Raw genomic sequence first — 126630 nt, 5'->3', positions numbered from 1 at the left:
AATCAGTGCGAATATGGCACAAAGATAAGAAAAGCCCTGGTATCGAATTTGTAACCGATACCAATCTTATCAAAAGTCGTTCTTTTTCTTATTCTTATCGGCCCTCACTAGCAATGCGGTATACACGCTGCACAACACCGTAAATGCTGCAATGTTGCTTAGATTATGATCTTTCTTGGTGTCTCTAGCTCCCCAGCAACCACCTAGCAACATGAATCAAAGCTGTAAACAACCAACGTTTGTCTCAGATGCGCAGTTTTTTAGGACACCGCAATCAGTTATCGTACTGAAATTTATAATCCATTGCGCAGACCATAATGACTTTAACTTAAGATGACTTTTTGTGAAACTAACATTGATTGCCTACCTATTTTTCGGAAAATAATATACGCTGAAAGAATCGGCCGCTTCGACAGCGATGGTACACTGCGGCGGCATCTCACTCACCGTGTCTATCCTGGTCTCGTCCCAGTCTTCTAACAAACCAAGCACAAACAACAGTTCCGATGCAGTGATAGAACAATTATCAATGTAACGAACTGTATATATGTGTGTAAATCCGTCAATCCGAGTAATGTATGCGCCTCTATTGAAATTGACAGCACAATTATTAACCGTAACCGTCAAATTCCTAATTCCTGAAGCAGCGTAAACAACTTCATCTGCATTTTCAATTCTTCAAACAGCGCGTGACCTTGTCCACCTGGTCATTTTCTATTTTCTATTTTTAGAAACAATCGCGATTCATGTGCACCACTTTCTCGATATCAATTCCCGAACCACTTAAGCTTGTCATGCCGGTTACCGAGTGTGGTAAATGCGGCTGGCATCTTAGCTGAACATTCCTTTTTCCTCGCTAGATGGCAGAAGTGTCAGACGCCTGAATGCATGCTGTGCCGCATTGCCGCCTCTGACGTATATAACCGCTTGAATGCATACTGTTCCGCAATACCACACACACCCAGCGGTTTTAGTGACCTGTGACCTGACCTGAAATAACAAAGACCTTAGATTTTCAGGGAAGGTGCCAACAAGTTGCCCCAGAGGTTATCACTGTTATGCCAAACATGGCGGTTGCGGGTTGATATCGATTCTCCAGCTGGTCTTATCATAGCAGCCGAAAATGTATTACTTTGTTTTGCGTAATGCAATGCGCTGTATACCCCTCAGGTTTTTCGGGAATATCTCCGAAACCGCTGAAGCTACGATGCTGAAATTTTCTGACTTTTCCTAAAACTAAATTGGGCACATTCCCTGAAAATTTCAAGTTCATAACTTTACCAGGGGCGGCTCCAGAGCACTGGGAATTGGGGGGTCCTATTCGTGAAGCGAGTCATTTGGGCGAAGATCACGATGCTGCACCAGTTTTACGAACAGTGAATGAAAGGTATCATGTGATAACATATACAGTTATTGTGCATCCTCTTTTGACACGTTTTTGCTATAATAGGCGGATCCAGGCGTCCAAAAAGGAGGGTTATGTTTTACCTCCCAACATAGGTGCCCTGACACCGCCTATGCATGACCAATACAATTGTAGTCGTTCTCTCATAAGAAAATTGTAACATAACAAGACCATTACCACCCTTTTTAGAAACAGTACCAACAAAAACCTTATTTACTATACTTTTTGTGTACCCCCAATCTCAATGATCTGTATCCGCCTATGATTTTTGAAAATGCATATTTTTAGGATCCATGTGAATTCCTGGTTCATTCTCTATCGATCGGCAAAAGTTGCGTTAAGATTGGTTCAGAAACCTGGCCGTGATAAACAGTCTAAAATGTATCTGCAATTTGCCCGTTTTTACCCCCCTCTACCCCCCGCCCCCTATTGACATTTTTTAATTTTATTTTTTAGAAATGTAGATCACGTTGAGCGAAATCGAATGCCGTTTGAATTTTGAAAATCGGCCCGTTAGATCTCGAGATATCAAGGGGGGGGGTCGTAAACAGCCCCCCTGCCACTAATAGGGGTAGCCAGGAGCCTGCCACTAATAGGGTTAATTGACTTGTGGACGGCTTCCTATTCGCCGGTCTCTAGCGGTGTACCTAATTGGAGCTCAATCTGCCCATCCAATTTAAAGATCTGGAAGCGACCCCTGCCCGTGCGCACGTGCAGCTGCACCCCAGCCGTGGCACATGGAAATACATATAAATGACTGGTGCACGGCGCCCTACTGATCGGTATCAAGCAGTATGCCAAATTTGAACACAATCGGTACAAGCGTTCTCTGGAAGCGTCATCCTGCACGTGCGCACGTGCATAACGGGTCCCATCTGACTTGTGCACGGCACCACACTAACCAGCCTCTAGCGGTGTGCCAAGTTTGATCACAATCGGCCCAGCCGTTCTCGAGATCTGGAAGCGTCACCCTGCCCGTGCGCACGTGCAGCGGCACCCCAACCGTAACACATGGAAATGCATTGCGCGGCGGGTGCCTACATTCATGCCAAGTAGCTGCGCAATCGGCAAACTAACTACAGAGTTATTAGACTTGTTACTGAACTGACTTCTCTTCGTTTTGCACGTGGCACGTGCATTAAGGGTCACCCATACGCATCGAGAATAGCACACTACGTGTAAGAAAGGAAGAAGCTATCCCACACAAAAGACCGCGAGTGAATCGGTCAAGCAGTTGTGGAGATAGAAGCTTTGCAAGGCGCCCCCACGGCGGCCGACTGCTAATATTTAGCAATAATCAGTGTCGCATCCGCACACGGGAGGTATCCCCGTCACCTGTTCGTATACTCTAATGTGGTTGGGTTCAAGTCACAGTCGAGCCCTGATTTTTTTACAGCTTTTCTTAAAAACGGCACATCGTGCAGTGACGTTCTATGCATCAGTGGAAAGAGCATCAAAAATTGTATATTATATTAACTTTTCACCTATATATCTTACTAACGATAAAAGTTTTATAGGAATAAAGATGCTCCCATTGACTTTCCATGTTAAAGAATCAGTGCGAATATGGCACAAAGATAATCGAATTTGTAACCGATACCAATCTTATCAAAAGTCGTTCTTTTTCTCTTATCGGCCCTCACTAGCAATGCGGTATATACGCTGCACAACACCGTAAATGCTGCAATGTTGCTTAGATTATGATCTTTCTTGGTGTCTCTAGCTCCCTAGCAACCACCTAGCAACATGAGCTGAGCAGCATTTGTCAAACACTTTATTAGTTCATGTGTTTATTCAATGCAGGGAGGCAAGCAACTCATGACGTCACTAAAACGTCAATTTCTCAAAAAAATTCTGATAGATTTCGCTCAAATTTTCAGGGAACGTGTCAAATTGATATATGATAAGGTACTAAAAGTTTGATGTCGCTGGCATAACGCGTTTAGAAGTTATTGGCGAAAAACGGGAGGGGAGCAGATTCTGCCGCCCCCCCCCCCTAGCGGGGCGCGGGTTAAGCGGTAGGTTTTGCCGTTTTACATCTCCATCGATATGCGATGAAGCCATTTAAGAGGATCACGGTGGGCATTTGTAGTATAAATCGATGAATAGAGTTTGGGCAAATTCTATCTCTAAAATTTTGTAAAATGAACGAAAGAAAATGTCTCTGCAAAGGCTCGGCATCGAGACTAGTACCTTGTTGATTCCATATGACACATTAATCGCGAAATATATGTTTTTCATGTTTGTGATGATTGATTCTAGGAAAACACTACAACCATACAGCAATCACGCAAGAAATAAACAACCTAAGACCCAAAGAATCAGTGCGAATATGGCACATTGGCACAAAGATAAGAAAAGCCCTGGTATCGAATTTGTAACCGATACCAATCTTATCAAAAGTCGTTCTTTTTCTTATTCTTATCGGCCCTCACTAGCAATGCGGTATACACGCTGCACAACACCGTAAATGCTGCAATGTTGCTTAGATTATGATCTTTCTTGGTGTCTCTAGCTCCCTAGCAACCACCTAGCAACATGAATCAAAGCTGTAAACAACCAACGTTTGTCTCAGATGCGCAGTTTTTTAGGACACCGCAATCAGTTATCGTACTGAAATTTATAATCCATTGCGCAGACCATAATGACTTTAACTTAAGATGACTTTTTGTGAAACTAACATTGATTGCCTACCTATTTTTCGGAAAATAATATACGCTGAAAGAATCGGCCGCTTCGACAGCGATGGTACACTGCGGCGGCATCTCACTCACCGTGTCTATCCTGGTCTCGTCCCAGTCTTCTAACAAACCAAGCACAAACAACAGTTCCGATGCAGTGATAGAACAATTATCAATGTAACGAACTGTATATATGTGTGTAAATCCGTCAATCCGAGTAATGTATGCGCCTCTATTGAAATTGACAGCACAATTATTAACCGTAACCGTCAAATTCCTAATTCCTGAAGCAGCGTTAACAACTTCATCTGCATTTTCAATTCTTCAAACAGCGCGTGACCTTGTCCACCTGGTCATTTTCTATTTTCTATTTTTAGAAACAATCGCGATTCATGTGCACCACTTTCTCGATATCAATTCCCGAACCACTTAAGCTTGTCATGCCGGTTACCGAGTGTGGTAAATGCGGCTGGCATCTTAGCTGAACATTCCTTTTTCCTCGCTAGATGGCAGAAGTGTCAGACGCCTGAATGCATGCTGTGCCGCATTGCCGCCTCTGACGTATATAACCGCTTGAATGCATACTGTTCCGCAATACCACACACACCCAGCGGTTTTAGTGACCTGTGACCTGACCTGAAATAACAAAGACCTTAGATTTTCAGGGAAGGTGCCAACAAGTTGCCCCAGAGGTTATCACTGTTATGCCAAACATGGCGGTTGCGGGTTGATATCGATTCTCCAGCTGGTCTTATCATAGCAGCCGAAAATGTATTACTTTGTTTTGCGTAATGCAATGCGCTGTATACCCCTCAGGTTTTTCGGGAATATCTCCGAAACCGCTGAAGCTACGATGCTGAAATTTTCTGACTTTTCCTAAAACTAAATTGGGCACATTCCCTGAAAATTTCAAGTTCATAACTTTACCAGGGGCGGCTCCAGAGCACTGGGAATTGGGGGGTCCTATTCGTGAAGCGAGTCATTTGGGCGAAGATCACGATGCTGCACCAGTTTTACGAACAGTGAATGAAAGGTATCATGTGATAACATATACAGTTATTGTGCATCCTCTTTTGACACGTTTTTGCTATAATAGGCGGATCCAGGCGTCCAAAAAGGAGGGTTATGTTTTACCTCCCAACATAGGTGCCCTGACACCGCCTATGCATGACCAATACAATTGTAGTCGTTCTCTCATAAGAAAATTGTAACATAACAAGACCATTACCACCCTTTTTAGAAACAGTACCAACAAAAACCTTATTTACTATACTTTTTGTGTACCCCCAATCTCAATGATCTGTATCCGCCTATGATTTTTGAAAATGCATATTTTTAGGATCCATGTGAATTCCTGGTTCATTCTCTATCGATCGGCAAAAGTTGCGTTAAGATTGGTTCAGAAACCTGGCCGTGATAAACAGTCTAAAATGTATCTGCAATTTGCCCGTTTTTACCCCCCTCTACCCCCCGCCCCCTATTGACATTTTTTAATTTTATTTTTTAGAAATGTAGATCACGTTGAGCGAAATCGAATGCCGTTTGAATTTTGAAAATCGGCCCGTTAGATCTCGAGATATCAAGGGGGGGGGGGGTCGTAAACAGCCCCCCCTGCCACTAATAGGGGTAGCCAGGAGCCTGCCACTAATAGGGTTAATTGACTTGTGGACGGCTTCCTATTCGCCGGTCTCTAGCGGTGTACCTAATTGGAGCTCAATCTGCCCATCCAATTTAAAGATCTGGAAGCGACCCCTGCCCGTGCGCACGTGCAGCTGCACCCCAGCCGTGGCACATGGAAATACATATAAATGACTGGTGCACGGCGCCCTACTGATCGGTATCAAGCAGTATGCCAAATTTGAACACAATCGGTACAAGCGTTCTCTGGAAGCGTCATCCTGCACGTGCGCACGTGCATAACGGGTCCCATCTGACTTGTGCACGGCACCACACTAACCAGCCTCTAGCGGTGTGCCAAGTTTGATCACAATCGGCCCAGCCGTTCTCGAGATCTGGAAGCGTCACCCTGCCCGTGCGCACGTGCAGCGGCACCCCAACCGTAACACATGGAAATGCATTGCGCGGCGGGTGCCTACATTCATGCCAAGTAGCTGCGCAATCGGCAAACTAACTACAGAGTTATTAGACTTGTTACTGAACTGACTTCTCTTCGTTTTGCACGTGGCACGTGCATTAAGGGTCACCCATACGCATCGAGAATAGCACACTACGTGTAAGAAAGGAAGAAGCTATCCCACACAAAAGACCGCGAGTGAATCGGTCAAGCAGTTGTGGAGATAGAAGCTTTGCAAGGCGCCCCCACGGCGGCCGACTGCTAATATTTAGCAATAATCAGTGTCGCATCCGCACACGGGAGGTATCCCCGTCACCTGTTCGTATACTCTAATGTGGTTGGGTTCAAGTCACAGTCGAGCCCTGATTTTTTTACAGCTTTTCTTAAAAACGGCACATCGTGCAGTGACGTTCTATGCATCAGTGGAAAGAGCATCAAAAATTGTATATTATATTAACTTTTCACCTATATATCTTACTAACGATAAAAGTTTTAGAGGAATAAAGATGCTCCCATTGACTTTCCATGTTAAAAATTTTCATTTTCAAACGAACGTTATTAGAAAAAACGATTTCTGCCAGCTTAACGAAGCATACCAGCATGTACTACGCTCTTTCCTCTGCATGATATAAGAGTTTGGGCAAATTCTATCTCTAAAATTTTGTAAAATGAACGAAAGAAAATGTCTCTGCAAAGGCTCGGCATCGCCGTCCATTGACTTAACATGGGACACAGCAAAATTCCAACTTTGACCATGTGCATAGAGGTGTTGCGAGATTCTGGCGGGTATACGGCGCACACGGGCGTGTACCTGAACGTGTTTGCCATAAAATGGTGGGAAGAAAACCACCTCTTCCTTGGCTCGTTTTCCCGCCATTCGCGATCGCGCAAAAAGTGTCCGAAACCCCGTTGACTTAACATGGGGAAAATGGAATCGCACGTGCCACGTGCCACGAGATTCTGGCGGGTATACGGCGCACACGGGCGTGTACCTGAACGTGTTTGCCATAAAATTCTTGGAAGAAAACCACCTCCTTCTTGGCTCGTTTTCCGGCCATTCGCGATCGCGCAAAAAGTGTCCAAAACCCCGTTGACTTAACACGGGGAAAATGAAATCGCACGTGCCACGCGCAAAAGACTTCTTAGCGAGTAGAGACCGGTGCCATCAGGTAGATCACCTCCGGGAGCCCATACACTGAACTTTTTACGAAGATTGAGCGATTCGTCTAGGCTGCGACCAAGATGTCTCGATTCGCGGCCAGACTTGCAAAACATACCCCGGAGAACGACCGCTCCGGTTGTTTTTCAATAGAAAAACACAATTCTAACGAATAGTGTTTGTCTTTTCAAACAACCTGCGGTTACCCTATTCGCCCGTCTAGAGCGGTGTGCAAAATTTGGGTGCAATCGGCCCGGCCGTTTTCGAGATCTTGAAGCGGCACCCTGCACGTGCGCACGTGCAAGCTGGGTCCCAACTGATTTGTGCAGTTGCACGGCACTCTATTCGCCGGTCTCTAGCGGTGTACCAAATTTAATCGCATTCGGCCCAGCCGTTTCCAAGATCTGGAAACGACCCCTACACGTGCGCACGTGCAGTTGTACCCCAACCGTGGCACATGAAAATACATACTTACTGATTTGTGCACGGCACCCTACTAACCAGTCTCTAGTGGTATGCCAAATTTGAGCACAGTCGGCCCAGCCGTTCTTGAGATCTGGAAGCGTCAGCCTGCACGTGCGCACGTGCCAAATGGGTCCCATCTGAGTTGTGCACGGCACCCTACTCGCCGATCCCTAACGGTGTGCCAACTTTGATCACAATCGGCCCAGCCGTTCTCGAGATCTGGAAGCGTCACCCTGCCCGTGCGCACGTGCAGCTGCACCCCAACCGTGACACACGGAAATGTATTGCCCGGCGGTTGCCTACATCCATGCCAAGTATCAGTGCAATCGGCAAAGTAACTACAGAGTTATTAGACTTGTTACCGAACTGAGACCTCTTCGTTTTGCACGTGGCACGTGCATTAGGGGTCACCCATACGCATCGAGAATAGCACACTACGTGTAAGAATGGAAGAGGCTATCCCACACAAAAGACGGCGAGTGAATCGGTCAAGCAGTTGTGGAGATATAAGCTTACCAAAGGCGCACCCACAACGGCCGACTGCCAATAATAAGCAATAATCAGTGTCGCGTCCGCACATGGGAGGTGTCCCCTTCACCTGTTCGTATACTCTAATGTGGTTGGGTTCAAGTCACAGTCGAGCCCTGCTTTTTTACAGCTTTTCTTAAAAACGGCACATCGTGCAGTGACGTTCTATACATTGTTGGATAGAGCATCGAAAGTTGTATATTTTATTACCTTTTCACTTTGATACATAAGCAATGTAAAAAGTTATTAAGCAACAAAGACGCTCCCATTGACTTTCCATGTTAAAAATTTTAAATTTCAAATTAACTTTATCAGAAAAAATGAGTTATGCCAGCTTAACGAAGCATAACGGCACGTACTATGCTCTTTCCTTTACCAGATATAAGAGTTTGGGCGAAATCTATCTCTAAAATTTTGTACAATGAACGAATGAAAATGTCTCTGCAAAGTCTCGACATCGCCGTCCATTGACTTAACATGGGACACAGGAAAATTCCAACTTTGACCTCGTGCAAAGACACGTTCCGAGATTCTGAGGGGTATACAGCGCACACTGGCGTGTACCCAAACGTGTTTGCCATAAAATGCTGGGAAGAAAACCACCTCTTCCTTGGCTCGTTTTCCCGCCATTCGCGATCGCGCAAAAAGTGTCCAAAACCCCGTTGACTTAACATGGGGAAAATGGAATCGCACGTGCCACGCGCAAAAGACTTTTTAGCGAGTACCGACCGGTGCCATCAGGTAGATCGCCTCTGGGAGCCCATACACTGAACTTTTTACGAAGATTGTACATTTCGTCTAGGCCCCACCCAAGTTGCCCCAATTCGCGGCCAGACTTGCAAAACATACCCCGGAGAACGACCGCTCCGGTTGTTTTTCAATAGAAAAACACAATTCTAACGAATAGTGTTTGTCTTTTCAAACAACCTGCGGTTACATTAGACCCAATGGCAAAAATTCGGAATCTGACGAAATTGGCCATTTTTACGTCTGATTTATGAAAATTCTAGACAGGATATATAAAAACCCGAGATGCTATCAGGTGGGAAATTTCATTGTCTATTACCGCTTTTTGAAGTGTTTTTCGATCTGAGACCGGTAAATCGTGTTCCCAAGAGACTGAAAGTAACCCTGTTCTACAGCAAGACAATGGCAGAATTCTAATATTTGATGGAAGATATCTTAGGTGATAATAACTATACTACTAACTGCAATGCTTCATTGGAAAGCTCAACACTGGCACTATCATCGGTCTTCGCATTGCTATTTCACAGAACAACAAGAAATAACGTTTTGAAGCCTTTGAATATTGACTTACATTTCATCGACGGGCTCGATCCCCATCACCACCAACAATTTTCCGGGAAGTCAGGATTTTGCAGATATTTAAGCAGAATTGCAGAGCTGTGTTAATATTACGGCACTTAAATACACATTTTAAGAAAAATGCTTTTTTATAAGCATGAGTTAGGTCTCAGAAACAGCAACATGTCGATGTACCTAATGAGGAAAAATAAGTGCAAATGATCGCGCAAGAGAGTATCCTTAGCTCCCTAGCAACCACCTAGCAATGTAAGGCAAAACAGTAAACAACTCCTGTTGACATCAGGTACTCAGCCTTGAAAGCACACTACACCTTTTTAGCCGCGATTTAAAACAGTTGAACTCCATTTTAAAAAAGCTGATCTGTGATTTAAAACTGTTGAACTTGGTTTTAAAACACATGAAATCCGTTTTAAAAGAATTGAGTACGATTTTAAAACAACTGACGACGATTTTAAAACAGTTGAATTTATTTTTAAAAGAACTGAACTGCATTTTAAAGTGTACTAAATATAGCATTATCTCATTCATTATTAATGCATTTTGTTGTCATGCAACTTTATCTAATACCTTGCCTTTTTTGTTGAAAGTGTAACTAATTTTTGTTTGCCGATGTGTTCTGATTATGGCTTTTTGCAATGTTTATAAAGATCAAAAATCCCACTGCATTTATTGCGAGGCTATTCAGATCACATTGTCAGTGGTTTCACTGCTTAACAGTCCTTAGCTAACATCGAAATTATTCGAAACTATGTAGGGGAGACCCGAGAGGTATGGGCCCCCTGGAGGTATGGGCCATCGCAGTTTTGAAGAAGTGTTGCGTGTTTTTACACATTTGACCGCGTAAACTGGTAGCAGCCATACCGTAAAGTACTGTCTCCACGTGTAAACATTTTCGGTTTTTCGCGTTTTAGCAAACGAGAGTTTTGCGCTTTTTTCGCTTTTTAACAGACGCTTTTGCGAGTTTTGCGAGTTTTTCGCTTTTTACGGTTTTTGTTTGTCAGTCTTTCAGAACAATTACAATTTCAGAACAATTTCAATTTCAGAGAAAGAACATCTTTCTCCGCCCTTCGTGCGCTGTATGCCGTGGGCCTCTTGTCCCACAGGGTAGGTATCTGGCGCACGGCTTCTATTAACCCCTCGATTTTCGCTGTAAAGATAGTTATTGGAGTATCATCACGTTACCCTATTGTTATCACCGCTATGACATTAGTTAATTATCAATTATCTGAAATGATCTGATATCGTTATATCTGTTATCCATAGACTCACTATGTAACTATTTGACATCCACATCGTTGGAATAGCAACAGAAGTTATTGGTATGGTTGTCTGAGTACTTACCATGATCATTGGCTTAATCAAATTGCGTTTCATCGCTTTCCACACTTTCCATTGCATCCATTTCACCGTAAAATGGTATTAATAGCAGAAGGATTACCTGTTCAGCCTTGTCAAAAACCGGAAAACTTTCATTCGATCCAAATGTTTGGATAAAATCGCGCGTTTTACAAATGAGAGTTTTGCGTTTTTTTAAAGGTTTTACGAGTTTTGCATGACACAACCTGACGCGTTTTACGAGTTTTGCAGTTTTTTGATTTTATGAAGCCACGCGTTTTTCGATTTTTGACAAATCTTCCGCCGTGGAGATGGCACCGTGTAATTTAATGGTACAGATCAACGCCGGATCATGAAAAACTCGCAAAACATCAAAAAAGCGTTAAAACGTCATTAAAAACGCGCAAAACATGTACCGTGGAGAACGACCTTTATACAACCCACGTGATTTTCAAAATCTTCCTCAGTCTTCTTTGGCAGTGAGGGGAAATAAAGCGTTTTTGCCCTCTTCGAGTAAAATACTGTACATACAGAAAATTCGTGATAAATTTGAACCAGGCTCGTTTTATGATGTCAGACCAATGCTAACATTAAGTTTAAAGCATGCCAATTAGGGCTGGAGAGACAATTTGAAGCTTTCTTGCAAGATTGTGAGCTAAGATGCTACGCAAATTCTGGCGTCCTAACCGGGAGGTTCGGGCCACCCACCCCTGTTGATCCTAAATCAATAAAAAGATGCTTTCATTGATTGTCACCTTTAATAAGTTTTATTTTTGTCGCGCAAGGTTGAAAACTTAGCTTTAAATTTCATTCGAACAGAAAAATATTATATATTTTATTTCATGGTGCATGATTGAGTTTACCAAAATACGTATGTGCCAAAGTGACCTGCATGAAGTAAGCTGTTCGCCGCTTATGCGGTTCCTGGGCTCTAAGAGAGATCAAGGTAGATACCAGCTACGCGCATTGTTCTCATTGTCGAGAAAAAGATATGAAACATGGCACCGGCCCATACCTCCCGGGCCATGGCCCATACCTCCCGGTTCATTTTGATGGATCGAAAAAGCGCATGATTTATTAAAAGTTATCTCGAGACAAAATAGTTCATACCAGATGCCTAATATCAGGCACACTTTGCAGGCGAAAGGCAATTTCACGTGCACAGAGTGAAAAACCGGGTGTAGCCACTGCCCACTGGAAGAAAATTGCCTTTTCACAAAACCGGCCCATACCTCCCGGGTCTCCCCTACACATGTAACTTTGCATAGAAAATCGTCATGCTTTTGTGACGCATCTATCTTTGCATATCTTCGGGCATGCTACATGCAGCCGGTACACAGCATAGCTTATACACCCATGGATAGGTCCAAGAGAGCCATGCAGCTAGCGCGGCGTAGTGCCTCTGGACATGGTTGTAGCAGTTGAGGCAGCACACCGGCGTTATCGCTGTTATGGCTCTGTCGATGTGCTCATCCAGGTAGCGGAGCCGGTGCTCAGTCTGCGAGAGCCCCTCGCCCGTGTTCAGCATGTCGCAGAAGGTGACGGCCATGGACCGTTTCATGGCCGCCTTGAACGCCGACCAACACTCTTCTATCGGGTTCAGGGGCGCGCTGTAGGGGGCCATTCGGATTATTTCAAGTCCCTCGAATTCGGCCTCAGAAGCCACCGTTTCGATGCCGTTGTGGGCCGGGGCGTTGTCACACACCACGGCGATGCTGTCCATGGGCTGATGGCACTGTCGGAGAGCTCGGCGCAGCCATTCCTGACAATCTTCCTTCCGGAAAGATCATCGCCTTCTTTCCCAGTAGATCAGTCCCGTCTGGCTGATGGCCCCAATTACGTGGACGTTCTCGCCCTTCGAAGTGGCGACCTTCACGGCACATCTGGTACCACGGCGAGAGCGTCCCTGTGACCGGCGGAGAAACAGATTGCAGCCTGTCTCATCGATGTATAAGACCGTCTTCCCTGCACCGTTGGCATCCATCACTCTCTTCACAAACTCGGACCTCTTTGTCTTGTTTTCGGCGCTGTTCATGGACACCGGCTGAGGCGAAACTTTCTTTACTGTAAATAGCTTTCCGTGCAAGTGTTTGTGTGCGGTGGTCGTGGAGATGGTCACTCCAGTCTCTTGGCGGAGTTTTGTGGTGATTTCTTTCAGACACATTTGGGGATTGACCTCCAGAAATCCGATCATCCTCTCCACCATTTCGTCCGTGACCTTGCTGGTGGTCCGTCCGCCCCTTTTCTTAGGTGGTGCATCGCCGTCACCTCGCCGAATGTAGCCGTAGGCCGTTTGTACGGCCACTCCGTTTGCCACAGCTGCCATTTTCCAGTCTCCGCCGGCCCGATAACTCTCTAATATACGTTTTCGTGCATCACCTGGGACGCGCCGGTAAGGTCCGCGACGGCTGCCGCGCTTCACGCCACGCTTATGTGCAGCCGCCTGAGCTATTTCTTCTCTTACAGCAGTGACAGTTTCTTCATCATCGGTGACTACCAAGTCACCGATACTGGGTGATGACATTGTCTAAAGTAGATACTTTCCTTGAAGTAAATGCGAATATAATATGCCTTTTATATTTTATAAAGGAAAATGCAATACCTATTATGTAGAATCTATGTATGTACAATCGCTCGAATGTTGAGCCCAGTGACAAGTGACCTATATATGACCCAGGCGCGGATCCAGGGGGGGGGGGCGACGGGGGCGGCCGCCCCCCCCCCGACATCCGAAAAAGGCGCCCATAGCCCGCGGCAGAGACGGCGCCCCGAGCAAAACAGAGGCGACACAGCAAAGGTTGAGCAGAAATAGGGCGCCTCCAGCAGAAGTTGGGCTCACCAAGCAGGAGAGCGACGCCCAATTGCCCATTCCCAGCAGATCAGAGTCGCCCCAGAAGCAGATGGGCGCCCCCAGCAGAAGAGGGGCGTCTTATTACAAGAATAAAAAGATGCCTTCTGTTCAAGAGGGGCACTCCTGGCAGGAGAGGTGTCCCCCTGAAGAGGAGCGACGCCCCAGCAAAAGTAGAGGCGCCCCCATTCCAAGAAGAAGAGGGGCGCCCTAACCGCAGATAGGCGCCCCAACAAAGAAAAAGAGAAGTCCCATAATAAAAAAAAAATGGGTGCCACTGGCAGAAAAGGGGCGCCCCCGGCAGCGGAGGGGGCCCAGCAGGAGAAAGGAGCCTCCAGCAGGAGACGGGCGCCCCAGCGAAGGGGGGCGCCCCAGCAGAAGAGAGGAGCCCCCTGCAGGAGAGGGGCGCCCTCAGCAGAAGAGGGGCGCCCCAGCAGAAGAGAGGCGCCACAGCAAAAGTTGATCAGAGATGGGGAGCCTTCAGCAGAGGTTGGGCTCGCCAAGCAGGATAGGGGTGCCCCATTGACAATATCCGGCAGAAGACAGACGCCCCAGCAGCAGATGGGCGCCCCAGCAGACAGCAGCAGATGGGCGCCCCCGGTAGAAGAGGGGCGTCTCATTACAAGAAGAAAAGGAGTATATTCTGCACAAGAGGGGCGCCCCTGAGGCAGCGGAAGGGCAACCCCAGCAGACCCAGTAAAAGGAGAATGGTGCCCCGCTCCGAGCAGAAGAGGGGCGCCCAAGCAAAAAGAGGAGCCCCATAAGAAGAAAAGGGATGCCTCTGGCAGGAGAGAGACGTCCCCCGCAGTGGAAGGGCGCCCCCAGAAGAGGCGTCTCTAGCAAAAGATAAGTGCCCCTGCAGGAGAGGGGCACCCCAGCAAAAGTTGGGCAGAAATGGGGCGCCCCCAGCAGAATTTGGGGTCGCCGAACAGGAAAGGGCCGCCCCATTCACAGTAGAAAAAGGGACTCCCCAGCAGCAAAGGCGTGCCCTAACAGAAAAGGTGCACTCCCAGTAGAAGCGGGACGCATCAAGAAGAAGAGGGACACTTCTAGCAAAAAAAAAAAAAAAATGGGCGTCCCAGATAAGTGGGCCGCCTACAGCAAATTGGTCGTTCTTAGAAGAAATGAGGCGACTTCAGCAAAGTGAGCCTCCCCATGACGGATTGGGCGATCCAAGCAGAGGTTGGGCGCAAATATCTTTAAAACGGCGGCGCTGCGCGCAGCCGTCTTAAAGATATTTGCGAAAAACCTAGGGGGACGTGACAACGCACGGCCGGGTTTTAAACTCTCGATTTTGACGACGGTTTGGCGCCCCCGGATTGCCAGGTCGCCCCTATTTCAACTTGCCGCCCCCCCTCCCGAAAATTCCTGGATCCGCCCCTGATATGACCTGGTGCCCTGGCCTGGAGTGGCAGTCTTGCATATATACCGAACAGAAAAAAGTGGAAAAATGGAAAGTCACGAGAACAACATTTTACATTTTGTATCTACTTCAACTCTTCCGGTTTGAAGAATTCATTCAATTCTAGCAGACGACGCAAAACGGGGGAGCATATAGCTATTATCATTATTAGTGTAGCTGGAGTGTTACTGGCCCTATCATGCTTTTTGAGGTGCAGTTCAGTTCTTTTAAAAATAAATTCAACTGTTTTAAAATCGTCGTTAGTTGTTTTAAAATCGTACTCAATTCTTTTAAAACGGAATTCATGTGTTTTAAACCCAAGTTCAACAGTTTTAAATCACAGATCAGCTTTTTTAAAATGGAGTTCAACTGTTTTAAATCGCGGCTAAAGAGGGACGGTCACCATACTAGGCTTCATACTGAATTTTGCATACCAGAATGGGTGTTTCCAACTATAAATTATTTTTTCGCGAAATTTATCTTTGTTGCCCTACTATTTTTCGTAAAACCGAGATATACAAACTTCATGATATCAAAAATAATATTGTGACCGTAGTTGCGGCGCCCGCCACGGGCGGCGCTGGCCCGGCGAGCGGCGGTGACCCGACCGCTCGCCGGGTCAGTCTGGGCGCGTGCTATATAAAACCGCCATATAAAACAAGCCATATATAAAACCGCCATATAAAACAAGATAATTGCTGAGATCATGCCTACTAAACTTGGTGCTACCCCCTAATTCAATATACCCTGGTCTTGTTATACGTTTTTGAAAAAGCGCTGAAGAAGTCTTGGATAGACGAAACCGGTCCGCTTATTTATATGTAATTGCTTCTTGAATATCGACACCTTTTTTTTAAACCCCACTTCTGCTCTCCCGTGAATTTCCGGGAGGCACGAAAGATCTCCTTTTAAAAGTGTCCAATCGTCCGATCCTGATCAAATAGGTATGTGTGTTCGTAGGCCTGTTCTGGTATTGCTTTATCTGCCAAGACAGACAAACTTGAGAAAAATCGAGTGATTGTACCTTTTTTGAAGGTCTCTAACCAACTTGTCTGAAATTCACCGGAGAACAAATGTGGGGTTTAAAAAAAAAAGGTGTCGATATATTCGTATGCTACTTGCTCTTTACTACATCTCCCCGATCTCCCTCCCCTACATGTTGGAATTTTTAGAGTAAGTTTCTGCAAGATTGTGCTTTTTTGTCAACTCCAAAAACTCTTCTCCCATTACAATAGGAATACAGAGAGTCATCGGCCACGTCAGCTTTTTTGACAAGCTTACATAGATAGGTGTACTAGTTATTTTGATGTAGCAGTGCCATTCCAGAGCATTCCACGATAGATCGACCAAAGCCGTACACCCTCATATTTTATTTTTTGCTTAAAATTGGTCTAATGGGTTGTTATGGGCAGGGAAGCCAGCTGTGCCAAGGATTTTTTTCTTCGAACCGAACAACGGTTTCCGAGATAAAGCCTCAGGCAATTCCTGGAGGTCACGTTGCAACCCTACGTTTGGCGGCTTATAACTCAGAAACTATTGGTTTTCAATGGTAAAAACTTTATATGGTTCAACTCGCAATCAACCAGCGAACGTTTTGGCTATCTCGGATTTTCGATTTTTGAAAATTTTGATCACGTGACATCTTGATCTTTTTTCGAAGAGTGACCTTGATATTTTCCCAACTGAAAGTTGCAATTTTGTCTGATGACGATTAAAGCCTTATTAATTGTCATTCATATGAGACAATAAAAAAGTGGCTTTCGGCCTGCATTGACCTGAGATCAGGTCATTTTTTGACCTGTCCTTTATAAGTCAATGGCAGAAATATCGACTACCACCGAAACGCATCTGACCGGTTCAAATACTTTTGAATCATGTTTAGTTAGGCTATTATTGATGGCACTGGTGCAGCTTTGTATCAGTGACCCGCTGAAAGGTCATCCGAGGTCACGCGTTGAGCACACAATAATTTTCCGTTTTTGGCTGTACCTTTTGATCTAAGAAAGAAAGAGACGTAGAATAGGCACCAATCCGTTTGCTTTCGCCTAGCGCCAGTTCGTTTTGAATTTCGATACCGATGACCTGAGGTCAGGTCAATTTCTTGACCACCCCATTATAAGTCAATTGGGGAGAAATCAGCTCCCTTATTTTTACACTAAAACGCGTCGGAATTGCCTAATATACCATGAGTGACTCCATATGCGACTAACTTTGACTACCTTTAGACCTTTTTTGCTCTTGGTCAACTTTGACGTTGCTCTTGGGTCAATGGGTCATGTGACGTCATTAACCCTCGCCCGTAAACGGCGATCTGCCACCTTCGCCCATGCAGGGGGGGGGGGGTTGGTGCGACCCCCCCTTGGCGTTTGAAAACGGAGCGTCGTAGAGCTTAGCGGAAAAGACCAACGGATTGCTCTCGCCGAGATCTCGCGATTGGTGGTATATTTTTTGGTCCTAGGTCAACATTTGACCTACTTTTGACCGGTCAAAGGTCAAATTTTCGGAAAAATAGACTTTTTTCAACTTTCCGCGGCGATTGCGGCAAAACGGTGGGAGATATCGACTTGAAACCTTCACTATCGTGTTCCTTGATCAATTCTCTATCGTTTGGTATGTATTTCGTTTCCCTAGCTCTAAAAATGGCGCGTTGGGAGCGCCGGAAGTCGGCAAGGTCACAGTCGGCGGCAGAAATTCGAAAAATCAAAATTTAAATTTTTGAAATCTGATTGGATTTTTGGATTTGGGAGGTCCATTTGCTCCCTATATAAGCTAATATTGCTGCATATTCCCATTGAGGTGACAAGAATTAGCAAAATAGTGGTTCGGGCGCTTTTCAAAAATAGTACCGGACGCTGTTCCTCTTGTGACGTCATAGCTCCGTGACCTGACCTGACCCGGTCAAGTTTCTTATACCATATGATAGCCAATACTTGCCCCAACATGCATGGGAAGTTTCATCACGATCCATCAACCGATGTCCGTACCATCGGCAGGAAACCTCGGGCGTTGGCACTCAGTTTGTGAAAATCCGGCCGGAGGCTGTTCCCTTTGTGACGTCATAACTCCGTGACCTGACATGACCCGGTCAAATTTTTTTATCAAAAGATGCGCAAGGTTTGCCCCATAAGGTACCCAAAATTTGGCGGCGCTGCGCGCCGCCGTTTTTGCACTATTTCCAAAAAACCTCAGGGGGGGGTTGCACCAACCCCCCTACATGGGCGAGGGTTAAAGGTCACCAAAAGTTTTTTTTTTTTGCTAATAACTCCTTACAGGTTTGAGATACAGCCGCGCGGATCAGCTCATTGTGTTCAGCTCGTCAAGGCCCATCGAATGATATATATGATGACCTTAAGGTCGCGTGACCTTAGGTCAACTTTTGACCTTGACCTTTCGAGGTCAACATACACATGTTTCGATGCGGATCGACGACAGGATCACGATGGTGCTATTAGTTTGTTCCTAGCTGGGATACTTCGAAAGTTATTCGAGAAAAACTTCATATATATGTAGTGCCGCCATTTAGACTACCTTTTCCCCCCTGTGACGTCATCTTTGACCTGACCTGAAAATGACCTGAGTAAAAATTGTAGACCTTATCCATGTGTACCCTGTGCCGTTTACCGCTTGTCGCTATCTTGCTTTGTTCTCGAGATCTCGCTGTCGCTCCCGCTCGTAATAATGGGAAGGTCATAAAAATGACCTGACCTGAGGTCAACGCAGGCCGAAAGCCACTTTTTTATTATCATATATGAATGACAATTGATAAGGCTTTAATCGTCATCAGACAGAATTGCGACTTTCAGTTGGGAAAATATCAAGGTCACTCTTTGAAAAAAGGTCAAGATGTCACGTGAGCAAAATTTTCAAAAATCGAAAATCCGAGATAGCCAAAACGTTTGTTGGTTGATTGCGAGTTGAACCATATTGTTGTGTTGCCTCTTCACAGTGGCCTCGTGAGAGGCGGGCGGCCGAAAACGATCACCGGAACTGCCGGACGTGTATTCTGGCCGCCGCACAACAAGATACCAAAAAACCACGCGACCAACGCCTACGCCGCCATTACCGGAAGTCCACCCCGGACTTAGTAGTGGGCCGATGCCGTGACTAAACACAAGACGAGAGGGCGGTGAGCATTCTTACAATTATAGTGCCTATCAAATAAGAAACTAAGCACGACTACAACGCGTGGGCATGAAACGTCTACATTTTACAAATCACATTGGCGCCGGTTCGGAATTTGCAATCAGCTGACACGACTTGGGTCTTCCCTAAAAATAACAAAGCAACCTCGCACAATTCTGGCGCAGCTGATACGAACACTGAACAGCGCAACTAAATTCACGACACAACACCACCCCTCTCTTTGAGGGAAAACACACCCTATGAAAACACCCAGGCACAGGTACGGTGCTGAGCTAAACTGTACACGCGCAAACTCGCCTAACCTACGGCGAGAAACGCTTCCGCGGCCTACGCACCCTACGGCTGCGGCGCGGGGCCGCATGCTCGTCAGGGGCGGCACCGACTGGCGCCGCTGGGACAGGACTGGTACCCCTGGGCGGCTCGGGACACACATCATCGGTAGGAGCGGGGTCCACGGTCACAGGGGCTGGGTCAGTAGGCTCGGATTCGCCCCCGACTGGGTAAAAGGTCACCGGCACCTCGCGATCAGCTTCCCCCGGGCGGCCCGGTACCAGGCGCCTGGCATGCACCCGCTCACCTGTGGCCAGCCTGTAGCTGACCGGACCGGTCCTGCGGCTCACCTGCACAGAGCGCCGCCCCTCGACCCGGCCCGTCCCGGGTCTGTTTGGGAGCGAAATGGGCCTCGAGGCGGCGCAGGCACCATTGGAAGTCGTCCTCGCTTTCCAGCTTCTCCATGGGTGGCAGATTCTCAAACACCCGCTGCCCCTCCGTCCCTAGACAAGTCAGGAGGACAGCTTGGCGACGTGCGGGAGGGAAAGCGTCACCTCCGACCGCACACAAAAAGTTCTCAAACATCCTGACCCACCGAGGCCAGGGAATCGCCGGCTCAGCTCCAGCGGTGGGCAAAAACGGCGCGGGAGCCGCCGCGAAATCCATGGTGAAAAATCACTGTTCGAAGTCCTCCGTCGCCACTTTGTTGTGTTGCCTCTTCACAGTGGCCTCGTGAGAGGCGGGCGGCCGAAAACGATCACCGGAACTGCCGGACGTGTATTCTGGCCGCCGCACAACAAGATACCAAAAAACCACGCGACCAACGCCTACGCCGCCATTACCGGAAGTCCACCCCGGACTTAGTAGTGGGCCGATGCCGTGACTAAACACAAGACGAGAGGGCGGTGAGCATTCTTACAATTATAGTGCCTATCAAATAAGAAACTAAGCACGACTACAACGCGTGGGCATGAAACGTCTACATTTTACAAATCACATTGGCGCCGGTTCGGAATTTGCAATCAGCTGACACGACTTGGGTCTTCCCTAAAAATAACAAAGCAACCTCGCACAATTCTGGCGCAGCTGATACGAACACTGAACAGCGCAACTAAATTCACGACACAACACATATCAAGTTCTTACGATAGAAAACCAATAGTTTCTGAGTTATAAGCCGCCAAACATAGGGTTGCAGCGAGACCTCCAGGAACTGCCCGAGGCTATATCTCGGAAACCGTTGTTCGAAGAAAAAAATCCTTGCCACAGCTGGGTTCCCCGCCCATCACAACCCGTTAGACCAATTTTAAACAAAAACTAAAATATGCGGGTGTAAATTTAAAGTTTTTTTGGTCGATCTATCGTGGAATGCCCCAGCGGACACCACGCCGCGGATACCCGTCCCCGCCAGGCGCCACATCTCAATCTCTGTGCCGTTGTGATTGGTTGGTTGTGACTTGTGGGTTAAGCATCATATCCTCTTGGGAACAGACGCTAATAGGAATATTCACCCAGTTTTCTAGCTTCCTTCGCCCCAGTGGGGGGGGGGGGGCATATGTTACCACCCTGTCGCGTTTTTTGCGTGTAAATAAAAAACCGCGGCGCGTAGCGCCGCGCCGCTTGGGATAGCTTTTGGTACATCAATTTTGGACAATGTGTGAAATTTTTTACCCCAGGTCATGTCAGGTCAGGTCACCAGGTCAAGTTAACTGACCAAGCCTAAAAAAAGTTTGCAATCATGTCCAGCCAGCAGTGTTTGTCGGAAAGGTTTTAAACTTGGTGGATTGGATGATGTTATGGGCGCCTACAATTTGTATATCTCGGATTTTTTTTATATCCGTGACCTAAGGTCAGGTCAGTGGCGTGACCTTTCCATTACAAGTCAATGGAGAAAAATGAAAATGCCTCTAGATCCGTGTGTACGCATAGGAACAGTCCAAATATTTCAGAATCACAATGATTTGGACCACCCGTGATGACCAAGGTGTCATTTTTGCTGATAGCCTCTAGAAAGGTCATCCGAGGTCATTTGAGGCTACAAACAGTTTTTTGCCAATAACTCAAGATTGGAAAGAGATAGAACGCTGGGGATGGTCTCATTGTGTTTGTCTTGCCGAGACGCATCGACTGATATGCAACATGACCTTTCCCGGTCAGGTCATACCTTGACCTGAGGTCAAATTTTCAAGTTGACCTTTCAAGGTCAAATTATAGTTCATTCGACGCGTCTCGGCGAGAGGAACACGATTCTGGCAATAGAAATGTCGTGGCTTTTTGTAGTCGAAAGTTATTGTCGAAAAACACTTTTCGTAAAAACAGCTATTTTTGGAGTTTTTGCCCTCTGGAGGCTAAACCGTTGACCTGAGGTCAATTTTGATAATGACCTTATCAAAAGAAAAGTTCAAAAGCTATCGATTGCTGTTCCATGCGTTTTTCTAGCTACCATAGTTCCTGAGCTAACCGCATGTTTTCTGAAAAATATAATGACCATTGGCAAATTTTGACCTTTGATGACCTCTGGTGACCCCAATATTGCTCTAAGATGAAAAATGACCGAAATACTTTCAAACGTACGCATTGAGAGCTATCGACTGTTTTTTACCGCGTCTTTCTATCCCTCTTAGTTTTTGAGTTAGAGGTGGGTGGTAACATATGCCCCCCCCCCCTCACTAGGGCGAAGTTGGCTGAGACCGCCACTGGGGCGCGGGGCGCTTTGGTGTATGGGGCCACTCGACCACCGACCTGCGTTAAGTCGAGTCGTGCCGACTTACGCAGAGTTTGACGGTGGCCTACCGGCGTACAAAAGGCCGTACCGGTGCGGTGCTGCTGACACAAACCAAGGCTCGATATAAATCTCTGACGCTGAAAGTCAGTTGGGCGCCACTCTTCCATCCTTGAATAGCTGCCAAATCGCTACCAACTTAACAGCGGAAAGGAATTTCTAAAGGAACTTCACTATCGAAGGCTGGAACTTACCAGCAATCAATCATTTTAATGACCAATCCCGGTGCATTTGGGGGGGGGGGGCTAATTTTTATTGCCGCCCCTGTCGAGTTTCGAATGGAAGGGGCTTTAGCCCCAGCTGCCGCCCCCCCGATCCGCCAGTGACAGCAGCGTCGGGCCGTGAATCACGGCCCCGTATGTATAGGCCATGTACAGTCTGTCTTAAAAGTACCGCGCAAAGTGACGATGGATCCATCAAGCCTGACCGAGGAAGGGCCTGCTGAATTTGAAAGTCACCGAAGCAATTGACATCATCGTCCATTCCCCAGGTCAATTGGTTCGGTGACTTTCAAATTCAGCAGGCCCTTCCTCGGTCAGGCTTGATGGATCCACCGTCACCTTGCGCGGTACTTTTAAGACAGAACAGACTGTACATACGAGACGATAGCGCCGAGACAGACCGTTCCGTATCCGGCCTCCGCAGTCCGCACTTCACCAATGGCGCATGCCTGTCGCTCTAGAACACACACGTATTTACACACCTATAAAACGTCTGGTTGCTATGGCCTCAGGCCTAAATCAATGCTTAGGACTACAACAGCCTCAATTGCAATTGGAAACGCCGTATTGCCCGGATTGAATCATCACTGTGAAAGTAAAACACGATTATTTGTAAAATATTTATGTCAATTTCCATATGTTAAAAATGTACAGGTCAGTAATCTACATGCACAAGTAATGAATAATGAATACTGAGCCGTCTCTCGCGATGCTGCCTGTACAAGATCGGTGAACATTGTACACATTGTCAAAAAAATCGGCGCGCCGTTCTCTAAAAACAATAATCTCCGTGCGGCTGGTGCGCTGCCGGCCGAGCATTATGTCACGATTCGAGGGCGCCGGCACGGGGCCGTCCCGGGACGGCGCTGACACCACCACACACTGTGCGCGCGCGCAGCACTCAGTCAGCACACGCGGCCGGCCGGTCAGCTCTGGCACACCACCTGTCCGTCTGGCACGGCGCTCACTCTCACCTGGACGGGCGCTGACGCCGCCGGCGGCCGGCAGCACTATGTACATACAGCGATCGGCCGCCGCCCACCAACAACGCTAACAACCGAGAATATCGCTCTTATTGCACCATCACAGGACGGGCGGCCGGCCGGCCGGCCGGGTCAGTGGTACCAGCCGCCGAACTGGTTCGTCTTGGCGGCGCCCGGCTGGCCCATGGAGGGCGGCAGCGGCTGGGCGGCCTCGGGCGCGCCGCCGCCGCCCGCCATCATCATGCCGCCGCCCTTGTGACCGTACATAGCCGGCGCCGGGCCGTTGTTGTTCATCATGGGCTGCGGCCCGCCGGCACCGAACATCGGCTCGCCCATCATGTTCATGCCGGGACTGGGGCCCCGCATCATAGCGGGCGCCGGTCGCGGCCCCATCTGTCCGGGCAGCGGTCCGCCGGCCACCATGAGCTGGCCGCCGGCCATGGGGCCCGGGCCGCCGGCCATAGCCATCGGCCCGCTGTAGCCGCCCTGCATCGGCCCGCCCATCATCGGCCCGCTGGGCATCATCATCATGTTCATCTGTCGGCCCATGGGCCCGCCGTGGCGCGGGTCGCCCATCGGCATGCCGCCCATCGGGCCGCCGGGGCCCATCGGCATGGCATTGATGGGCCCGCCGGGGCCGGTCATCGTCATGCTGTTGGCGGCGCTCATGGGCCCGCTCATGCTGAGCGGCGCGCCGGGCCCGCCGCCGCCGCCGCTCATCGGTCCGCTGGGCACCGTCATCACCATGCCGCCGTGGCCGGCCATGGGCCCCGGCCCGCCGCCCTGATCGCCCATCGGGCCCGACATGGAGCTGGGCCCCGTGAAGCGCTGCAGGAACTCGAGGCTGGGCGGGCCGCGCGGCGCCGCCGTGGCCGTCTGCGGCCGCGTCGGCAGGTACTGGATGGTGTTGGGCGCGCTGGCCTTCACCTGGACACTGGCGCCGCTGTAGGGCCCCGGCTGGCCGGGGGCCGCCGGCCGGCCGGGGCCCATCAGCGGTCCGCCGGCGCCCATCATGCGCGGCATCATCGCCGAGCCGGGCGCGCCCAGGAACTGCTGCGCCGCTGACGGCATCCCGCGAACCATGGCCGCCTTGGGCGACGAGTCGGGCTGGTTGACCGTGCAGGGCGCCATCGATACCATGGGGCCGGAGCCGGGCCCGACGGGCGCCCGGCCGCCGCCAGCTGCCGCCGCCGGGCCGCTCTCCACCATGCCGCCCGAGAGGAAGTTGTTGGCCTGGCTGGTGGCGCCGGCCGAGGGCGGGCCGCTGGTGACCGGGCTGCTGCCGCCGCCGCCGCCGCCGCCGCCCGTCAGCTGCTGCGACATCTGCACCATGGACGAGATGGGGTCGAACATCTTTCCATCGGCCATGGAGATGGGTACCTGCTGCGGGTTGAGCGGCATGTGCGCGTGGCTGATGGGCAGGTCGCGCTCGGACGGCAGCCGGCCCGGCATCATGTCCGAGTAGGCCGGCATCCGCGGTCCGGCCGGACCCATCATCATTGGGCCGGACATGTGGCCGCCGGACATGGGGCCCACGGGCACGCCCATCGGCCGGCCGGGGCCGCACGACATGGGCCCGCCCAGCGGCCCCTGCAGGCCGGCCGGCGACGGCGCGCCCGGGAACACAGCGGCGGCGGCCGAGGCGGGTGGGCCGCCCGACAGCGGGCCCGGCGGCACCGAGCTGGGCCGGCCGGCCGAGCCGGGGCCGCCGAACCGCTGCAGCGACTCCGGGCCGCCGGCGCACGACGCCTTTGGACTGGGCGCCGGGAAGCGGGCGTCTGCGGGCGTGCGCGGCCCGCCGGGGCTGGGCCCGGGGAAGCGCACCTTGGCGTCGCCGCTGCAGGGCGTCAGCGGCGCCGTCAGCTGCGGACTGGGCGCCGACAGACGGTCGCCGCCGGGCGTCAGCGCCGACCGCTCGCCGCCAGATGGCGTCAGCGGCGTGGCCGGTCCAGTGCGCGCCAGCTGGCCGTCGGCCGCCGCCGCGGACGACAGCTCCGGCACAGACGTTGAAGGCACGCTGCAACGCACAGGGGGAGAGGGCGTCCGTCAACGAGCGGCGCAGGCAACTGACGCGGCACGGGCGGGGAACCGTGCCGAGAGGGCGACAACACATTACAACAAGCTGCAGCAATGTAAATGGCATGCCAATAAAACTACAGCTGCTCGTAAGTCGTAACTATGTAGATTTATCGAGTATGCTGTATAGGAATGCCTAACAAATGATGGAAAGTAACAAATGAAAACCATTGACTTCAAAGTTTGTGTAACAAGCTGTAAAACCAGTAAGATGCCTTTTGGGCCAAGGAAGAGAGAGCGTTAAGCGTTCCCTCGAGCGAGGAAGCGTGCACTTATCTAGCTGATCCCCGCTAGTGTACCCTCTTCCAGCCCAGTCGACACGGTCCCTGTACAGATGTAGAAGCGACCCCTGCACAGTGCACGTGCGCACGTGCAGTAGCGCCCCAATCATAAGACGAGCAAATACATTGCCCGGTAAGCGCCCAATGAAAGACCAAAATTTTAGCACAATCCGCCCACTCAATGCGGCGTTATTGAAAGCGGATCAACTTTGACATCCCTGAGCTGGCACGTGCCGCGACGCGACGGTCTGCCACATGAGTGGTGCTTTTTTTTTTTGCTCTTTAGTCTTGGCTCGAATTGTCACATCACTGGAAATCTACCTGTAAGCCCCTCGGAATGTGTATGTGTGTGCTTTTTGACATGTCAACATGGTCTATGAGGGGTCATTTGGACTAAAGTAGCAGACCTAAGGCACTTTTGTGACTTCTGTTGACGCGTTGGATTCGGAAAATCTATTTAGATTAGCAGACATCAGACTTGGTGCGGCTTCGTGCTCAGTGTGTGCGGCTCGAATATCAGGGAGGGCCCTACTGACGCACTCCCCCCCCCCCCCCCCAGCTCCAGTCTGCTGCTGAACCCGCAGAAAATCGGCCGCCCGCAACTCCACCTTGTCTTGACTGTCGCATCAGCTTGGGGAGGCTAGGCATTTGCGTATCCTTTGAAAATGAAATGTTGAGTTGCATCTGGCTTTTTGCTAAGCGCCACTCGTGAATATAAGGCCAGGACTGCGCCGGCCCCCATCAACCGTGGCGCTCCAGAAACCACTTTAGAGCGCGCGTCAGTCAGAGCTCATGCTTTCACGTTACAACTATTTCGGAGAATTAAGCGATTTTTAGCTCAATCCGGGCTTCAATAGGCCACCGTTAACCCGCGCCCTAACTCGGCTGCTGGGCCACGGAACGACACGCGGTAGGCGGCGCTCGAAAAAAAAAACGTAAAAAATAATAGCGAAATTACTTCAGTCACTTTTCGGTGAAGCTAAAGGTAAGGTCACCAGGTCACCAAAGGTTTAGCCTATTAGGACTATTTTCGATAAACCAGCGCATTTCTGGGAAACGAATACAGCTACAGCGCCGCAGAAAAAAAAACGCATTTGACAGCGCTGTGAACGCTCTTTCTAACAATTATCTCGGATTTGACCTACGTTCACCGAAGGAAAAACTGCCAAAATTGGCTTTTTGTGTAAACGGTTTTCTGCAAATACTTTTGACTCAAAACTTGCACGAGCTTATTTTTATCGGCATCGTGTTCCTCTGTCAAGGCGCGTTTAATTAACTATAATTAGACTTTGAAAGGTCAAATTGAAGTCCAAATTATAGATTCGACGTTCAAAGCGACTGCACGCTGATTGGCTGAGCTAAGCCTCTGCGACAAGTGGCTGCTTTCTTGGCATTCTTCTACAAGGCACCACATTCCTATACAAGGCACTCTTTTCAGAACGAGAAATGAAATATCTTTGCCTAGGGTGATCGTTGGAGCGTAAAAGCTCCTGATTTGTGCTTGTCTCAGCTCAAGCTACAAAACTGCTATTCCAGTTCAAAACTCTATGTTGAAAGTGATGCATTTCCTTTAAAATTATGACCTGATCGGAAAAGGTCTTGTTGCAAATCAGTCGATCCGTATCGTCGACCTGAACACATCTAAGGCGTTCATGCCTCTATTAAAAGTTATTAGCGAAAAAACTGTTGGACACCTTTCGTGACACGTGATGACCTCAGGGACTTAGGGAGGGGTCACGGGTGCCGTTTTCCGGTTCAGTATGTCGTGTTTACTTATACCTCAGTGTTCCAGTGTTCGAGTGAGTTACGCTTGGCTAAACGAGGCGCCTTTCATTTCTCTCCCAATGACTTATACACCAGTATAACGCCTTTTGGGGCGACTAACGGAGCGAGCGAGAGGGTGGGCCTTGCACGTGCGAAATTTCGAGGGGGTACCTCCAACTGACTTGTGCACGGCACCTTACTAACCAGTCTCTAGCGATGTGCCAAATTTGAGCACAATCGGCCCAGCCGTTCTCGAGATCTGGAAGCGGCACCCTGCACGTGCAAAATGGGTCCCGACTGACTTTTGCACGGCACCCTGCTAACCGGTCCCTAACTGTGTACCAAATTTGAGCGCAATCGGTCGAGCCGTTCTCAAGATCTGGAAACGACCCCTGCACGTGCGCACGTGCAGCAGCACCCCAACTCTGGCACATGGATATACAGTGCCTAGTGGGTGCCTACCTACATGCCAAATTTCAGCGCAATCGGCCAAGTAGTTACCGAGATATTTCAACAATTACAAAACTGACACCTCTTCGTTTTGCACGTGGCACGTGCATTAGGGGTCACCCACATGCATCAGGAATAGTCCAATACTTGGTAGAAGGAATGAAGCTACCCTACAAAAATTACCGCAAGTAAATCGGTCAAGTGGTTGCTGAGATATAAGCCTCGCAAAAGCGTCCGCACGGCCGGCCGCTCATACTCAGAAATTTCCGTCAATCTAAGGAAAGACTCCGCTCGCTTCGCTCGCTCCGTAATTATAATATACATTAACATTGCAGTCGGGAAATCACAAAAATGCCCTGACCTTAGGTTAACGATATCCAAATTTCAACATCAAAAATTTATACATACTGCTACCCTATCAATTGTTGAAATTTTCAAGGCGATCCATCACTCGGCGTAGCTATGACAAGAATCGATTTTTTTTAGGTGGGGTCACTTGCCGTGACCTGGCGACCTGACCTTGAGAGACCTTAGTTTGACATTTTTCACGATATGTGCAAAAAAGATGTATGATAAGGTGTGCCGAAAACGGCGGCGCTCAGTTTTGAGGTATTCGCGAAAACCCGCAGGTGGGGGGGGGGGGGGGAAGGGTGTTCAAACAGCCCCCCCCCCTGCAGTGCACGAGTTAACAAACTGTCGGGCCGGCTCGGAGCACCGGACGGTGCCCCCCCCCCCCCCGACCAGGGCGGACAGTGCCCGGCACCGTCTCGCGCCACTCGCCGGGCCGCACTCACGACGGAGGGCGGGCGTCGGCCGTCTCCCGCAGACCCGTGTTGGCCTGCTTGTGGATGGTCAGCTCCTGCCCCTCGAAGTTGTTGATGTACTGTATCTGCTGCGGTGAAGGCACGGGCATCAGGTTGGGCTCGCTGGCGCCGAACGGTGCGCCGCCGGCCGACCGGCCGAATAGGTCACCTGTCGGCGGAGCGGGCGCGACTGTCACACACACTACCGACACCCACCACAGCGTTCTGCCCACCGCGACACAGCTGCGGCCCGCCGACACTACACAACACACCCCTGGGAGCGATGCCGATACTGCATAACTGACCTGCAGCCTCGGTAACTGGAAGCTAATCACAGTTTGGACCGTAACGTGCGGCTGATAACCGTATACCGAGGGCCCATTATCAGTATGGTTTGGGCTTCTAATTGACACCGAATTCCCGCCGATGTCTCTCCCGAGAACACACACGTGCACACACGCACAAATAGAGCCGCCATCTGACATGGTTTGCTACATGACTAGTTACACTCACCGGCCTGCTGATGGTGCATGCCGGGCGGCGGTGGCGGCGGCGGCGGTGGCGGCGGCGCGGCTGCCGGCGCCGGCGCCGCCGGAGACATGCTGCCCGGCAGGCAGACGGGCGGCTGGCTCTGCGGCGGCGTGAACTCGGGTGCCGGCACGCGGCCAGCGCCGGCCGCCGCCGGAGAGGCCACCGACGCCGGCGTGCCCGGGTTGCTGAGGTGGCGCGGCGAGGGCGACGGCACCGGCCGCGGCGAGGGCGCCGCCGTGCCGGCCAGCGAGTGCGGCGACGGCCCGGGCGTGGGCAGCCGCGGGCAGACGGCCGGCGAGCCCAGCCGCGGCGAGCCGCGCGGCACGGATGTGGTCGGCGAGCTGGAGCTCGGGTTGGGGCTGGACAGGGCGCCCGGCACGCCCGGCCGCGGCTGACTCACCGGGTACGGCGGCGGCGGACCCTGCATCCGGCTCGGCATCATCATCATCCGCATGTTGGGGTGCATGCCGCCCGCCGGCACCTGCCCGCACATCGGGCTGCCCGGGCCCTGCGGACCCATCGGACCCTGCGGACCCATCGGACCACCGGGGCCCTGCGGACCCATCGGGCCGCCCGGTCCCTGCGGACCCATCGGGCCGCCCGGTCCCTGCGGACCCATCGGCATACCGCCGGGGCCCTGAGGTCCCATGGGCATGCCGCCGGGGCCCATGGTCATCAGTCCCTTTCGGCGGCGTTCATCGTAGAACTCGGACTGCAGCCGCTGCCACTCCATCTGCGCGGCCATCGAGGTCGCCGGCCCCCCGGGGCCCAGCATGCGCGCCGGCTGCGCGCCCATCATACCGCCGGGGCCCATGGGGCCCATCATACCGGGCCCCATCGGTCCGCCCTGCGGCCCCATCATCGGTCCGCCGGGACCCATGGGGCCCATGGGGCCGCCGCCGGGGCCCATGCCGTTATTGTGCATCATGTGTCCGTTGGGCGCCATGATCATCCCGGCGCCGGCCATGGGCGCGCCGAGGCCGCCCGGCCCGCCCAGCGGACCCATGGGCCCGTTGGTCATCTGGCAGGCGTTGGGCGGCTGGGCGGGCGGCTGGGCCGGCGCGCCGCCGCCGCCGGCCGGCCGCGGCTGGTCGGGCAGCAGCATTTCGCCTATGCGTTTGAGCGTGGCCAGCTGGGAGGCGCGGTGGTGGCGCTGCTCGGGCGTCAGGTCCTCGTCGGGCAGCCGCTGCACGGACGTCAGCGGCCGGCCGTCGTCGCCGCCCGGCACCACGCCGCCGCCGTTGCCGCCACACGGCATCGACGACGCCGTGGAGAAGCGCATCGCCGGCGACGACATCATGTTGGGGCCGCACGACGGCGACGGCATCATGTGCCCGGCTGAGCTGACCTGGGCCGGGACCGGGCATGGGGGACGGTCAGTCAGGGCCGGACGGGTGCGGTCGGTCCGACATGGCACAGCCACACCGCGCTGCCCCAGCAGCCGCAACAGAATCACCCAGTCATCAAAAGATACGCATCCAAGGCAACTTACTAGACAAAAGAAAGATGTTGAAAGAAATATGTAGTATAATATGAACTACATAAGAACGTCGATGCATTCAAAAAGTAAAACAGCCTACAATGCAGCTATACAGTATACACGGTATATGCAACAATGCTGCGGTTAGGGTCAGGCCACAGCAACGACATAGTATTCTGGATGAACCAGATCTTCATTCGCTGCCACTTACCATGCAGTAGGGGCCAGGCATACCCGGTCCACCGGGTCCCGCCATGGACATGGGAGGTCCACCGGGTCCCGCCATGGACATTGGAGGTCCACCGGGTCCCGCCATGGACATGGGAGGTCCACCGGGTCCCGCCATGGACATGGGAGGTCCACCAGGCCCCGCCATGGACATGGGAGGTCCACCGGGTCCCGCCATGGACATTGGAGGTCCACCGGGCCCCGCCATGGACATGGGAGGTCCACCGGGTCCCGCCATGGACATGGGAGGTCCACCGGGCCCCGCCATGGACATGGGAGGTCCACCGGGTCCCGCCATGGACATGGGAGGTCCACCGGGCCCCGCCATGGACATGGGAGGTCCACCGGGTCCCGCCATGGCGTTGGGTGTGCCGAATTCAGGCGGCGCCGGAGCGCCGTGCCCGGTCGGCTGAGGCATGCCCCGCGCGCCGCTGGCGGGCCGCTTGCTGTTGTACAAGCCGGTGGCCGGCGCGCCACCTCTGCTGAACTGACTCATTTTGAGCGGGTTCCGCTGTGTGTGGAGGGGAGAGGGAGATAGCTGAGCACAGGCACCGCACACAGCAACGATACAGTCCCAAACAGGACACACGAACCCGGGTGGCAGACCTACAGCACCGGTCCTCGTACAGTTACACCACACGGCCTGGTCCGGTTACACCACACGGCCTGGTCCGGTTACACCACACGGCCTGGTCCGGTTACACCAAACGGCCTGGTACAGTTACACCATACCACCTGGTACAGTTAAACCACACGGCCCGGTACAGTTACAACACACGGCCTGGTACACCTATATCAGACGCCTCCAGCATCGGTCCTGGTACAGTTATACCACACGGCCTGGTACAGTTACACTACACGGCCTGGTACAGTTAAGCCTGAAACAGACTCTTTCCGCATTCAGGGAATAGCATGCGAGAGCCTATTCAAATACACCAAAGCACGCTCGCATCAATCGCACGCACCTCCCGCATGCGATTGATGCAGGAAGAATTATAATGTATTTGAACAGGCTCTCGCATGCGATTTCTTGAATGCGGAAAGAGTCTGTTTTAGCCTTTACACCACACGGCCTAGTAATTACACCACACGGTCTGGTACAGTTACTACACACGGCCTGGTAGTTACACCACAAGGCCTGGTACACTTGCACCATACGGCCTGGTACTCTTGGTCTCAAGATAAGGGCCCAGGCGACCTGTAGTTTTAATGCGGTGAATACCCTTATCCTCGCCACAGCTCGGGCCGAGTGCACCTATCCTCCCACCCAGCCCCACCCCCACTCGAGTTGTGGCGAGGGTTCACCGCATCCGTACTACAGGTCGCCTGGGCCCTTATCTTGAGACCAATATTACAGTTACAACACACGGCCTTATACAGTTACACCACACGGCCTGTTCCGGTTACAACACACGGCCTTATACAGTTACAACACACGGCCTGGTATCGTTACACCACACGGCCTTATACAGTTACACCACACGGCCTGGTACAGTTACACCACACGGCCCGGTACAGTTACAACACACGGCCTGGTACACCTATATCAGACGCCTCCAGCATCGGTCCTGGTACAGTTACACCACACGGCCTGGTACAGTTACACTACACGGCCTGGTACAGTTACACCACACGGCCTGGTACCGTTACATCAGACGCCTCCAGCATCGGTCCTGGTGCGTTACACACCAGAAGTTGGCCTATTTGAAGTTGGCGAGCAAAAACCCTAGAGCGAAGCAATTCTAACTGGTAGTTCCTCGACTGTCCCTCGCACTGGCGGCTCTAGGGGCAGGGCGATCGGGGCGTTTGCCCTTCAAATAATAGACATTTTGTCGTTTTCTTCGCATAGAAAGAAGACTTGCACACTTCTATTGAAAATATAATTTAAATTACACAGCGACAGGTGAAGAAGCAAACGATTTTGAAAACTGGAAACCTTTACTGGCACAATATTTCGGGGTTGTTTTGTGCGCGAATTGCATGTAGGGTAAGAGTACACACTGTTCATGAGGGTAAGAGTACGCAGAATTATACATTATATCGAATATACAGAAATATAAAGTTCTTAATATATCGCTCAATCACGTTTGTTTTGTAGGTACCTATATCATCAATGGAGCACTGTGAGGCAGATGCGTAGGTACCCGAAATTCTTATAAATACGAGGTATGCTCCCTTTTGATTGTACATTTTTTTTTAGAACCATATAACTTAATTATTTCTTGTTTAATAGATTTGCAAGATTTATTTTGTTTTTATTTTTGGATACTAGAATTAAAGTAAATGTCTTCTGAATTTGATGTTAGGCATTTGGATAGTACAAGCTGCATAGGTGTGTGTTCATATGCTTCTTGCGTACTCCACCCGCATGATGTGCGTACTCTTACACACCCCATGTCGACACCTTTTTTTAAAACCCCACATTTGTTCTTCGGTGAATTTCAGACAAGTTGGTTAGAGACCTTCAAAAAAGGTACAATCACTCGATTTTTCTCAAGTTTGTCTGTCTTGGCAGATAAAGCAATACCAGAACAGGCCTACGAACACACATATTTGATCAGGATCGGACGATTGGACACTTTTAAAAGGAGATCTTTCGTGCCTCCCGGAAATTCCCGGGAGAGCAGATGTGGGGTTTAAAAAAAGGTGTCGATGTGGTAAGAGTGCGCAACAGCAGCGGTTCAGAAAACGTCAGTTTTAGACCACTTCCATTTACGCTGAAGGATCGTTGCCTCATGGGTTGATGGCTAATTCAATGAACTTTAATATTCCATATTTGCGATTTCTTTCTTTCAAATATTAAACAAATGAGAGCAAGAAATCCCTTAAGTGAGTACTCTTATACGACTTCACCCTACTAAATAATCGATTTCATAATTCTGAAATGTTGATCTCATTACGGGTGAGTTCAAATTGGGCGTTACGTAGGTTAACGAACAAATATTGACCGGGAGCGATCGGCCAACCGGGGATTGAAGGGCTTACATCTCTGATACCACTCGACTACATATCATCGGCCAAATGGTCTTCGATGGTACCTGCCCCGTGCGAAAACGGGAAGGGACGCCATAACTGTTTCTCTGACAATGACTTCGCAAAAACTAGGTCAATGGCGTTAAAACTTGCCTCATCATTGGACACATATCGGAAAACACATTTCCGAGTGTCACGGTTGGTGTGCTTCTGCACGTGCGCATGTTTAGGGGCCATTTTTATATCTCAAAGCGTATGCGATGGTTGTGCTGAAAGCGGGCTGGCCTTTAAAGGTAGTGTGCCAGCTTTCCTGGACCGTATGGAGTTAATGGCCCAGATAAGGAGAACCGGATTTTTAGAACTTATCCATACCTTCAAAACTCATGGAAACGTCTTAAATTCTTCAAATTTTGAGTACCCCAGTGCGAAATTCGCCCCGACGGGTTGTCGGTCGTACCCCAACCACATTTCACACCACTATGAACAATAAATGCACACACTGAAATCGCTATTACCGATATGCTCATCCAATCAAGTTTCGATAAACCCGTTCATCATCAGCTCCTGCGGTTTCGAACACGCCTGTTAGGTGGTGCGGTAGACCGCGCCCAAAGCCAGGGCCCCGATAACGTGAGGTAGCCGAGTCAGGGCAGCGTGCGCTGACCCAAGCCGGAGCCGCGCGTCCTCCCGGTGTCATGTGATAGCCTGGGGCTGCCCGCGGGGATGCGGTAGACCGCGCCCAAAGCTGCGGCCCCGGCTTGGGTCAGCGCACGCTGCCCCGACTCGGCTACCTCACGTTACCGGGGCCCTGGCTTTGGCCGCGGCTTCTGCTCATACTTTGTGGTGCGGTGGTGGTGCGTCGGGCTGCGCGCTCTGACTTCGGCCAAGAAAAATGCGTCAGCTGATCATTGTCATTTCTGCCACTTGCGTGTGGTGAAATGGGGTCATAACTTATGAGACGGCTTTTTCATATCAATTATTTTACATAAAATCATATTTCAAACCATAAATAATGTTCGACAGCCATATAAAAGAAACAATACCAATACAGGCTTACAGTTTAAGGCTCGACATTGTGTTGTCTACGATTAGACAGCTGATAACTCATTCCCGTACGTCGTATGGTCGTAACACTATAATGACCTTTGCTTATTGTCACATGTGCGCCGCATTCGCGATTGTTGCCGACGCCTGTTTGCAGGTGAGCCCACTACAGTTGTTATACATATCTAAAAACCGATAAACTTTTAGGCGAAAAAGGCACTATTCCAGGCCCATTTTTGATTTTTTTTTGCGATATTAGGTAACAACAGAAGCTTCTTATCCTAGGAAAAATAAAATGGGAAATCTTTCAAAGGTGGCACACTACCTTTAAAGGCCATTTCAAAGAGTCGCCGCACAAGTCGGTCGGGTCTCACTTTGCAGCTGCGGGGCTCACCACTGCACACCCGAAGGGCGCCTTACTGACTTTTATGTGATAGTACATGAAGGATTGGTAGCCAGCGAGAATGCTAATGATCCTGTGCCCGGCGCCCACAGAGGCGGCGCCCACTTACGTCCAGGTATTTTTTGGTGCCGGGCTGCGAGCAGTGGTAGGCGATGATGGTCGGGTACTGGCTCTGCAGCACCACCGCCTCGTACGCCTTGTTGGCCAGCTGCGTGCTGAACACGAATATGTGGCTCTGCTGCTGCATGTACTGGGCGTCGGCCGTCATCGGCTGCTTGTTGATGACACTGGAGGGCAGCGGCTGGGCGGCCGGTGCCGGCCCGCCGCTGGCCGGCGGCTGCGGCGGCTCTGCGGACCAGACGGCCGCCCGTCAGCGACACGGGGCACAGTCGGACACACGGAACACAGCCGGCCACAGCAACTACAACACAGCCGGCCACAGCAACTACAACACAGCCGGCGACGCCGAGCACATCACACACACGGAGCACATCACAGGCAGCAACACCGAGCACAGGGTAGTGATGTGGCCTGTGTGCCTGCGTTAGCGCATAGCACACCCCTCCTCCGGCAACCAGCTCGGCTGCACCTGAACCTGATGCAACAGATCGGTTCACAGCCCAGCTAGCCACCATCGCGGCTCTCATCGTCCGAAACTGGCCCTCCAGCGCTGAAACACCTCCGTGCGGCCAGGCGAGATTCAGAAACATACGAGGGCACAGCTTAGCTGCCACATTTCATGACATTGGGTGTCAATGACCTTCGGGCAACTGACTTCTCTCACTTTCTTTCATAGAAGGCTGTTTCGATAGATAACGAGCGTAGAATTCTCTGAAAAAGGATCTGAAAATAACGCGAATAATTAATAATAATAAGAGTTCGTTTTCTTCAAGTTCGACCCTCACTGTAACCATCTTCTGGAACACAGCACGAGAATTGCTAGCTGAATTATTGAGAAAACTGATAAGCGCACATTGTATTGGAGATATGAATATTTTCCCAAATAAGTTTTTAACACCGATGATGTACCGTAATACAAAACGGCGTGCGATGTATAAATTAGTTATGATTCCCGACAAGTCGTCTATACCTGTGGAGTAGGGTGTGTCACTAATCGCAATGCAAGGTGCTCCATCGATTTTATTGTGCTCCACTCATGTGTAAAGTGCGTGGCATTGTTTATTTCCCGCAAATTTTAACCCCAGGCGGCGCCGAGCGAGAGGAGTTCACCATCTCACAACATAGGCGACCCTAGCGCCACTAGCGGCTGTTTGCGAAACTAACGGGCCACTGACTGTATGGGCTTATCTCTGCTCTCTCTAAGCGCGTCTAGGGACAAAGAATAGTATGGGTAGATTGCAGATAGTGCAAGCTAATGACGAATACCTATAATTAATACAATGTCCCAGGGGCCCAGGAAAATTTTTCAAGTTGGGGTGCAAGCCCAAAATACCTGGCGCCATGGCGCATATGAAATAGTAGCGTAGTCAGGGGGTCCCAGGAGGCACGTGCCCTCCAGTCTCCCCCCTATCGGATTCAGAGGACCCTTCGGGTTGGACGGGCTCTGTGGCACCTGTTTACCGCTTAGGGTCCATGCTGGCCATATTTCGATTCAGAAAGGCCCCATAGGGCTCGTAAGAGCACCTCGTGGGTCCAAAGAAGCAACACTACATTGTCCATGAGGGTTACACGCCGGCTTCTGAAGGCTACTGGCGGCCTCTGAGGGCCCTTTACCGGCCTCTGATGGCCCCTTGCCTGCCTCTGAGAGTCTTTGCCGGCCCAAGAGGGGCCATATATCTAGGGACTTACACCAGCCTGTAATGGCCTCACACCAATTTCTCTCAGACGGCCCCATTACGACGACTGTGAGACTGAGGGCCCTCACTGGTGCTTCTGAGAGCCCACCCGGCCACAAAGTGCCCTGTGGCACCAATTAGCCTCTGAGGGTCCACGCTGACTATATTTCGACTGAGAAAGACCTCACAGGTCTCGTAAGAGCACCTCATGGACCCGTAAGTGCTCCATCGATTTCTACGATCCTCACCCGTCCCGGCCGGACGTGTCCATCGCCGCTCCGCCCCAGGCCCTTTGTCTGTGCCAACAGCGCCCTCTGGTGGTTTTTTTCCAATAGCGGTGAAAGATATCCTTTGAAAGTCAACCTGTGGTATTGTAATAATATTGTTAAACAAAAGAAAAGCCAGAAACAATATTGTTGAAGTCTCAAACGAAAGTGGAGAAAATGCCGCTGAAGTTGAAACTGAAACCGCAAGCGGAAAAAGGCGGGAGTGCGAGTGCGCCGTGTACGCCGACGGAGACAAATGCGCAACATATAAGCAAGGATATAAGTGCCGCGTCGGAAAATAAAAATGAGGACAGCGATGTAAGTAGTGGAGCTGTGACCAAGAAGCAAAAAGGTAAGAGGGGAGATGACGAAGGCAAAATAGTTTGCAAAGGTCCCAGAGGAGGTTCGTGTGGTAAAACTGTGGAAAACAATGCTGATGGGGCCTGGGGGCATTGAGTGTGAATTGTGTCTCAACTGGTTCCATCCTGCATGCCAGGGACTACTAAAAGAGGCCTATGTAGCCATCAGGGAAAATAACCTGTTCTGGCTGTGTCAAAACTGCAAAGTGTTCATGCCGGAGTTCAGAACTTTGGTGCAGGGCAAACTCGGAAAAGCTGTTAACGAGATAGACCAAGCACGCCTACTTCGAATGGAAAGAAAGATAGACGAGTTGAGTAAGGCTGTTCAGGAACAGCACACACAGGCTAGCAAAATGAGAGCAGAAGAAGCAGAGGTAAGAAAGACCTATGCAGATGCTTTGAAGATGAACAGCAGTACAAAACCGGCAGAGTCAATATCAGCAGAAATTCAGGGTTGTCTCTCTGAGCAAGCTGAACAGGAGAAAAGGGCTAGGAACCTAGCAATCTATAATTTACCAGAAAGCCAAGCAGCTTCCGCAGAGGAACGGATCAAGGAGGATATTTCTCTGTTCACGGACATTGTGAAACAGGAATTAAAAAGGAATGTCAAAATAGAAAAGGCATTTAGGGCAGGGAAGAAAGTGGAGGATAGGCCCAGACCCTTGATTGTGACAATGGAAAACGAGGAAAGCAAGTGGGATCTGCTCAAGGCAGGAAACGGTCTAAGAGAGAGTATAAATGAAACTGCTAAAAGCATATACATAAACAGGGATCTCACCAGAAAGGAAAGAGAGCAGGCAAAGAAAGTGAGAGACGAGTGCAACAGGCGAAGAAGTGCAGGGGAAAAGGTGAGGATTTTCAAAGGAAAATGTGTAGCTGACACTCGAAAAGCAAGTGATGTGAGGGAGAATCCATCCCGAGGGGACGGACCTGCTGGTTCTACCCCGTCAGGACAAAACTGACTAACAACAGGAGGGAAAAGGAAACTGAGATCTCTTAGAGTGCTGTACACGAACGTAGATGGGCTGTTAAATAAAAAGGATGAACTGGAATTAAGGATAAACAATTCTGTAGCCCCCCACATCATCATTTTGACTGAAGTGATTCCCAAAGCACAATGCAACGAAATAGTGCAAAGTGATATAATGATTCAAGGTTATCAAGCACCGTTGATTAACTTTGTATTGGAAAGTGAGAATCCAGGAAGAGGAGGCAGAAGAGGGATTGCAATATTCATTGCAGAAAATTTGCTAGATGTGGAACAGTTCAATGTCGGCACAACACTGACAGAAGCAGTCGGTGTAAGAATTAGGATCTCCAGCTCAGAACAGGTGAGAGTCGTGGGCATGTATAGAAGCCCATCCATCAATGGACTTGAATCTACCAAGGAAATATGTTGCCTGATTGAAAGATTCACTGAGTCTGAGAGATCTCCAATAATATTCCTGGGGGATTTTAACTATCCTGAAATAGACTGGCAAAGTCATACAGTACGAGCAGGTCAGAATCACCACTCTAATATGTTCCTGCAAGCATGCCAGGAAAATTTGCTTACCCAATTTGTACACCAAGAAACTCGCTTCCGCAAAGGGCAAAATTCCAGTACACTGGATCTTATACTTGCTACAGAGGAAGATATTGTCCAAGATGTGCAACATTTGGCCCCACTTGGACATAGTGACCATGCAACTTTGTCACTCCAAATACAATGTAACTGCTTGGAAGCAAAATGCTGCCCAACGAAAAGGAATTACAACAAGGGTAATTATGGAAGAGCCAAAGAGCTGTTACAACAAACTGACTGGAGGGGCATGGCAGAAGGAGGCATAGAACAAGGTTGGCATTTTTTCAAGTCCAGAATGGATGAAATATGTAATGAAGTGATTCCTCTCCAGCAGTCGAAGCATAAGAAAAATATGTACATGAACAGGGAAGCATTTCGATTAAAAAACAGAAAGGATAAGCACTTCCGGAAGTTTATCAAAACAAACTCTGAAGCAGACTTTCAGAGATATAAGACTAGTAGAAACAAGTTGAGATCTTTCACGAGGAAGTTAAGAAGCAGTTTTGAGAAGAAACTGACAGGTGAACTTAAGTCTGATCCAAAGTCGTTTTGGCAATACTGCAAGTCTAAAGCAAAGACACAAACCAAGATAGATAAGTTCATCAGAGAAGATGGCACAGAGGCAAAAATACCAAAAGAGAAGGTACTTGAGTTGAACAGATTCTTTTGTTCTGTGTTCACCAAGGAAGACATGGCGACCCTACCAGCAGTTACACCGGTGGAGGGGAATCGGATACTAGACGATATAACCATTACAAGAGAAAAGATTGCAAACAAGTTGGTCAAGTTGAACAAATCCAAGGCCCCAGGTCCAGATGGGGTTCACCCCAGCATTCTAAAGGAGACAGCAGAGGAGGTTAGCTTACCACTGTCAATTCTGTTTCGGAAGTCAATGAATGAAGGTAAACTGCCAAGTGATTGGAAGATAGCAAATATTAGCCCAATTTATAAGTCAAAGGTACGCAGAGATAAAGTAGAAAACTATAGGCCGATTAGCCTAACTTCACAGGTCTGCAAAATATTTGAATCTTTGATTCGGGATGAATTAATTGATTTCTTCATGGACAGTGAAGTGCTCTCTGATGCCCAGCATGGATTTGTCCCTGGCAGGTCCTGTATATCTCAGATGATTCTTGTCATGGAGGAGTGGTCAAGGAACCTGGATGATGGTACCCCAGTGGATACAATTTATCTTGACTTCAAGAAGGCGTTTGATGCTGTGGCCCATGAGAGGCTAGTCATTACCCTAAGAGGACTTGGCATCAGTGGCAACCTACTGAACTGGATAAGAGACTTCCTGTTTGGGCGCAAGCAGAGGGTGGTACTCGACGGGACAAGTTCTGAATGGGAGGATGTCACCAGTGGAGTCCCACAAGGAAGTGTCCTGGGCCCCACACTCTTTGTAGCTGCAATCCAATCTCTGCCAAAGGACATAACAAGTGCCATAATGATCTATGCTGACGACACGAAGGTGTATCGGCCTGTATTAAGAGAAGAGGATGCAAGACAGCTCCAGAGTGACCTTGATACACTGCTTGCGTGGTCCAACAAATGGCAATTACCCTTTAACACCAGCAAATGTAAGGTCATGCACCTTGGAGCCACAAATATAAAGTACAAGTACACTGTTGGAGACAGGGAGCTGGAAGTCTCATCAGAAGAGAGAGACCTTGGGATCCTGGTTGATGACTCCCTAACATTTCATGCACAGGCAGCTTCAGCAGTGGGAAAGGCCTTCCGCACTTTGGGTCTGATACGACGCACTTTCCTGACCCTAGACGAAATCACACTGCCACTACTTTTCAAGGCAATGGTTAGACCGATACTGGAATATGGAAATGTGTGTGGGGTCCTGTCTACTGCGGTGACCAAGACAAGGTTGAGAGAGTTCAGAGGCGGGCCACAAAAATGGTAGCATCAGTCAGGCATCTAGCATACAAGGAGCGGCTGGAGAAACTGAAGCTACCAAGCATGCACTACAGAAGAGAAAGAGGGAACATGATCATGGTGTATCAGATTCTAACAGGAGGAATTAGGATCGACCACACCCGGATCTTTCAGAGGGCTCCACCAGACGCCACCACAAGAGGACACTCACTTAAGCTGATTAAACCATCGGCAAATCGCGCACAGAGGCAGAACGCGTTCTCGCACAGAGTTGTGAACAAGTGGAACAGTCTCCCTGAAGAAGTAGTGAATGCCAGGACAGTCAACAGATTCAAAAATGCTCTAGACAAACACTGGAAGAACTTGCTGTACCAAACCAGAACCGACTAAACTACAAGCCAATGAGCAGGAAATCCACAGGCTTCCTTTTCCTAGCCTATCACCTTTCCTGTAATTACGGAGCGAGCGAAGCGAGCGGAGTCTCATACTGAATTAAGGGAAAATCCTGAGTATGAGCGGCCGGCCGGCCGGTTCAGTAAGTAAGTAAGTAAGTAAGTAAGTAAGTAGCCACACTAAGATCTCCGTCAGGGTCTACGCCGGCTTCTGAGGATCCCATAACGGAGACCGTGAGGGCCCTCAGCAGTGCCTCTGAGGGTACACAACCGGCACCTCTGAGAGCCCCACACCAGTGGTTCTAAGGGCCCACAAGGACACCACTGAGGGTCCCCCACGCCAGTGCCACACCATTTATGCAGCCCTATATCGGTGGCTCTGAGGTACCTACACCTGCCCCTGTGAGGGTTCCGCAAAAGCATATCTGACGGCCACTTACCTGAGTAGCCACGAACCACCCGCTCTAGAGGAACTCACCAGTGCCGAAGTCATTAGGCCCGCCCTGCTGCTGCTGCTGCTGCTGCTGCTGCTGCTGCTGCTGCTGCTGCGCTGGCGGCGGCGGCGGAGCCGGAGGTGCGCCGTCCTCCGTCTTCAGTGCGCCGGACTGCTCCTGAGGCCGCGCCGCCAGCGAGCTCGGCTTACCACCTGCGGGGAGCGGCCGTCAGTCCACTGTCCAGCACCCACACCGGTCAGCCGGCCCCGCGCCCACATACCCTGACCTCTGGCTGCACCACGTGCAATAGCACGGCCCACCCAGCTATCTCGCGAAGTTCGCCCCAAGGTCGCCGATCAGGTGTGCCCCCTGGGCCGGGCCGTGTGCGTGCCGGGCGGTGTGCGTGTCGCCGCCACGATCAATACGCAACAGTTTGGCCGGCGCACCGAGACGGAGAGCGGCGACCGGCCGCAGTCGGCAGTCGGCACCTGCCGCCGACCGCTCCCTCCACACCAGCCGGCCGACCAGCTCCGCACCCTCGGCCGGCGCCGCCACTGACCACAGCCGACTGAGTGGGACAGCGACAGCCCCGCAGCTCGCGCCTCGTGGTACTTCCTATACATTCGCAAGCATTAGAACGATCCGATTGTCGGCAATGGGCCGAGTGAAGGCGGCCCAGCCAGCGGCGAGCAGCGACGTTCACCGCTGGCTGACGGACGGCCGCTCTGTAATGGTGCGAACAGGAACACGCTAAAAACGACTACAAAGCCAATCGCTGAGGTTGAAACCAAACCAACACATGCCGTACAGTGTCCCGTGTCTAACAATCGCGGCAAATTTGCCGCCAGTGCCTGCCGCGGGGTGTTTCACCCGACCGAGAGCCAGCGCGGCCCACCGACCACCACGGTTCTAATGCCACCACGGCCGCGCCAACTAACCGCTCTGTGGCCGCGGTGCAGAGTAGTGGCACGGCACCAATGGTGCGCCGCACGCGCCACGGCCTGGCCGCCGCCGAGGAATGCGTCGCGCAGCGCACCGCGCGTTTCCCCCTTTTTGTGAATTGTCGGTCGGTCGCGTCTGCCGGCGCCCTCCGCGCGCGGCAGGCAAAAACACGGGCCCAGTCGGCCGTCCCGGCGGCGCCGTTCACGTACGTGTGCCCCGGCGCGGCGGCGGCCGGCCGGTGGCGTGTGACCGCGGCGGCGCGCAGCCAGCGCCGGTGCGGCTGCTCACCACGTGCCGCGGAGCCGAGCGGCGCCCTCCACCGCACCGAGCGCGCCGCAGCGGACTCTGGGGCACGGCCGGCGCCCGACAGCTCCTGGCTGAGCTGCGGCAGCCCGCAGCGGTGGCCGCCGTTTGAAACCCTCCGCGGCGATTGCAGCGTGTTGATAAGGTAATCGGTCGGCGGCAGAGGACAGCCTCCCAGCGGCTCAGCGGCCAGCCCACATAAACATGCGGCTGTGGCGTTTGGTTCTCGACGGGGCGGCCTGTTCAGGGCGGCCGGCGGCTCACCGTGTGCAGTGGGCGGCGGGCGCTGCCGACCGTCACACGCCGGCCGCGGCGCCGCGCACCGTACTGGCACCTACTCTACACAGCCGCCGGCCGTCGCGTCGGGCCGACCGGCTCAGGGCTCAGAGCCGGGCGAGCGCCGGGGGCCGCGGCACATCCACACCAGTGGAATCCGATCCCAGACACATTCTCTCAGATCCGTGCAGTGCGCATTGCGCATGCAGCTTATTGTTAACGAGCGAACGAGCGAGTTTACCTACCTCTGGTTTAAATGTAGATTATGACCTTCTCCCGCTTTATTTGAGTTGGAACTATCTTTTTAGTAGAAAAGGAATAAATATCGTGTAAATTCATTATAATTTATCGAGGAAAAAATTGCCGTATTTTTATGCTGAAGTCGCTCAATCACTCCGCGCTTGATAGTGATGTTGAAGAAAGTACTTGAAGGCGTATACCAAAAAATCGGCAAATAAACGTTCATCAATAGTAGGTATACATTTTTACTTTAGTTGGTCGCTGCCTTTATGTTCCATTTGTCTATAAAAGTTTTCTTATGAAGTTTGCCCCTGTACGTTTTGGAATGATTAAAACAGATGGGCACTGGTTAGATATACATAATTTAATTGCATTTCCATTTTTAAATAAGGAACGGACGCAGACACAGTCTTCCTCCTTATTTCTGGGGCAACTGTGTATTAATTGTATTAATCATTATCAATCAAATTAATTAATTATTAATAATAAATTATTGATTAAAACTAAAGCGCCGTTATTTGTGACACAAGCGCAATACACTGCGACTTTTTATAGAGGACAATGCTTTTTCAAAGGGTGTTGCAAGTAATGCAAGTACTGCTTCCCTCTTGCAAAAAGAAAAACGTTTTCACATTCAAAAATGTACTATTTTTGATATTTGTTTAAAAGTACGGCAAAAATAGCGTGACGGTCAAATATTTTTTCTTCAAGATACAAGAAAGGTCATATTCTCCCATTAAAGGAACTATCCCACCTTCTAAAATGTTGTTAAAACCAGTTAAATTGTGCCCGACTTAATAGATTGGATGACCAGGAACACGGTTTTGGCATTTATTTTTCATTAAACATCTTAGGATCCCATTTTCCAAACACAAACTTTCAAATATGTGACGTCACAGCCCAAAATTACCTCCTTCCCCAGGCCACATTACTGTCATAAAGCTGATTCTTTTTACTCTGTAGGCACCACAACAAAGTTCAGACCAAGTTTTAAGCGATTTTTCAACGAACAAACCCATTTAAATCAGAATGACTAAACGAGGTGACGTCACACTAACGGTCGCTCCATGTTGAAGATAGGGCCTTGCGCAAGGCCCATTTTCAAATGAAGGGAACGAATTTCTTCAACACCAAGAGGCCGCGCCGCAAACTTGGCTATTTCAACTCAAACCCCATGTTAAAGGTGGGATAGTCCCTTTAACGGGAAAAATATGCACAGGCGGCCGTGACACTTGAGGATTACCTACATCTTGAAAAAACGTTCGGCCGATCGACAAGCGGTCTTCTGCATCAGATAGATCCGTCCTTTAACCCGCGACCGGCGGGGGTCCTGGATTTCCACGCACCGCTGGGGGGAGGGGGTGTTTGAACACCCCCTTCTAACTCGGCTCCTGGGCCACCTAGCGATACGCGGAAGGCGGCGTTCGAAAGAGCGCCAAAAATGATGAAGAAAACACAAGTCACTTTTTTGGTAAGGTTAAAGGTCAGGTCACCAGAGGTCATTAAAGGCAAAATTTCGCCGATTTTCAGGTCGAATGTGGACAATTTCCAAGAAGCCAACGCATAACCCGGGAACCAATAGAGCTACAGCGCCGCGGAAAAGCGCATTCGATAGCCCTATTAACGCTCTTTCTGAGTATGGTTCACAGATTCGACCTAACGTCAACGATTTTGCCTGCAGGGGGCAAAAACTGCCAAAATAGCCGATTTTCGGAGTTTTTCTGCAATAACTTTTGACTCAAACATTGCACGAGCTTGCTTTTACCGGCATCGTGTTCCTCTCGTCAAAACAGATCGGATGAACTACCTATAACTTGACCTTGAAAGGTCAACTTGAAAATTTGACCTCAGGTCAAGGTCATGACCTGACCCGAAAGGGTCATATTGCATATCGGTCGATCCGTATCGTCCATCTGAACATATTCAAGGCATTTTAATCGCTCTACCGTGCCTCTATCAAAGGTTAAACGCGAAAAACTGTTAGATACCATTCGTGACCTGGGATGACCTCAGGGGCGTAAACAGGGGGTCACGGGTACCATTTTCATGTTCAGTGTGTCAAAGTTACTTGTATTTCAGTGTTTGATAGCGTTTATAACGGATTTCGTCCAAAAGAGGCGCCTTTCAATTTTCTCCCATTGACCTATGTATATAATGGGGAGGTCGCAAAATTGACCTGACCTCAGGTCACCGATATCAAAATTCCGAGATATACATTTTGTACATACTATTGTTGTTATCAATCGCTGAACATTTCAAAGCAATCGGTCACTCGGTGAAGCTATGGCAGACATTGAAACTTTTTATGAGGTGAGGTCACTTGAAGTGACATAGTGATCTGACCTTGGTTTGAAATTTTCACAAGAAGTGTGAAATTGATGTATGATAAGGTGTGCCAAAAACGGCGGCGCTATTCGCGAAAAACCACAGGGGGGGGGGGTCAAACTCCCCCCCAGCAGGGCACGGGTTAAAAAGCAGGGACTCTCGACTGCTTTCGATGCATATGAGTGGCCAGTCCGGTACAGCCATAGCCCGCGTGTCAAAGGTGTCTGAAGTCACCTTTCTGAAAGGCGGTAGGTAACCTCTAGGCTGATTGACTTACGGTCTTTTATTAGCAAAACCTCATCCCTTTAAAGTATCAAGTTCGGACTACTCTCGATGCATGCGGGCGTCAACCACTGAACCTGCCACATGCAAAACGGAAGGGTGTCAAGTTTCTACCCATTGCAGTAACTAGGCAATACCTGACCTGAATGCGCCGAAACCCACATGCCGATAGCCACCCATCGGGCAATGCATTTCCATGTGTTGAAGTGCGTGCTCCCACACCTCGACAGCGCCCGGGCCGATTGCGCTCAAAGTTGGCAATCGGGTACAGTCCGCTCCACATCAAGCTTGCGGTCAGACTTCCTTCGGCAGTTCTTTGGATAAGGTTACCGAGGACTACTGGGAATATGATAGGAAGAAAGCGTTGAGCATTGACCAACTATTAACGACATGTATTTTCGATATTATGAGCCACCGCTCAAGCTTCCTATTCGAGTTTAGGATCGTCTGAGCAAACAAAGCACATCTGTCCGTGGCACGAGGAGAGAGAGGTAGCGGCTTCCGAGGAGGGCGGGCCCTCCGCCGGCCCGCGACACCGCGGCCCCAGCACAGTACAGATGCACTGAGCGAGCCGGCGCGTCTGCCGTGCAGCGGAGGGAGGGAGCGCCCACAGCTCCGCTAGTCGCCCCCGGACGAGCTGCTGCGACAGCTCGGCGCGCGTCAGCAGCTCAGCTCCGGACATTGCCAGAGACGGCCAGCGTGCTACTGCTCACCTGTGGCCGCCCGGCCTCCCTCTCCACCTGCAGGGACCGTCAGAGGCCGGCTGGAACCATCAGCCGGCCCCGGAGCACCAGCCTCTCATAGAACCAGCGCAACGAGCAGCAACATGCTGGACGTCTAGCCTAGCAAACCCCGGCGGATCGGATAACGTGGCAGGCAGGGCGGAGCACACACTAGTATGGAAAGGGAGCCCCAGCTACTCTCGGTTTTCTCCCGGGAAAGAAGTCGAGCAAGTATCAGATACACTGAACAGCGCAGGGATAACTGCAATCAAAACAGACTACCTGGCAACAATTGCAGCTAAAACAGGACTTAACTGCAACTAGAACAGACACCGTAACTATCACAAGGCTTCACGGCTAGTGGCATGGCCGCATGTTGATCGGAGCGGAGCCAGTGGCCTGTGGCGTGCCAGTGTGTGGCCGTGCGCGGTCCGGAGGGAGGCAGCGGTGGAGCGCCGCGCCCGTCAGGTGGCGACCGCACCAGGTCAGATCCGACCGGGCCGCCCAACTGTTGCTGAACCACCGGCCCGGCGCCGGGTCGATGAGCCACCCGGGCCGTGCGCGCCGTCTCCGGCAGCCCGGTGCAGCGCCAAACGGACGGGAGGCACGGCCTCAGATGATAGCCCCCGCCCGCCCGCCAGTGACGACGGCACGGCACACTGGCACAATCGATGGTAGCGCTGGCCCGATGAGCCGAACGCCGGCGACAGCGGCAAACCGCGCTAACCTGACGACAGCGGCAAACCGCGCTAACCTGGCGACAGCGGCAAACCGCGCTACCTGACGCCCATCGCCCGAAGTCGGTCTGAGGAAGGTGCTTATGGTGTCAATGACGTCATATTTAGTGAAGCGGTATCAAATCAACATTTTCTTCAGGTTTGAAAAGAAATGGAAGCCGGAGGTTGCCAATGCTGTTCACTGAGACCGACTGAGAAATGTACCACCGCCTCTCATGGAAAAATCGTAAGAAGCTAAGTGAGAAAAATCAAGGTGGTGCAAATCGCTGGGGAAAATGATATTTGTGATTGACATGCAACTTAATTAATTACACGGGTTTTGCTGCATAACCTGATAGGATTGGCAATTGAAAATGGTGTCGTTTGAAAGAGCATTCAATTTTGTCCAAGATCCAGTCATCATTTTTGCATGACGAGCAACAGTAGGTACCCACAAGAACATGCCTGCACAAACTGCTGGTAAACTATTGAGCGTAGGGCAGCGCATAGGGCACGGCACAGATCAGGGCAAAGAGCAGGGCACAGGGCAGGGCACACGTCAGGGAACATGGAAGGGCAACATGACTTGACCCAGAACAGGGTAAAGGGACGGAAACAGGGCAAGGAAAATGGTAGGGCACAGACCAGGGGACAGGGCAGGACAGGACACAGGGTAGGGACGCAGTGGGCCAAATCCGCAGGGGCTACGTCCCAAGGCGATGGGCTGCGTTCCAAGATGGACGCAGCAAGTGCCTTAAAATATGCCCTGCTCCATTCCATTCCATTCCAACTGTTTGTTGGTAATACAAATTAAACGCATAATATATATAGTAAAATAAGAGTCTGCTGGGAGATGCCCATTGCCCATCCTTACCGCTATCTGACGAGGCAAGTCTTCGACTCAGCATTCTCATCCCTGGAGCAGGGTCAGTGCTTTCGGGTTTGTCACAGTCAGCGACTTTTTTTCGTTGATTATCTTAAACGCTGTTTAAGCTCGCTTGAAAGCATCAATCTATTGAGCGTGGTACATGATTGGCCACAACTATTAACCCGCGCCGTGGTGGTGGTGGTGGTTACACCCCATCAGCTTTTTCGCGAATACCTACAAAAATGGCGAGCAGTGCCGCCGTTTTTGGCACACCTTATCATGCATCTTTTCTGCACATGTGGAAACTTCAGACACAGGTCATTCAAGGTCAGGTCAGCAGGTCACGTCAAGTGACCTTACCTTAGAAAATGTTACAATGCTCGCCAAATTACAAAGCGCTTGGTCAAATTTTCAAAGTGACCTTTACGGCCAAAGTATTGTTTAATCGACGCGTCGCGACGAGAAAAACACGATGGTGGCAAAAGTGATGTCGTGACTCCCTCGTGTCCAAAGGTATTGCAGGTACATTTTTCGTAAAAACGGCTCTTATTGGAGTTTTTGCCCTTTGCAGGCTAAACCGTTGCCCTTAGGTCAAATCTGAGGACCCACCCCAGAAGAGCGCTAAAAGAAAGCTATCGGATACGCCTTTTCGCGGCGCTTTAGTTTTATTGGCTCCTGAGTTATGCGCCGATTTGTCAAAACGATACGATTCGAAGCTCTTTCGAATGCCATTTACCGCGTGTCGATACGTGGCCCAGAAGCCGAGTTACACCGTACACGGGGGTGAAAACGCCCCCCCCCCCCTCCCAGCACGACACGGAAAACTCTAACCACCAGCACAGCGCCGGTTAACCCGCGCACCAGCGTGGGGGGGGGGGGGGCGGCGGTTGACCGCCCCCCTCTGAGGTTTTTCGTGAATAGCGCAAAAACCGCGGAGCGTAGCGCCGCGAAATTTCGCATGACTTTTCCCTCATCAATTTTACACATGGTGTTTAAGTTTTAACCTCCTACCTTTCAATGTCAGGTCACCAGGTCACTTCGAATGACCCAACCTCAAATCACTTTTTTGCAAATTTGTCAGTGTCAGAGCTACAGTAGATAACGGGGGCCTTTGATTTGAAAGTCGCAGGATGTAACAAGGTCATTAGTAGCTACAATTTGTATATCTCGAAATTTTGATATCGATGACCTAAGGTCAGGTCAATTTCTTGACATCCCCATTATAAGTCAATGGAGGAAAAAGCAACTCCCTGTTTTTTTTCCACTAAAACGCGTCGGAATGGCCCAGTATACCATGAACGACCTTATATACGATCAACCTCGACTACCTTGAGGCCTTTTTTCCTCTTGGGCAACTAAGGTCATGTGACGTCATCAAAAGGTCACCGTAAGGTCAAATAACCTCCGTAAAAATTGTAGATCTTGTCCGTACGTACCCCATGCCGTTTACCACTTGTCTTTATCTTGCTTCGTTCTCGAGATCTCAGGGGGTGGGGTGGGGGGCGCTCAACCACCCCCTCCCGCGTCGGTTCTAAGTTGGCGCACACCCCCGTCGGTGCACGGGTTAAGGTCAATGCCCGGTTTTAACCCGCGCCCCGCTGGAAGGGGGGGGCAGAATCTGCCACCCCCCGTTTTTTTTTTTGCCAATAACTTCTAAAGGCGTTACGCTAGCGACGCCAAACTTTCAGTACCCTATCATACATCAATTTAACACGTTTTCTGAATATTTGAGCGAAATCCGTCGGATTTTTTTTTTTGAGAAAATGACGTTTAAGTGACTTCATGTCCGCCACTTTTGCCTAAGAAAACGGCAAAAATTCAAATGCCGCTAACATCTTCATTTGTAAAGGAATCAAGAAGTAACAAAAAAGTTATACGTGATTCTGCTTTGTCTATCAAATGGCTATCTCGGTTTTAGAAAATTTTGGATTTAGCCCAATTTTCCTTAAAAACAGACTTTTTTTGGAAAATAATTATAAATCCAAAATTTTTAGTTTATCGAGAAAAAAGAAACGGAATATATGTCAGAGAAGTGGTCTATGTGCACCTATATACCAATTTTTAGAAGAATCGGTTAAAAAATGTGGAGTTATTCAAAATGTTATGACGTCACGACACACAAAACTTTTGAAAAAAATGATTTTTTTTCGAAGTTCTAGACCTTGTACGGAAACAAAAATAGCACCATTCGATTCGCCGTGAAAACTGCATCAGATAGACACCTTTTTTGGTCTTAACAACCAACTTCAAAATTTGACCTCACTTGACGTGACCTTGACCTGACCTCGACCTGAAACTCATCCAGATGTGCTCCGTATCACTTATTGAGTGTGCTTATTGAATTCTATGAATAAAATGACCCATATAACATGTGTCGCACATGCCCTTTTCTACATTTCATTTTTGGTGACCTGACCTGACCTTGACCTTTGCATGATATTGTATGCAACAAATATTGTCTTGGTAGCCTAAGAACACGTTTTGGGCAATCAGCCTCAGTCCATTCTTCGGCAACTACGGTGCAAGGCCGATACTGTAGAAACTTGCATTTTGTACCCTTGACCTGAACTTTTATTACTTAAGCAAAAAAAAAATGGCTCTTAAGATCCGCCTTGTTGAGAGCTTTGACCTAACTAGCTTTGAGCGTTGAGGGGGGGGGGGTGGGTGCAGAATCTGCCCCCCCCCCCAGCAGGGCGCGTATGGCTGAATAGCCCAGCGGGGCGCGGGTTAGTTGTATATGTTGTTATTCAGCTGGGACATAATTAATGTGTAAAACGTTGTTTTGACACCAGCTATGTAGTTTTATTGGGAGCTTTCGAGAGCACTTCGGCTCCCTTCTTCAGCCAAGTCAAACAAACACTAAAATACAGTAATCAAAAACATTAATATGTCGTTCGGTTCGAGGTCAAAATCGTAAGTATAGGTCAAGAAATGAGTGCGCCACATTTTAAGTACAATTGTCACATAGTTTCATTAATTTTTTGAAAATACACACATCACATAATCGACCAGCAACCTCTTTACAAAGAAACACCTAAAATCACACATCCACACACCGCTAAGACTTAAATCACACGATACACATCATTCATTGGCACCCCTGGTCTCGTGTTCATAAGAGTCGATTCGTTCGTTTTCGCTATAAATATGCCCTCTTTTATCTTTCGTTTTCTCCAGTTCGTTTCATATGCCAGAATTTTGACCTCCTCCCATTTAATACTGTGCCCCGTCTCCAAAACATGTTTCGAGATACCCGAGTGGTTGTCATCCCCATTCCTGATCGCCCTCTTGTGTTCGCTTTCTCTCGTTTTTATGCTTCTCCCTGTCTCACCTATGTAAACTTTTTCACACATGCACTCATATTGGTAGACTACGCCCGCATTAAATATTTTTTCTCGTTTGTCCTTTGGCTTTACTAACATACTCCGTAGGTTCCTCCCCGGTTTGTTTGCGACCTTTGCATATGGTGCCAAAGCCCTTGTCACCCTTTCAGTGACCCCTTGCACGTAGGGGAGAACCACCACTGGCTTACGCTCCTCCCCTTGGTCCTCTTGTGTCCTAGCCCTCCCCGCTAGCATCTTTCGGGGTTAATCAATGCCAGATGAAAGCATGCTTTTTAAATCAAGATAGGCACTCTTAGAAAGTCCATTTTAAGCTTTTTATATTTTGAAATGTACAATATATCTTGCCAAGATACTCCAGTACAGCTCGGTACTTGATTTAACTTTTTTTGCGGAGGGGGGGGGGGCAATGATCAACCTCTCACTTAAAAGGGCTGTTTAAGCGAAACGAAAAGCAATAGGAATTCACAACCTCGTGCACAATACACACTTAAAAATGGTGGCAAAAACATATGGACAAACTTGTATTTATCTACGTCACCTATAACTGTGTTAGGTCAAAGAGTCTTTATTCACCCCTGTAGGTCAATGGCGACACATAAACATTTTTTTATATATATAAATTTAACTCGAATGTTTGAATGGACGGATTGACAGAGCCGGAGTCCACGCTAAGCAGAGCTTGTTGCGTAGACCCCGACCCCTACCGTCCGATCGCGCAATTCGGGGTAACGGGAGAATTTAGATGCCAAAGTTTAACGTGCCCTTCAAAGCCGGACACGGCCTGTCCCACTCAACTGACTTCAACTGGCTGCGGCTGCTCCCACCAACCGCAGACCATCCCCGTCAGGAGTCTCATATATCGAGCGCCGGAGCGTCTCGAACCCGGGCTCTCACTACCGGGAGTCCGATGCTCTACCAACTGAGCTACGGGACAGGCTTCATATCACCTGCGAGATCACGGTATGACGAGAAGGCAGCTCTACGAGCATTTAGGATGTAGCCGGCGGATGTGTCACCATCTCGGCGCGAGCCGTCTGCTCCCAGATGAGCGGCGCCCGGCGCTGGTCGGGCCGCACCGGCCGCCGGCGCGCCGCGCCGCGCCGCCCAGGTGCCAGGAATGCAGCCGGCCGACCGGCCGGTCGGGGTGCGCCCGGCGGCCGGCACAAAATGGCGACAGCCGGCCGGCCGGCCGCAACAGCGGCGCGCCGCGCTCCCACCGAGGGGCGCTGCAGTCCTGACTCTGAGGCGTTCAAAGTAACAGCTGATGACAGTGGACAGCGACTGGGGGACGGCGGCCCGCCTCCCCCGGTCGGCACCGGTCCCCCGCTCTCCCAGTGGACGGCGGCCTGCCTCCCCCGGTCCCCCGCTCTCCCAGTGGACGGCGGAGTGCCTCCCCCGGTCCCCCGCTCTCCCAGAGTGAACGGAGGCCTGCCTCCCCCGGTCGGCACCGGTCCCCCTCAGAGTGAACGGTGGCCTGCCTCCCCCGGTCGGTGGGCCAGCACGACCCCCGAGGACGCCGGGCGATCGATAGCCCGTGTTCAGCTGTGATTCATGTGTGCCGGCCACCGCGCCACGCACCGCGGCTGCAGTGCAGCGCCCGCCCGCCGACCCGGTGCGGCCGGGGACGCGCGCCTCCATTAACCGAACATTCAATCATGGGACTAATTGGCTAGAGAGAGATGTCTTTGCGATTTGAATCCGCTCGCGGGTGCATCTGCAACCACGGATGCATTCTGTTAGCGGGCGTAACTGATGATTTTTTTTTCGTTTTCAGGCACGGGTTTCCGGATTTTACCAAAAACCTGTGACAGTCGTGCCGATGACGGGTTAAATTCTTAACTTTGCAACCGAGCAAATCTCAACAAAATCTCTGCGAGTAGGATGGCTTCCATTGGCCACATGCCTGCTGCCCTCACAAGTTACCGGACGGCGACTGCTACCTTCCCCTATCCCTTCGCAGGCCGCAACCACACCCCTCGCCCCGCCGCGCTCGCGCTGGCTGACTCCGCGTGCCAGGCTTCGGTCAATCGGTCAGTGCTACCAGCGGCTCTCAAACTTTTCCGCCCAACGGCGGCTGGAACAGGTGGCGCCTTCGCTCAGAGTCGCGATACTTTCAAGACAGACTATACACTACATACACGGCAGTGGTACGAATCGTTTCTTGCACCCGCTCCGCGGGACAGCCTTGACCGCACGCTTCCTGTCACGCACCCCAGGTGGCACCGCACTGGTGCGCACACTGGAGGCTATCCCGATTTCTCGGGCCCGGCAGGTCAGAGGGCTGCTCCGGGACATGAAGCGAGGCCGTGCCCTCGGGACATGTCACCGGACCGAAGGATCTGTTTAAAGGCTGATCAGGCCCGTGTACCTGCTGCCGGGGGCGCTGGCTGGCACAGCGGTAATCCCCACGACCGAGCGAACACTCCCCAGTTACTGCCATCTCCTGGGTAGGAGCAGGCCGAGGAACATGCTGTCAGAGGTCAGCTCCGATCCAAGGACCTCCCACACCAAACGTGAACGCACTTGCCAACTGCGCCACAAGGGTGGTCTGGCCTGTGGTATGTAGTTATCGGTAGGGCAGGATTGGCCCGGCAGCTGAGGCCTCAAAGCGAGGCAAATATGCCCGTTAATGGATACTGAAAGAATAAAGGAAGTGATCCGGCAGCCACAACTAAGCGCAGACATAGATTACCACTTAGCATCGCGACTACGCTCCCTCTAGATCGATGTCATTCAGATGAGCGTTTAAAAGCAGACGACATTCCATTTTCGACTTTGTTCTCGGTGTAACGGCGGTACGGTATGCCAGTTGCAGCGTATGCAAGTAAGAGCTTTACCGTGTTTCAGATTAGCTCTTGCATCAAGATGTTGCCGCTTTCGCTCCACCGCGCAAGGTGCGAGCATGCCGCACATAGCATAGCCCAGTGCCTAGGAGCGTCGATCTGGTTCGCTTCAAAATAAATAAGCCGGCTCTGCCAGAAGCTGGTAAATGCGGGGTAGTGTGGGTGGCAGCCACCCGCTCACTGCGGCCCCAACAATGCACCGCATGGATATTTCCGATTTAGCCTGACAGGTGGTACAACCAAATTCCATTCTTTTTACCTCAGTTTGCGTAAAACTGACTGAACTCTCATGTATGTGTCTCATTTTATCAACAATATTGTTTATGCACAAATATGAGCCGAAAAGCAGGTGCTGCTTATTTTACACACCGAGTAGAAATGAACACTGAAACACACGGTTGTGTGGCTCCTAAATGGAAACCAAACCTATCATGTTCAGCATGATAACTCGCATATGGTCGATGGCCACATCCTTCGGGAGCATGCAGTTGCAATAAAACAACAATATATAAAATTGTGCAAAATTCTGGGCCTCTTAACCCGCGCACCGACGGGGGGGGGGCGGTTATCCGCCCCCCCCCCTGAGGTTTTTCGTGAATACGCCGCGAAATTTGGCATGACTATTCTCTCATCAATTTTATACATGGTGTGCAAGTTTGAACCTCCTAACTATTAAGGTCAGGTCACCAGGTCACTTTGAATGACCCAAACTCAAGTCATTTTTTTTTGCAACTTTGCCAAAGTGTTAGAGCTACAGTAGATGACGTAGGCCTTTGAAAGTCGCAGGATGTTATTAGGTCATTGGTGACTACAATTTGCATATCTCGGAATTTTGATATCGATGACGTAAGGTCAGGTCAATTTCTCGACCTCCCCATTATAAGACAATGGGGGGGGGGGGAGGAAATCAACTCCCTGTTTTTTTTTTCACTAAAACGCGTCAGAATGGCCCCATATACCATACATGACTTCATATACGATCAACCTTCACTACCTTGAGGCCTGTTTTGCTGTTGGCCAGCTGTAAGGTCATGTGACGCCATCAAAGGTCACCAACGGTTTTTGCCAATAACTCCTTACAGGAACGAGATACATCCGCGCGGATGGTCTCATGGTGCCCAGCTCGTCAAGGCGCATCGAATGATATACATGATGACCTCGAGGTCACGTTACCTGAGGTTAACCTTTGACCTTGACCTTTCGAGGTCAATATGTATATGATTCGATGCGGATTGACGAGAGGATCATGATGATACCCTTAGTTTGTTCCTAGCTTAACTAATTCGAACGTTATTCGAGAAAAACTCTTCATATCTAGCGCCGCCATTTTGACTTTTTTGACCCCTGTGACGTCATCTTTGACCTGACCTGAAAATGGCCTCAGTAAAAATTGTAGAACTTGTCCATGCGTACCCCCATGCCGTTTACCGCTTGTCGCTAGCTTGCTTCGTTCTCGAGATCTCAGGGGGGGGGGCGGTCATCCGCCCCCTCCCGTCGGTTCTAAGTTGGCGCAGAACCAAAAGAATAAGCATTCGAGACACCACAAGGCACATGACCTCAAATAGCAAAACATGTGTTTGGCGAACATTTCCCCATCGATGATTTTCAATGAAATGCATTTTACTCGATTTGACAACGCATTTCTTGAAATGCCTGTAAACGGTGAAAATTCGACCTTTGACCTGACCTGTGACGTCATCGGTTTGACCTAGGTCAATGTAATTTGGTCACAAGGTAGTTTCCCACTGGGGCTATCCAACGCCGTTTGCCGCTTGTCGCTATGTTGCGTGGTTTTCAAGATCTTAGGGGGGGGGGGGGCAAAATGCCCCCCTATCAGACCGCGTTGCTCGGCAGACCCCATCAGGGCGCGGGTTAACAGTACACCCATGACCCAAGCTTACAAATTTCCTTTGAAACAGAAGCTCCAGATGAAATCAAGCTATACAAGAAAACCATCCCAGAAAACATCTCGTGCAATGTTTCTTGGATGGCTGGATTGCATTGCAATACTGCATCAAACATACAGGAAACACCAGCAAAATTTAAGACCCACGGAGCATGACAGCACGTTTAACTCTGAAATTTTTCCCAGCTATATCAAAATTGCAAATATTTTTATTTCATAATCACGCTTCATGCGGCCTGTGCAATTCATAACACGGAATGCAATGAAAAAACGTTTGGAAAATTTCGGAACATCGGATATTGGCCACTTTGAAGGCCGATAGGGGCTGTGTGCGACGGGGGCCGGCCGCCTGCGCGTGTGACCGTCACCAGAGCTGCGCCGGGGCGGCACAGTGGTCCGCGCCGGCCCAGCCCGACCTTGGCAAACGGAGCACACAGCTCTGGTGCCGCCGGCCGGCCGGCCGCTGGACGCGCGGCTGGCAGCCGGCGCCGCGCGCCTCGGCTCGGCGGCCCGGCCACTGCCCGCACGGCGGCCCGGCCGGCCGGCTCCGGCCACTGCCCGCACGGCGCCGGCTCCGGCCACTGCCCGGCGAGCTCAGCAGACGTCCACTGCACCTCCGATATGTGCAGACGCTCAAACGACCGGGTCGACCGGGACCTTCCCGAGAAACGACCGGGTCGGAGTCGGCTTCGGAATGACCTGGTTCTTGACATGCTGCCATGTGGAACGATCAACACATCGACACGCAAAGACCTACTTCTGCGATCGAGTGCCGAGGATGAGATACACGTGTCGGCACCGCAATGATGCAATGCTGCTGCTCTATTCCCTATATCCTGACACCCACGAACCACCGACTTCCAGCTTCATTATCGGCTGATTCGGTGCGAACGGGCCGATCTCTGAGTCTCCCTCCCGCCCGCCCGACTTTCCCGTTGCGTGGAGCGCTCAGTGCTCGGCGGCGGCGCCCGGCGTGGCGCACCTACCTGAGTCATGGGCCACCGTCATCGCGCTGCTCATGGTCTGCACTATGGGCCGAGCGGCAGTGCGCGGCCGCGGCCGGCCATTGCCGCCGCCTCAGCCCGGCCGGCCAGCGCACGGCCCACACGCTCGCTGACGCCGCGCTCACCACTGGGTCTCTCGGCCCCGCCACGCGCACGCACACGGCCGCGTCCCGGCCCGCCCGGCTGGCCGCTCAGCGCCGCTCTCGACCGTCTCCCGGCGCTCACCAGTCGCACACTGAGCAGGCCGGGGCGGCGCCACTATCTGCCGCGGCCGGCCGGCCGGCCGGCCCGTTTGACGTAGCAGTGCCACTCGGCGGCGGGCGGCCGCTTTGTTCCCGGCCGGCCACCGTCGGCGGCGGCCGCCCGCCGCTAGGGGCCACAGTCGCCTGCGCCGGCGGCCGGCGGTGGCGGCGCCGCGGCGCGCCGGCCGCAGGCGACTGTGGCCCGTGTGGCCGCTCTCGGCAGGTGCCGCACCGCCGCGCTGGCCGGCCGTCTCGGGGGGGGGGGGGGGGGGGAGCAGGTAGGAGCGTCGGCCCATTCAGGCCAGCCGGTGGCTTCTCTGACCGACGCCGAGCGCTGCCACTGGTAAACACACGGCGCTGCCGGCGGCCGGTGCCCGGATCGGCGGCGTACTCACCATCGGCGGCTGCCGGCGCCGCTCCCTCAGCCTTCAGCTCGTCGTCCACGGCGGCGGGGGCGGGGGCGGCCGGAGGGGCGTCCGGCGCGCCGCCAGCGCCGTTCAGCGGGCTGGCGTCCGCTCCCGGCCCGGCCGAGTCCCGTTTCCCGGACGCCGGAGGGGCGGCGGCCGCCGCCGCGCCGCCCTTCTTCTCTTTCTTACTGTCTTTCGGCTCCTTGATCATGCTGCCTGGCGCCCTAGAGCCGCCAGCAGCGGGCAGTCATTCAGGTCTGGAACAGAATCAGCAGAGACACTCAGGACACGGCCGGCGCAGACAGGCGTCGCAGCCAGCCATAGGTGCAGCCTGCAGGGGGATGTAGGCCTGCCCAGTGTCCAGACTACACCATCGGCTGATACCGGTAACCAGCCGACAAATGACGAGCGACACGGCGCCGAGAGGAAAACGACCGGCCCAGCAGACAATATCCTCGCGCCGGCGTCAACACGAGTCTTGTGGCAGTCGGGGCAGGGGCCGCCTGACAGGGCTAGCAGTATATTCAACAGGTACAGCGGCACTCTGACAGGGAGAGCGGCCATCCGACAGGTATAGTCTCTCTTGAAGGTATCGCGACCCTGAGGGGTGGGTCCCAGCCGCGGTTGAGCGAACAAGTTTGAGAGCCACTGGTAGCACTGACCGAAGCCTGACACGCGGAGACAGCCCACAGTGATGCAAATGGGGTTCACGAGTGGCCATAAATACCAAAAAGTCAAGTTAACCAAACCGAGTAAATCGCGATATGGCTAATCAAAGACATGTCTGGTGCATCTGAAATCACATAGCTTTCATGTTTGTCAAAACCAGCCTCGTGTATGGTTGTCAGAAGTAGCGACATTTTATGTCTTAACCCTCGCCCATGTAGGGGGGGGGGGGTTGGTGCAACCCCCCCCCCCCCCCTGAGGTTTTTCGGAAATAGTGCAAAAACGGCGGCGCGCAGCGCCGCCAAATTTTGGGTACCTTATGGGGCAAACCTTGCGCATCTTTTGATAAAAAAAAAATTGACCGGGTCATGTCAGGTCACGGAGTTATGACGTCACAAAGGGAACAGCCTCCGGCCGGATTTTCACAAACTGAGTGCCAACGCCCGAGGTTTCCTGCCGGTGGTACAGACATCGGTTGATGGATCGTGATGAAACTTCTCATGCATGTTGGGGCAAGTATTGGCTATCATATGGTATAAGAAACTTGACCGGGTCAGGTCAGGTCACGGAGCTATGACGTCACAAGAGGAACAGCGTCCGGTACTATTTTTGAAAAGCGCCCGAACCACTATTTTGCTAATTCTTGTCACCTCAATGGGAATATGCAGCAATATTAGCTTCTATAGGGAGCAAATGGACCTTCCAAATCCAAAAATCCAATCAGATTTCAAAAATTTAAATTTTGATTTTTCGAATTTCTGCCGCCGACTGTGACCTTGCCGACTTCCGGCGCTCCCAACGCGCCATTTTTAGAGCTAGGGAAACGAAATACATACCAAACGATAGAAAATTGATCAAGGAACACGATAGTGAAGGTTTCAAGTCGATATCTCCCACCGTTTTGCCGCAATCGCCGCGGAAAGTTGAAAAAGTCTATTTTTCCGAAAATTTGACCTTTGACCGGTCAAAAGTAGGTCAAATGTTGACCTAGGACCAAAAATATACCACCAATCGCGAGATCTCGGCGAGAGCAATCCGTTGGTCTTTTCCGCTAAGCTCTACGACGCTCCGTTTTCAAACGCCAAGGGGGGGTCGCACCAACCCCCCCCCCCTGCATGGGCGAAGGTGGCAGATCGCCGTTTACGGGCGAGGGTTAAAATTACTGTCAGGCACTTGCAAGTTCAAACGCCGCTAGTGTGCGTTCATTTCATACGAACTGGAAAAATTATACATGGTAATGATCCCCAAAGCCTGCTGCTTCTCATGTCGGGTCACAAAAAGCCGTATCTCTTTTGGTTTGGCGTTGATCTAATCATCTGTCATCTTGTTGCAATCACAATTTTTTAGTGAAACATATTTGCTTTCGTTTCACCTATGTACAGCAGTTTACACAGTGTGTGCCCGTTAGTGCATCATACCATAGCATTCCCTAATAATTTCTGAGCCAAACCCTGAAAGAATAAGGGCGCTAGCACAGGGCAGACCAGCGCTATTGAAGTTTTTGTCCGGCGCGGTCGGGTGTCGCGGTCAGGGCGGATTGCTTTCACAGCGGATTGCAATTTCGACAGACATTTAGCTTTTTAAAAAGCTGAAACTCTGCTTGAGGCTCATGATGAACAATAATAATATAAGAATAAGCAGTAACCTCATAATATAAATCAGAAACAGGAGTCAAAAAGTTATATTTAAAATTATCGAATATTTCGCTCCTGGAGCTTCGTCAGCGATAATTACAGAAAAACATATGTTTTTCATTACGGAGCGAGCGAAGCGAGCGTAGTCTTTCCTTAGATTAACGGAAATTTCTGAGTATGAGCGGCCGGCCGGCCGGCCGGCCGTGGTCACGCTTTTGCGAGGCTTATATCTCAGCAACCACTTGACCGATTTACACGCGGTAATTTTTGCAGGGTAGCTTCATTCCTTCTACCAAGTATTGGACTATTCCCGATGCATGTGGGTGACCCCTTATTATACTGGTATGTTATTCTGTGTTTATGTTTGTCATATGTTTATGTTTGTCAACATATGTTTATCATATGTTTTTTCTGTAACTATCGCTGACGAAGCTCCAGGAGCGAAATATTCGATAATTTTAAATATAACTTTTTGGCTCCTATTTCTGATTTATATAATGAGGTTACTGGTTATTCTTATATTATTATTAGACATTTAGCTTTGATCTGCTAAAAGTAGGTCAAATATTGACCTTAACCTTCCAGGCGGTGGAGCGGGCCATTCCCCCCCCTTTAGTTTTTTTTCGATATCTCCCGAACCGCTGCGCCGATCATCACCAAACTTTCAGTACCCTCCCGTGAATAGCTATTGCACATTGTGACCAAAAAAATTCCAAAGGCTATGATAGGTTTGCCTCTAATGACGTCGGAGTGATGTCATTTTTGCCATTTTCGACCCAAAAAAAGCTTTGGAGATACAGAAAAATGTGTCAGACATAAAAGGTGCAGATTTAACAGGGCTACAAAACTGCCGTCTCGGATTTTTGAAATTTTTGGATTTTTTAGGCCAGGTCGGGCCAGGTCAGATCAGGTCAACCAGTGAGGCTTTTGCCGGATATTCGTAGTAGATGGCAACCGCCTCTGACAGCTTCGTAACATGTTAAGGCCTGGCTACACTATGCGTTTTCTGCGTGCGTTTTTGCGGGTTTGCGTGTTTTGCGTAATATCGTTCTAGGAAAAAAGTTATAAACAATATATTTTTTACTTTGGTTACATACAAAAGCTAATATAACTCTTATTGTAAACTAAAATTTAAGGTGAAAAACATCACAAAAAACGTAATATCGTTCTTTTTTCTAGAACGATATCACGAAAAACACGCAAACACGCAAAAAACGCACGAAGAAAACGCATAGTGTAGCCAAGCCTTTATAAAGGTACCAAAACTACTTAGTTAATGTTCAAATGGTTGTTAAATTCGAATTCAGCCAAAAAACTAGTTTAGAAACATGTAAAACCCGAAAAAGTGAACCGAGGTCATCAAAGGTCAATGAGCTGACCTGACCTTCCGGTGACCTTAACACCCACCCTAATGCATGGGACCAACATCATATCACATGTTTGAACGCTTGAAGCAACGAAAAGATTGCAAACACGCGGCTAATGCGAGCCGACATACGCCGAATCGCGATTCCAGCCAAACATGGTCTCGAAAAGTAGGTCACAGGTCAAAGGTCGTTAGAGTCAGGGTCATGAAATTTCCAGGGTTGGTGTAAAATTGATTAACGTGAGGGTATTGAAAGTTTCGTCGCGATCGACCGCTTTTTACGCGAGTTATTCGCGAAAAACCGAGGCGGAGGAGGGGTCCGTTCAACCCCGCCCCTATACGGGCGAGAGTTGAGGGACAAGTTAAGTCAGTCCGTACCAATCTACAGCTGAAGAAAAATCGATTTTATTGCAACCGATAACAACACTGTCAGCTGTGTCACGTGACATGTCAACCAACGAGCCAATCAGCGACCCGGAATAAGCCCACGTGTGGGGTCAGCGACATGCCTCATATCGCCCAGGCGCCCGGCCGCCCTCGTGCCTCGGTGCGGACGGGTATATACGTGTCAAACAAAAATGGTTACCTATAATTCTGAAGATCGCGGGTATTAGCAGCTACATTTTATCGCAACTTGTAGATAAACACTCATTACAGAGCGAGCGAAGCGAGCGCAGTCTTTCCTTAGATTAACGGAAATTTCTGAGTATGGCCGGCCGTGCGGACGCTTTTGCGAGGCTTATATCTCAGCAACCACTTGACCGATTTACACGAAGTAATTTTTGTAGGGTAGCTTCATTCCTTCTAACAAGTATTGGACTATTTCCGATGCATGTGGGTGACCACTTATGTGCAAAACGAAGAGGTGTCAGTTTTGTAATTGTTGCAATATCTCGGTAACTACTGGGCCGATTGCGCTGAAAGTTGGCATGTAGGTAGGCACCCACTAGGCACAGCATATCCATGTGCCAGAGTTGGGGTACTGCTGCACGTGCGCACGTGAAGGGGTTGTTTCCAGATCTCGAGAACGGCTGGACCGATGGCGCTCAAATTTGATACACGGTTAGGGACCCAGTTAGTAGGGTGCCGTGCACAAGTCAGTTGGGACCCATTTTGCACGTGCGGACGTGCAGGGTGCCGCTTCCAGATCTCGAGAACGGCTGGGCCGATTGTGCTCAAATTTGGCACATCGCTAGAGACCGGTTAGTAAGGTGCCGTGCACCAGTCAGTTGCAGCTACCCCCTCGAAATTTTGCACGTACAAGGCCCACCCTCTCGCTCGCTCCGTTAGTCGCCCCAAAAGGCGTTATACTGGTTTTAACTAAACCAAAGAACTACGTCGCGGAAGTCGACGGAAATTATAACCTAAGGGTTCCTCGAAAATACAAATTTGATTTTCTGAAGCCTTGTTCGTAGCGTCTCACAAAAATGCATATAGTTAGATATTGTGCAGAGGAGTTGTAGGAAGTGAAATGCCTGCCTCTGCGTTGACCATGTCCTTGTTTATCGTAAAACTTCAGAAAATAGGCTAACCGTCGGGCAGTTTCTGTTTGATAAAGCAACGAACACAGCGCATTGAGCATAGCAGATTGACCACCACGTGATGGATGGTAAACATTGTCGAAAGTTTCGCTTATTTTAGCGTTGATGGCATTATGCTAGCAAGCTTATTTGGATATTTTTGAATGCCCCAAGTATTTCTTAGTTTAAACGCATCGTTGTTGTATGTTGTTGTCGGAGCTCACCAAAGTGATTTTTGTCGCGCTAAATGCGGCCGCCGGCCTATTGTGCGGTGGCCCGGCGCCCGGGATCCCGCCCGCCGCCGGCTGGGTCAGTCGGCCGCGATCGATGACGGCCGACTGACGGAACCAACGAGCGGCCCGACCCGGTGGCACGCGACCTGGACTAGTCAGTAGGCCACTGATCCAACACTCTACCCACCCACCCGGTGGCACGCGACCTGGACGTCAGTAGGCCACTGATCCAACACTCTACCCACCTACCCGGTGGCACGCGACCTGGACTAGTCAGTAGGCCACTGATCCAACACTCTACCCACCCTTCTGTCAAGCCTGTCATATGCCCATTTTTCTGCAGCTAAAAAACAAAAAAAATATTTACTACATTTTCACCTAAGTCGAGCCCAATATGATTTCCTAATATGGCAGAAAAACGTAGGATATGTGACAGACGTTAATTGGGACACTTGTCTTAAAATTTGGACGATATCGTCATAGAAGACAAACAGGGGCGTCGCCACGGCTTTTTGAGTGGGGGGTCGGGTTTCCGGTCTTCGTCTTGATGGGTGGGGGTGTTTTTAGCCACACTCCCGGTTTTTTTCGTGTGTTGAGAAAATCCTCGGCGCGCAGCGCCACGAAAGCAGCAGTATATCTTATTGTACAGCACCTTTGCATCGTGCATAAAAATCAAGCACAGGTCACCTGAGGTCAGGTCACAACAGTTTTAATGCCTCTAAAAACTGCAATCTTGTCATTCCTATAGATTATTTCCTATAAGTCTGAAATTTGGTGTAATGAATGGGATTATAAGTGCCAACAGTTCATGAATCTGGGATTTTACATCTGAGAAGTGAAGTCAGGTCAAATATGTGACCTCACCAATCATGATAAGATATGGGAAAAAGCAAGAGTGCCTTCTGCTTTGAAAGAATATGCTAAAAACGCTAGATACTTTTGTAGCCATGGCACCTTGCTCATTTTAGAGACAAAGTGCAGCTAATGACCAGTGGTGACTCGAATGGTCAGTCATTAGGTCATCAAAGGTCTCTAGAACATTTTCGACAACAACTTTTAATAAAGACGCTGTAGAGCGATGACAGCACGTTCAGCTTAGCAAAATACATAGATCGATCCATATTAGAGATTTCAATCGGATACCAACTTTTTGGTATACCGATACCAAACCGATACCAACTCGGTATTTGGTATTTCAATCCTAATGTGTTTGGTATTTTGTTGGTATCATGAACCATCGCTAATGTTTAAGAGGCTAAGAAATCGGTAAAAGGTTGGTATTTTCCTCATGTTCCCAAGTTGGTTTGGTTTCGGTATTTCTCCACGGTTTTGGTTGGTATTTGGTTTGGTATCGGTATTCCGATTTTCCGTAATTGACATCACTAATCCATATGCAGCAGGTTCTTTTCCGGTCAGGACATGACCTTTACCTGATGTCAAGTTTTCTAGTTAAGTTTTCAAGCTCAAATTGTAAGCCATGAGACGTGTTTCGACGAAACAAAAACGATGGTGATAACATGAATATCATACACAGTCACTGAATCATATGTTGTTACAGAACAAATGTTTCGGCAAATTCCGTCCGTTTAGCTATTTGGCCTCTATGGTACACAAGCCATAGACCCGAAGTCATATCTGAGGCGAAGTTGGCGAAAGAGCTTTAACCCGCGCCCTGCGGGGGGGGGGGGGGTGTTTGAACACCCCCCTTGTGTCCGCGCCGCCGTTTTTGGTACACCTTATCATACATCAATTCTACACATGTTGTGAAAATTTCAGACCAAGGTCATTCAAGGTCAGGCCACCAGGTCACTTGAAGTGACCTCACCTCATAAAAAGTTTCAATGTCTGTCATAGCTACACCGAGTGACCGATCGCTTTGAAACTTTCAGCGATTGCTAAGAGCAATAGCATGTACAAAATGTATATATCAGAATTTTGATATCGATGACCTAAGGTCAGGTCAATTTTGCGACCTCCCCATTATAAGTCAATGGGAGAAAATTGAAATGCGCCTCTTTTGGACGAAATACATTATAAACACTCCCAAACACTGAATTACAGGTGGTTTAGACACACTGAACATGAAAATGGTGTCCGTGACCCCTGTTTATGCCCTGAGGTCATCTTAGGTCACGAATGGTATCTAACCGTTTTTCGCAAATAACTTTTGATAGAGGCATGCTAGAGCGATGAAAACGCCTTAGATGTGTTCAGCTCGACGATACGGATCGACTGATATGCAACATGACCCTTTCCGGTCAGGTCATGACCTTGACCTGAGGTCAAATTTTCAAGTTGACCTTTCAAGGTCAAGTTATGATACATTCGATGCGTCTTGACGAGAGGAACACGATGCCGGTAAAAGTAAGCTCGTACAAGGCTTGGGTCAAAAGTTATTGCAGAAAAACTGTTTCCGAAAAAAATCGGCTATTTGTGCAGTTTTTGCCCCCTGCAGGCAAAACCGTTGACGTTAGGTCAAATCTGAGAAAATTACTCAGAAAGGGCGTTAAAAGGGCTATCGAATGCGCTTTTCCGCGGCGCTGTAGCTCTATTGGTTCCCGAGTTATGCGTTGGCTTCTAGGAAATTGTCGACATTCGACCTGGAAATCGGCGAAATTTTGCCTTCAATGACCTCTGGTGACCAGGTTAACCCGCGCCCGGCTGGGGGTCCTGGATTTCGACGCCCGGCTGGGGGGGTTGAACACCCCCCTTCTAACTCGGCTCCTGGGCCACGTAGCGATACGCGGAAGGCGGCGTTCGAAAGAGCGCCAAAAATAATGACGAAATCACTTCGGTCACTTTTTGGTCAGGTCAAAGGTCAGGTCACCAGAGGTCATTGAAGGCAAAATTTCGCCGACTTTCAGGTCGAATGTCGACAATTTCCAGGAAGCCAACGCATAACTCGGGAACCAATAGAGCTAAAGCGCCGCGGAAAAGTGCATTCGATAGCCCTATTAACGCCCTTTCTGAGTACTTCTCTCAGATTTGACCTAACTTCAACGGTTTTGCCTGCAGGGGGCAAAAACTGCAAAAATAGCAATTTTTTCGGAAACAATTTTTCTGCAATAATTTTTGACCCAAGCCTTGTACGAGCTTACTTTTACCGGCATCGTGTTCCTCTCGTCGAGACGCGTCGAATGAACTATAATTTGACCTTGAAAGGTCAACTTGAAAATTTGACCTCAGGTCAAGGTCATGACGTCATGACCTGACCGGAAAATGTCATGTTGCATATCAGTCGATCCGCAACGTCGAGCAGAACACATCTAAGGCGTTTTCAGCGCTCTAGCACGCCTCTATCAGAAGTTATTAGCGAAAAACTGTTAGATTCTGTTAGTGACCTGAGATGACCTCGGGGACATAACGAGGGGTCACAGTTGCCATTTTCCGGTTCAGTGTGTCAATTTTACCCACATCTCGATGTTTGAGAATGTCTAGAATGGCGTTCGTGCAAAACAGACGCTTTTCAATTTTCTCCCATTGACTTATACCTAATGGAGAGGCCGCAAAACTGACCTGACCTTAGGTCACCGATATCAAAATTCCGAGATAAACATTTTATAGATAATGTTGCTCTTATCAATCGCTGAAAGTTTCAATGCAATCGATCAATTGGTGTAGCTATGACGAGCATTCTTATTTTTTTCTGAGGTGAGGTCACTTGGCGTGACCTGGTGACCTGACCTAAGGTGACCTGGGTCTGAAATTTTCACAACATGTGCGAAAAAGATGCACGAACAGGTGCGCCCAAAACGGGAGCGCCGCCGTTTTTGAGATATCTGCGAAAAACCACAGGGGGAGGGGGTGTTCAAACACCCCCCCTCCGGCCCGGCGCGGGTTAACATTTTGTAAACTCTACTAACCTACATTCTATCATAAGTATCATTCATTTTTGACCCCCGCAATATGACAAAATTGCATAATCCTCTAAAATAGAAGCTGACAAGAAATATTGGCTCGCTACGCGTCGCGTCGACCATAAAATGATTAAGGAGGAAGAATGCTAAACATTGGGAAAAGATCGGAATAGCCACCGCTTCGGACAAAAATTGGAAATTTATTTGGCAGGTTCTTGGAATCGGATCGGAGTTTGAATTGAGATTTCATGCGATTGGCACCACTACTGCAGACGGCTGCGGCCAGCCCAGCGAGTTGGCCGGCGCCGGCTGCTGCCCGTCCCACTCACCGCCGCTGACAGTGGCGCGGCGCGGCGCGGCGCGGCGCGTCCGGCGCTCTCCGGCTGCCGCTCCCAGTGGCCAGACGGGCGCGGCTGCGCGGGCACCTAGCGCAGCGTGGTCGACTGCACCGGCCGCACCAGCATAGCCTGTCGGCACGGATGCAGCGACGGCGTGACACACGGTCCGTACCCCATCCACAGAGCTGTGACGGGTACCGACAGCCCGCTCCGGGCGCGGCGACGAGCATCCGCTTCAGCCCGACCGAATAGCAGCGGAGACACGACAGCGACCTCACTGACAAAACAGCTCCTTTATCCAAATAGCCACCGTTAGCCCGCGGCCCGTAGGACTATTCCCGGACAAAGCCAACCACAGGTATGTATGTAAACCGTTTACAGGCCTTCTAAGAAATGTGTTATAAAATCGAGTAAAAGGCATTTTATCGGAAATCATCGTTACACTGCTTGTCTAATACACATCTTGCTAAATAAGGTCACTGATACCAGGCCAGGTCACAGAGGTCAGTCACTAGGGGTCACAATCGAAATTTGGTACGACTATTCCCTCATCAATTTTACACATGGTGTGCAAGTTTGAACCTCCTATCTTTTAAGGTCAGGTCACCAGGTCACTTTGAATGACCCAACCTCAAGTCACTTTTTTGCAACTTTGTCACCGTGCCAGAGCTACAGTAGATGTCGGAGGCCTTTGAAAGTCGCAGGATGTTATTAGGTCATTAGTAGCTTCAATTTGTATATCTCGGAATTTTGATATCGGTGACCTAAGGTCAGGTCAATTTCGCGACCTCCCCATTATAAGTCAATGGGGGAAAAATTAACTCCCTATTTTTACCACTAAAACGGGTCGGAATGGCCCCATATAGGGGAGAGTGGGGTAAGATGCCCAGGGTGGGAAAGACGCCCCACCCCCTCTAACGGCGAAACAAAGAATAGAATCTGGAAATTAATGTTCTTAGCGTAAAGCGGAAGCCTGCCTTGTTAACTGCACAAAAATTTGCGAAGCTCAGCTGGGCAACGGCTGGCTAGTGAATGCATGTTTTTTATTTGCTGCTTTCGAAAAATATTTTGGTGTCAAAACATTGTAAATATCAAAGAAGGTAGATAATTTTTGCGTCCCTTGCTATAGTCGTGATACATTAACATGCGTGTACTGTGTCCCAAACAGTTTGTTTCAGGGTGTGGTTTTATGGCTAACAAATTGTACTGATTTAATATCAATTCGGTACTTTGGGGTAAGATGCCCCCTGCCCTGATGGGGAAAGACGCCCCCCTAAATCCGTAGGCTGTCCTTTAAGCAGCCCGTCAAATGATTTATTACATGCTTGTGATGAGAGACAAAAGCCGGTCTGGGACTATTGAGAGTCCAGTACCGTAAAACGGGGCTATAAGGGACAGGTTTTGACTTTGACAACCTGTCATTCAAAGGTTATTGCTGACACAGGCTTCAAACTTTGCCACTTTTCAGGTCTTGACTAGGTCTGTCTTTTGGCGTAATATGCATTTTATTGGTATCATAGATGTATGATTTTTTTTTATTTTTGTCGCTTGTCCCTTATAGCCCCGCACCGGGGTTATAAGGGACGAGCACTGTTATGGCCTTTTAAACTCTAGTAGCACCATCAAATGGGCTTTAAGGGACACAGACTATGTTTTTAAAAATGTCAACTGCTTTCCTGTGCAAAATATTTGTTTTTTAAATGCACATACAATGGATGGGCATCCATCAAATTTTCCAATGGAAGACGGAAAAGGTAACTTCCCTTTTCAACACAAATACCATGAAGGAAACTCAAATATGGAAACTTAATAATGTGTTATTATCAAAACACAAATGATATGAGTACAACCACTTGATAACGAGGCATTCTCCTGCCATTCTGAACTCCAGAACACCATCCACCAGAAAACTTCAGAGGGTCTCTGGCAGCTCCTTGGAGCTGGAGGTGTTTGATATCAGCTCACTCATTGTATTCCTTGAGCTCCTTGATTTCCATGATTCCCCTGGTGAGGTATTTGGGTTCTTGGATCTTTTTCACAATGTCTGAGAAGGGGTACCACAGGTCATCCTCTGTCCTCTCCAAGGAATGTGGGATGGCCCGGTTTTCAGGTAGCAGCTGCCTTCTTGTGCCTACGTGACACTTTTTGGGATCCCAAACTTCTGCTCAGCTACCCTGAAAGACATCCCTCTGTTCACTGCATCCACAGCTTTCATGATTACATCTTTCGAATATGTTTTCCTTGTTTTAACTCCTCGCTTTGACTGGTAATGATGGTGTCCCTTAAAGCCCCGTTTTGACATCAAAATCTACCTGAAACAGAAAAAAGCGGAAATGAGGATGAGGCAAGGAGGGTACATGGATGTAATTTCATGGGCATCCTCAGGATACATGTGGTCATTGACTATACCTTTGTGAAGGTCCCACAGTCCGTGGTTGTGTTTCCACAAACAAAGTTTTCGGGGATACAATTTTCTTGCGAATTTGGCACTTTTTTCAAAAGCTCATAGCATGAGAACAACAACAAGCATCTTGGAAATGGTGATGTGGCATGCATGTCCACACATCAGTGTTTCATATTATATATCTATTTTCTTTTGTTTCTCGTTCGCTGTATTACCAAGATCCCTCTAAACTTTTTCCCGAAATTTGTCCCCTATAACCCCAATGTCCCTTATAGCCCCGTTTTACGGTACGATCGGGTGCTCCCCATGCCGGTCTCTCGGCCCACACAGCGACTTTTTGGGCGGCATCTGACTCTGAGAGCCCTCACGATGGCCTCGGTGGGCCCCATTATTGGCTCCAGGGCCCCTCACGACATCCTTTGAGGGCTCCCACGTTGGCTCCACGGGCCGCGCTGGCATCTGGGGTCCCCACGATGGGCTCGAGGGCCCTCAAGCATCATGAAGACCTATAAGGGCCCCACAGTGGTCTCCGAACGCCACCACGGAGGCTTGTTTGGCCGCGCTGGACTATGATGGCCCTAACGATGACCTCTGAAGCCCCTTACGACCACTTTTGAGGGCCCTTACGATGACGTTTGGTGTCTACTGCAGGCTCGAAGGGACTACTGATTCGTTCAGGCGATTCACGTGCCCATTTATGTCACTTATAGCGCAGGGGGCATCTTCCCCAACGCCAGGGGGCGTCTTTCCCACCCTGTGGGGTAAGATGCCCCCTTTGACTTCTTCAGGAAAATGCTTAATAGCAAAAAAAGTTATCATATTTCAGGCACGAAAGTGTGATATTTTTGGAGAAAAATGATGTCGGCTTCCGTTGAAACTCCAAGTTTTTGCTTTCCGATCGTCCTTTTCGAATATTATATGACATAGTAAAACCCTGGGCATCTTTCCCCACTCTCCCCTACCATACATGACTTCATATACGATCAACCTTCACTACCTTGAGGTCCGTTTTGCTGTTGGGCAGCTGTGAGGTCATGTGACGTCATCAAAGGTCACCAAAGGTTTTTGGCCAATAACTCCGTACAGGAACAAGATACAGCCGCGTGGATGGTCTCATTGTGTTCAGACGCATCGAATGATGTACATGATGACCTCGAGGTCACGTGACCTGAGGTCAACCTTTGACCTTGACCTTCCGAGGTCAACATATATATCATTCGATGCGGATTGACGAGAGGATCACGATGATGCCCTTAGTTTGTTCCTATCTTGACTACTTCGAAAGTTATTCGAGAAAAACTCTCTCCATATCTAGCGCCGCCATTTTGACTTTTTCGACCCCTGTGACGTCATCTTTGACCTGACCTGAAAATGACCTTTGTAAAAATTGTAGATCTTGAACGTGCGTATCCGGTGCCGTTTACCGCTTGTCGCTATCCTGCTTCGTTCTCGAGATCTTAGGGGGGGGCGGTCATCCGTCCCCCCCCCGTCGGTGCGAAGTTGGCGCAGACCCCCGTCGGTGCGCGGGTTAGGTCAATTTTACATTTCAAATTCAATGATGTGGGTTAGGCGACCATTGGAGCTAGTTCAGGTTATGTTTTGATGAAGGTCAGGTCAAGTCCAGGTGAAAAACAGTCAAATCTCAAAACTGATATTTTTTTTTGCATAAACAGGCAAAAATAAATTCGATGCACTCATCACGAGGAATCCAATGGTAGAGTTTACGCTAGGTACGTGGTCTACAACAGCTAATAAATGAGTTTAAAAATTTGACACCAGTTTTGAGCAATATGTTTGGCCAGAACTTTGGCAAAGATGGATCTATCCATCTCAAATTTGGTATCGCGATAGATGACCTTGGGTCATAAACATATCTTCCGTTTTTTTAATTGAAATTTTTTTTGGAAAGAAGTTTGCCATTTACACGATATTATCTTAATTTTTATTTTTGGGGGTCAAAATCAAACATTTTTAGAGATATGATCCAAGCATTGCGAGAAAAGTTAGATGCTTGCAGATTTGGATGCCTCGAGGCTCCAGCTGCGGAGAGGGGGGGGGGGGCTCAAATACATTATGAGTCAAATACACCTGAGGGGGCAGCACCTACATTCGAGGGGGCGGCATCTACATTCGAGGGGGCGGCATCTACATTCAAGGGGGCGACACTTGCCTTTTAGGGAGCGGCATTTACACTTGAGGTGGCAGCACTTACACTTTAGGGGGCGGCACCTACATTTTACGGGCGGCACCCACACTTGAGGGGGCGGCACATACATGTTATAGGCGGCACCCACACATGAGGGGGCGCACCTATCTACATTTTGGGGAAAGGCACCTACACGATGGAGGGCAGTACCCACATTTTAAGGGGTGGCACCTACCTAAAGGGGCGGCACCTACATTTGAGGTGGCGGCACCTACATTTGAGGTGGCGGCACCTACATTCGAGGGGCGGCACCTTCACTTAACCCGCGCCGGGCCGGTGCTCTGAGATTCCGCGCCGGGCCGGGGGGGGGGGGGGTGTCTGAACACCCCCCCCTTCTAACTCGGCTCCTGGGCCACGTAGCAACACGCGGTAAGCGGCAATCGAAAGAACGTCCAAAATAAGGACGAAAACACCCGGCCATTGTCTTGGGTCAGGTCAAAGGTCAGGTCACCAGAGGTCACCAAAGGTAAAATGTTGACTATTCCAACATTTTGGAAACTGCCAACGGCTATCTCGGGAACCGATAGAGCTACAGCGCCGCGGAAAAGCGCATTCGATAGCCCTTTTACAGACCTTTCTGAGTAATGTTCTCAGATTTGACCTCAGATCAACGGTTTAACCTCCATAGGGCAAAAACTCCAAAAATAGCCGTTTTTACGAAAAGCAGTTTTTTCGGCAATAACTTTTGACTAAAAAGAGCCATGACATTACTTTTGCCAGCATCGTGTTCCTCTCGTCGAGACGCGTCGAATGAACTATAATTTGACCTTGAAAGGTCAACTTGAAAATTTGACCTCAGGTCAAGGTCATGACCTGACCGGAAAAGGTCATGTTGCATATCAGTCGATCCGCAACGTCGACCCGAACACATCGAAGGCGTTTTTAGCGCTCTAGCACGCCTCTATCAGAAGTTATTAGCGAAAAAAAACTGTTAGATTCTGTTCGTGACCTGAGATGACCTCGGGGACATAACGAGGGGTCACAGTTGCCATTTTCCGGTTCAGTGTGTCAATTTTACCTACATCTCGATGTTTGAGAACGTCTAGAATAGCGTTCGTGCAAAACAGACGCTTTTCAATTTTCTCCCATTGACTTATAATAATGGAGAGGCCGCAAAATTGACCTGACCTTAGGTCACCGATATCAAAATTTCGAGATATACATTTTATAGATAACTAGAGGGACAGCATTACACGCAGCGTAATAAATCAATTTTCATTAAAATCGGCCCAGTAGCGGCCGAGTTATGGCCAGAATAAATTTGGCGTCTCCTCCTGGCCGGCGGTGCTCTGTTCCGGTATGCATTGCCAAAGTTCAGTGACCTTCCGGCTCTGATTTCGCTCAGCTTTGCAAGCGAAGAAACTGAGGATAATGCGCGTGCTCTCTGATCGGCGACGGCCGCGGCCCAAAATCCCGCAAAGATGCGCCCGCCACGTGCAAACCGCCAAGCGCACCTCTTCCAAAATTTAATACAACAAACAGATGCACGCGTCCGACTCGGCGCGAAAGTTTCACCCCCGTAGCTCGTACAGTTCCACAGCAATAGCCCGCCAAGCGTGACTGACGCGTTACATACATACATACGTACAGACATTTTGATTTTTATATATGTAACTAGGTGCCGAGCATTACGCGCAGCACAATAAATCAAGTTTCATCAAAATCGGCCCAGTAGCGGCCGAGTTGTGGCCAGAATAAATTTGGCGTCTCCTCCTGGCCGGCGGTGCTCTGTTCCGGTATTCATTGCCAAAGTTCAGTGACCTTCCGGCTCTGATTTCGCTCAGCTTTGCAAGCGAAGAAACTGAGGATAATGCGCGTGCTCTCTGATCGGCGACGGCCGCGGCCCAAAATCCCGCAAAGATGCGCCCGCCACGTGCAAACCGCCAAGCGCACCTCTTCCAAAATTTAATACAACAAACAGTTGCACGCGCCCGACTCGGCGCCAAAGTTTCAACCCCGGGCCGTAGCCCGCACCGTCGCCTCGCAACAGCCCGCCAAAGGGAACTGACGCGTTACATACATACATACATACATACATACGTACAGACGTTTTGATTTTTATATATGTGAATGTTGCTCTTATCAATCGCTGACAGCTTCAAGGCAATCGATCAATCGGTGTAGCTATGACGAGCATTCTTATTTTTTCTGGTGAGGTGAGGTCACTTGGCGTGACCTGGTGACCTGACCTAAGGCGACCTAGGTCTGATATTTTCACAACATGTGCGGAAAACATGCACGAACAGGCGTTTTTGAGATATCTGCGAAAAACCGCGGGGGGGGGGGTGTTCAAACACACACACACACCCCCGGCCCGGCGCGGGTTAAAGGGGCGGTTCCTACACTTAAAGGGGCGGCACCTACATTTGAGGAGGCGGCACCTACACTTAAAGAGTTGAGAGGTGACATTTACTACATTATGGGTGGAGCTCTTTTGAAAGATGGTGCGAACTGTCAATGGGCGGCATAGAGTTTTGGGATGGTACATGGTTATGACTAGGGCGGCTAACTTTGAGTCGCCCGCTGGTTTATTTCAATTTTGAAGTTGGGGTTGCACAAATTGATGTTGGGGTTGCACAATTCAAAGTTGGGGTTGCACGTGCAACCCCAACTTGATATCAAAATCCACCCCTGCTTACCAGTGCCGTAATTTTCAAAGTTACGGCATCGAAATAACCCCATGGGGTAGCTTCAGTTTTACCGCAAATTCTTCATGTGTGTAGCTGCTCACGGCTTGAAAACAAGTAAACAAACCAAACAATCAGCTGATTGTGGTCCTACCCCAAATATCGGCCAAAATAACAGCAGACATGTGTGCCGTAATTTCTAAATTTTATACCAATTGTGGGCAAGAATCAACAATTAAAGAAGTAATAAAGGTAAATAAAGTAAATAAGGTCACGTGATCTAAGGTCAACTTTTGACCTTTCGACCTTTGGAGGTCAACATACATATGTTTCGATGCGGATCGACAAGAGGATCACGATGGTGCTATTAGTTTGTTCCTAGCTGGGATACCTTGAAAGTTATTCGAGAAAAACTTCATATATATTATAGTGCCGCTATTTTGACTTCCTTTTAGCTCCTGTGACGTCATCTTTGACCTGACCTGAAAATGACCTCAGTAAAAATTATAGACCTTATCCGTGTGTACCCTTTACCGTTTACCGCTTGTCGCTATCTTGCTTTATTCTCGAGATCTCGCTGTCGCTCCCGCTCGTAATAATGGACAGGTCATAAAAATGACCTGACCTGAGGTCAACGCAGGGCGATAACCACTTTTTTTTGTTATCGCATATGAATGACAATTGATAAGGCTTTAATCGTCATCAGACAAAATTGCAACTTTCAGTGGGGAAAATATAAAGGTCACTTTTCGAAAAATAGGACAAAAGGTCACGTGATCAAAATTTTCAAAAATTGAAAATCCGAGATGGCCAAAATGTTTGTTGGTTGATTGTGAGTTGAACCATATGAAGTTTTAATCGTAAAAAAACAATAGTTTCTGAGTTATAGGCCGCCAAACATAGGGCTGCAGCGCGAACTCCAAGAATTGCCCGAGGCTATATCTCGGAAACCGTTGTTCGAAGAAAAAAATCCTTGCCACAGCTGGCTTCCCCGCCCATCACAACCCATTAGACCAATTTTAAGCAAAAAATAAAATATGAGGGTGCAGGGCACTTGTCGATTTGTCGTGGAACGCCCCAATAAGAACTTTTTAACCCGCGCCCTGCTGGGGGTCCTGGATTTCCACGCCCTGCTGGGGGGGGGGGGGTGTTTGAACACCCCCCCCTTCTAACTCGCTCCTGGGCCACGTAGCGATACGCGGAAGGCGGTGTTCGAAAGAGCGTCAAAAATAATGAGGAAATCACTTCAGTCAATTTCTTGGTCAGGTCAAAGGTCAGGTCACCAGAGGTCATCGAAGGCAAAATTTCGCCGATTTCCAGGTCGAATGTCGACAATTTCCAAGAAGCCAACGCATAACTCGGGAACCAATAGAGCTGCAGCGCCGCGGAAAAGCGCATTCGATAGCCCTATTAACGCCCTTTCTGAGTAATCCGCTCAGATTTGACCTAACGTCAACGGTTTTGCCTGCAGGGGGCAAAAACTGCAGAAATAGCCGATTTTTTTTCGGAAACAGTTTTTCTGCAATAACTTTTGACCCAAGTCATGTACGAGCTTTATTTTACCGGCATCGTGTTCCTCTCGTCAAGACGCATCGAATGAACTATAAGTTGACCTTGAAAGGTCAACTTGAAAAATTTGACCTCAGGTCAAGGTCATGACCTGACCGGAAAGGGTCATGTTGCATATCAGTCGATCCGTATCGTCGAGCTGAACACATCTAAGGCGTTTTCATCGCTCTAGCATGCCTCTATCAAAAGTTATTTGCGAAAAACTGTTAGATACCATTCATGACCTAAGATGACCTCAGGGCATAAACAGGGGTCACGGACACCATTTTCATGTTCAGTGTGTCTAAACCACCTGTAATTCAGTGTTTGGGAGTGTTTATAATGTCTTTCGTCCAAAGGAGGCGCATTTCAATTTTCTCCCATTGACTTATAATGGGGAGGTCGCAAAATTGACCTGACCTTAGGGCATCGATATCAAAATTCTGAGATATACATTTTGTACATGCTATTGCTCTTAGCAATCGCTGAAGGTTTCAAAGCGATCGGTCACTCGGTGTAGCTATAACAGACATTGAAACTTTTTATGAGGTGAGGTCACTTCAAGGGACCTGGTGACCTGACCTTGAATGACCTTGGTCTGAAATTTTCACAACATGTGTAGAATTGATGTATGATAAGGTGTACCAAAAACGGCGCCGCCGTTTTTGAGATATTCGCGAAAAACCACAAGGGTTCAAACACCCCCCCCCCCCCTAGCAGGGAGCGGGTTAAGAAAGAAAAGAAATATTTAATTTCTTATTTTTCTTTGCAGCCTGCGCCACCTATGCTTGTGATTTGCAGTCGAGTTGCAAAATGTCCCTACCGCACTACCGGCATGCCAGTAATTTTTCACTAATGCAGGTTTTTTCGTGGTATCTGGCATGTCTTGCCGGTAGCATGCCGGTATTTTTGTGCATACAAAAATATCAGCATATGATTCAAATTTTTGACACTAATAGGCTCTCAAAATGTAAAAACAGCAATCTTAGCCACTTCAAAATACATTTTGTGGTAGAAGTTCCATTGATACCACATGGGTAGAGGTACCACATGGACCTCAGCATTTCACAGGCTTGGTCATAATTAGATTGTGAAGAATCTACTATGGTCTGTAAAAGGGAGAATACTCATTCATGTTGCAAAAGCAGGATCAATTAGTAGGTCTTATGGTAAGTAATAGGTATAATACAACAAAATAAATAAATGTTCATGACAACATTCCCTAGGGGAAATGGCAGAATCAAAACACCCAAAAAACACGAAGTTTGGAAGGTGGCCTTGAGTCCTGAGATGTGGTCTGAGATACGTTGAAGGTGAGCTATGGCTAGTTTAAGCATAATTATGAATATTGTGATGTTAGAAAATGACCTTATACTCATGATACAATGAAATGATAATAAAATAAGTCCAAAAAGTATTATGATAGTTTTTGGACTTATTTTACTATCATTTCAATGTATCATGAGCATAAGGTCATTTTCTAACATCATAGTGGTCTGAGATACTCCACAAAGAATTTGACACTGAAAATCCGTTTGAAAATGCCGTTTGAATTTTTCCGATCCGGCTGTTGGTTCCGGAGATACGACGGGGGGCCTTTGCCCCCCCCCCCCCCAACAGGACGTGGAACCTGCCAGACCTCAACGGGGGCGGGTTAATATCAAAGAAGGCAAATCATTTTATGTCCCTTGCCATTGTCGTGATACATTTACATGCGTGTACTGTGTCCCTATCAGTTGACCATATCCGACGATAAAAAAGAAAAAAGCGCAACTATTTTTATCCTATCTTATACGCTAATTAACAATGTTCGGGTAATTCTGGGACATACTGTACGTACATACAGGACTAGGCGGCCACGCCTGCCGGCCTGTCCTGTCCGCGAACCGACCGGGGGCTGCCCTGTCCTGTCCGCGGGCCGAGCTGGCGGCGCGCGCCCAGCGGCCGCGGCGGCGCCTGGTAGTCATGACTACTCGGGCCATCACAAGGTCTCTAATCAGCATCGATTGTCGGGCGGTACCTATCAGGGGCGCGCCGAACCGGCGGCTCGGCAGCCACTGCACACACATATCAGCGGTCCGGCCGGCCCGGCAGCCAGACACTGCACACACATCAGCGGTCCGGCCCGGCAGCCAGCCACTGCACACACATCAGCGGTCCGGCCCGGCAGCCACTGCACACACATATCAGCGGTCCGGCCGGCCCGGCAGCCACTGCACACACACATCAGCGGTCCGGCCGGCCCGGCAGCCAGACACTGCACACACATCAGCGGTCCGGCCCGGCAGCCACTGCACACACATCAGCGGTCCGGCCGGCCCGGCAGCCACTGCACACACATCAGCGGTCCGGCCGGCCCGGCAGCCAGACACTGCACACACATCAGCCGTCCGGCCGGCCCGGCAGCCACTGCACACACACACATCAGCGGTCCGGCCGGCCCGGCAGCCACTGCACACACATCAGCGGTCCGGCCCGGCAGCCACTGCACACACATCAGCGGTCCGGCCCGGCAGCCAGCCACTGCACACATATCAGCGGTCCGGCCGGCCCGGCAGCCAGCCACTGCACACACATCAGCGGTCCGGCCGGCCCGGCAGCCACTGCACACACATCAGCGGTCCGGCCGGCCCGGCAGCCACTGCACACACATCAGCGGTCCGGCCCGGCAGCCACTGCACACACATCAGCGGTCCGGCCCGGCAGCCACTGCACACACATATCAGCGGTCCGGCCGGCTCGGCAGCCACTGCACACACATCAGCGGTCCGGCCCGGCAGCCAGACACTGCACACACATCAGCGGTCCGGCCCGGCAGCCACTGCACACACACATCAGCGGTCCGGCCGGCCCGGCAGCCAGACACTGCACACACATCAGCGGTCCGGCCCGGCAGCCAGACACTGCACCCACATCAGCGGTCCGGCCTGCCCGGCAGCCACTGCACACACACATCAGCGGTCCGGCCGGCCCGGCAGCCAGACACTGCACACACATCAGCGGTCCGGCCGGCAGCCAGACACTGCACACACATATCAGCGGTCCGGCCGGCCCGGCAGCCAGACACTGCACACACATCAGCGGTCCGGCCCGGCCCGGCAGCCAGCCACTGCACACACATCAGCGGTCCGGCCGGCCCGGCAGCCACTGCACACACACATCAGCGGTCCGGCCCGGCAGCCAGACACTGCACACACATCAGCGGTCCGGCCGGCAGCCACTGCACACACATCAGCGGTCCGGCCCGGCAGCCAGACACTGCACACACATCAGCGGCCCGGCCCGGCAGCCAGACACTGCACACACATATCAGCGGTCCGGCCGGCCCGGCAGCCAGACACTGCACACACACATCAGCGGTCCGGCCCGGCCCGGCAGCCAGACACTGCACACACATCAGCGGTCCGGCCGGCCCGGCAGCCAGACACTGCACACACATCAGCGGTCCGGCCGGCCCGGCAGCCAGACACTGCACACACATCAGCGGTCCGGCCCGCCAGCCACTGCACACACATATCAGCGGTCCGGCCGGCCCGGCAGCCAGACACTGCACACACACATCAGCGGTCCGGCCCGGCAGCCAGGCACTGCCGCCGGCACCGAGCAAACGCCACAGATCGGATTGACACGGCGTCCACCACGCCCCGTGTGGGCGCACGCATGTACTGCGGGACCAGCTCGTCCAAGGCACTAGCTACTGCGCTGCTGTGCCGTGTGCCAGCTGCCTACGTTGGTGCTCTGGCACCTCCGGTCCGGCGCTTCACCGTACGATGGCACAAAGAGTCAACGAATTTTAGGAAAACTTTGCAATGCAAGTTCGAAAACATGACCATAGGCAGCGGAACGGGGAGGGCACCGGGGCACCGTGCCCCCTTTGATTTGGGCATTTTCACATTAGCCCTATGGGCGTTGCATGGAAAGAATAGGACAAAAAGTCGGCAGTGCCCCCCCCCCCCCACTTAATTGAAGGTGTTCCGCCGCTACTGAGCATGACACCACCAGTGTTCTTATATCTAGTTCCAAAACGCCAGTATGGAATTTACCGGGAATAATCAACAACTTGGACGATGTTCGATTTTTTAAAGGAAGGGTGCCACCTTCCGAAATTTTTGTTCTATGAATCTATTTTACTTATTTGAATTTTTAGACGTGGTTAGCGCGTCCACAATATACAAAAAACCGAAACATTGCATTTAATACATTGGCCAAAAAAAAGATCGTTGTTTATATCACCACTACAACTCAAGGTCGTTTGATGTGGCAGCTAGGACGGCTGGCATATCCTGTTGTCATGGCAACATATCATTCTGCCATTTGCATTGATGGCGCAACTGAGACAAAAAGATGAACAAATAAAAAGGAAGAAGATAACATGATTTGAACTAAGTTGTAGGCGTTTCTTTCTATACGCGGAGATACGTCAAAAGAACATCAAATAAGTCGAGTAAAGGTTTTTCCTTTACAATGCTTAAGAGATCTATGGAACCCTTCACCCTTCATGCAACTTACTAGAAAAACTTCCCAATTAAAATTTTAAAACTTAAGTGTATACCATAAAGAAAAAATATACCCTTTCAAAATGATAAAACATGCTTCAAAAGTATAACTTTTATACATACCTTTGCTGATTTCATGTTTTATAAAATACCCTTAACACGACGAGGAAATAGTGCTGAAGATTTTTGCCTGCCCGAATGCTGGCAGCAAAACTCGCAAATGATAACTTCACGTGCGGATTTAATGCTGACCGTCTCGAGCATAGGTAAGTGAAGCCGGTTTTTAGGTTCATGTGAGGCTAATCTTGTAAAAACTGCGTTGTGTCCAAAAGGTGGCACCCTTCCTTTAAAGCTGAAACTCTGCCTGAGGCTAATTATGAATAATAATAATATAAGAATAACCAGTAACCTCATAATATAAATCAGAAATAGGAGCCAAAAAGTTATATTTAAAATCATCGAATATTTCGCTCCTGGAGCTTCATCAGCGTTAATTACCTGGAGCTTCATCAGCGTAATTATCGCTGATGAAGCTCCAGGAGCGAAATATTCCATCATTTTAAATATAACTTTTTGGCTCCTATTTCTGATTTATATTATGAGGTTAATGGTTCTTATATTATGATATTTGATTTTCTCAAGTTCAGTTTTGTTTTCACTTACTCTTTTCCCTGGCTAAAACGCTTGCTTAGTCGAAAAACGTATTTGTAAGTTGGAGCCAAACCGATTTTGAAGAAACACGAACCACAGGAGTGGCGCGCTGCAGCCGGCCCACCGCCGCGCTGCAGCCGGCCACCGCCGCGCTGCAGCCGCCCATCGCCGCCGGTCACCAGGAAGCCGCCGGCCGGCCGGCGCCGTCGTGCTCGGTGCCGTTTTCCGATGTATATCTCCGGGTAGCGGGGCAGTCCAGCGCGGCGCGGCGCAGCTCAAGGCCAGCGATGCGCTGACGGTGCCGCGGCGGCCGCCCGCTCCGACGGGCACCGCGCGCACCCAGCGCCGCCGACGGCGTCTCCGCTCGGTAACGGGGGGAAGCCGGGCGAACTGGTACGGGGACCCGCAGTTGCTACTGTACACGAACCCCAACTCTAGCCGTCTGTCCTGTCCAGTAACAACCGATAATATTGATATCGACTGCCGGTCCCTATACAAGAGCAGCTGAGGTTTTCTGTGCGTGCCCTCTGACAGCTTATCTTTGTTCACTGTGAGGGTGCTGAGACAATTTACTCAGGGTCGCTGTACAGTAGCAACTGCGGGTCCCCGTACCACCGCGGCAACAGGCGGTGGTGCCTCCAGCACAGGCCGCCGACTGTGGCGCCCAGACCGCTTCGCCAGCCTTGAAGTCGGCCATTTGGCCGGGCCATTTTTATGGCACGGTGGGCTTACCGTCCGGTGAGCGCCGCCCCACTTGCACTGGTCCGGTGCCGCTGACGTCATGGTACTGGCGAGGATTAGGCTCGGCCGCGTCCAGCTATTTCCGAGAGGAAGGAAAACAAGCCGTCCTCCAATGACAGCCGAAACAGACAGTGTCGACTAAATGGTTGAGCAGACGCGCCGGCACGAGCCCGGGCGGCCGCAGTGATAGTGCCGGCAGAGCTGCCGACCAGCGAGCAGGTCCGGCAGCGCACCCGCAGTGACATCGCGCGCACATTCGCACGACCGATTCGACCGGGGAGCCCGGGCCAGTCGATGCGCCCGGGCGCAACACCCAGGCTGACAGGCGATGTTAACGCCACACAGCTCACCGCACAGAATCCTGGACCCTGTTGTCGACACAACACTCAGAATCCTGGACCCTGTTGTAGGCACTTAACGCTCAGGGACCTGGGGCCAGGTGGCAGCTTGCCGATCAGATTCCAGGGCACTGTTTCAGGGCACGCCGCTAAGAAGCCTGGGCGTTACGTCACTGCTCGTCGCTATCCGCCCCTTCCAGGGTATAAGCGCTCAGCTCTCATGGAAACATAAAGTGACAATGCTACCAAAGTTTCTATGGAAACCTAACGCCAACGCCTCGCAACGCCTGGTAGCCGCGGGCTGTGAATAGGGCCCAGGTCAATCCAATGATAGCACGCTGGAGCATTCGCCTCTGGAAAGAAACCATCCCGCCAGGGGAGAGCTGGCGGCGAGCTGCCGGCCGAGCTGCCGGCCCGGCCCGGTCGGTCGGTCGGTCGGCGCACAGTGTGGCCGAACGCCAGTTTAGCGCGAATTTAATCCCAGCGCCGCTCGGATCCACTGAAAATGGTTCTCTGGTTCCAAAACTGACACTTACCCCTCGCCGGACTTATTGGTTTTCAAAATACGCGCCGGCCGAAGGGGGGTACGACCCCCGTCGCTGTTTCGCCCCTGATGGAGCTAGAGCCCCGCGGAAAAAAAACAAGCGTGTGCGCCGTTACGAGACGCAGCGACTGGTATCCGATTTTAAGGTCTCAGGCCAACCTGTGACCTCTGAGGTCAGGTCAAGTGACCCAGGCGCGGATTCATTTTTTATTAATAACTTCGCGAAAAAATGCCGCAGAGCCGCAATTTTGGTATCATCATGTTCGCCTCACTCAGGCGCGTCGAATGGTATACTTTTTGTTCGGCTGAAGTTAACTTATGGTGTTGACCGTGGGTCAAGGTCAGGTCAGAGTCCTCCAGATCACGAAGTTGGTTGAAGGAGGTCATGTTGCATATCATTCGATTCGGCAAGTCTTCCTGAGTCCATTGGTGGCTTTCTCGACTCGCTAGCTCAATTTAACCCATTAGTGCCCATAGCCATATATATATTTCGCAAATTTATGAATTTTTTCCTCAAAAGTGTGGGTGTTTTTCATGAAAGTATATACGCCCCATATATAAATAAGCATTTTTAAAGGACTTGATGTGCGGTTGCTGCTGCTGCGCCATTTTCTCTGTTCTGCTTGACAGTCGCGAAACTACGTCAACATGCCGAAAAAACGCCGGTGAGTGTATTTAGTTATTTAGCTGTTCTAATTCAATAAATTTCACAGACATGTTTCTTTGAACTGCCCTTAAGACCCCTGAAACGAATAAAATAGCCTCGTTGAAGATTTGCCGCAGCATGACGCTCTTCTGTACGGGTCAATATATTTATGGCCATGGGCGTTTGGGTGGTCGAAAATGTGCGTTGCAGTCTGCTATCATTTTCCAGGTTTGGAAAGCTGATTGATCTCCTGGATGAAGTTGATGAGAGTGGCGAGAGTCCGGCCACTGTCTTCCTGTGTCCTCCTAACGTGCGTGAGGACAGCGACGCCGACTCGGGAGACGAGGACGGAGGCGGTACCATCGACAACCTCAACCGCAACCTGCTGCAAGCAGATGCTGAACTCGTCGGCCAAGAGGACGGTTCTGACGACGAAGCTGCTGAATCGGTCGCCCCAACCAGCCACAGGTGGGGCAAACGAGAGGTCGCTTCATTTCTGAAGGAGCGAGAGGAAGCTTGCCCATACCCACAGGTGAACTTTTCGAACAAGACACCCGTTGAAGTACTGAGCTTCTTCTTGGATGACGAGTTCTATGCGCAACTCCTTCAGGAGACACGCCGATATATCCAGTGGAGAGGGAAGAATGTCCAGGAGCCCTCCATCGCCGAGCTGAAGGCTGTCATGGCGATCCTGTACTTCTCGGGATACCACAACGTGCCGAACCGCCGGGCCTTCTGGTCGACAGACCCTGACCTGCACGTGGAATTCGTCTCCCGGATCATCTCGAGGAACCGCTTTGACGACATCCTTTCGGTCCTCCACTTCGCTGACAACCAGCGTCTCGACCCCAGTGACAAGATGGCCAAGCTGCGACCTCTCTTCAACAGCATGCAAGACAAGTTCTTGCGAGCTTTTCAGAGACCGCCATCTTCCACAGAACTGGACGTGGATGAGAGCATGATTCCCTACTATGGCCGTCACGGGTGCAAACAGTTCCTGAGAGGGAAGCCCATACGGTTTGGGTTCAAGGCGTGGTGCCTTAACAGCCCAGATGGGTATCTACTGACCTTCGAAGTGTACCAAGGTGCCAGCGGAACTGCTCAGCGTCCAGACTATGAGGCCGCCTTCGGGAAATGTGGATCAGCAGTGAAGATCCTCATAGACAGAATGCCGAAGGAGATGCGCATGGACGCACTGCACATCTTTACGGACAACCTCTTCACCAGCCTTCCTCTGATGATGGCGCTGAAGGAGGAGGGAATCGGGCACACGGGAACCATCCGCCAGAACCGCCTCCGAGGATGTCCGCTGAGCTCGGTGGCAGCGATGAAGAAGGCTCCCAGGGGAGACACCTCTGTCGCCGTGGAAACGAAGCAGGGCATCAACCTCGTCAGGTGGAAGGATAACAGCGTGGTGACCGTAGCATCTACGGTAAGCTCGTCCCGAACTGTGGCTGAAGTTCAAAGATGGTCGCGACGAGAGAAGAAGAGGATCAAGGTAGCTCAGCCACAGATGATTCAGGACTACAACTGCGCCATGGGCGGTACCGACCGCATGGACCAGAACATCGGCGCGTACCGCATCGCGATCCGACAGAAGAAGTTCTGGTGGTGCATCTTCTGCTGGCTTCTGGGGGCCGCGATGCAGAACGCCTGGCTGCTCTACCGTCAGCATCATCCAGGCGAGAATCAGATCAACTTCATCCGAGCCATCGTCCGGTATCACCTGGCAGAGACGACGAAGCCACCATCTGGACGTCCAAGTTCCGCGTCGAGTCAGCATCGCGTCCCAGCCAGCATCCGCTACGATGGTATCAACCACCTGGTCGTTCCTCTTGCCAAGCAGGGAACGTGTGCAAACAAGGAGGGAAAGTGCAAGAGCCACCCGAAGACCGCCTGTCGCAAGTGCCAGGTGCCGCTGTGCGTGGCGTGCTTCGTGCCGTTCCATGCGACCTGAGAGTAAGAACATGCTGTACACCATGGGGAAATTTGGGCTAGTTGGGCCAACACTGTTGGATACGGTGAGATGGGTGAAAGTTTGCAAGCGCCGTCTAGATCCCGGAGGGATGTTTTGTTTTCAGCGTTTGCTGTAAGCTGTGTCACTGTCCAATGCACTTCGATGTTTGTGAGTCAGGTAGTGCATTGACTCATCATCGTAATTGATTGTTGACCGCTGACACTATCAATCATCACGATCATTCGCCTGATCTCATAATATGTTCACATGTTGGTAGTGGCAAGTGCCTATCAGCATACACATCTAAGAATATACATTGGTTCTCAAAAGTTTCTTTTGAATTGCGCTTTGTGGCAATATTTCGACTACCCAGGTGCCCATAGCCATATATTTATTGACCCCCCTGGCGACAAATTGGGGGGGATAAAAAACAAGAAAATCATCCTAAGCTAATACACTCGATAAAGAAGCTAGTATTTTGTGCAAAAAAGTTTGAAATTTTGACTAAAAATAAGTTGGGCACTAATGGGTTAATCGGGAGTTATTGACGAAAAACTCTTATTACCCTGACGTCATAAATGACGTCACGTAAGACCAACAATGCATAAGTGAAGCATCGGACCTTGCAAGGAGTGCATGAAATCACGATTTCGTGTGCTTGAGATAGTTTATTAGGCTGGAGCCTGTCCGGCCGCGCCGCCCCCGACCTTGGTCAGGTCACATAGGGCGGCCGACTAGACATGTTCAAAGCTGAGTTGACGGCAAATAGGCAAAAACTGGCAGCTGAAACTTGCTCGCTTATGTTCAGAAAGGTGCGGAGAGTTCAGCCATGCCCTATTCGTCATATCCATTTTTATCCATTTTGACATTTTTCAACTTCTTTATCAAATACTATCGTGAGAACGATACATATGCAGGGCTCTTGTTCTAACTCATTAAACTCAAAAACCATTCATTGAAAAACTACCATGATAGCAGAAACAGCTTCATCATGAATTGTGCTATCCGGTGATATGCTATTTTCTCATATGTCTTCTCGAAACTTCCGTAAAATTTACGTTGAAAACTGGACATATTTATCAGTACCATAGCCCGATTTTAGGAACCGGAGCGTGGGTCTACTTTCGGCAGGGATATAAGTCCTCAAATGGTAAAGTGGCTTAAAAACAAGGTTCTATCCGATAACTTCAGACAATTTCCTACCCACTGATAGGTATCAATAACAGTTTATCGAAAGTCGGGTTTTTGATTAAATTCGCGCTAATCTGGTATTCGGCAAGACCGTGCGGCGGCGCAATGCCGTGAGTCACCGTGCGCGCGGCCGCGTCGGGCCCGGCGCGCCGCTCACGGGGCCCGGCCGACGGCAGCCGGCCACAGCGGCGCACACTGCCAGAACGACCAGTGCCCAAACTCGGCCCCAGCATGGTGCCATCAGCATGGTCACGACCACCGACACTGTGTATGACAGACAGCAAAACATCAAACAAGCGCGCTCTGCAGCTCGGAATCAGTGCCGCTGGAGCGGAGCAGCCGTGGGCTGTGAGCAGCTGTGGGCGGCTGTGGGCTGTGGGTGGCAGTGGATTGTGAGCGGCTATGGGCTTTGGATGGCTGTGGGCTGTGGACAGCTAGGCGTTCCACCACAGATCGGCCAAGCCAAAACACTCTGCCTCTCAGATTTCGATGAAATTGTATCTACAAGGTGCCGTACACTCATAATATCCGATTTCCATCGTCATGCAACAAACGGCTTACGAGTTACAGCCTTAGGCATCTTGAAAATGACCAAAGTAACCCTCTTTTTAACCCATATTATATTAAAATATGGACAATAACCCGCATAAAATGTGTAGCATTAGAATCGTCATTGGCTGGAGAAAAATATAACACTAAAATGTCTTGAAAAATTTAAAAATTTCGAGCCTTTTTTACAATGACTTTTTTTGGCCATTCAATTTTTGACAACAATTTGGCGCTAAAAGATGCATCCGGAAATGGAAATATAAAGACTAACAAGCTGGAGACATGTTTTGCTTTAAACTTTTTATATGAATTTATATTTACAATGTTTGCGGAAAAGAGGAACATTTAGTGATGTCCTCTAAAGCCATTCATTCTCCCACCATTTTTAAATCTTACTCATTCGAAATCTTGTTTTATTATAAATAAAAGCCAGCCACTCAAACTCTCACAACCGGTGTGTTTATTGAATGATTTTTGTTTGACTTTCGCTGTAGTTTCGAGCATTGTTTAACCCGCGCGGGGCTGGGGTCTCCAGCCGAACGCGCGGGGCTGGGGTGGTGTAAATTTTACCCCCCCCCCCCTGTTATCTCCCGAACTAATGGTCCGATTTGGAAAATTCAAACGCCAATCAAAAGATCTCATCACAAACAACTAAAAACATGTCCTTAATTTAACCCGCACCCCACTGGGGGGGGGGCTATTTATAGCCCCCCCCCCTCCCGTTTTTCTGCAATAACTTCCAAACCGCTTGACGTATCGACGCCAAACTTTCAGAACCTTCGGCTGCATCAATTTGACACCTTGTGTCAAAATTTGAACTTCGTACCTACCATAGGTCGGCCGGAAATGACGTCAGAGTGACGTCATGTTCGGCCGATTTCGACGCAAAATATTGAACCACGGCAAACGCTCCCAAGAGCTCATTTTTTAAGCTAGATCCAATTTCTTTGCATGAGAGGACTAAGAATACACTGCGCTATCAAACTGCTATCTCGGATTTTCGAAATTTGGAAAATTCCGAAAATTTTATATAATTTTATATAATAAAATTCAAAATTTATATTTTTACATTCTTTCAAATTGTTTTTTGACTTCGAAAAAACCGGAATATATGTGATAGAACGCATTGTTATGACTAACTCTAGCAAGTTTTAGCTAAATATCTTCAAAAATGGCCAAGTTATACGCATTATTGCAAAAAATTAACAATTATTAATTTTTCAAATCAATTTTTTCAGCACGAATTTGACATCGTACGCCAATATAAATAGCACCATCGTGTTCCTGAGCTCAAACTGCATCCAATAGACATCTTTTTTGTTGGAAAATTTTAACTTCAAAATTTTACCTTTTTTGACCTGAAAGTGACCTGACCTAAGCTAAATTTGACTCAAAATGACCTCGAATGACACAGACGACATCAAATTCGAAATGTTTGGCCTAAATAGACCATAAAACATGTGTCACGTGACCGACGGATGATATAATATTTTCGTGACATGTGATGACCTGACCTTGACCTGAAAATCAAAGTACAAGTTTGGTACCCTCAGAGTATCTAGAGCATCTGTTCACGAGTGTGTGAACCAAAAATGAGCCTGATCTGACTTGTAAGACGGCGGCCAGAGCCCAAAACGTGAAGAAGCCAAAATGCTAATAATTTTTACTTTGACCTGATCTGTGACGTCATCGGTGATCTCGAGGTCAATGAAATTAGGTTTCGTTCGACAGTTTTTCCGGGGCTATCAGACGCCGTTTGAATTTTGACGATCGGCCCAGTAGTTTCGGAGTTAGGAGGGGGGGCTATGAATAGCCCCCCAGTAGGGCGTGTTATACGCAGATCCCAGTGTGGCGCGGGTTAAAGTTTGAGGTCAGGGTCAAGGTCAGGTCAAGAGTACAAATTGCAAGTTTCTACAGTATCAGTATTGGCCTTGCACCGTAGTTGCCGGAGAATGGACTGAAACTGATTGCCCAAAACGTGTTCTTAGACTACCAAGACAATATTCGTTGCATACAATATCATTCAGAGGTCAAGGTCAAGGTCAGGTCAGGTCAGGTCAGGTCAGGTCAGGTCAGGTCACCAAAAACAAAATATAGAAAAGGGCATGTGCGACACATGTTTTATAGGTCATTTTATTCATAGAATTCAATAGGCACACTCAATAGGTGATATGGACCACATCTGGATGAATTTCAGGTCGAGGTCAGGTCAAGGTCAGGTCAAGTGAGGTCAAATTTTGAAGTTGGTTGTTAAAGGGACTGTCCCACCTTCAAAAAATTGCTTGGATATACTGTTCTTGTGTTGCAAGTCATAGATTAGGGGCCCCTTTACACGAAATTGGCAAACATTCGGCCCATAGTTGGCTAATTGTTTAAAAATTCCAATTTAAAGCTTTTGGATCGATTACGTCATATGATTGTTTTTTTATCGGGCAAAGTTTTTTTCCTAGCTGCCAAATCGGTGGCACAAAGTTTTGTTACGCTTCTGCCGCGAATAGTATAAACATTGCGCATGAAATCAAAACTCAGGAAATTGGTATTTTAGTAACATGTTCAATGTTCATGGAAAGGATTCAAACGAAAATTGGAGAATTGAAGCTTGAACTTTGTCCAGAAGAAGGTTGCAAACTGCAAAGAATATCAACAAGGCGTTATTTATCATTTTTAAAATATTATAGAATGCTCCCTAATCATAATAAGCAAAAGCAAGATATTGATATTTGATTATTGATGCTGCCGACAATGTCTTGGGCACATGATGGAAGTGAGCTCAACTTCAATAATTATCAAACCTAAGAAGCACAATGGATATAGCCATGAGCCAGACTGCAAAGTATGGCAATGTTGTCTAGATTTTGTCAGTGCAGACTCCTTCGTCTGGTGCGGTTTTGGTGTGGTGCGGTGCAGATTTGGTTTAGTGTGGTGCAGATTTAGTGTAGCTGGTGCGAATTTGGCTTGCTGTGGTGCAGATGTGTAGCATTGTGGGGATTTGAGGTCAATGCAGATTTTGACTGGCCATTTTGGGCTTTGGTGCATTTTTTGTTTACTCTCAGTCGAATTTTTGGGATCCGTTTGAAGGGTTTGTGTCAATTTTGAACTTGGGCCAGTGCTCCTTGGCGACCTGCGAGCCATACTCTGTAGTTCTGGCCTGGGCCCATGAGCAAAGTAATATAATATAGTCTATTCAAGATTCAATATAATAAGTCTGCAAAACACATTACAGCAATTGTAATTGAAGCAGAATAAATTGTAGTGACCTGCATTTGTATTTTTGTTGTGTCTGTGAAAGAATAATATACCTACCTATTGGAAAAATCGTGGCCTTTCAGCACATTTGGCAGAGTTGTGTGATTCTGATTTAGGGGCTCATGTGGAACGCAACGAGCTGCGGAACAAGCTTGAGTAGCATTTTGCCTCAGGGCTATCTGCCAGAAACATTTCATCTGCATACATTTGCCTACAGGAAAGTCTGACAAATTTGTGGATTAACTGGGGACCTTGTAAGCCTGCATATTAAATTCTAGCCCACCAGCTCAGCCTTATTCTCAGTTTCAGCATTCAGCATGATAACAGTTCTGATCAAGTTCTGATTGTCACCACTGAGACCCCAATGGAGTCCTCTGAAATTTTGCCTTTTTATTAAATTATTTGTAAGAGTTCCAGCTACATTTAGACCAAACGTTTCACTCTCAAAGATCTGCGACCTACCCCACTCGTCCAGTAGGATGCCTGGCGCGCAAACAGTCCAGCAGTGAGCTGCCAGCCGGCACGCAGGGCAGCAGCAGGCGGCGGCAGCAACGGCAACTAGTGAACATGTCTTGGACTGCAGCCACAACATTATCTAGGCTAGCATCTATTCAATTCGTCCATGTACAAGTCCCACAGCTCCTGCCCGAGGTCGCGCAAGTCAGGGAACTGACCACCTTCAGCCCAGGCGTGGTTCACTGACTCAAGACATTTTGATTTCAACTGACCAGTCAGAGTTCATGTTTTGCAACTTTTATCCAAGTTATTTGTAATTGTATTATTCTAAACTGAATTTTAGGCATGACTTCATTTTTCAAGAGCTACACAGGACACACCTTCTCTGTACAGCACGTCTATTGTCCTAACATTAGTCACATAGTTGCAAGAAGCGACTTGAATGCGGAACCTGCCTGTTTTGAAGCCCCGTTGTCTGTTGGGTGACACTGCACATAGGTAAGGATGGGGTGTGATTTTGCTGCCATTTGTCAGGTGCAATATGTGTGTCAATGATCACAAAATACTCTGAAGGTTTAAAAAATGCACAGCATGGCCTAACAAAGCACATTACCTAGGTTTTGACAAGCAGCGCAGCGACTGTGGTACAAAGGCCCAGTCCCATGCTCATGTTAGTAGCTGGATCTGCTGCCAGGAAACAAAGGTAAAACACTATTGACAGCTTTATGATGAAATCTACAGGAAAACTAAGCCATCTATAAAATCTAATATAAGCTTAAAAGCGCAAGAGAGCATTTCTTTCTGACTCAGCGTGCAGCACTTCCGCTTTCATCCGCCATCAGCAACTCAGTTCAAAGAATGATACATTACATCACTAAAATTTATTTCAAAACACCTCTGCATAGGGTTTACACAAACAACAGTTCTTTACTAGGCATGGTCGACCTCAGGCCACCCACACTTCAACAAACAGAGTATTATCAATGTTTAACGGCTCAAGTTTAGTCGTCTTGGATGCTCAGAAATAAAAAGGTGACCATTCATTGTCTCTTCCTTAGTTGTCACCATCAATAGATTGTGGACTCCTCAGAGCATGTCTTGATTATGGAGTTGAAACAGCAGTGAGCAAATCATTTATCATTTTGATACTATGATTAATTTTAGTAAGTTTGAGTTGCACGCTTGAACTTGACACCTGCCATTGATAAGTTCATGGCTCTTGCATTCTTCAGTCACATTTAGGACGGCCTCTTAACTATTTAAATACAAAAATAAAAAATACTACAAGAATTAGAAGACTATTAGAATTAGTTTGGCATATCAATTTATTTCTCCACCTCGTGGCGCCGGAACGAATGGGCGCGTTCCAAGAGGCGTTGTTATTTTTCAAGGTTTCAATAAAAACAAGTCGAAAGATACAGAAACTTCGGAAAAGGCGGAAACGTCACAGGTTTTAAGTGCCAATACCAATACATTGTGGCACTTATTTGCACAGATGTCAAAATCAAACACAAATTCCTTGGCGATGAAGTAATTGCTGGAGAAACGGTTTTCACGGCTCTGATTTTCAAAGAACGCCCATCAAGATGGCTATCTCAACTCAATTCTAATGTTAAGGTGGGACAGTCCCTTTAAGGCCTAATAAGGTGTCTATCTGATGCAGTTTTTCACGGCGAATCGAATGGTGCTATTTTTGTTTCCGTACGAGGTCTAGAACTTCCAAAAATTCATTAAAAAAATTGTTTGTCGTGAGGTCATAAAATTTTAAATAAATCCCACATTTTTAACCGATTCTTCTAAAAATTGGTATATATGTGCACATGGACCACTTCTCTGACATATATTCCGGTTTTCCATACACGCAAAATTTTGGATTTCATAATTATTTTCCCAAAAAGTCAGTTTTTTGGGAAAAAAAAATTTGGGCCAAAATAAAAAATTTTCAAAAACAGAGAAAGCAATTTCATAGACAAAGTAGAATCACGTATAACCTTTTTTGTTACGTCTTGATTCCCTTAAAAATAAGATTTAGCGGCGTTTGAAATTTAGCCGTTTTTGAGGCAAAAATGGCGAACATGACGTCACTTAAACGTCATTTTCTCAAAACATTTCCAAGGGATTTCGCTCAAATTTTCAGGGAACGTGTCAAATTGATGTAAGAAAAGGTACTGAAAGTTTGAACGGCGGCGCGCACGTTTTTGAGATATTGCAAAAATTCGCGAGGGGGGTAAAATTTACTCCCCCCCTCAGCCCCGCGCAGGTTAACACTCGCCGGCACAGGGGGGGGGGGGTTGATGCAACCCTCCCTAAGGTTTTTCGCGAATAACTAGCGTAAAAAGCGGCCGATCGCAACGAAACTTTCAGTACCCTCACATTGATCAATTTTCCACCTACCCTGAAAATTTCATGACCCTGACCCAAATGACCTTTGACCTGTAACCTCTTTTCCGAGACCATGTTTGGCCGGAATCGCGATTCGGCGTATGTCGGCTCACATTAGCCGCGCGTTTGCAAGCTTCTCGTGGTTTCAAACGTTCAAACATGTGATTTGATGTTGCTCCCATGCATTTGGGTGGATGTCAAGGTCACCTGAAGGTCAGGTCAGGTCATTCACCTTAGGTGACCTCGGTTCACTTTTTCGAGCTTTACATGTTTCTAGGCTAGTTTTTTTAGCTGAATTCGAATTTAGAAACTATTTGGACATTTACGAAGTAGTTTTGGTGCCTTCGTAACATGTTACAAAGCTGCCAGAGGCGGTTGACACGTACTACGAATACCCGTCACGACCCCTACTGGTTGACCTGACCTGACCTGACCCGACCTGGTCTAAATGCTTAAAAAATCATCTGTGATCAAAACTAACACTATATTCGTGATCAGCACCCCGAAAACCCCTTAGCAGCCAAACTTTATGACTTTCTAACAGGTCCCGATTTTCCCGACTTTTGAGTCATTGACCAGACCTGGAAGGTCAACCAATGACCTAGGACCTTAAAATTGGGTATCATCGGTTTCCTCCAGGCAACACGTTCGTTTTTTCCGCGAGGCTCTGGCTCCACCAGGGGCCAAACGGTAACGGGGGTCCAACCGACCCCCCCCCCTACACATTAGAAGCTGGCAAATGCCGCACACATGCGAGGGTTAAGTTGAAAGAGGTCATTTTATCTAGATGCGCTGGTTTACTTCTTGAAATCATATTTGCTAAACAAAACCGTGATTTCCTTGCTGAGGAGTGAAATCGGCTTCATCGTTGCCAAAAATAGCAGAATCGTCATGTTTGGCAGTGTGTCAAAATAGCACGTTATATGAGACTGTAAAGTCATATTTAAACCCAGGTATATTAATGATAATAAATCGTTTAGCGGACTGACTCTGGGTGTAAAGAAGCTATTTTTCCTGTACTTCGACCTTTATTGACAGGTCTTCAAAGGGGCAATGCCCCTTTGAAGACCTGTCAATAAAGGTCGAAGTACAGGAAAAATAGCTTCTTTACACCCAGAGTCAGTCCGCTAAACGATTTATTATCAAAATAGCACGTGCTAAAAATGACAACGATTGAGTCCCCCGATAGAAAAGGCGTTTTACTGGTTTAACCCTATTCCTGGCGGGGAGGGGGGCCTCAGGAGCCCCCCCCCCCCTGAGGTTTTTTGGTTATTTCTCCCAAACGCGTTGAGCTAGGAAGCTCAAATTTTCTGACTTTTCCTAAAAGGCTTCTACGCAACATGTCTGAAAATTTTGAGATGATCTGACCTCAGGTCAGGTCACCAGAGGCGGTTTGGTGACCCTACCTCAGAAAAGTTTGCAATCACGCCAGAGCTAGAGTTTTTGACCGATCAATTTCTTCTCTTCAGGCTTTAGTTAGGAGACCAGTATGTGCAATTTGTATATCTCGGAATTTTGATATCGGTGACCTAAGGTCAGGTCAGTTTCGCGACCTCCCCATTATAAGTCAATGGGGGAAAAATCAACTCCCTGTTTTTACCACTAAAACGGGTCGGAATGGCCCCATATACCATACATGACTTCATATACGATCAACCTTCACTACCTTGAGGTCTGTTTTGCTGTTGGGCAGCTGTGAGGTCATGTGACGTCATCAAAGGTCACCAAAGGTTTTTGGCCAATAACTCCGTACAGGAACAAGATACAGACGCGTGGATGGTCTCATTGTGTTCAGCTCGTCAAGACGCATCGAATGATATACATGATGACCTCGAGGTCACGTGACCTGAGGTCAACCTTTGACCTTGACCTTGCGAGGTCAACATATATATCATTCGATGCGGATTGACGAGAGGATCACGATGATGCCCTTAGTTTGTTCCTATCTTGACTAATTCGAAAGTTATTCGAGAAAAACTCTCCATATCTAGCGCCGCCATTTTGACTTTTTCGACCCCTGTGACGTCATCTTTGACCTGACCTGAAAATGACCTTAGTAAATATTGTAGATCTTGACCGTGCGTATCCGATGCCGTTTACCGTTTCTCGCTATCTTGCTTCGTTCTCGAGATCTCAGGGGGGGGGCCGAATCGCCCCCCCCCCCCCGCCAGTTTCTTGTCCCGGCGGAGCCCGCCAGGAATAGGGTTAAACCATTTTCCATTCAGTAAGATGAAAAAGTACTTATCATGTTTGCGTAATTATGTACTTTCCACGGCCTGTATGTGGCTGGTGCGGCAGCGTCCAGGGGTCGGCGGCTCTGCCGAGCCTTCACACCGGACACGGCCGCGCCACCTAGCGGCGGGCGCAGCACACAGCCGTCTACTTCTCCGGCCCGCCGCCAGGTGCCCAGTGCCGCGCCCACACAGCAGCGCGCACGAGCCTGGAGCCCACTCGGCACTCACCATCACCCACCCGTCCTTCACTCGCCCGCGCGGTTTTTTTTTTTTTCCAGCCGCTAACGTAGCTAGGGATCCGTTGGACCCCAACCATTCGGCCCTACTGGAGCTATCGGAAAAAGAGCGTGTTGCCCGTGACGAGAGGAATCCGATGATACCCAATTTTAACCCTCGCCCGCACATGCCATTTTCCCATCCTAGGACGCACATGGGGGGCCAATTCGCCATTTCGTTCCTGCTGGAGATAGAGCTTCGCGGCAAAGACCAACAGATTCCTTGGGAAGAGACGAATCCAATGGTACCCAATTTTACCTCATTAGGTCAATCATTGACCTTACAGGTCAGGTCCAACTAAAATGTTGCTGTTTGGGGCCACCATTGGAATATCACGTGCGACGGTGCGGTGCCCATCATATACCGATGGCGTTGCCGTTTGTGGTGCCAAGCCAGCTAGAACAGCTCTTTGCCACACTATCCGACTAGCTTTCTACTGGCTGTGGTCATTTCAGGTCAAGCTAGGTCAAGGTCAATGATATGTGTTTGTATGTCTGTGTGTGTCTGTGTTTATAATGATGTGTGCACCGACTGGTTTGTGTGTCCCTAGTACATGAGATCATGAGCTTTTACCAGAAATGCATTTAAAAAAAAACTTCACGAAAATTAAATTCAGCAAGCCTAAAATGCAATGTTTTTAGATGACCTAGGTTGACCTTGACCCTGACACCTGCACATCGTCGAATAACATGTTCCATGACAGGTGGGAGGTAAGACTAGCAAAAACATACCGAAATCAAGGTGCCAAAGGCTCACAAGACCCATAGCCAACGCAAGATATTGAGTATTGGTCATATGGGCCATGACATGACCTGAAAAACAAGGTCATATCTACGAAACCAAAAACCACAGAAACTTGAAATTTTCCGTGGACGCTGAGAAAGGATAGAGAAGGAGCTATACGAAAAATCAGGCTTCTAGCTCTAAAAATGTTAAGTGCAGAGCAGAAACAAACTACCTGAGGGGGAGGTGCCCCCCCCCCCCCATGTGCGGGCGAGGGTTAACCCGCGCCCCGCTGGGCTATTCAGCCATACGCGCCCTGCTGGGGGGGGGGGCAGATTCTGCCCCCCTGTCTAACTTCCGAACCCAGAGCCTATTTTAAGGGAATTCGACTGGGGGGGGGGGCAACCTGGAAAATTGTCTTTAATAATCCATTAACCCTCACCCGTATTGGTGTTTTCCAGCTGCGAGCGTATATGGGGGGAAGGGGGGTCCGTTGGACCCTCCCCCTTGCCGTTTCGCCCCTGATCGAGCTAGAGCTTCGCGGAAAAAACGACCGTGTCGCCCGTGATAAAAGCAACCCGATGATACCCAATTAGAGGTCAGGTCACTGAGGGTCACAATATGAAAGTGTCGTGTGATGGATGCATGCTTTATGCTGCATTTTACATGACAAAACGATTATGTGGGTCAGGCAGCCTTTGGGGCCAGTTTAGGTTATGTTCTGGTGAAGGTCAGGTCAAGGTCAGGTCAAATTAGGTCAAAATTTCAAGGTTGATATTCTTGAATAAAATGGGCATCGATTTGATGCAGCTCGTCACGGGGAGTCTAATGGTGGTCTTTGTTGTTTTGCGCTACGTGGTCTAGAATTGCTAAAAATTGAGTTTAAAAATTTGATGTCATCATTTTTGAACAGTATTTTCGCTATAACTTGGCCAAAAAAGAGAAATCGATCTGAAAGTTGGTATGTGGATAGACGTCGGAAGGGACTATCATATGTACTGCTTTGTTTTGCTTTTTTTGGAAATTCGAAAAAAAATTGGGATTGTTTGGCTCTAATATCCAAAAAGTTACTTTCTTGATTTAGGGGTAAAAAAAAATCCGAGATAGCAGTTCTTGTTAATTCTACCCCCTTATGTCTTGAACTTTTTTTCTGTATCTTCAAAGCTGTAGGTCTGACAGCTCTTCCCGTGAAACCTTCTTTTGGGTCGAAAATGGCAGAAAATGACGTCATTCTGACGTCATTTACGGCCAACCTATCATAGCCTCTGGAAAATGTTTTGGTCACAATGTGTAAAATTGATGCCCGGAAGGGTCCTGAAAGTTTGGTGACGATATCTCAGTCTTTTAGGAGATATGGACGGAAAACGACGGGGGGGGGGAGCGTTTCGACCCCCCACCTACGGGGCGCGGGTTAGCATGTTGACTATAGAGGGGGGCAGTGTCAGAAAAGTGGCCCGTTTCTAAGTTTTCTTGAACTCGGAAGATTTGTTCTGCGAAAAGTCTTGACTAAAGTAAAGCAATTTTTGTTCTGTGAGCAAACGTTCCCTAAACAGATGGCCAATGATTTTTGTGTAACAATGTACCTCAACCCATCTATGTCAGCACTTAGGCACTATCAGGCTTGATGGAGCATTTCACAATGGGTCACTTAACAAAAACCCAACTGCCTGCCCACTTTGACTGATTTTTCTTCTTCAGCAGATTTAGTCATCTCTCTCCAGTCTCCATGGCTACTGAATGAAGACCTGGACTCCTGAATAGAATGCAGTACAAACTACTGACCTACTCCCAAGAACCAGCACCGCCTGCTACTCTAAGTTCACCAGCTGACAGCTGTTGGCAAAACTTTCACTGGTAACCTTGCCCCTTACAATAACTGGTATTAGATTGGCAGCCTGAAGCCCATCAACTGTGATGTGTTATGAACAGGTGATCTGTGAATGGTGATCACACAGTGTGTGCAATAACAATTAATCCTGTATTTTTTTTTTTAATACAAATGTTGAAAATTTTGTCACTCTTTCAACATCTGGTTCAACATGTATGATATGAATGAAGGACTACACAGCATGCAGGAGCTGGAAATGGGCAACGCCCCAATGAATATGCAGACTTAACGTAATCAGGTGAGATAAACCTGAAAAGCTCGATTTCATATCCATATTAGCATGCAGTGCCTACAAAGTAGTGAATGCTTTAAAAAAAAATTAGCTGACAGGCAACAGCAGTTCAAGTTAATAACGTAGTCAGGTGAGATAAACCTGAAAAGCTTGATTAATTTACACGTACACTGGTCTGGGAAACAACACTACCAAGCTAGTGAGTAGTAAAATGGGCAATGGGCAATGCCATGGATATGCAAACTTAACGTAGTCAGGTGAGATAAACCTGAAAAGCTCAGCTTGATTAACTTACATGTACACTGTTCTGAAAAATGACACATATACCAAGCTAGAGAGTAGTAAATGCTATCAGAAAATTATGGCTACTGGATAAGCATATTACCCATAATACCTATATCAGCACAACCAATCCTACCTTTAAAATCACATTCTCACACAAATCAAACCAAGGCCCTACATCAATATAGGTACCAAATCACAAAAATAACACGCGAGTCATAGGAGACAAGTCATGAGCCTTGGCCTTTTGACGTCTAAAACACTGCCATCGCCGCACCAACAAGTTCGCTCCCCGCCCGGCTCCCTTCATAATGCAACCGGGCGCAACCTTGTTCTGGATTCTCGCAGACTATATTTGGTGTTTCCGTGGTGGCAGACTATCCCCTGGTAAAAGTTCCCAATTGCAGTAAAGTATGAAAAAAATGATATCAGTAGATGTAAAAAAGATTTTTCTTTTCAAAAATGTCAAAATTTAGCAATTTTATAACGTGTGCTGCCCATATTTTACGATAGTCTGCGGGGTCGTTCCGGGCCTGCTAAGGTCAGCTTCACTTGGATCGTTTAAGACGCCTAGACATCATTCATTGCAAAACAAGGTATTGCTAGAATGGAAATTAATTGCTGAAAGTTATAGAATAGTTTTTGTTTCGTAAAAATGAGCAAAAAATGCGTATGGGGATAATAAGTGACAGCGTCTTTTGAGGTATCACCTTTTTGGTGCCGGCATAAGAGAACTTGGACGAATTTATGGCAAAATCTTTGTGAATAATATTAAAATGAACAAAATAAACAGTTATTGTCCTTTTGATGCCTTTTTCCCATCTGAATTACACAAAAAATGATTTTTTGTTATTTTACTCGAACTCGTGGCAGTAAGATATCTTAACTTGTAATAAATCGACCGAAGGCATTATTTTGTGCTGCATATTATTCATTAAATTTTGTATTAAAATAAATTGAACATCAAAATCGTTTTTGTCATTCGGCAATGAACTTAACCAGCAACAAATACATTTTTTAAAAATAAATATATTCTCAGACTAGGCAACGCTGTCTCGTGTGTCTCGCGCGCTTTTACACGACCGCGCCGGGTTAGTCTCGAGATTTGCGTGAGTTATTGTAAAGAAGTATAATTTCGTGGGGTAATTTAAGAGTTAAATGTTCATGTGCAATTTTTCTCGTTTTTTCATACTCAACAATATGATTTTTGTTTAAAGGCTGAGATACTGAGGCTCATTCGACTTCGACCATCTTCGTTCAAGGAATCTGAGGTGGGATTGTTCATGTCAATTTTTGTAACAAGCTCAGGTAATGGTAATACTTAATGTAAACCATGTGTTTTGTCTTAACTTCTCTCCTTGATTATACCTTCACTTCTACCTAGGCTAAGAAACTGATATTCAAGGGTAGCTGCTTTCACACTAGTAGCCTTCTGGTGGGTTCAGATTGTTTTCTTGCATTTAGTTATGATATGTTCTTGGATTTCCCTTGTTTAAATTAGGCAAATGTGAGCATTAATATTTATATAGGTATGCATCATTATACTTGAGCAATGGCAATGTAGCCTACCTGCTTATTAAGTAAATACGAGATGGTATGGGTATTCATTAAGCAGGCGTCTCACGAGATGCCAGATTTGAAACATAATCTAACCTGATCTAACCTTGCCTACTAACCTGCAACCTACAAGCCTAACACCTACAACCTACAAACCTACAATCTACAAACCTACAACCTACAAACCTACAACCTACCTTGCTATTGTAGACAGATCTGGCATCTCGTGAGATGCCTGCTTAATGATTACCATTGCATGTTGGTCATGTGCAAGTGTTTTACTTTGATACCTATATGCTGCATTTCAACAATGTCTGTCCATTATGCTAAAAAGAAACTGAAATAAGGTAGCTGCATTAAAAATTTGGAACCATCGTTGAGTTCCAACTTTGTTCTGCGACCTTTTCAAAATTTTAGTCTGCGAACTTAGATCCCCAAACCACTTTTCTGACACTGGAGGGGGGGGGGGGGGCAATTGCCCCCATAGTGGCCGCCGGCCGGCATTTGCCCCCGTAGCAAAAAAAATCAGATTGAAACCCTCTGTCAACCATACTCGTATGTCAAGCGTCAACCAAGCATGGCTGAAGTGGAGAGCCAGAAAAGGCAGCACAACCAACAGCACCTTTTTTAGTTGCCAATTTTCCCACAGGTGAGCAACTATGCCTGGATTTCGGTGGTGAAAAGTGCAATTCTGAAGGCCAAACAAGGCATTCGTAGATGGATCCAATGAAACAAGTGGTATGAGTCATTGCGAGAGGCATTCTCTCGAAAAAGTTATACTTGTTCTTTTGTAGCAAAACCAATTATTTGTTGTCGTTATTACGTCAGCGTAAATAATTCACGGAAATTCTGGAAAATCGCAGAAATCAAGATCAAGGGAGTCCCGCATTTACATCACGCAGGCACGCAGCAATTTCCTGGATGGTCACGCATAGTGTAGCCTGACCTTAATAGAAATTCTCACACAATTAGGGCACGGTTCGACGGAAAGTTATTTCATCTACAAAAGAACTATTCGAAAGCTGACGGTGAGCTGATTCAAAAAATGTGTTTTTTACCGAAATCATTTGATGGCCTTTTTCAAAAATTGCGTTTTTGTAAAAGCGTGATAATTTTCATTCATACGGCTGTCCAGGACATTCTTAAAATCATAGGCATGTTTTTTCGCTTTGCAGTGAAAGCTGAATGCCAAAAGAGCAATATGTAGCGAAAAATATTCTCAAATATTAACCCGTGCCCCGTAGGGAGGGCCAAGACAACCCTGTCCCTTTCCCTCGATATCTCCTAAACGGCTGCAGATATCGCCACCCAACTTTCAGGACCCCTCCGGGAATCAATTTTACACATTGTGACAAAAAAAACCCAGAGGTTATGATAGGTTGACCACAAATGACGTCAGAATGACATCATGTTCTGCCATTTTCGACCAACAAAAGAGCTTCGCGAGAAGAGCTGTCAGGCCTACAGCTTTGACGATACAGAAAAAAAATGACGAAAAAAACATATAAGGTGTAGAATTGACAGGGCTACAAAACTGCTATCTCGGGTTTTTGAATTTTTTGAAGTTTGACCCGTAAAAAATCAAAAAAGTAATTTTTGGATAGATTAGCCAAAAAAATCAAAAAAATTTCGAGTTTCGAAAAACCGGAATATATATAATAGTAGCTACCGTCTTCTATCTACATACCAAAGCTCAGATCGATCTCTTTTTTTGGCAAAGTTATAGCGAAAAATCTTCAAAAATGATGACGTCAAATTTTCAAACTCAATTTTTGGCAATTCTAGACCACGTAAGGCAAAACAAAGACCACTATTAGACTCCCCGTGACGAGCTGCATCGAACGATACCCATTTTGTGCAAAAATATCAACATTGAAATTTGACCTAATTTGACCTGACCTTCACCAGAACGTAACCTTTTTTTCTGGCACGCGCCATTTCGCATATTTTCACGCCGTCGGAATTTCGTCGGTGCTATTGTTGTCGTGTGAATGAACTTGTAAAAATTAGAATGAAAAAATGGCGGACAATATAGATTGACCGATTCGGAACAAGTTTAATTCGACTTCCGTATTATTCGGATTTTGCTTATTCGTAACATTACCGGTCGATCGGGTCGGATTCAATTCGTTCGCAACACGCATTAACCCGCGCCGGGCCGGTGCTCTGAGATTCCGCGCCCGGCCGGAGGGGGGGGGAAGTCTGAACACCCCCTTCTAACTCGGTTCCTGGGCCACGTAGTGACACGCGTAAAGCGGCAATCGAAAGAACGTCCAAAATAAGGATGAAAACACTTCGGTCATTTTTTTGGGTCAGGTCAAAGGTCAGGTCACCAGAAGTCACCAAAGGTAAAATGTTGACTATTTCAACATTTTGGAAACTGCCAACGGCTATCTCGAGAACCGATAGAGCTAGAGCGCCGCGGAAAAGCGCATTCGATAGCCCTTTTACAGACCTTTCTCTGAGTTAAGTTCTCATATTTGACCTCAGGTCAACGGTTTAGCCTCCAGAGGGCAAAAACTCCAAATAGCCGTTTTTACGAAAAGCGTTTTTTTCGGCAATAACTTTGGACTCAAAAGAGCGAGCCATGACATTACTTATGCCAGCATCGTGTTCCTCTCGTCGAGACGCGTCGAATGAACTATAATTTGACCTTGAAAGGTCAACTTGAAAATTTGACCTCAGGTCAAGGTCATGACCTGACCGCAACAGTCGATCCGCAACGTCGAGCCGAACACATCTAAGGCGTTTTCAGCGCACTAGCACGCCTCTATCAGAAGTTATTAGCGAAAAACTGTTAGATTCTGTTCGTGACCTGACATGACCTCGGGGACATAACGAGGGGTCACAGTTGCCATTTTCTGGCTCAGTGTGTCAATTTTACCTACATCTCGATGTTTTAGAGTGTCTAGAATAGCGTTCGTGCAAAACAGACGCTTTTCAATTTTCTCCCATTGACTTATAACCCGCGCCGGGCCGGTGCTCTGAGATTCCGCGCCGGGCCGGGGGGGGGGGGTGTCTGAACCCCCCCCCCCTTCTAAATCGGCTGCTGGGCCACGTAGCGACACGCGTAAAGCGGCAATCGAAAGAACGTCCAAAATAAGGACGAAAACACTTCAGTCATTTTTTGGGTCAGGTCAAAGGTCAGGTCACCAGGGGTCACCAAAGGTAAAATGTTGACTATTTCAACATTTTGGAAACTGCCAACGGCTATCTCGGGAACCGATAGAGCTACAGCGCAGCGGAAAAGCGCATTCGATAGCCCTTTTACAAACCTTTCTGAGCAACGTTCTCAGATTTGACCTCAGGTCAACGGTTTAGCCTCCAGACGGCAAAAACTCCAAAAATAGCCGTTTTTACGAAAAACGTTTTTCTGCAATCAATTTTGACTCGAAAGAGCCATGACATTTCTTTTGCCAGCATCGTGTTCCTCTCGTCGAGACGCGTCGAATGAACTATAATTTGACCTTGAAAGGTCAACTTGAAAATTTGACCTCAGGTCAAGGTCATGACCTGACCGGAAAAGGTCATGTTGCATATCAGTCGATCCGCAACGTCGAGCCGAACACATCTAAGGCGTTTTCAGCGCTCTAGCACGCCTCTATCAGAAGTTATTAGCGAAAAACTGTTAGATTCTGTTCGTGACCTGAGATGACCTCGGGGACATAACCAGGGGTCACAGTTGCCATTTTCCGGTTCAGTGTGTCAATGTTACCTACATCTCGATGTTTGAGAGTGTCTAGAAAAGCATTCGTGCAAAACAGACGCTTTTCAATTTTCTCCCATTGACTTATAATGGAGAGGTCGCAAAATTGACCTGACCTTAGGTCACCGATATCAAAATTCCGAGATAGACATTTTATAGATATTGTTACTCTTATCAATCGCTGAAAGTTTCAAGGCAATCATCGATCAATCGGTGTAGCTATGACGAGCATTCTTATTTTTTCTGAGGTGAGGTCACTTGGCGTGACCTGGTGACCTGACCTAAGGTGACCTGGGTCTGAAATTTGCACAACATGTGCGGAAAAGATGCCCGAACAGGTGTGCCAAAAACGGCGGCGCGGAGCGCCGCCGTTTTTGAGATATCTGCGAAAAACCACAGAGGGGGGTGTTCAAACACCCCCCGGCCCGGCGCGGGATAATGGAGAGGCCGCAAAATTGACCTGACCTTAGGTCACCGATATCAAAATTCGGAGATACACATTTTATAGATAGTGTTGCTCTTATCAATCACTGAAAGTTTCAAGGCAATCGTTCAGTCGGTGTAGATATGACGGGCATTCTTATTTTTTCTGAGGTGAGGTCACTTGGCGTGACCTGGTGACCTGACCTAAGGTGACTTGGGTCTGAAATTTTCACAACATGTGCGGAAAAGATGCACAAACAGGTGTGCCAAAAACGGCGGCGAGGCGCGTTTTTTAGATATCTGCGAAAAACCGCAGGGGGGTGTTCAAACACCCCCCCCCCCCCTATCCGGCCCGGCGCGGGTTAACCTCTCTCCTTACCCGCGCCGGGCCGGTCCTCGGTGCCAACCGCTCCGGGCCGGTGGGTGTCTGAACACCCCCTCTCCTTATAACTCGGCTCCGGAATTAGTGCACTTGACAATATCAGACAGACTTAAATGATCAGACTATGGAGTATGGGTCTGTTTGTCCACAAATTATGTCCGTCAATGACTTCTAGAGGACTTAGAAGCTCGAGGCGTCGGGCCTGGCAGACGTCCAAGATGAGAAAAGCCACCGGCACCCTTCACACACCCTAGGGATGAATCTAAAACTCAGCGGGGTTTGGCTGGTTTCATACGCAACATAGTGTTTGAGACCAATACCAATTTATGCTGCATTCTTTTCTGATCATGTTATATCAATTTCATCATAAATTATTAACGTTATTAGTTTAGAGGCCTTTAAAACTCGAGGCGTCGGGTCGGGCAGAGGGCCAAGCTGATTGATACGCCACCCTGACACACCCTAGGGATGAATAAAAAACTATGCAAACTTTGGCTGGTTTCAAACGTGAAATGAAGTTATAAGACCAGTGACGATTTATTTTGCATTAATGTCTGATGCTTTTGCAGCAATCTTACCGCCAATTATCCATTTCAATTAGTTTCTAGAGGTCTTTAAACACGAAGCCTTCGGCCGGGGGAGAGCCAAGATCAGTGAAAGCACACCTTGGCACATCTCTAGGGATAAATTTAAGATACGGGAGTCCCAGATCTGCCCTATACATGCTATGAAGCTGGTAGATGGGATTAGGAAGGTCCTAGCTTTTTAATAAATTTTAATGCTATCCAAAGATATCACAAAATTTTTGCAGCGTGATGTAGGCAATGACAGGACGAGGGTTCTGCATAGGTTTGTTGGAATGGGAAAACCTTGATCTTGCTAACATCAAGGCCTTATACCTCTCATACGCCCTTGAGCAGCCAGCATACGGCCTTGGAACTGGACTTGTGAGGAAAATGAAAAATCACTGGTTGACTTATTCATTCTTTGCTGTATGAGGGCGTTTATTGAATTCCTTAGTTTCAATCAACTACAAATGTTGGGATAAAAATGGGATGCGTTTAGAAACACTAGGTGATCAAATGTTAAAGTAATAGTTCTGCCCAAGTCCTTGCCTATTTGCATAGTCTTTTTCAGTTAGTTTTGGTGGTCAGGAATGGCATGTTCTTTTAGAATCATCCAGTGTAGCTTTACGCCTTTTTTGTGAAAATGATTTCGGCCTTCACTTGTTATTTCTCATCCTAGATTTTTTTGCCATCGTCACACCCAACCAGAATTGCATTTTAGAACACTGGTTCCCATGAGTTCTCCGATCCTGTCTATGCTCCACTAGGCACTAGCTTTCTCTTTTCAAAATATTTGTCCAGATGCTACTCAAAGCTCCTCTAAGCTCATTCTAACTAAAAAAGATCATTCCTAGGCCACATCTCACCACCACTTTCCTCCTCTCTCATCCCAAATGAAAGTTGGACTTTTGGAGGAGGCTCCGGTAGACATATATTGATGCATGTAACACAAACTTGATAGTTGAATTATTTACTATAACTGAAATTTGAGTGGTAATAGTAAGGGGATTGCATATAGGTATTGCATACAGCGGTGTAACTTTCTATATGTATGGGGGTGCAGGTGCACCCCCATCCCCTGAAAGTGCACCCCCATCTCGTCAAAGTGCACCCCCATAGGCTAAGCGGCGCCCCACACGCTGCCCGACACCGATAAGCTCTTGAGCAGCAGATGGTGAGGGTGATATCCCGGCTACATTCCGTCTCGTGACCGGCGTCGTGCTGCCTGCGGGCTTGGAAAGCGTCCAGTCGTATTGTCCCCCCAAAAATGGGTGAAAGGAACACCCCGGCAAGAACGGGACTTTCTCAGCAAAAGTGGAGCGCCCGAGGCAGAAGTGGGGCACCTCCAACGTAGGTTGGGATCGTCAAGCATAAGACTGGCGCCCCAGCGGAGGAGAGGCGCCCCTAGTAGGAATGAATGAGGCCCGCAAGCAGAACTTGGATTCGCCCAGTAGAAGAGCGCCCTCAGTAGAACACGGGCGACCCCAGCAGAAAGGGGCGCCTCACCAGCAGAGGGGCGCCCTGCCAGAAGAAGGGCACCCCAGCAGAAAGGGGGCGCCCAACCAGAAGAGAGATGCCTCCAGCAGAAAAGGAGCGCCCTCAACACAGGAATGGCCACCCAGCAGAAAGGGGGCGCCCCACCAGAAGAGGGATGCTTCCAGAAGAAGAGAGGCACTCCAATATAAATGGGGCTACTCAAGCAAAAGTTGGGCTCGTCCAGTAGTAGTGGGGCGCCCCCAGCAGAAGAGTACCCCCAGCATAGGGCCGCCCCAGCAGAAAGGGGCGCCCTACCAGGAGAGGGATGCCTAGAGAATAGAGGCGCCCCAATACAAAAGGGGCACCTGGAGCAAAAGTTGGGTTCGTCCAGCAGCAGTGGGGCCGGGGGCGCCCCCAGCAGAGGCGGGGCGTCCCCAGCGGCCCCGACGGAAGTGGGGCATCCCCAGCAGAACAGGGGCTCCCCAGCAAAAGAGCAATGCCCCCAACAGACATTGCCGAGCACCTTCAGCAGAAGAGTACGCACCCGCAGAAGAGGGGCGGTTTCACCAGAAGAGGGGCGCCGCCACCAGAAGATGGGCGAGGGCGCCTCCAGCAGAAGAGGGGCAGCCCCGCAAAAGAGGGGCGCTACCCGCAGAAGGGGGCGCATACAATAAAAATGGGACACCTCAAGCGGCAGTTGGGCTCGCCGAGTAAGAAGGGCGCCCTCAGTAGAAAAGGTCGAGCGACTTAAGCAGAAGTTGGGCTCGCCCGGCAGAAGAGGGACGCCTCTAGAAAAATAGGGCATACCCGGGAAGGGAAGTGTCAGTCTCCAGCAGAAAAGTGTGAGACCCCAGCAGAGGAGGAGCGCCCATCAGAAGCAAGTCCCGCCGAGCAGAAGAGGGGTGACCTCAGCAAGAGAGAGGCGACCGCAGCAGAAGAAAGGCGCCCAATAAAAAAGGTGATTCCAGCAAAAGTGGGTGTCACCAGTCGCCGAGCGTAAAAAGGGCACCCCGATTCTATAAAATTTCGGAATGAAAAAGCTAAATGCAATTTCGTTATAAATTTGATTGATTGATATTCGTGTAAACGAATTTAATGTCATTTTGTAATACCCAATTTTGTACCATTGGACTCTAACATTGGGGTGTTTAGTGCTCTTACAATTAAAATTGCACATGAAAAATATTCATTTTATTTGAAAAGTTCTTGTACCTATAAGTAGAAGCCTTGACACCCGTTTATCGGTGCGCCGGATAGAGGGCCTTGGGTTAATATAAATGAACTGCAATCCCATTTGCAGCATCAGACTGTGTTCAAACTAAATTGGAGGAACACAAAATAGTGATCATTCTTAAGTCTGAATTTCGAAATATACCAACAAACATTTTATTTTAGCATTTAAAGAAGCACTTTACCGAAATTGAGAGACATTAAAATGGTGATAACGACTCACTGGATCGTATTTGAATGAAACATGCTGCGTAAACAAAAATGGAGCATTTAATGCTTTGAAAATTGAACGGGAACTGAAGTAATTGTTTTATCATGTATCGACAGAAGCTAAGTTTCAAGTCGACCGAAATATAATCACGTTGGGGAGCTTTTTTGGCTGGGGTCTGTGGTCCTTCGGCATGGAGGGCCCCAGTTTGCAGGTCGTGCCCCCCCCCCCGTTAAAAAATCCTGTGTGCGCGCCTGTTGAGAGATATGCACCATGTATGCTCCTTGGAAGCGCCCCTATCCTCACTGAAGGTCGCCCCCATCACCAAGTGCACCCCCATCTCAAAAGCAAAAGTTACACCCCTGATTGCATATTGTGGGGATTGCAAAGCATTGGGCATTTTTGAAGAAAAAATGATTGGTGATATTTATCCATTGCTTATTTGAAATCTCAAAATCAACATCAGTGCACAACAAATTGTCCTCAGAACCTGCAAACAGCTGATTTCCTAACAGAATGTTCCAGTGGCTGCTCTAAAAGGGCTCTTGTCTAAGATTACCTATCCAATCTCCTGATATTTTTATTTCTATTAACCACTGAAACACAATAACTCTACACTCTCGACTCTAATACACTCGACTTATTGTTGAAATTTAGGGCAGACCAAGGGGCAGACCTAATCGGCTAGGACAAGAAAGCCTGTGGATTTCCTGCTCACTGACTTGTAGTTGACTTAGATATACAAAGGAGGTTTAGACAGATACACTGCGCATTCATTTCAATTTCCTTACAGTATCAGGCATATCGTATCGTACCTATATTACAATTGGAAAATTTACTTTAAAAATGTGTCATTGCGGTAGCGCGCCATATTTGTCACGCACAATTCATTCGCTTTTAAATGCGAAATGCACGAAGAAAAGGTCCTCATACCACCCCAGAGGTATGAGGAACTCACCTTGTACTTGAACTTTCCAAATTGAAGAAATCCGCGTGCAATTATCAATATCGCATGGATCACATTTCAATGAAAGTATCCATCTTGAAAATTCTCCGGACACTTGTCACGTGACACATTGGCCTAATCTGATTGGCTCGGCGCTAGCTACCCAGGTCTCGGCGGATGATTACACACATGAAATCACAGCAAAAATATAGTTCATTATTTTCTGCGTTTTCTGCAAAATATTGGGAATAGCTAGCGTTATCAGTTAACATGTGCATGAAATGAACAAATTAGGTCTGACATGTTGGTTTGATAAGTATATTTTGTGAATAACACGGATAAAAAAGTTGTTTACAATTGTCAGCTGGGCACCATAACAAACTCCACGAGGAATGCTGCGAGACAGGCGCCGTGCGGAGCGCTGTGACAAGGGACAACGACAAGGGATACTGAAAGGCTTTGTGCGAGATTTTGTGCTCTAGTTTGGTGTTTAGGGATAAGCCAGGATTTGGTTCTATATAGGCGAGTCACTTTGCTGTTTAAACCGCTACATTTGTTTTTAGAAAACGTCATGGGCAGTGTGGAGAAGACTTTCAAGGAGAGAAGATCTCTTGGTACGTAACCCAAAACTGAACCGTGGGCCCGAATTGAAATGGAATGGCGCAGGCGGATAAGGTGCAACAAACCCATGCCTATGCTGACGATTCCTGTCCTTGCCCTTCTTATACTAGGTATTCAAGATGCAATTTATATAACTGATTCAAAAGTAAAAAAGTAAATTAAGAATGACAAACTGGTTAATGTCAAGATCAAGTCTTAAGAAGATTTAAAGGATATTTTTTCATAATTTCACATTATTTGACATCCTGATTCCAAAAATGATACATGTCTCGCAAATAAAAGGAAAAAAATCAAACCTGACCTTACTTACTTACCTACAACCTATTAACCTACAACCTATAAAAGCACAACCTAACAACCTAAAACCTGTAACCTACATACCTACACTACAACCTAACCTAACCTAACCTAACCTACAACCTAAAATATCTGCTGTTTCGTATTTGTATCACTATCAACAGTGGTCATGAGTCGCACCATCAGTACATTTAAGAAGAAACTGGACCAACACATGTCGAAACAGTGAGAGAGGCAGCATCCTATGAGCAATCCTGCTCCCATGCCTCTTATCCAATCTACTAGGTGAGCATCTACTAGGTGAGCCACAATTGTAGATCAGACCTTATCTTGACAAATGTCCATAAACTTCCTCTATTTCCATTTTACGGCAGAGTCTTCGAGCTCAGTGTGATCTTGAGGGAGTGTGGGGTGTGCCGTTATACGCTTAAGGCGACGATTCCATGACTTCTAATCTGGTGCATAAATGTTGTTGTTGGTGGATCCCCTCGGTTACATTAACTGTGACCATGAATCAAAAAGCTAGGTATGTTTCCAAGGCTGTCTGGCAATGAAGATTAATTACCTAGCTGGTGATTCCTGGTGACTGCCCGGTGGTCGACAGCCAGACTGCAAAATGTGGCAGGTTTTGATGAGATCTCGGGTGTGCACGGGCCCGTGCTATCTTCACTCAGGCACCAGACTGGAAAAAATGCATGTTATGCCAAATACATATATCCGGCGTAGTGGCGGGATTGCGCCGAAAATTTCTGCGCACATCCGGCATAACTTTGCAAGGGTTTGGGGGAGATCTTTGATGGTTTAGGGGGAAATGTTACATGCTATTTGCTGAGCATTGATGAGAATATATAGAGCAACGCGTGCACTGACTGACAAATATGTCTATGTCTGACTGCAGTGTTTCTACATCCACAGAGCAACGCGTGCACGATGTCCGCCACATTCGGGAACTTCACCCCAGCAAAGTACCGGTCATCATCGAACGCTTCAGTGGCGAGAAGTCGCTGCCGCAAATAGACAAGACCAAGTTTCTGGTGCCCGATCACGTCACCATGGGCGAACTGATACGCATAATACGGTCAGTGGTGTAAGGGAGATATCTTAACGTACGTAACGTATACGAGAGCGAGCAAAAGTATATTTTTTGAATCACGACCAAAACAGACACATCAATTTTCTAACGAAAATACTCGTGCACATTAGCACGTGTTAATTGATGTTTAGCACCCCTACAGCCCCCCTCCAAGTCGGAGAGTCACACCGACTTCACGAGCACATTACTTCTGTAAGTCTAGTTTCAGGTGACGCCGATTACGGATCGTCACGCGGCCAGTGCCCTGCATCTTGACCAGGTACTTTCGGAACGGAGATTTTTCTACGATGACACCTCGGCAGTCCCAGGCTTTGATTCTGGCGTCCTGACAGAGGACGCTGTCGCCGACCGACATTTCGGAGAGTTCCTTGGTGCCGAGTGCCGACGTCATAAGCGGCCTTGCTTTTCTCGCCGCGGGTGACCATGGAGAGCTCCCGTCGGCGGAGATCCCGGCACCACTCGGGGCTCAGCTTGTACCGCTGTGACGGGGACGGGATGCTGTCGCGGAGGTGCCTGCCCAGCGCCAGCTGTGCCGGGGACCGACCGCCGTCTCATAGCGGCGTATTTCTGTAGGTACATCAGCAGCGCCTGTGCTGCCTCATCCGTGTTGAGATGACCTCCTCTTCCTGTGTGTTCGCGTACGATGCGCTTGGCTGTCTTAACGGCGGCCTCAACTCGGCCGTTCGACTGAGGGTAGTGGGCTGACGAGAGGCGCCACCGGACGCCCCACCTGCGCAGGAACAGCTGGAAGGGCCGCCCTGACAGGTTGGGTCCGCCATCAGACGACAGCTCTTGAGGTGCGCCCCATCTGTGGAACAGCTGGCGGAATACGCCGCAGAGCGCTTCTGACGTCACAGCTGAGCGAAAATGGTGAACTTCCAGCCAGCCTGTCAGCCGGTCAGCGTAGCTCAAGTGCATGTTTCCGTTGACCTCAAACATGTCGGCGACCACTTGCTGGAACGGGTAGTCTGGGGCTGGGGAGGGAAGCAGTGGTTCTCTTTGCTGAGACGGCGCGTGGCGACGGCACTGCTCACAGTGCCGGGCATGGTCTTGGACGTCATGTTCCAAGCTGGGCCAGTAAACAACCTGTCTGGCTCGTGCCAGCATGGAAGATGAGCCTTGATGCGCAGAGTGCAGGTTTTTGATGATCTGACGGCGGAGGTTCCTGGGAATAACCAGTCTCAGGTCCTTTTCGTTTACGCCGTACATCAGAAGGTCGTCGGCTATGCACAGACGGTCTCGGACATTATAGAAGTCTCGCACTAGTGGGTCTTCTTGGGCCCGAGTATTGGCGAAACTGTCTGACGATACCTTCTGAGACAGCAGCTGATACTGCTCGTCAGACTGCGCAGCGTCTTTGACATGTTGGGGATCCATGGCTATGACATCTTCTGAGGTGGCCGTTAATGCTGCCACAATGGCGCCCAGGGCCTCCAGATCCTCACTAACGTCCGTGTCATCCTTGTCTGGTTCTAGAGCGCCGACTGGGGACCTCGAGAGCGTGTCTGCGGCCAGATTCTGCTTCCCAGGCAAGTGCTTGATTCGGTAGTCGAACAGCAGCGTCTTCTCCTTGAGACGAAGCAGCCTTGGGTTTGATATGTCACCGAGGGCTCTGTTGCCAAGGATTTTCACCAGCGGCCGGTGGTCCACGAGAAGAAGGAAGCCCGGATTACCGAGGAGGAACAGCCTGGCCTTCTTGAAGCACCACGCCAAGGCCAGTGCCTCGCCTTCCACCGCTGAGTGGTTTGATTCCGCCGAAGACAGATGGCGGCTACCACAGAGGGCCAGCTTCCAGCCCCCTGTACAGCAGAACGGCGCTTGATCTTTGGCGCAGCTGCAGTGCTGCTGGAGGATCACGAAGCCACTTCCATTTCTGGACCAGTCTGTCACCACGGCGGTTGGCCGGGACCGGTCGAAGTAGGCGAGTCCATTTGCCGCCATGCTGCATATGGCTTCTTTGGTTTTGTTCAAGATCGTCTGGAGATTCTGATCCCAGTAGACTTTCTTGGAAGCTCCAGGCTTCAGAAGGTCTCTGAATGGTTCCATCAGGGGTGAGACGGCCATGAACGGCGCGAGCTGGTTCACCAGCCCAAACCAGGATCTGATGTCTGTGATGGATGGCTGCTCCAGCATAGGGAAGTTCTTTATGGCTGACAGCTTGTCGCCTGTTGGCTTGTAGTCTTCCCAACCTAGGAAATAGCCGACGAACTCGACATCACGACGACAGAACTTGAACTTGTCGGGGTTCAATGTCACACCGTTTCTGCCACACAGCTTGAGGTAGTCGAATGTGTGGAAGAACGCTTGTTTGATATCTGCATCGTACAGCAGGGTGTCGTCGATGCATTTACACTGTCTTTCCACACCAGCGACTATGTCATCATATCTTTTTGTGTAGGCGTCACCAGCTGAACAGTGACCCTGCGGTGTACGCAGATACTGATATCGGCCGTACTCAGTGATGAAGGTTGTCAGTTTGCGACTTCATTAAAGGCGTCTAGCACCGTCTTGTAGCTTTTTGGGGGGATGCTGCTTACCATGTCGAATGGTGGAGGGGTATGGTGGGCCTCGCGGAGACACGCTTTGTTACCGGGCTGGAAATCCACCGTTCTCCTCGGTTTGCCGTCCTTTTTCGGTACGGTGACCATCCTGAAGCACCACTCCGAGGGCTCACCGGCAGGAACTGGTCTCAGGATACCGCTGGCGACATCCTCATCCAGCTGACGCTTGACCTCTTTCTTCCAGTGATGTGGAATTGGAATAACGGGTGTGCACTTAGTTTCTGGAAAAAGTTTGCGTTGCCATAGCTTTGGTGTTTATTCAGCTAATCAGTTGAGCTTTGGCACACACATCTGTCAGAGTACCATCCCACACGGGTCACTAGTGGAGAGCGCTACTGACTCCGAAACGGGCTGCAGCGCGCAAGCGCTGAGGCAACCCCCTCATCATTTTGCGCGGCACCTCCACATCCAGCTGACGCAGAACGCGGCGAATCCTGCTCTTCAAATGGGCGTCACTTTCCGCCTCCCATCCTCCCTTATACACCTCTTGCTTAACCAAGCCCCAAAAGTCTTCGATCGGTCGCAGTTGCGGCACGTTAGGAGGGTTCTCCTCGCGATCGACGAACGGCACGTGCGCCTCTTTCAGCAGTTCGCGCGTGGCATTCGCGTAGTGGGCTGCAGCGAGGTCCGGCCAGAACACATATCCCCCCCTGGGATAGTGACGACTCAGATATGGAAAGAGAACCCTCTTAAGGCACTATTCTCTGTACACATGGCCACTGATATTGGTCCGACTTGGACAGATCACTGGCTCAGAAACCCCACGTGGGGATATGGCGACCCATACCAACAGCTTACGTGGGAACTTGCCGACGGACCGAGTTTTCACTGCCAGTGGAGCGTCACCTCCCGGGCCAGCGTAGAAGCCCTGGTTGCATGGCATATCACTGCCCTTGTAGGTGAAATACGTTTCGTCATCCATCACTACTTCTTCGACCATGCTGGCACTGAGAACGCCTCGTGACAGTCTACGAATCCGGGTTTTCTGGGTTTTCTGTTGCTTTGGGTTGTCTTCTGGGGCCTTCTTTCTCTTTCGGTAAGTAAGTCCTTCTTGATTCAAGATTTTCTTCACATAATTTGGCGAAATCCTGAAACGGTGGGCCAGTGTACGCAGAGAAACACCTACACGATGGCGAGCAGCTTTCACCAAGGCGAGCCTCTTTTGTCGGGGCATTTTAACTACAGGCCGACACTTTTCCCCACTGTTCAGGTGTTTTACGCTTCCCCGAGTTCGCACCGTTCCAATGATGGCATATATAGTGGACCTTGCCACACCCATCAAGCGGAAATGAGCAACAACTTTACATTTCGGTAAATTTGGATGTGTTTTTAGAAATTCCGCCACGAAATTCCGAACACCTGACTTGGTTAAGCCTTCCATTCTCAATGAAAAAAATGGTCACAGAAGCATGAAATTTGGCATGCACGTGCTTCAAGCAATAATCTTTCGCTATGCAAAATTTCAAACCGTTTCATTCAATATCTTTGGAGATACGGATAATCAAACTTTTTCCAGAAACTAAGTGCACACCCGTTAGGTATGTGAGCGACGAACGGCTCAGCTCCATCCTTCAGGTGGATGTGATGTGGCGGCCCCGACATGGCCGGGAGCGGCTGACACGTGGTGTTGAAGGTGCTGTCCGAGAAGTGATCCTTCAGCCAGGCCTCCAGCTTTGGTATGTTTCCCTCCGTGGGTGGAAACGGGAGCTGGTTTGGACGATCAGGCAGGTGGTTTGGCCTGTCTTCGGTCATGTCGGCGCTTTCAGGAGGATGATCAGCGCCAGAGATGGCGCCAATCTGGTGACACGGAAAGCCGGCATGTACGATGCTCAGATTCTTCCATGCTGATGCGAGAGGCAAATAGGTGTGTGAGCGACGACGTCACTCACACTGACGCTGACGCCCGCTACCACAAATATGTCTTCTGTGATATGCCTGTCTTGAAGGCAAAGCCGCATCCGGATGGTGTCAAGCACTTGCAGACCACTACCGGCTGCATGCTGCAGACGTCTTGGCGTCTTCTTTAAGTGTTTGGGGCTGAGTCCCAGCTGTGTTAGATGTGAGCGACCCATGACGGAGACTTCAGCACCGGTGTCGGCGATGGCGCTGAGAACACGCGACTTGTGGCTGCCGGGGTGAATCACAGTGAGCTGCAGGCGAGAAAGTCCGCGCCCGACACCAGCTACGACGTTAGGCTCAACGCGCACCGAGCTGAGCGTTGTCTTGCTTCGACACACAGTGCTTAAGTGGCCTTTCTTGCCGCACTGGGTGCAGAATTTGTCGTGCGCCGGACAGCCTTGCCGACCCTTGGTGTGTGCAGCGCGCCCACAGAAGGAGCACGGGGCTGCCGGCTGATAGGATTTGCCCTGCTTCTGTCGGGTGTGAGCGGACATCCTGGCGGCAAGCTCGGGTGCTTGATCTGGATCCGGCTGTTCGATGTCCTCAGCGGTGTCGACTGGAGATACGGCCGCAGCTACAGAAGTGGCGGAAGACATCGACAGCTCATGTTTGTCTCTATATGCTGACTCATGCGCTTCACAGTACGAGCGCAGCGCCTCGAAGCTGGAGAAGCTGCTGTGCTTCAGTAGAAGCCCCTGCTGTAGCGCCTCGCTCTGGACGCTGCAGGTGATCTGGTCAGTCAGCATCCAGTCGGTAAGGTCGCTGTTGCAGGAGGGACACGTGAAGCGGCAGTCGGCGGCAGTTTGCTTACACCGGACGACGAACTCTCTGATTGGATCAGTCGGCGTCTGTGCTAGCGCGTGGAAACGTTTGCGAGCCACAGCTGGGTTGCTACTGTGTTTAGTGATGTTGCCGATTTCCTGCAGTGCCTGGTCGACGCTGTAGCTCTGCCATTTATCGCCATGAATAGTATCGATGGCCTGCCGTATCTGTGCGTCACACATCAGACGTATGTGCGTCACGGTGGCTGAATTACAGTTCTGTGTAAGACGCTGATAGTCACGCCAGTCACGGCAGAACGTGCGGTATTCCAAGGAGGACATCTCGTACGTACCGGTCGGTGGCCTGACGTTTTTGATTCCTCGCTGTACTGAGCGGTTTGACGATGACTGATCAGGAGCGCCTGTGTTCGGCGCTTGGGCAGCCACGATATGAGTCAGCTGCTCCATTAGGGAATCTCGCTGGGCCTCGCGCGCCTGGGATTCGAGAAGCGATGCTCGCAGGTCCGTTAGCTGTTGCTGCAGGAGCAAAAGCGGTGAGGTCTCTGCAGCTGATGCAGTGTCATCTGCTGGCGTATTGATGTCGCCGCTGGCCCCCTCAAACTCTTCAGCCGCTGTGGCTAGTTGTAGTAGCAGGGCACTGGGGTCATCACTCGCCATATTGACACTTTTACTTTAATTAATACGACCGCGCCATGTAAGGGAGGTATCGTAACGTACGTAACTATACGAGAGCGAGCAAAAGTATATTTTTTGAATCACGACGAAAACAGACACATCAATTTTCTAACGAAAATACTCGTGCACATTAGCACGAGTTAATTGATGTTTAGCACCCCTACAAGTGGGTGACTGGCCGAGCTGCTCCCCCGGATACCCATTTACCGGGTGTCTCAGAATTGACCAAACATGTAGGTACAGACTACAGAGCGTTCCAGAAGTCTTAAAGCCATTTTAGTCGCGTATTACTCGCACGCGCACGAGTTAAACTACATGAAAGTTGTTGTTTACATTCATGGACGCGGGAACCGTGAGGGCAATGGGGCATGCTGCCCCCACCGCCCCCACAACTTGATGGCGTGGGGGCGACGCCGCCCCCACAACTTAACTGAATATTTTCGCTAAATGTTTTGTTTTTGTTTAAGCCTTAAAATGCATAATTTTGGTAAGCTTCAAAATAAAGTGGCCCAAATGCGAAAATAAAAATGGGGTAGTTTTGTTTTGGGGACCCAAGTTGCCCTCCCCTCCACGGGTGGATAAAATGGAATGAACGCAAAAATAGGTGAGCCGACGAAATTTACCTTCTTAGCGTAAAAAATGCATATTTGGTAGCTCTGATATGGTGGCGTTCATCTCATTTTCATTAAAGTGACCGTCCCACCTATCAGCGCTCTATCGCCATTGCGTCCCCAGCAGTGATGAGAAAACCGTCAGAGGTGGATAGTACTCGCTCCCACGGCCACAGGGGGTTTAACCTCGCTCTCTTGAGAACAATACGTCATTATGACGTCTTTGACTATTTGGGACCTAGCTTAGTTTGCGTAGGTGTCTTAAGCCTATTTAGAAAAAATTAACAGAGTTGCAATGAGCTCTCGATCACATTTGACCGTTCTCAGTTCGAACCAGTTGACAGTTATTGTTATTTTTTCCACTCTACGACGAAATTCAATGCTGTATAGCGACCTTAAGAGGAAAAACACCTTTTTAATTTTTTCATCATTCAATGACAATGCGTTGAGAATACTTTTAGGTACTGCAAAAATAAATTGCAAAAAAAGATGGCCACATTCTCAAAGTTTGACTTTTAGAAATGAATTATATGTAAAAAAAAAATCGAAAATCGAAAAATTTCCCAAATAATTGATATCACAAAAATCTTTTTTTAGTTTCAATTGTGGGGATATGCAGATGTATATGAATCTAATGAGCATTTAGCTAAATATCCGTGGATAAAATTTATAGTTTTTTATGCTAGTCATTAAGCTGTCTGGGGCAATATCTCCCAAAGTATTCGACGGATGTGATTGAAAATGTCACAACACGAATCGCCGGGCTAGATAACCTCATAGCCGATATTTCATTAAAATTGGAGAGGTATGGTGTTATTTCGCGATTTTTTTTTGTCGATCTGTCGTGGAATGCCCCAGCTGTCGGTTTGTATTCGCTGCGCTGTGACCGTCCAGCTGTCGGTGTGTATTGGCTGTGGCCGTCCAGCTGTCGGTTTGTATTGGCTGCGCTGTGGCCGTCCAGCTGTCGGTTTGTATTGGCTGCGCTGTGGCCGTCCAGCTGTCGGTGGGTATTGGCTGTGCTGTGACCGTCCAGCTGTCGGTGTGTATTGGCTGTGGCCGTCCAGCTGTCGGTGGGTATTGGCTGTGATGTGGCCGTCCAGCTGTCGGTTTGTATTGGCTGTGGCCGTCCAGCTGTCGGTTTGTATTGGCTGTGATGTGGCCGTCCAGCTGTCGGTTTGTATTGGCTGTGGCCGTCCAGCTGTCGGTGGATATTGACTGACGGCTGTGGCCGTCCAGCTGTCGGTTTGTATTGGCTGCGCTGTGGCCGTCCAGCTGTCGGTGGGTATTGGCTGTGCTGTGACCGTTCAGCTGTCGGTGTGTATTGGCTGTGGCCGTCCAGCTGTCGGTGTGTATTGGCTGTGCTGTGACCGTCCAGCTGTCGGTGTGTATCGGCTGTGACTGTCCAGCTGTCGGTGTGTATTGGCTGTGGCCGTCCAGCTGTCGGTGGGTATTGGCTGTGACCGTCCAGCTGTCGGTGTGTATTGGCTGTGGCCGTCCAGCTGTCGGTGGGTATTGGCTGTGGCCGTCCAGCTGTCGGTGGGTATTGGCTGTGGCCGTCCAGCTGTCGGTGTGTATTGGCTGTGGCCGTCCAGCTGTCGGTGGGTATTGGCTGTGATGTGGCCGTCCAGCTGTCGGTGTGTATTGGCTGTGGCTGTCCAGCTGTCGGTGTGTATTGGCTGTGGCCGTCCAGCTGTCGGTGGGTATTGGCTGTGGCCGTCCAGCTGTCGGTGGGTATTGGCTGTGCTGTGGCCATCCAACTGTCGGTTTGTATTGGCTGCGCTGTGACCGTCCAGCTGTCGGTGGGTATTGGCTGTGGCCGTCCAGCTGTCGGTGGGTATTGGCTGTGGCCGTCCAGCTGTCGGTGGGTATTGGCTGTGGCCGTCCAGCTGTCGGTGTGTATTGGCTGTGGCCGTCCAGCTGTCGGTGGGTATTGGCTGTGGCCGTCCAGCTGTCGGTGTGTATTGGCTGTGACCGTCCAGCTGTCGGTGGGTATTGGCTGTGCTGTGGCCGTCCAGCTGTCGGGTGTGTATTGGCTGTGACCGTCCAGCTGTCGGTGGGTATTGGCTGCGCTGTGGCCGTCCAGCTGTCGGTGTGTATTGGCTGTGGCCGTCCAGCTGTCGGTGGGTATTGGCTGTGGCCGTCCAGCTGTCGGTGTGTATTGGCTGTGGCCGTCCAGCTGTCGGTGTGTATTGGCTGTGCTGTGGCCGTCCAGCTGTCGGTGTGTATTGGCTGTGACCGTCCAGCTGTCGGTGTGTATTGGCTGTGACCGTCCAGCTGTCGGTGGGTATTGGCTGTGATGTGGCCGTCCAACTGTCGGTGTGTATTGGCTGTGACCGTCCAGCTGTCGGTGTGTATTGGCTGTGGCCGTCCAGCTGTCGGTGGGTATTGGCTGTGCTGTGGCCGTCCAGCTGTCGGTGTGTATTGGCTGTGCCTGTGGCCGTCCAGCTGTCGGTGGGTATTGGCTGTGCAGTGTGCTGTGGCCGTCCAGCTGTCGGTGTGTATTGGCTGTGGCTGTGGCCGTCCAGCTGTCGGTGTGTATTGGCTGTGCTGTGGCCGTCCAGCTGTCGGTGTGTATTGGCTGTGATGTGGCCGTCCAGCTGTCGGTTTGTATTGGCTGTGACCGTCCAGCTGTCGGTGTGTATTGGCTGCGCTGTGGCCGTCCAGCTGTCGGTGTGTATTGGCTGTGGCCGTCCAGCTGTCGGTTTGTATTGGCTGCGCTGTGGCCGTCCAGTCGGTGTGTATTGGCTGTGGCCGTCCAGCTGTCGGTGTGTATTGGCTGTGACCGTCCAGCTGTCGGTGTGTATTGGCTGTGGCCGTCCAGCTGTCGGTGTGTATTGGCTGTGGCCGTCCAGCTGTCGGTGGGTATTGGCTGTGCTGTGGCCGTCCAGCTGTCGGTGTGTATTGGCTGTGGCCGTCCAGCTGTCGGTGTGTATTGGCTGTGACCGTCCAGCTGTCGGTGGGTATTGGCTGTGGCCGTCCAGCTGTCGGTGTGTATTGGCTGTGGCCGTCCAGCTGCCGGTGTGTATTGGCTGTGGCTGTCCAGCTGTCGGTGTGTATTGGCTGTGGCCGTCCAGCTGTCGGTGTGTATTGGCTGTGGCCGTCCAGCTGTCGGTGGGTATTGGCTGTGATGTGGCCGTCCAGCTGTCGGTGTGTATTGGCTGTGGCTGTCCAGCTGTCGGTGTGTATTGGCTGTGGCCGTCCAGCTGTCGGTGGGTATTGGCTGTGGCCGTCCAGCTGTCGGTGGGTATTGGCTGTGGCCGTCCAGCTGTCGGTGGGTATTGGCTGTGGCCGTCCAGCTGTCGGTGTGTATTGGCTGTGGCCGTCCAGCTGTCGGTGTGTATTGGCTGTGACTGTCCAGCTGTCGGTGTGTATTGGCTGTGGCCGTCCAGCTGTCGGTGTGTATTGGCTGTGGCCGTCCAGCTGTCGGTGGGTATTGGCTGTGGCCGTCCAGCTGTCGGTGTGTATTGGCTGTGGCCGTCCAGCTGTCGGTGTGTATTGGCTGTGGCCGTCCAGCTGTCGGTGGGTATTGGCTGTGCTGTGGCCGTCCAGCTGTCTGTGTGTATTGGCTGTGACCGTCCAGCTGTCGGTGGGTATTGGCTGTGCTGTGGCCGTCCAGCTGTCGGTGTGTATTGGCTGTGGCCGTCCAGCTGTCGGTGTGTATTGGCTGTGCTGTGGCCGTCCAGCTGTCGGTGTGTATCGGCTGTGGCTGTCCAGCTGTCGGTGTGTATTGGCTGTGGCTGTCCAGCTGTCGGTGTGTATTGGCTGTGGCCGTCCAGCTGTCGGTGTGTATTGGCTGTGGCTGTGGCCGTCCAGCTGTCGGTGTGTATTGGCTGTGGCCGTCCAGCTGTCGGTGTGTATTGGCTGTGCTGTGGCCGTCCAGCTGTCGGTGTGTATTGGCTGTGACCGTCCAGCTGTCGGTGTGTATTGGCTGTGACCGTCCAGCTGTCGGTGGGTATTGGCTGTGATGTGGCCGTCCAGCTGTCGGTGGGTATTGGCTGTGATGTGGCCGTCCAACTGTCGGTGTGTATTGGCTGTGACCGTCCAGCTGTCGGTGTGTATTGGCTGTGGCCGTCCAGCTGTCGGTGGGTATTGGCTGTGCTGTGGCCGTCCAGCTGTCGGTGGGTATTGGCTGTGCTGTGGCCGTCCAGCTGTCGGTGTGTATTGGCTGTGGCTGTGGCCGTCCAGCTGTCGGTGGGTATTGGCTGTGATGTGGCCGTCCAGCTGTCGGTGTGTATTGGCTGTGGCCGTCCAGCTGTCGGTGTGTATTGGCTGTGACCGTCCAGCTGTCGGTGTGTATTGGCTGTGCTGTGGCCGTCCAGCTGTCGGTGGGTATTGGCTGTGGCCGTCCAGCTGTCGGTGTGTATTGGCTGTGATGTGGCCGTCCAGCTGTCGGTGTGTATTGGCTGTGGCTGTGGCCGTCCAGCTGTCTGTGTGTATTGGCTGTGGCCGTCCAGCTGTCGGTGGGTATTGGCTGTGGCCGTCCAGCTGTCGGTGGGTATTGGCTGTGCTGTGGCCATCCAACTGTCGGTTTGTATTGGCTGCGCTGTGACCGTCCAGCTGTCGGTGGGTATTGGCTGTGGCCGTCCAGCTGTCGGTGGGTATTGGCTGTGGCCGTCCAGCTGTCGGTGGGTATTGGCTGTGGCTGTCCAGCTGTCGGTGTGTATTGGCTGTGGCCGTCCAGCTGTCGGTGGGTATTGGCTGTGGCCGTCCAGCTGTCGGTGTGTATTGGCTGTGACCGTCCAGCTGTCGGTGGGTATTGGCTGTGCTGTGGCCGTCCAGCTGTCGGGTGTGTATTGGCTGTGACCGTCCAGCTGTCGGTGGGTATTGGCTGCGCTGTGGCCGTCCAGCTGTCGGTGTGTATTGGCTGTGGCCGTCCAGCTGTCGGTGGGTATTGGCTGTGGCCGTCCAGCTGTCGGTGTGTATTGGCTGTGACCGTCCAGCTGTCGGTGTGTATTGGCTGTGGCTGTGGCCGTCCAGCTGTCGGTGGGTATTGGCTGTGATGTGGCCGTCCAACTGTCGGTGTGTATTGGCTGTGACCGTCCAGCTGTCGGTGTGTATTGGCTGTGGCCGTCCAGCTGTCGGTGGGTATTGGCTGTGCTGTGGCCGTCCAGCTGTCGGTGTGTATTGGCTGTGGCTGTGGCCGTCCAGCTGTCGGTGGGTATTGGCTGTGCTGTGGCCGTCCAGCTGTCGGTGTGTATTGGCTGTGGCTGTGGCCGTCCAGCTGTCGGTGGGTATTGGCTGTGCTGTGGCCGTCCAGTCGGTGTGTATTGGCTGTGGCCGTCCAGCTGTCGGTGGGTATTGGCTGTGACCGTCCAGCTGTCGGTGTGTATTGGCTGTGGCCGTCCAGCTGTCGGTGTGTATTGGCTGTGCTGTGGCCGTCCAGCTGTCGGTGGGTATTGGCTGTGGCCGTCCAGCTGTCGGTGGGTATTGGCTGTGACCGTCCAGCTGTCGGTGGGTATTGGCTGTGGCCGTCCAGCTGTCGGTGTGTATTGGCTGTGACCGTCCAGCTGTCGGTGTGTATTGGCTGTGACCGTCCAGCTGTCGGTGGGTATTGGCTGTGCTGTGGCCGTCCAGCTGTCGGTGTGTATTGGCTGTGGCCGTCCAGCTGTCGGTGTGTATTGGCTGTGGCCGTCCAGCTGTCGGTGGGTATTGGCTGTGGCCGTCCAGCTGTCGGTGTGTATTGGCTGTGGCCGTCCAGCTGTCGGTGGGTATTGGCTGTGCTGTGGCCGTCCAGCTGTCGGTGTGTATTGGCTGTGGCCGTCCAGCTGTCGGTGTGTATTGGCTGTGGCCGTCCAGCTGTCGGTGGGTATTGGCTGTGCTGTGGCCGTCCAGCTGTCGGTGTGTATTGGCTGTGGCTGTCCAGCTGTCGGTGGTTATTGGCTGTGACCGTCCAGCTGTCGGTGGGTATTGGCTGTGCGTGGAGCGGTGCCCGCTGACGGCCGGCCTCTGTGTGCCGCCGGCTGATGGCGTCCTTGCCGCTGTGCCGACAGCCGCCGTCTCAGCCTGCACCCCAGCCAGGCGTTCTTCCTGCTGGTGAATCAGCGCGCTCTGCCCAGCGTCTCGGCCACCGTCGGAGCCGTCTACGGACAGGAGCGGGACCAGGACGGCTTCCTCTACATGGTGTACGCCTCGCAGGAGGTGTTTGGCGGCGGTCTCTGAGTGCCGGCCGGTCACTCACAGATTGGACACAGCAATGGGGTCGAGACCATTGACAACATTGTTTTACATTTATTGGATGTCGTCGTTCATTGCATTTTTCTTTCAAGATCACTTAAAAAAAAAATATTCGAGATTGGATAATTGAGGTGAACATCGCACAGCTTCAAAGAGGAACAGAGACGTGAGAGAGAGAGAGAGAGAGAGAGAGAGAGAGAGAGAGAGAGAGAGAGAGAGAGAGAGAGAGAGAGAGAGAGAGAGAGAGAGAGAGAGAGAGAGAGAGAGAGAGAGAGAGAGAGAGAGAGAGAGAGAGAGAGAGAGAGAGAGAGAGAGAGAGAGAGAGAGAGAGAGAGAGAGAGAGAGAGAGAGAGAGAGAGAGAGAGAGAGAGAGAGAGAGAGAGAGAGAGAGAGAGAGAGAGAGAGGAGAGAGAGAGAGAGAGAGAGAGAGAGAGAGAGAGAGAGAGAGAGAGAGAGAGAGAGAGAGAGAGAGAGAGAGAGAGAGAGAGAGAGAGAGAGAGAGAGAGAGAGAGAGAGAGAGAGAGAGAGAGAGAGAGAGAGAGAGAGAGAGAGAGAGAGAGAGAGAGAGAGAGAGAGAGAGAGAGAGAGAGAGAGAGAGAGAGAGAGAGAGAGAGAGAGAGAGAGAGAGAGAGAGAGAGAGAGAGAGAGAGAGAGAGAGAGAGAGAGAGAGAGAGAGAGAGAGAGAGAGAGAGAGAGAGAGAGAGAGAGAGAGAGAGAGAGAGAGAGAGAGAGAGAGAGAGAGAGAGAGAGAGAGAGAGAGAGAGAGAGAGAGAGAGAGAGAGAGAGAGAGAGAGAGAGAGAGAGAGAGAGAGAGAGAGAGAGAGAGAGAGAGAGAGAGAGAGAGAGAGAGAGAGAGAGAGAGAGAGAGAGAGAGAGAGAGAGAGAGAGAGAGAGAGAGAGAGAGAGAGAGAGAGAGAGAGAGAGAGAGAGAGAGAGAGAGAGAGAGAGAGAGAGAGAGAGAGAGAGAGAGAGAGAGAGAGAGAGAGAGAGAGAGAGAGAGAGAGAGAGAGAGAGAGAGAGAGAGAGAGAGAGAGAGAGAGAGAGAGAGAGAGAGAGAGAGAGAGAGAGAGAGAGAGAGAGAGAGAGAGAGAGAGAGGGAGGGAGAGAGAGAGAGAGAGAGAGAGAGAGAGAGAGAAGGGGAGAAAGAGAAAAAGAGGGACGTGGTTGTGTGCGATTTTGCTATTCACGAATGATATTTTATGTTAAGCTGCGTTGGAATATGACCTTGATGCTGCGAAAGTGATCTTGATGGCCACAGTTACTGTTCACATTCGAATTGAAGTTGGCCAGCTAGCTACTCCAAATGGCCGCCGATTAGTATGATCTGTTGAATGGTGTGTTGGTAAATTAGCTTTAGCTTGGTTATATTGCAATATGACATTTGATAGATTCATTTGTATGCATAGTGTAGAATTGTGT

At 49.7% G+C, this 126630-nt stretch overlaps 3 protein-coding genes across 5 annotated transcripts; 2 read left to right on the top strand and 1 right to left on the bottom strand.

The window, feature by feature from the left end:
- Positions 1–23245: 23245 nt before the first annotated feature.
- LOC122384452 (collagen alpha-1(I) chain-like) lies at positions 23246–110627 on the bottom strand. 3 transcript variants are annotated; one of them, XM_043371843.1, is made up of 9 exons: positions 110511–110627; positions 68379–68516; positions 58762–59030; positions 42398–42565; positions 35765–36003; positions 31219–31746; positions 29510–30875; positions 28988–29165; positions 23246–25639 (listed from the first exon to the last, which is right to left on the bottom strand). In XM_043371843.1, exons 3-9 carry the CDS (start codon positions 58982–58984, stop codon positions 23755–23757), a joined length of 4587 nt encoding a protein of 1528 aa, XP_043227778.1. In that variant the 5' UTR covers positions 58985–59030; positions 68379–68516; positions 110511–110627; the 3' UTR covers positions 23246–23754. The 3 variants fall into 3 exon arrangements, with proteins under 3 accessions (XP_043227778.1, XP_043227779.1, XP_043227780.1); XM_043371844.1 differs by lacking the exon at positions 68379–68516; XM_043371845.1 differs by lacking the exons at positions 58762–59030; positions 68379–68516; positions 110511–110627 and adding an exon at positions 58107–58361.
- Positions 84447–87051, top strand: LOC122384454 (piggyBac transposable element-derived protein 3-like). The gene is made up of 2 exons (XM_043371846.1): positions 84447–84607; positions 84817–87051. Exons 1-2 carry the CDS (start codon positions 84591–84593, stop codon positions 86543–86545), a joined length of 1746 nt encoding a protein of 581 aa, XP_043227781.1. The 5' UTR covers positions 84447–84590; the 3' UTR covers positions 86546–87051.
- A 101-nt stretch (positions 110628–110728) lies between the features above and the next one.
- Positions 110729–125547, top strand: LOC122384456 (microtubule-associated proteins 1A/1B light chain 3B-like). Its single transcript, XM_043371848.1, has 3 exons — positions 110729–111112; positions 112332–112494; positions 125028–125547. Exons 1-3 carry the CDS (start codon positions 111070–111072, stop codon positions 125194–125196), a joined length of 375 nt encoding a protein of 124 aa, XP_043227783.1. The 5' UTR covers positions 110729–111069; the 3' UTR covers positions 125197–125547.
- The last annotated feature ends 1083 nt before the right edge of the window (positions 125548–126630 follow it).

This window comes from Amphibalanus amphitrite, unplaced genomic scaffold, assembly GCF_019059575.1.
Source record: "Amphibalanus amphitrite isolate SeventyFive unplaced genomic scaffold, NRLGWU_Aamphi_draft 000190F_arrow, whole genome shotgun sequence".
Lineage (NCBI taxonomy): Eukaryota > Metazoa > Arthropoda > Thecostraca > Balanomorpha > Balanidae > Amphibalanus > Amphibalanus amphitrite.
Note: the sequence above shows the minus strand (reverse complement) of the source record. Positions and strands in the feature narration are given on the sequence as shown.

Bases quoted from the DNA above. Each gene is read 5' to 3' on its own strand.
- LOC122384452 (XM_043371843.1), bottom strand. From the start codon at position 58,984: ATGATCAAGGAGCCGAAAGACAGTAAGAAAGAGAAGAAGGGCGGCGCG. The intron at 31,747-35,764 runs GTAAGTGGGCGC...CTCCACACACAG, and splicing joins GCACCAAAAAATACCTGGAC to CGGAACCCGCTCAAAATGAG. The intron at 29,166-29,509 runs GTGAGTGTAACT...CTCCGCCGACAG, and splicing joins CATGCACCATCAGCAGGCCG to GTGACCTATTCGGCCGGTCG.
- LOC122384456 (XM_043371848.1), top strand. From the start codon at position 111,070: ATGGGCAGTGTGGAGAAGACTTTCAAGGAGAGAAGATCTCTTG. The intron at 111,113-112,331 runs GTACGTAACCCA...CTACATCCACAG, and splicing joins CAAGGAGAGAAGATCTCTTG to AGCAACGCGTGCACGATGTC. The intron at 112,495-125,027 runs GTCAGTGGTGTA...CTGTGCCGACAG, and splicing joins GAACTGATACGCATAATACG to CCGCCGTCTCAGCCTGCACC.